The sequence below is a fragment of the Bos grunniens genome, chromosome 20 (assembly GCF_055505025.1).
Source record: "Bos grunniens cultivar Pamir isolate PY7600 chromosome 20, Bosgru_T2T1.0, whole genome shotgun sequence".
In the NCBI taxonomy this organism is placed as follows: Eukaryota; Metazoa; Chordata; class Mammalia; order Artiodactyla; family Bovidae; genus Bos; species Bos grunniens.
The window spans coordinates 73049592-73158172 of NC_141184.1; the positions used below are offsets into that span (position 1 = coordinate 73049592).

The 108581-nt window shown below is 53.6% G+C and overlaps 2 protein-coding genes, 1 long non-coding RNA gene and 17 pseudogenes across 3 annotated transcripts; 3 read left to right on the plus strand and 17 right to left on the minus strand.

Moving 5' to 3' along the window:
- Positions 1-4045: 4045 nt before the first annotated feature.
- LOC147350761 (5S ribosomal RNA) lies at positions 4046-4165 on the plus strand (annotated as a pseudogene).
- Positions 4166-7277: 3112 nt separating this feature from the next.
- On the plus strand, positions 7278-10986 carry LOC147350762 (uncharacterized). Its single transcript, XM_086362290.1, has 2 exons — positions 7278-9017; positions 9728-10986. Exon 1 carries the CDS (start codon positions 7746-7748, stop codon positions 8445-8447), a length of 702 nt encoding a protein of 233 aa, XP_086218416.1. The 5' UTR covers positions 7278-7745; the 3' UTR covers positions 8448-9017; positions 9728-10986.
- LOC147350763 (uncharacterized) lies at positions 10747-14835 on the minus strand. The gene is made up of 2 exons (XR_015149037.1): positions 13680-14835; positions 10747-12371 (listed from the first exon to the last, which is right to left on the minus strand). It is a non-coding gene; the product is annotated as an uncharacterized LOC147350763 (long non-coding RNA).
- Positions 14836-28616: 13781 nt separating this feature from the next.
- LOC147350764 (uncharacterized) lies at positions 28617-31882 on the plus strand (annotated as a pseudogene).
- Positions 31622-37831, minus strand: LOC147350765 (liprin-alpha-1-like). The gene is made up of 2 exons (XM_086362313.1): positions 35813-37831; positions 31622-35590 (listed from the first exon to the last, which is right to left on the minus strand). The coding sequence occupies exons 1-2, from the start codon at positions 35909-35911 to the stop codon at positions 35276-35278; spliced, it is 414 nt and encodes a 137-aa protein (XP_086218439.1). The 5' UTR covers positions 35912-37831; the 3' UTR covers positions 31622-35275.
- A 10103-nt stretch (positions 37832-47934) lies between these two features.
- On the minus strand, positions 47935-48054 carry LOC147350766 (5S ribosomal RNA; annotated as a pseudogene).
- Positions 48055-51493: 3439 nt separating this feature from the next.
- LOC147350767 (5S ribosomal RNA) lies at positions 51494-51613 on the minus strand (annotated as a pseudogene).
- Positions 51614-55056: 3443 nt separating this feature from the next.
- On the minus strand, positions 55057-55176 carry LOC147350768 (5S ribosomal RNA; annotated as a pseudogene).
- A 3448-nt stretch (positions 55177-58624) lies between these two features.
- Positions 58625-58744, minus strand: LOC147350769 (5S ribosomal RNA; annotated as a pseudogene).
- Positions 58745-62188: 3444 nt separating this feature from the next.
- LOC147350770 (5S ribosomal RNA) lies at positions 62189-62308 on the minus strand (annotated as a pseudogene).
- Positions 62309-65756: 3448 nt separating this feature from the next.
- Positions 65757-65876, minus strand: LOC147350771 (5S ribosomal RNA; annotated as a pseudogene).
- Positions 65877-69320: 3444 nt separating this feature from the next.
- LOC147350772 (5S ribosomal RNA) lies at positions 69321-69440 on the minus strand (annotated as a pseudogene).
- Positions 69441-72883: 3443 nt separating this feature from the next.
- On the minus strand, positions 72884-73003 carry LOC147350773 (5S ribosomal RNA; annotated as a pseudogene).
- A 3450-nt stretch (positions 73004-76453) lies between these two features.
- Positions 76454-76573, minus strand: LOC147350774 (5S ribosomal RNA; annotated as a pseudogene).
- A 3445-nt stretch (positions 76574-80018) lies between these two features.
- On the minus strand, positions 80019-80138 carry LOC147350775 (5S ribosomal RNA; annotated as a pseudogene).
- Positions 80139-83586: 3448 nt separating this feature from the next.
- On the minus strand, positions 83587-83706 carry LOC147350776 (5S ribosomal RNA; annotated as a pseudogene).
- A 3451-nt stretch (positions 83707-87157) lies between these two features.
- LOC147350777 (5S ribosomal RNA) lies at positions 87158-87277 on the minus strand (annotated as a pseudogene).
- Positions 87278-90725: 3448 nt separating this feature from the next.
- On the minus strand, positions 90726-90845 carry LOC147350778 (5S ribosomal RNA; annotated as a pseudogene).
- A 3447-nt stretch (positions 90846-94292) lies between these two features.
- On the minus strand, positions 94293-94412 carry LOC147350779 (5S ribosomal RNA; annotated as a pseudogene).
- Positions 94413-101410: 6998 nt separating this feature from the next.
- LOC147350780 (5S ribosomal RNA) lies at positions 101411-101530 on the minus strand (annotated as a pseudogene).
- Positions 101531-108581: the final 7051 nt, after the last annotated feature.

Here is a 108581-nt window from a genome sequence, read left to right on the forward strand (position 1 = left end):
AGAGACTCATGAAGTTTTTGTGAACGTCTGTATGACCTGTCCAGCAAAGTGGGTGCCCTGATCACTGGAGATTGTGGAAAGCACCTTTTAACCATTTTTTTCTATTCTGAGATATTAATCCTGAAGCCAGGAAAGGCATTATCAAATAAAAATGAGGTTTGTCAGGGAGCCAGGAAAAGCCAAGTGGCCATCTTGGACCTCTCATAGCCCCAACTCTTTGGTTTATGGCCATTTTTAATCCATTTTAAATTCCCTGAAGACATGTTAACTTTTGTAGAAGCAGAATGAGCTTTGTTCATATGTGCTGTAGTCTGTTCTCAAAAGCCACATTCCAAGAAAACTTTGTTCTTTTAATCAGTGAGAGAAAACCAAATTCCAGTTTGGTAACAGCTTATATTCACTGTGAAACAATAGTTATTCACTTAGTCATAGTAACAATAAGACTTCAAAGGCAGTTTAATGTCTTAACAAACTTGTAGCATGCACAAAACTCTTCTTTCACTTGCAGCACACCTGGTTACACTTTCTGTATTCATCACTTCATTTGTCCATTTAGAGGACAGCCACCTGTACGTTTAGACTTACTTTGCTTTTCCTTAATAGAATGGAATTCCATTCCTTATTACTTTTTATTAAAAACACACATCTTACTTTTCTTCAGAAACCATGACTTGTACTTTACATCATCATTCTGTAGATTGGTAAGGATAAATCACCCAAAGTTATATCATTTATAAAAGTATCTTCACAATGCCTCTGTTAATTAGATCAATAAACAAACATCAATATCATGTATCAGTTCAGTAATGATTATTTCCCAGATCACACAAGCCTCAAATTCATTTACTTTAATTTTCTTGAATTTAGAATTGTTTGATTTGTAAGCACTGACTTCTCTTTAGGCCAATTAATTAGAGCTCATTGAACCACTTAGCCTTTAGCAATTTTTTCCAAGGATGGAGACATACACCGAGACACACACATATCTGGACAGACAGAAACCTCACAGTTTTCCACCTGAAATTTAAAATGTCTCTTTGTCCCTTTTAATTTCTTGGCTTGAGTTCCAGCTCATGGCTGGAGTCCCAGATAGAGTGGGCTGTGTATCTCAAGGACATGATAAGAGTTAACTCAGGTTTTTCCCCAGGCATGTTTCTGTTTCTCAGGCAGGATCAGAGCTCCCCAAAAGAGTATTTTCACAAGTCAAACTTTTAGTAATTACATGTGCAAAAAGAACCAGTTTTGCAATTTCAAAAAGATTCCATTTTACCTAGTTTTCTCCGGAGTCTAAAGAATACACATGGCCATTCAGGGTTCAAAATGTCATTTCTCCTTCATGTAGTCATAGCTTCATAGCTAAACTTTAAACCAGAGAGTGCTCAGATGGGCTCTGATGACAGGGGTAGACTGATCGATAAGATGTCCCAGCAGGGATTCTCTCTCTGGGCAGGAGAGGTCTTCTCTTAAAGCAAAGAAACCCCATATATAAGGGATTTTTAGGCCTTGAGGATCAAAATTATCCCAGGTTTTCAAGATATTATTCAAGGGGGGTGGTTCTGGACTGTTAGGCCCCATCTGTAAGAGAGAAAAAAGCAGTGCCCAGTGCCATGGCTTTTTTCTACCAGAGGTGTCTGCCCCTGCTCTAGACGGGGTTGGAGACTGATTTTCCACCTAAGCTTCCTTCCCTGGCCAGAGCTAACCTGTCTCTTACAGGTGAAGGTGTCCTACTCCCAACCCCCCTCGTTCTACCACCCAGGCATGGTGGAGATGCACCAGGGTTAGACCTGATGGCATCCCAGATTGATGTCCAGGTCCTCACCATTAAAACCTTGGTTTGATTTCCCTTTTATTCCGGCACCACCTGGGGTAGAACAGAGTAGTTTTCCGGATGCTTGCCGAGCCAAGACCACTAGGGGAAGCACCCAACTTCTGTGTACCTGCGCACATTCCTCATAACAGTATAAGTGGCAAGTCATAAAGGGATGAACAGAAAACCCAAGACATCCTCCTGAGAGTGGCCACACGAGTCTATTTAATAACAAAGGAGGCGATGGAGGGCCCGCCTGCGAGGAAAAGCTAATCCTTCATATTCATGGAGTGCCAGCATCATCCTTTTTATTCCTGTCCAGCAGACTGTACAAAAAGAATACCTAAGGAGTTGAGACAAGAGCCACTGGAGGGCTTCGTCTGCTCTGCTAAGAGCTAGCGTTACTAAGGGAAGAAGCCCAATGCACTTTCAATCTGCCCAAATCTGGGGTGTCCCAATCTGTGTCCTCAGGAATCTCATGCTCACCAGCAATGCCTCAATCCATATAGTCCAGAGGCATAGCCATGACAAGAACTTGCCTGTGTGTCTGTGGGGTCAGGATGGTGATTTCCAGTCTGAGAGATGTCCCTGGAGCTAGAGCTCCAGCTAGCTCCCTAAAGTGCTCCTGTCTGCAGTGTCCTGTAAAACTTGGAGTGGGGGCCTTGCTAGAAAAGCACAATAACAGCATGGATTGCAAGTCCCTTGAAAGTCTACAATCCGGCACACAAGGTTAATAACTTTAATTCCCCAAGCAGATATGAAATGGTCAGAGGGACCAGGAAAAGCTGACTGGGGAAAAGAAATTCAGTCCACATGCTTCTGATTTAGTAAAGTAGCTGCTGCTGCTGCTGCTGCTGCTAAGTTGCTTCAGTCGTGTCTGACTCTGTTGAGTCAGACCCCAGAGTTGGCAGCCCACCAGGCTCCCCCACCCCTGGGGTTCTCCAAGCAAGAGTACTGTAGTGGATTGCCCTTTCCTTCTCCAATGCAGGAAAGTGAAAAGGGAAAGTGAAGTCACTCAGTCGTGTCCAACTCTTAGCGACCCCATGCACTGCAGCCTACCAGGCTCCTCCACCCATGGGATTTTCCAGGCAAGAGTACTGGAGTGGGGTGCCATTGCCTTCTCCGTAGTAAAGTAGAGACCACAGTAAAAGAGCAAAAGAATCTCAACTCTGAGTGTTCTTATCTTGTCTTGAAGATCTTGGACAAGCCCCCAAGATGATAACCTAGCAGTCAACGGTGACCGATGCCACTGGATTCATGGTGTCTAAGAAGAAGATATTACTCTGGGGCCAAAGACAGTCTCAGTCACTCAGAGCTTTGTGTATATTTTATTTAAAGTGAAGGTGACAGAAAAAGCTTCTGACACAGACATCAGAAGGGGCTCACTAATTTAAGTGGGGCCATATATACTTCTCAACTAGCCTCTGAGAATAGACAAAAAACATCTCAAGGATGTGAGCGTTTTGCCCAGACCCTTTCCTATAACATACATCCAAAGCTCAAAAAGAGGAATGTCCTTGAACCTGAGATACTGCTCCCTACAATGCCTACTTGTCTTAGGTAAAAGAATGTGAAAAAGAAAGCAAGCTTGCCTCCTCCTTAAAGGGGCTTTAGGCTTGGACTCTTTATCAACCTGCTGGGACAGGTAAGTATACAGTTAAACTCAGAAAACTCTAATGTTGTAATGGTGGTGAGTAAAGCATTTGTATAACATACCACTGATAACTCATATAAGTATATCACTTATAAATTCAGTATGAAGGTCAAAAGATAAAATATCAAAATAATGATAACTACAAAATGAAATAATGGAACCATGTTTGAAGAATTAGATGACAGTATGATACGAAGTCAACAAACAGAGACTCAATGAAGAGCTACAAATTATTTTTTTTAAAGGAAACTAACATAAATTCTGGATTTGAAAACTAAAATAATTGAAATGAAAAATTGATAGGTTCAACAGCACATTTGAGATGCTAGCAGAAATAATCCATAAACTTGAAGATGAATTCATAGAAATCAATGTAAAAATAAAGAGAAAAAAATGTTGAGGGAAAATGATCTAAGGCATCCATTCATTACACCATCAAGTATGGAAGGAGAGAGACTCTCAGAAAGCAGGGATTGAAAGGGGAGAGAGTAAAATCACTTGTAGACGGAATGGCTGACCGGCAGGTCAGAGCGAAACGGAGATGCAGGGCCTGGCTCTTAGGGCGCCCGGTGGCAGCAGCCTCTGTCTAAGGCGAATAGCGCCCTGAACGCGCCCTATCTCATCTGATCTCGGAAGCTAAGCAGGGTCGGGCCTGGTTAGTACTTGGGTGGGAGACCGCCTGGGTATACCGGGTGCTGTAGGCTCTTTGCCTTCCCTCTCCTTTAGCCCCCGCCCCACGTCCCAACTCTTGGGCTCCCGCAGCCCCAGCCCCTCCTGGGGCTGGGTGGCCAGGGCACTGACTCCCGCTGCAGACCTGGGTTGCCTCCGCGCGGCCCGCGAGCCCCTCCGCATTTGGCTTCCAGGAAACCAGACGACCGTCCCGGGTCTCTGTCTGGGGCTCCTTGGCGTGCCTCAGGCAATCCCAGGGGGCTGCACCAGTTCCAGCCCCAGCCCCAGCCCCACCCCCACCCCACCCCACCGTCCCGCGGGTCTCCGTCTGGGGCTCCCTTGGCGTGCCTCAGGCAATCCCAGGGGGCTGCACCAGCTCCAGCCCCAGCCCCAGCCCCACCCCCACTCCACCCCACCCCCATCCTCGCCGGCGAACGCCCGAGCTCGCGCGCACCCGCGCGCACACACAGATATATGTGCACAGACGGTGCATGTATCTTGTTCAGTTATAATTTTGGTGGATATATGCCTGGGAGTGGGACTGCTGAATATGGTACTTCTAGTTTTAGTTCCTTTAGGAACCTCCATACTCTTTTCCATAGTGGCTCTACCAACTCACATTCCTACTAACGGTGGAGGCGAGTTCCCTTTTCTCCACATCCTTTCCAGCATTTGTTATCTACAGACTTTTCCATGAGGACCATTCTGACTAATGTGAAGTGGAACCTCGTTGTAGTTTGGAGTTGAGTCTGTCCAATCATGAGTGATGTGGAGCAAGATGACCTTTTTAAAATGCAGATGCAATTCTATCACCTCCCTGCTCCAACTGCTCTTGTATTTTCCCATCATAGTGAAGATATGACCAAATCCCTTCATTGCTTGGTCCCCCCTTTCTTCTCTGATTTCTTTTCACTGGAATGCCCTCTGCACTCTTTTGGTTCCATCCCATAGGGCATTTTTCATTTCTTGAATGTACTAAGGTTCCCTTGTCATGTAGCCTTCCAAGATGCTATTTTACCTGCCTGAAATTCTTCCTGCATCTCAACCCTGGTTGACATTGGTTCAACCTATGGATCTCAACTCAATTATTAGTCTGAAAAGCCTTCTCTGACACCCAGTTTTTGGTGAGGGAAGAGGCCCCTATAGAAGTTCTCAAAGTATCTGCCTGTTATTTATCATTAGTCAGTGAAAGAAGGAACTGTGTTTCTTCTTCTCTCAGCATTCTATTTCCAGAAACATATTGCATGCCTACTAGCTCATAGTAGGTGCTCAATATTTATTCAGTGTGTGAAAGACAGAAAAGTTCTGCGAAGCCTCAGCTTTTCACTTGGCTCAGCACTTTGGATCTCTTTGTATCTTTGTCAATTCAGTTCTTTTCTTTCTTCTGTTGATGTGCACACTATATTCAAGGGACGATCTAAGGCATGAAGACATATCAATAAATATAGGTTCTTGCTTTCCAGGAACTCATACATCAGATTTCTATAATTCAGGGTTTTTTTTTAATTAATGCTCTAGAACAATGTGAACTTTTAGTATTATCCATTTTCATTTCAAAGAAAGATCATTTTACTTACATAGCAAAGGTGGAGACCTTCCAACTTTCAGTCCAATACTTATACCTTTACCATTTCAGGCAAGTCTTTTGGTTCCTTCTGGAGGTGTGCAGCTCTTCCAGAAATGTGAAGATCTTCCATAGTCCTCATGGAGTGGATTCCAGCAATATGCATTGTTAACCAGCATCATTGGTGATTCTGTTGCTACAGACTCAATGCAGTGGGCAGGGCCTGGACTGCCCACTGGGTCTGATGTGGAATGGAAAGAAGGGCTTACCCCCTCCACTGTTTCTAGCCCTGTGACTAGAAACGGTCCCCAAACAAAAATCAGACAAACAAGATTATCCCAGATCGTAGTCCATGAGATGAAGGAACTAAGCAGCTGGTTGAGATGGAGCCAAGGGGAAAGGTTGCTCTTTTTTTCTCCACCTCTACTCCTTTCTTCCTTGATGCCTTAGTGATTCATCGTGGAGATTTGAAATAAAGTTCACAAGAGTCATATTTGTTGAATAAAGATTTTGCATTGAACCAACTCTAAAAAATGAAGAAAGTTTCACCTGCCACATGTTTCTTTTAAAAAGTCAATTGCTTTTCAACTCTGGGGTTTCTCCATTGCCTTGTTCAAGTAGCCTTAATCATAAAAATAAAATAAAACTAAATAAAGATTCAAATATACCAACAAAGGAAAGCTTCCGTTTCTTAAATCATCTTTCCACTTAGTAGAACACTAGCTTTTTTCTTTGTATTTTGACTAGGCAATTAGTTGTATTGTGGCTCAGATGGGAAGGCATCCACCTGCAGGAGACTCAGGTTTGATCCCTGGGTCGGGAAGATCCCCTGGAGAAAGAAATGGCAAACCACTCCAGTATTCTTGACTGGGAAATGCCACGGACAGAGGAGCCTGACTGGCCACAGTCCATGGGTAGCATAAAAGTTGGGCACAACTGAGCAACTAAGAACAGAAGTATTTCCAAGGACCACATTCAAGAGATTTGGAACTCTTGCTTGACTTCCTCATGTTGACCATGTTGACTAGGCAGCAGATAGCAGCTGATTCTTCTGTACAATTAACAAAGAATGTGTCATTCTGTTCTATACTTTTCTGTACTGCAGGAAGAGACTGTACAGAGCAGATGTCTGGACTTGTACAGGACTTTTGCTCCTTTAGAGGATTACAGTTGCACCATCAATGCTTGCCAGGGGTGGCAGGAAGGCGGCCCTGAAAGTTTGAGTTCAGACATGTCCAGTGTTTTAGGATATATCAGATGAGTAAGAATGCATTTACCCTTCACTATGTCTCCATAGAAAGTTGCTTTGGGTTTGGAGGTACACACACACACACACACACACACACACACCCTGCCGCCGAGACAGGTCAAGAGCTAGAAACCACAGGTAAGGGAGACGGAGAAAGAGGGAGAGAGAGACAGCAAGAGGACACGCAAGCTTCCCAACCCCTGGCCTCCACACCCTCCCCCCTCCACTCTGGGTATTCACTCGGCCCCAAGTCGACCCGACCTCACCCTCACCCACCGACACACTCACACACACTCTCACACACTCACCCTCTGGCCTGGGGATGGGGGCTGGGTCTCGCCTTAGGTAGCCAGGCCAAAGGGGACCTTTGAGACCTCGGCTTCAAGGAAGTCTTGGGGTCCCCACGGGTGACCGCCAGCCCCAGGGCACCGCGTCCAGCCGGGCCCGGCCCAAAGCTGACGCCCCCTCCCTTGGGGAAGCTGCTTCTTCCGCGTGACCTTCCTCTGAGGTGCGTCACGGGCTGTGCCAGTGTGTCTGTCTCAGATCCGATGCCATCCTCTCTCCCCTGTCTCCTGTTTGCTGTCTCTCTGTCACTCGCTCTGTGTCTCCCTCTGTCTCTGGCTCCGTGTGTGTGTGTGTGTGTGTGCGCGCGCACACATCCGTCTGTCTGTCTGTCTGTCTATCTGTATCTCCCTCTCACAGTCCTGGAGTCTATCTCTGAACTTTCATCTCTTTCTGCCTCTGTCTCTCCTGACACCCGGCGGCCCGTCCGTTCCTCTGGCCCCGGCCTCTCACAGGTGCTATGGCTCTGGCTGATGAGGTTGCGACGGCGGGCTGTCAACTGTCTGTGTGTCTGTCCGTGTGCCTGCCTGTCGCTCGTCTGCTCTCGCAGGAAGGTTGTGTGCTTGTCCGGCGGCGTGGGGGAAAGGTGGGGGCCTCAGTAGGGCGAAGGGGCGGGGCTGAGGCACTCGGGTGGACCGCGCCTCCGTGGCTCCCGGTGGGTTTGGGCATCGGGCAGGTGTCGGGCAGGATGGGCGCTCAGGGCCCTGGCTGGGCTGCGCCTAGGCCCACAGGAGGCTCAGAGGCCCGAGGGCCGCGGGGGTCGGGCGGCGGCAGGGCCGAAAGCCAGAAACATCTGGGCCGCGTGGCCCTGGGCAGCGAACGGGATCGAGGGAGGCCCGGCTCGCCGAGCGCAGCCGGGCCTCGAGAGGCCCGGGATGGAGGGCGCCAAGACCTCCGCGCCCCTCAGCCCACCCCCCAGGCCCCGTGCGCACGCACGCCTGGCATGCCGCTGGGGGTCCCGGAAGCCCTCCGGGCTGCCGAACCTGGCCAGGCGTTTGCTGGCCGCGGGGTGGCAGTGTTCGGGAGCGTGGCGCCATTGGCCGGCGGAGTCTGGTCGCGGGTCGTTCGGCTCAAGTATAGCGCGCGCCCCCACGGTGAGGTGCGGCCTGCTGGCCCGACCGGCAGGTCAGAGCGAAAGGGAGGCACAGTGCAGGGCTCTTAGGGCCCCCGGCGGCAGCCGCCTCCTTCTAAGGCCATACCACCCTGAACGCACCTGATCTCATCTGATCTCGAGGGCTCACATTTGATGGTGGTCTTGTCATCTCCTACCTCTTTCTCGTAAAGCTGGCAGCTGAGGGAATGAGGTAAGTGTAAAATTGAATAACAATAGACTGTGTGGAATCTGTGAATGTGGAGCTCTGTGAATCCGTAGGTCTAAGGAGAGACTGGCAGCTGCCGACGTGGAGTATCTGTCCCCATGACCACGTTTACGTCATCAAATGTGCCATTGACCGCCCTCCCCCCACCCCGGGTGGCAGGGACCCCCACGTGGCAGCCCCCAGGCTCGCTCTCTCTGGCTCATCCACCCTCTAGAAGTTTCCCCAGACCCTCAGTAGGAGTGGGCACTGCTGCGGGTGTGCGTTGTGTGTCCTCGTGCCCCATGTGACGTTGCACGACTAACCGCACTCTGTGTTTGCACCCTTCCTCCCGTGCTCATGGGACCAGGCACCGTGGCGGGAATGCAGGGGCTGGATTCTGCTACAGTCAGGACTTGCTCCTGATGTGCTTTGGGGTGAGTACAGGCCAGCCTGGTCCTTCGGGGGTATGGAGCCCACGCCCCAGGGAGTGGAGGGTCAGTGGGTCTCTGGAGGTTAGCCTGGGAGAACCCTCACACCAGAGAACGTGACCTTGGCGCCCCACTGCCGCCGGAGTGGTCAGAGCATGGCCAAGGCCCCTCGCATAGGGACGCATGGGTATCCCTCCCACAGCGGCAGTGCTGCTGGCCACGCCCTGCGTGCACGTTCTCGGAGGGAACAGGGCCCAGAGTGTCAGGGTTCACGAGGCTGCCCTGCCCTGGGCCTCTCCGTACGGAGGCCAGCATTTCACACGGAGGTGCACCGGCATCTGGGGCTCGGCTGCTGCTAAGGGGCCACCCTCCCTTGCAGGCGCTGCTCTGGGTAGGCCTCTGGTGGGTCTGGCCCTGGGGCCCAGCCCTGCTCGAGCAACTCTGAGGGCAGGAGGCTGTCTGCTCTGTCCTGTTCACATCTCAGCTAGAAAGCTGGATTGGGCTTTTGAGTTTTTTTTACCAGCAGCTTTTAGCTATATGTCAGAATAAAGTCAGCCACAGAGTTCTCTCCTTGATCTGCTTGGCCCTCCATGTTTCTCTGAATTCTCAAAGCAGCTGAAGCCCCAAATGGGGTGGGGGGGTGGGGGTGTCAGGAGGGGCAGGGGCTGGGGCACCAGCTGCCAACCCAGGACTGACTTTTCTGTGTGTGTTTCCAGTTTACCTGCACGAATTCTCCAGATGTTTATACAGCATCCAGTATACAACAAAGACTACATTTTGAACTCGATGGAATCTTTACTCTGTTAATACTTGTTACATGGACCCGAAGATATTACAGGGTTTTTAATTAGTGAAAAATTCATGAATACCATAGAGAAAATATTTTAGAATTTAATGTTTCTGATATTTATGTAAACTTATGACTTCATTTATATAATTCCTTCCTTTTTCTTGTATATTCAGGCTATGAATATCCTTTCAGATCAATTTCATGTTCTGATACCTGATTTCAGTCTTTCAAATGAATGTACTGTAGTGCTTGTCTGTATAAATCCTATGAACAAACACAGGGCTTTTGTAAATGATGCATTTATTGTAATTATTCTTGTTTAATTTTTCAATGTTAAGCCATGAGAGAAGGGGTTTTCCTGCGATTGTAAAATCATCATGACACGGTGTGCTTTATTATCCTTCCAGAATGTAACCAAGCTCTCCAACAATCACTCTGAAATAAGAAAACTTAATTTCAACCAGTTGTTGTTGGATGTTAACGACTGGCCTAAACTGTACTTTTTCTAGCAAGAAATGCTTTTTGTCCACAGCGTGAAGTGATTTAAAAGTACTGGGTGTTAAATGTGAGCTTCTAATGAAATTTGGGCTGAAAGGATGCCTAGAAGAAGACTGAAAATCTCTCCTGTAACCCTGTCTCTGTGGACCTGGATCCCTCCTCTCTGGTGAGACTCTTTGGGGACCAATCTCGATGCCCTGCACCCACTACAGAGCCATCGAGCTGGACAGTGAAGGTGCCACTTCCCAGACAGACAGGGTAGTGTAGCTCTGACAAAGGCCTTATTTTTATGGAAATCATCTTTTTACATGATTGTAAACATGTTTAAAGAATGGACCTAGGCGTACATTTTTAGATTGTGATGACATAGCCATTCTGGATTGTATAAGTAGCAAATGTAATTTTTACTTTTTCAGCGGCACATTAAAAAAGCCAGCAAGAGATGCGTTCAGGTCACAGTGTGATATTTATTATGCAGCTGGTATCTTGGTAGACAGAGACAGCATGTTTCTTTACATGTGGGTTCCGCCTTTAATTTACTTGTACAATTCATTGTTACCATTCTATTTTTCTATTAATCTTTTGTGAACTTCCCGAATATGTGACAAAGTATGTACAGTCTACTTTTGAACTATTTTTATCATAGTATTATTTATTGCTTTCTTTCAATAAAGTACTGAAGCAAAATTTCCCAGGGCCAATAAAGAGTGCCGAGGGTAAGCTGTACTCTCACTGAGAACAGACCAGAGCTGGTAATGGGAGCCCGTGTCATCACACGGACATTCTGTTAAGAGAAATGGACGGATGCAATGGAAAGGCCAGAAGGCGGAAGCATAGGTGTCCCTAGAGGACGACCGACGGTGTGTTCATGCCCTTGGCTCCGGAGACAAGAGGCTCCATCACTTCAGCATCTGCGGGGACAGGGCCCCTCTGCTGCTGAGGCGTGGGCAGCGGGCCGAGGGTGGGAACAAAGTTCAGGTGTCGAGGCTCGCCATCGGTCACAGCATGGGGTGTCCGAGGGCAACCTTGATGGGGACCCAAATGATGCACCCTAGTCCAGCATCAGGTCCTCCCCCAGCATCAGACCCTAGTCCAGCATCAGACCCCAGTCCAGCGTCACGGCCCTAGGCCAGCATCAGGCCCTCCCCGACGCTCAAACCCTCCCCCCACCTCCGACCCTTCCCCAGTATCAGGCCCCCCACCTCCAGTATGAGGTGCGGCAGCCCTACTTGTCTGATACTCCTGAGCACACTCAGGCAGCCCCAGAGAAGCAGGACAATAGCTCTGGCAGGAGGTGCATCTTTAGGAATCACCTGCGGAGCAGCAGCAGCTGGGCTTTGTTTCAGATCAAGGAGAGACAAAGAAAAGGCACTTGTGCAAGAGGCAGTGGAGGCTGTGGGCACGTTCCCCCAGCTCTGCTTCCTCCCCGTAGGGGCTTTGCTCTCCTGCTCTCTCACAGGCCCCAGGGTGGTGTCCTTCCAGATTCACGGTCTCCTTGATATCTCAAGCCCAAGTCCTGAGTTGTGTCCCAGTCCGGTGTGGCAGAGGGCTGGGAACACCCAAGCTCAAGGGCTGAAAGGATTCCAGGGGGACAGCTGGGCCCCAGCAAGTGGCAGGGCAGGGGATGAGGGTGGCCGCCTACAGAGGGCTCCGGAGCAGCACTGGAAGGAGAGCAGTGATGCCTTAGCTCACTCGGGGATGCTGCCCGGCCTGGCACTCAGAGATGTTACTGCCAGCAGCTCTGGGGATACAGGAAGCCTGGTGAGTGACACCACGCCACCCAGGCCGTGTGGTGGGCACTGCTGACCATGTCCTCGGTTTTCATTCTGGTTCCAACTGTCCCTCCAAGGGCTGACGGGCTCCTCTTCCGAACGGCACGGACGTTTTCTTTCTGTGGGTGAACGCATCCCTTGTTTCTGTTGGCGCTGTTGTCGCTCATCGTGTGTTTTCCTCTTTACAACCTGTGCTTGCTGCTCTTCCAGTTTAACTTAGGAGCAGCCCTCATTTTCTGCATTTCTAGTTGTCAGCATTCACTGGGGCTTTCCAGGTGGCGCTAGGGGTAAAGATCCTGCCTGCCAATGCAAGAGATAATGAGAGATGTGGGTTCGATCCCTGGGTTGAGAAGATGCCCTGGAAGAGAGCATGGCAACCCACTCCAGTCTTCTTGCCTGGAGAATCCCATGGACAGAGGAGCTAGTGGGCTACAGTTCCTGGGGTCGCAGAGTCAGACACGACTGAAACAGGTTAGCACACACTCAGTTTTTAGTTCAGTCACTCAGTTGTGTCCGACTCTTGTCACTCCTTGGATTGCAGCACTCCAGGCTTTCCTGTCCTTCACTATCTCCTGGAGTTTGCTCCAACTCATGTCCATTGAATCATCATGCCATAGAGCCATCTCATTCCTGTTTCATCCACGAGAGAGGTGGCTGGGGCTCGGCAAAGTGTCTGGTCCCACTGGGTGGGTGTGAACCTGCCCTAACCGCTCCCTAACCAGGTGACTGTCACTTTGTCCTCTGTAAATCGGGAGGGGGCAGCACCTGCTTGGTAAGGGGCACACACAGCATCTGGTACATAATCAATGCACCATCCATCTCAGCATTGTATTTACTACTAATAGGGATAGCATTTAATAATCTGCTCCTTTTTCTCTCTTGTCACTAAACTGTGCTCCAGACCACATCTGCTTTACTTACCCCTGTAAATCCCACACCCAGCACAAACGAGACTCAACACATTTGTGGCTGAAGAGGCAGGAACATGCGCTGTCCTCAAGGAGAGGAAGCTGAGTGATATGGGGGCCTGATGATAACCCTGTCTGATGAGGGGACCCCAGGAGGACCTGTGTGGCTGTCGGGTGGGGTGGGGGGCATGAGCAGAACCCCTGATGAGCTCCTGGGGATGGGGAAGGTGGCAGGAAGGAGGGCGGGCTGTTCCTTGTGGGGTGTCCACAGATTGTACTTCACCCCTCACTGAGGAGCACTTAGGCCGTTTCCAAACACATGTCACTGTTAGGATGAAACAATCATCGCCCAGCTCCTACTCAACCAATTTCGTAGAATATGTTTCTAGCACTGGAGTACAATCATCTGCTTTATTCATTCCATGCTCCGTTCATCCACCCAGCCAGCCAGCCATCTGTTCATCCATCCACCACTCACTAATCAATCCATCCATCCACTCTTAATTCATCCATCCATCCAACCATCCACTCATTAACTCAGCCGATCATCTCAGACCCATTGAGAAGACAGACGCCTCCTCCACTCCTGCTCCCAGGAGGACCCCCAGCGTGATTGACAGGAGCCTCATGGGGACGACAGGGGAGACACAGAAGGGAGATGCCTGCAGGCCCTCCTCCCTCTGAACGGTGAAGCACCCACCTGGTCCTAACGCCTCCTTGCTGGGGTGTTCAGGCCGGCCCTTTTCCTTCTTGCGAAACAAGCGGCTGATGGAGGACTTGATGCCCTTCTTCTTTGGGGCTTTGTGCAGCGAGCCCTGGCTGCTGGTGCTGCTGCTGGGGTTATTCCCGGGGCTGTCCTGAGAGCCTGTGGAGCTTCGGGGAGAGAAAACGACCTTTAACTGGCACCCCTGTGCAAACACACACCCCTCCATAAGAGCTACTGATAGAAACGGGCACCCAGAAACACCCGTGCCTCAACCTCGCAGCTGACAGTTGGAGTCTCCTTCACCAACCAGACTCCACACGAGCAATGCAGGCCCCCGGTGTCAGACAACCGCACCGGGAAGCTGAGATTCTCTGCCTCGAGCTCTCCCGAGAGGAGGGCTTGACTTCAGGACAGCTGGTGCAGAGGGCGCTCTGACCCTCCCTTAGGGTCGCTGCTCAGCAGGTGACGACGCTCCAGGAGAAGACGTGCTCCCCTGCTCTGGGTAGTTCCCCCCGCCTCCCACAGGGTAACCGTCCCCGGCCGTGGCAGGAGAGCGACGATCACCGTGCAGGGCTGCTGGTCAGGTGACCACACGTGCCCCCCATCGAGTGCTGCCTGGCTCAGGACGGGAGCTTAGCAAGTGGTGGTCTGAATGAGGACAGTGTCAGTCACAGGAGGGGACAGGGTCTCCTGAGAGGAGACCCCTGCAGAAAAGGGAGGGACCCTCAAGAGCGAACCCGAGAGGCATGGGGCCGTCACCGTCAGGAACGTGCCCTCTACCCAGAGCAGGAAGAAAGCTCCCACAGGAGTCAATCTGTAGAGATGGACATTTTCTAAAATCACTGAGGTCACTGAGCTCTTCTTCCCCAGCACCTGAAGTTCACCACTAAACACAGGCACCGAACTCAGTGGTATTCCTTTAAAATCATCCTTGCAACTCTTTCAAGACAAGAGGGGCAGGGCTCCTGAAACTGACGATGCACACACAGGTCACTGACTTGTGGGCGTCCCTGAGGTCCTCATGGGTGGCTGTGTGCAGCGCCCCCGTGCGCAGGCGGCCCATCCGAAGCGACCGTGGCCAGGCGAGGGTCGAGGTTTCACATTTGATGGCGGTCTTGTCATCTCCTACCTCTTCCCGTATAGCTGGCAGCTGAGGGAGTGAGGTAAGTGTCAAATTGGCTAACAATAGACTGTTCTGAAAAAGGCAATCACACAGGCCCTACATTATAACCAGAAACTTATTTGAAGATCTATTAGCTATGCTTTCCCCCAAGTACAAAAAAACCCTTGTTATAGCTTAATGCCATCTTAAAGGACTGTCTTGTTCAAAAAAAGCGAGGCTATGGGGCAACGAGAGCATCTGACTGAGTGCAGAGACCCCGGACGGGAGCCTCCCTGCAGCCGGCCTCGGCCCTCCCTGGAATCCAGCGACCAGACGGCCCTGCGGGGCAGGACAGCAGAGCGATGCTGGCACCCTGAATCCTGCACGGCATGAACTGCCCTGATGAAAGGACTGTGCTCATCGCCAGATGCTGCTCGGAAGCACCACAGCTAGAGTACAAAACCTCTCAGCAAAGCCGTCCAGACCTTTCTGTTTGAAGGAGAAAAAGACACAGCTTGTGCCACCATCCAAGATCATTTGCAGTGATGATGCAGGTTACTGGAACCCATGACAACAAGAGAAACACAGAAAAGGTACCTAACCCCTCCACGCGAACACCATGTGCCTGGATCGTATTTCTCGGTAACATACAGACTGGGGACTACCCACTGAAGTACTTACACGCAGTTCGAGTGTCATTCGCTCACAGTGGTTTCCATAAGGCACCCCCAGGTCTTCACTAAGAGATGATCTTGTATCACCCTAGAGAGGTGGGAAGTTCAAAAGGGAGGAGACATATGGGTACCTATGGCTGATTCATGTTGAGGTTTGACAGAAAAGAAAATTCTGTAAAGCAATTATCTTTCAGTTAAAAAATAAACTAATTTAAAAAAAAAAAAAGAAGAAGAAGATGATCTCTCTTGGACTCCCAGCGTTTCCGCTGGTCCTGGGTGTGAGGAAAGGAAAGACAGTGTGGGAACAGATTAACCCTGCAGGGTCCAAACAGGTCTCACTGATACATTTCGGTGTGTGGTTAAACCAGGGGAGGTTTTAGGAAACATGCATGGCATGTATTGTTATAAACAATGAGTGCGTTGTTTTGACCAACTAACCTGTGCTTTTTTGGTGGGATTCTGTAAAGAATACTGATCCCGTGCAGCCCCACAGGAGCTTGGTGACAACAAAGTAACTTAGTGCAAAATACAGCTGAACTCATTTAAGAGCAGCTGGATAAACTGGGCTCCCTCCCCTGAGCTCTAACAAGAACCCTCAGACAACAGAAGGCTACAAAGGCTAGAAATTTTCCACATGGAACTGAACACGGATCAATCTCAAATTCAAGTTAAAATAAGCATTTATAAAAATCAGAAAATAACAACGAACAGAGCAGGGAAGTGACACGCCTGGGTTGACTATGGACTCAGTGGAGACAAACACCTGCCTCAGAGTCAGGGCCCAGGCCAGCCCCTTCCCCCGGGCCTCCTCCTGAGGAAGGCCTCTGGGTCTGCGCCTGTCTGCCCTCCCCCAGGATGGGAGCTGCCCCACTGGTGCCACATGTGGTTAGGAAGGGCAGTGCCGTGTCCTCGCTGAACAGGAGGGCAAAGCAGGCCACAGAGCAGGCGAGCAGCACACCCAGGTCACCAACCCCAGGGGGACAGCGCTGGTCTGCTGTGCTCAGCAGAAGGTCTCCTGTGCACTGAGCTGCCTGAACTGGAGCACGGCCACCCCAGTCCTGCGGGAAGGCCCAGGAGTGCTCGGTCAGCGGGCTGGGAGCAGGAGAGGGACAAGGAAGGCCATCCCTTGGGGCACTGGACTCCAACAACAGGGGCTCATCCACGTGACCCGAGGGGAGAGGCAGAGAGCTCCCTCCTGATGCTCCCTCCATCAGGGATGCCGTGATGGACACGAGAGCCTCTGGAGGAAAGCGGGCTGGACAGCACCATGGTTAAGTGTCCGGGCTCTGATCAGACCAGTCCACACCACGCTGCTGGGTGTGAGAGCCTGGGCAGTGTGCCCGGCCTCGCTAAGCCTCAGTGTCTATGTCTGCTGAATGGGGATAGCAGCAGCCTGGACCTCACCTGGGGATAAGATGACAGACTTGGAAAGCACGTGCCCGGCACACAGAGTCTCCTGCACACTGCTACCCACCATCATTAAATTGGCTTCCCGCAAATCTAACATCTATGGCTCTGATTCAGTCATTTCTTACATGAAAACACTAAGCGGAAATTCCATGGTGGTCCAAAGGTTAAGACTTGGCACTTTGACTGCCGGGACACTGGTCTGATCCCTGCTTGGGGAACTAAGATCCCATAAGCTGTGCAGCATGGCCAAAAACATAAGTATAGAAACTTTTAAAAATAATAAATAATACTATGTCTATTATAAACAAGCATGAGATGATCAGAAGGCAAACAAGTGGGAGAAAGGCAAACTGTTACAACTGTCCCAACGAATGACCTATTTCCAACAGAACCATCAGCACATTTTAAGTGGTGGGTGAGTTTCATCACTTCCATTAAAACATCAATTATTCACCAAGACATAACCACACAGTGTTCATTCACGTTAAACGATAAGGACTCTTCAATACTTCACAGAGAAACAAAGGCCTGCTAAATTAGTAAACAGTCTACCTTTCGACGCTGCTTCCTTAAATCACTAGGCTGATAGATGCATGCAAAGAAATGAAGAGAAACCAGATTCATTGCGACTTTGAAGCTAAAATTTCAAGAATCCATAGAGGCAAATACAGTAAAGCAAAAATGATGGCAAACATGTAAGTGACATGAAGATTTAGAGAACATGTGACTGGAAACAGAACATTTTTTTTGACAACAGAAGTTAAATAAGCTATTCGAGATTTACTAGAGAAACACTATAAATTATTACTCAAGAAGATACCATTCTATTACAACATCATGATTTATTAAAGCATAGCATTCTGTACAACAAAGGGCCTTAACAGGTGTCTATTCTCAGCCAAATTTCTCTATAAGTTCGTTTATCTTAATCAAAAACATGTTATACTTTAAATTAGTAATTTAACTGATGAGGAAGTTACCATAATATCTATTTTAACACTGAACAAATCTAACCACCTATTGGACATTAATGTAAAATCCTGACACAGAATTTGATTTAAAACTTCTCACAATAAATTCATTAAAGCAAGTTCCCTGTGAAAATATGTAAGAATGAAAGCTAGCATAATAGCAGGTGCAGTCTTTACATTAACCATAGAAGATACTTTTTTAACGAGTCTAATAGAGACATTAACTGTGCAAAAGCTGATGAGATTTACAGTCTTAAATACAAGCACCAACACAGAAAGGATATTGTGTCAGTTCAGTTCAGTTGCTCAGTCATGTCTGACTCTTTGTGACCCCAGGAATCGCAGCATGCCAGGACCCCCTGTCCATCACCAACTCTTGGAGTTCACCCAAACTCATGTCCATTGAGTTGGTGATGCCATCCAGCCATCTCATCCTCTGTCCTCCCCTTCTCCTCCTTCCCCCAATTCCTCCCAGCATGAGTCTTTTCCAATGTGTCAACTCTTCACTTGAGGTGGCCAAAGTGCTGGAGTTTCAGCTTTAGCATCAGTCCTTCCAATGAACACCCAGGACCGATCTCCTTTAGAATGGACTGGTTGGACCTCCTTGCAGTCCAAGGGACTCACTCTCAAGAGTCTTCTCCAACACCACAGCTCAAAAGCATCAATTCTTTGATGCTCAGCTTTCTTCACAGTCCAACTTTCATATCCATACATGACAACTGGAAAAACCATAGCCTTGACTAGATGGACGTTTGTTGGCAAAGTAATGTCTCTGCTTTTGAATACGCTATCTATGTTGGTCATAACTTTGCTTCCAATGAGTAAGCGCCTTTTAATTTCATGGCTGCAGTCACCATCTGCAGTGATTTTGGAGCCCCCAAAAAATAAAGTCTGACACTGTTTCCCCATCTATTTCCTATGAAGTGATGGGACCAGATACCATGATCTTAGTTTTCTGAATGGTGAGCTTTAAGCCAACTTTTTCACTCTCCTCTTTCACTTTCATCAAGAGGCTTTCTAGTTCCTCTCACTTTCTGCCTTAAGGGTGATGTCATCTGCATATCTAAAAGTCCATTAATTCTACACTTAAGAGGATCATTTCTTCATGTAAGCACAATCTCATTTATGAATTACACATGATATGTAGTTTAGGATCCATCTACATATATTATGCTTATAACTGCGTGCTGCTGCTGCTAAGTCCCTTCAGTCGTGTCCGACTCTGTGCGACCCCATGGACTGCAGCCTACCAGGTTCCTCTGTCCATGGGATTTTCCAGGCAAGAGTACTGGAGTGGGTTGCCACTGCCTTCTCCTGTAACTGCACAGTGATACACCAATTCAACTTACTGCTATGGGGGAAAAACACCATTTAATGACACATGAAGACAAAGCACAAACCCGACTAAGGGGACACACGCTGTGGACCACAGAACGGCTATGACCAGAGCAAGTGAGGGGACGGGGCACGGGAGATGGATGGGTAAACTACAGCCTCGGGGGCTGGGGGGGATCTGGATTCATGATGACTAAGCAGACAACAGGATGAGAGAGGGAATCAAAACCAATGATGAAAGCAGACACACTGTCAGAGAACTCCAACAGCAAGGAAAACATACAGAACTGTTCTTTTCCAAATATTTGGAAAGAAATCAAGCATGAAACCACAGAGAAATCATCAAAGAATTTTAAATATCAACTAATTAGCCAATGATGCCAATTATAAAAAACAGTGTCAAAAGACCACAAAATGGACTGGTTACCACTTCACAGGCCGCTAAAATGATTCACGGTTAATTTAATTATAAGCTGACTAACAATGCAGCTAACATGAAATGGGTGGTAACAGAAAAAAGAGACAATACAAGTCCAGTTACAAAGCAGAATGTTGTACACGTGATTTCATGGGGTAAACAGCAATACACTCACAACACCTAAGCTAAACACACAAGAAAGCTGGAACATGTGCTTTAGAGCCGCACACTCTGTCACCAAAAGCCCTAGGTCGTCATCCCAGTTTTAGACTCAGAAAACTGAGGCAGCCCGACGTCTTCCCTGCAGCCCTGGGGCCCTGGGCTTTTAACCTGGTTTCACACGCAGAGCTGGACTGAGCGCGTGGCCAGGTCCATCAGCAAGCAGACCAGTGTAGATTCTTGGTTTTGTTCCCACCGCATGCCCTGCACCCTGCAGCCAGGCATCCCCAATGGAGAATGTGCTGTACGGCTTTCCCATGCCATGAGAGCTGCCTATGGCTACTTTCACGAAGCTGTCTGCTCCCTGAGAACAGAAACTTCCCTGCAGCTGCTGTGCCCAGCACAGGCCAGGCCCAACGTTACAGAGGCAGGCTCTGGCTGAGTTCATGATTACGTGCTAAGTAGTGGTCCAAATACCAAGACTAATTTGTTGCTGTGCCATTGTGGAATGATTAAAGACTAGGCGGTTTAAAAACTTTTAGACCTCTGAGCGTAGCAAATGTACCTGATTTTCTTCTGGGTATAAAGAGAAAAAACAAAAAACAAAAAAAAACAGCGTGCTGGGGGAGGGATGCGGCAGGGAGGAGGCAGACACATACCAGAGTCATGATGCCCAGCTGGTCTCCCTCCTGTGCCAGGCTGTGCCGCCTCGTTCTGGGCTTGGGCAGGGCCGGGCAGGAGCCAGCATGCGAGGAGGTGGGAAGCAGGTTGAGGGAGCTCACTGATTTAAAACGACGGAGGCTGCCTAAGCTCCCCCTGTCCTCCCTGCTCTCAGTCTCCTCGGCCCGCTGCTCCGTGTTCTCCTTCTCTTCTTCGATCAACCTAAAATAGAATAAAATACGTCACCTGCCTTTGTCAGCAGAGGAACCTATCTGGACAATAAATTTGGGCTGGCATTCTGTGTCATGATTAGCAAATTCCAGAAACAGTTGCTCAATGAACATCTCAGCCAAAAGGTTCTACGTTTCCTCTTTTGAATATTCTCAAACTTAGAATAACTTAGCGTTGAGTCTTACAAACTGGCCCTGATCATTCACGCTTGATTTCACTTATTTACTCTAACATTCTGAAGGGGCCCTGGTGGCCACTCTCTTTCCTGTGAAGAGATACCTCAAGTTGACAACCCTTACCTCCCCTGCTCTCAGGGCAGAGATGCACGTCAGTGCCTCAAGTCTTTTCCACTGGGAATCAGGAACTCTGTATAATCAAAACAGCAATTCACAAACAAGCTGCAGTTTCTAAACACAAGTCTCCAGACCAGATGAAGTGCTGAGTTGATCTTTTTTTTTTTTTTTTAAGGTTGTATATATACAGACGCATCACTTGATGAGGTTCTCCACCAGCTTTGTGTGAGTTCCTGGATTCATGTCAATGTGCTGCATTAACCTAGAATTCACAGTTTCTGCTCTTCTCCCCTAATGTGTGGTGGATGTTTTTATATAGCAGTTTAAATACACGATTATGCAAATAAAATGACTTTCAAATTAAAATACAAGATTCTTACAGGAAGTAAACTCTCCAGCTTCACTTCTACTCATACATCTGGAAAGTTTTTCACTGTTGATAACAAGTTGATGGACAGAATTGACCATTTACATCAAGTCAACTTGTCGCATAAGGAAAAATCACTTTTACCTGACAACTTGCTGTAAAAATAAAAATATTAATATATAACCGTTCCATACTTCCTGCAGGGACGTGGAAAGACCATCTTTCTGAGCTCATCTGTGCTCAACACGGCCCACACAGCTGTCTGTCTTGGCGTCAAATGGGCAGGCGACACCACCTGCATTTGCTGGTTGTCCCATTCACCCCCTGCCTTTCCCCCGGAGCATCCCGCTCGGCCGACAGGAACGGGCACCTCGGCCTGGGCTGACGTGATGAGAACAGTCTGAGCAGGAGCTCTGCCTGGTCCTGTGCAGGGTCACCGGCCTGCGGCCACTCTGAACATGGACTCGGGACACGGGCATAGCTGTGCGGGTGCGGCACCAGGCAGGCCTCGGGGCCCCCAGCCACCTGGCTGCACCCAGACCCAAGGCCCCCCGCTCACCACGAGGCAGGCCTTTGGATTCTATCCTGTTTTGAAAATTGTTATAACTGCCAAGACGGTGTCTAAAGAAAACATCTTAAATATACTGATGAGATGAGAAAAACTCAAACACACGTCCTTGGACCACTGTCTTACAACAAGCCAATCTTCACACTGCATTAAGTTAAAAAGGAAAATGCAGATCTGAGTGGGAATTTGCCAAGCGCAAAACCCCAGCTTTCACCAGGTGGCTTTTCACCAGAACATGGGGGCCTCTGAGGGACACAGGAGGGTCCACGGGCCACAGGGGACACCGCCTCGGTACCTCACTCACCTTGTGGCTCAGAGCTGAGGGGGGACACCCCACAACGCCCCCCCCCCGCCCCCACAGAGTGCTGACACCACACCACGGACAGAATGCCCTGGCTGACCGAGCTCTGTAATCAAGGGCCATCTCAAAACTGAAAATTCTTGAAGCAGACCTGAGGTCAGGTTTCTTACTATGGAACACTCAGACGTCCCTAGGAGAAGACAGCTCCTCAGAGAAACCGAGTTTCTGGGGAGCTGAGTTCAGGATCACTCACCGGATCTCTTCGTTGATGGCGTCCAGCTGCTCCTGCATCATCACGGTCAGAGTCTTGGCATCAGCCTGCCTGCCGGGCGACAGCTGAGTGGCCGAGCTGAAGAGGGTGACCCTGTCGCCCTCGTCGTCAGACACGCCCTCGTCACTCTCAAATGCCTGGGCCACGTCGGCCAGCATGCTGGCTTTCTGCGTGCGCTCCCAGTCCTGCTCCTTCGGGGTCTGCACCTGGGCATGAGAGGACCACGTCTCATCAGCGACATTCAGGGCAGCTCAAGTCTATCAGGAACTGAACCCAATTTTACATGGAAGCCCTGACTCTGGATAAATGGACCATGCTCATGAGACACTGCCATCTCTTAAGCGAACAGGACTCAAGAAACAGGCACGGGGAGAATCCAGTTCCTAGATGGCCTGGTGACACTCAGGTCTCAGCGTGGACGGCAGGCAAACCTATGAGGTTATTCACAAGGGTGGGCTGATGGAGTCAGAGACAGAAACTGAAAATTACAAAAATACATCCATGCCTCCATCAGCCAGGCTGGAGGAAAATAAGAAAAAAGAACCCTTCAGCTCGGCAGCCGCTGGGTCCCTATCAGCGGTCATCACTGGTACCAGTTCACCAGAGTGTGCCGTCCTCGCAGGCTCCCAGTCCTCCGTTTCCCAGGCTGGTCTGAACACCCACAGAGAGGCGCAAGCAGGGGCAGCCAGGAGACGGGAGGGCCAGCCCCTCCGTGGCTCTCCTCTCGGGACACAGGCCCTCGGGCTGTTCTGGGGGATGGCTCCTCGCACTGCAAGGGTGGCTCTGTCATCAGAGACACATGGGATAGTGCCAGCGGGGCCCCGTGCCGCCCTCCCGCTCTCACACCTCACACCCTTCTCTCGGAAAACGTCCCCCCTGCCACACTGTCACCCAGGTCCTGCCTTCTTTCCCAGACAGGACCTCAAAGGAACTGAGGGGCAGCCTCGAGGTGCTGGCTTGCTGGCTCCCTGCCCCTGTGTCCAGTGCCCTAGCCTCCTGTCTTCATCACGACCCCGCCCCAGGGCTTGGCTACCCCATTTGCTGGCTCCGGGACCACCTGCCATCATTCCTCCTCTGCTCCAGCGAACCAGCTGCCTATGGGTTCACCCCCATCAGCCCAGTCGGCATGTCCTCTCCCTTCTCTCGCCTTCCAATCACACAAGGGGAACCAGCAGATTCCTCCTCCAGGGCTCCCTGCAGCGCCCACTGCGGGTCTCTGAAAGCTCCTTGGGAGTGGCCTCTATGGTCCCCCTCCCCGCCAGGTCTCCACTTCTCTGCCAGCAGGCGGTGAGCCCCGCCCTGCAGGGCAATTCCCCAGGGGCTCGAGGAACCCGAGTTACCAAGCCCCTTCCTTTCCTTGCCCTCCCCCACGCCACCCCCTGCCCCCAGCATGTTTCTCCCTGGGCTCCACGCCTTGCCCTCCCTGCGGTTATTCCTCAGTCCCTTGCGCCCCTTCTCAACCTTGGAATGCAGGATGCCCCACAGCCCTACCCTTGCACCCCATCTCTCTCCACCGGCACCCGCCTGGTGACTTTACTGTGCTCGTGCCTTTAAATGCCATCTGTATGCCCACGACCCGAAGTCCACCCTGACCTGAATGAGTTTTCTCCCGGATGCAGGCCGGAACACTCAGCTGTTCTCCTGACACGTCCCCGGGACACCCAATGGGCTCGTCCACCTCAACAGGGCTGAGGCCCGGCTTAGCTCCCCGCCCCAGCCGCCCTCCTCACCTCAGGAAACAGCCTCTGGCCTCGAGCTGCTCAGGCCTGAGCCCAGGCTCCTCCCTGATGTGGCCTACTCTCTCCCTTGTCCCCGCTGGTTGACATGACCCTTTTTCTATCTCCGAGTGGCTACTTCTCTTCCTGCCTCTGGGTCTCTGGTTCAAGGTCACCCTCCTGGTGTCACCTCACTGGCCACCCTGTTTACACACGATCATCCCCTCCTCCTTGGACAACTCAGGCACTCTGGTCTCCTTTCCCTGCTCATTACTGTTCAACAGGCTGCATGGGTTTAAAAAGGGGTCCACAAATTCTTCCATCCTCCTCCCTTCAAGAGGCAGAAGGGGCAACTCCTGCTCAGCCCCTGAGCGAGGCAGGACTTCGCAGCTCACTCTCGCAAACAGAAGTGAAGGTGTGCGGCCTTGAGACCAGGGCGTGAAAGGCCCCGGGCTAAACCCCGCACTCTCGCTCTCAGAGGGTGTTCCGAGGAGCGCCAGGCCATGGGAAAGCCACACGGCAGGGACCTCGGCCTGTCCCCAGCAGCCAGGTGAGTCTGAAAGCCTGCCATCCAGCCCTGGGGGGCCTTCCCTTGCCCTCAGGAGGCCCTGAACCAGGCCTGCCTGCTAGAATGCACAGGCACTGGGGACTGTGAGCTGCTCCCTGGGAAGTCACTAAGCTTTGCAATGATTCGTTACGTAGCAGTGGATAAAGGACACACACGGTTTTTAATTCACTGCTGGAGTCCTACTTCTGACCATGTCTGGCCCAAACTAACTGCTCACTGAATGTGGAAGCTCAAAACACAGACATGTATGAACAAATACATGGCATGAATGAGGCGAAAAGATAAAGGCACTTAAACTCCCAATGAGAATTCTTCTCACTATAAGCTGATGGATATGTGTATCCATTTACTCGTAGGACGATTTCAAAACTGTGCTAATTAGTACCATGCTGGAGCTCACAGTAGGCCACAAATAATCAAAATTGGTTAAGGAAAAAAAGCATGCCTTCAAAGTAAACTCTTAGCCAGAAAAAGGAAAATGGGGAGACGTAAAGCAATCTATCAGCGCTTTGTTCCAAACCCACCTCAGGACCACAGTGTGAGGGGGCAGGTGCCTCACAAGGTGCCAACCAGGGATGGGAAGGGGGTGGCGGGGTCCTTGCCTCGGATGGCTCATCATGCAGCGCTGCCAGCCGGCCTTTCTGGGGGCACCGCAGCACCGCCCCATTGCCCAAGGAGTCTGCCGGCCGGTCCGCCACAGGGAACCTGAGGTCCGGGGCGCTGCCCAAGTGGGGTCGGCTGAAACACACGGGGAAGAAGGGTGCTGTTAGAAGAAAAGAGAGCTCACTCTGTCAGACGAGCCAAAGCCTGTCCATTTGGAAGATCGGCAATTTCACAGCAAAAGGGCCCCCGGGAGGGCACTGCCCTCCTGGCTCCAATAGCAACAGGCCGCCCGCTGCTCTGCAGACACTCAGGGCTCATCCCCAGCAGCTGGAAAACTCCCGTATGTGGGGAAGGCAGTGCTGCCGCGAGGGTGTGGAGCTGACTAGGACAGGATCGGCTGTCTGGGGTTGGGGCGTCCAGGGTGCCCCTGGAGCCCGCTCTCAAGTTCCAGGGCACGGCGTGCACCTGCTTTGCTTTCCCCTTGGCACCCCACCTCCCCTTTGGCCCACGCCTGCTCTGACCTCCCTTTCCCACGGGAAGTCTGTGGATCACAATCACCGGTCTGCCTGGAACACTGTCTGCACCGCTCTCAGTGCTTTTAAAGGCGCCTCAGACAATCCGCAGCAGAAAAGCCTCGGACCCACAGCTCGGAGCTGAGCACCATTGGTGTCTCCCATTAAAGCAGAGGTGAGCGTGTCACCAGAGTCTGGGCTGAACAAGCCCCAGCACAGATGCTCAGGCCCTGAGCACTAAGGCCTGGGCCTGCAGGTGCCAGGAGCTCACTCAGCAGGGGCCTGCTGGGAGGCAGGGCAGCCCTGCCTTGACTGTGAGCCGCCTGTACTGCAGGAACGCCCGGGCTCTGCTCAGTCTTGTCTCTGGGACGAGGGTGGTGCCTTCATGTGCAGAAGTCCCTAAACCCAGGAGACAGGGCCTTCCTTCGCGGACAGGACACCCCATATGTCTGCAGAGTGGCCAGGGCCAACCACCAGCTCAGCCTGCTTGGGGTCACAGGCTGCTCTGCTCGACGGTTTTGCGAACACTGTGCTGCACAGGAGATGGAAATCTGGAATCTCCCGGAGCCACACCTGTCTTCCCTCCCATCTCCCGTCCCTCCTGACAGAACTTTTCCCTTCTCTGCTCCACTTCCACCCAAGTGCCTGGGGCTAGAGCACACTTGAGAACTGAGTGGGGGGTACGACACAGTCCCGCTGTGGACTGGGGACCCTCGAGGGTCCTCTGAGGGCCACAGAGGCCTCCGGGTTGGGTCAATCCCCAACCATCACCTCCCAGTCCCCTCGCGGGGTGCAACCTCCATCTCTCTCCCCCTCCTCACCCGAAGCTCTTTCCTCCGGGAGAATGTCTCAGAGACAAGGTGACCAATTCCTCTGGGAGGTCCCACCAAATACGCCGTGCCTGCCCTGCCTGTGAGCCAGTTTTCAGTCCCCACTCCCTCCCTCCTGAGGCAGCACAGTGCCCCCCACCCAGCCCACACTGCCCACAAGCCCCACTCTGAGGCCCCACCTGTGCTGCTAAGTCACTGCTGTGACCCCTCCAGAGCTGCCTCCTGGAGACACCCCTCCCTCGCACCAGCCGCTGTGGCCCACTGTCTTCAGAGCACAGCGGCTCCTCCTGCCCCGCGGCTGCTTCCTCTTCTCGTCTCTCACTCTCACTGACACACACGGGACTGGTGACCAGGCCCCAGGCTTCTCCATCTGAAGCCCCCAATTGTGTCAGGCCTCGGTTCCTGGCACCAGGTCCCTCCTCGTTACCCAAAAACCCCCAAGAGGAGGAGGCCGTGTCCACCTCCTCTTCCTCCACTGTCTACGCAGTCCTCCTCACACTCACCTCGTCCACCCTGGGAGCAGGGGTTCCCCACCTCTGACAGCCCCAGCCCCTCACCCTGGAGGAGCTCTGCCACCAAGTCCGGCCACGTCCCCTCCTGTTCTGTAGGGCACGTGCTCTCCTTGAACTCCACCCACCATGGTTTCAGACACAGGACCAGTTTCTGGCTCTGCCTTTGTCTCAAATGACATCTCCTTTTCTCTAGAAGAAAGCTGGGTGGGGGCTCTGGACTGCGAGGATCCCCTATGCACTCAAACACAGAAATATGCGTATGGGCTCCAAACTGTCTCCTAAGTCAGGATTCAAGCAGTAGTCCATTTCCTACAGATGAATGAATGTCACCAGTAAGCACTTAATAATCTTTGCTAAAGTTTCTCTCTCACTTGTGACCATTTTCCGTGAAGAAGACAAAGAAACATTTAAATACTTAATAAGAATTACCACCCCTATAACAACGAGGAAGAAAAAATCAGGATGCTCAGTAATCTGCTCTCCTCATTCACAAGCCAGGTGATTCCTCCCACCGCAGTCAAAAGACTACAGGTCATTAACCTTCTGCGACTCTTCAGAAACGTCAGGGTCACAGTCTGTCAGGCCCCTCAGATGAATACGCCCAAATACCAACTGGTCGGCCCCCTACTTCCAAACCTCTGCTGTGGTTTTGAGTGTTGTCAATCCTGTGACGACCACTCCGTGGTACCAAGTTTGACCCTAAGGAACGATGCTTGTCTCTTCCCTCTCGCTGGTCACGAAGCTACAGGCTCCTTGAGGTGCGACCATGAGCAACACCCAGTCATACTGTCCACACACCAGACAGGCCCTTGTCACACTCGACAGCGCTGAGGGGAGCTGCCCGGGGGAGCAGCCTACCTGTGGTGGAAGGGAGCCCCTCGCAGTCTCATCTGGTCCACTTCGGCTCTCAGGGTTTCCAGGTTTAGAATCAGCTGGTCCTACGAAACAGCAAATGACACAGCCTGCACCGCTTGCTTTCTGGATGTAAAGTGACTTGCACCAAAATGTGCAGAACAGGTTACATCAGTAGGTATCAACTCCCAACATTGTAATTCTGAGAAAATGTTCTCTAAGAGTCCCTAGCAAATAGAAACACTCAGAACAATATTAACCCTTATAAAACATAATGAGGAGGAAGTTCCATCTCAGGTGTAGAAAAGGTTTCTCTGGAGGAAACATGGCAAGCCATTAACAACGATGAAGTCTGTAGAGAGAAGCTAGACTTCAGGCGGGGGTTTCGGGTCAGGGGGACACGACTCACTCTATTGCCCTCCCTCCTCTCACTGCTTTAAACTGTCTCCATGGAGCTCACCTGCATTCCTCACATTCATTCCTCTACAGCCCACTTCACTTGCTCATGGGGTAAAACAAGTCAAACGGGCCAAGTTTGTGAGTCACTCAACTCAACCTGGAAGCTCTGTGCTGTCGGCCATGGCAGTCACTTGCCTCGTGCAGCCCCTGAGCACGTGAGACAGGCTGGTGCAAAGCCCGATGTGGAAATCACACAGAGGATTTCAAGACTCATGGTGAAAGAAGGACGTCGAGTAGCCCGTTGGTTTTTAGGAAATTTTAGATTGTGTAGGTGGCTCGTATTATCTTTCTGACGCACAGCACAGTCCACGTGAATGGCTCACGCTTTGTCTGAGCTTTTTGGTGATGCCTGAAAGGACTACTCAGAATTCTGAACCACACACAACAGCCACACACTCTAAATCCATCTATAATGCAAACACATTCAGTGTTCAAAACCAGAAGTGCTATACGTGTTATAGCAGTGGATTAGCCATAAGGAAAATGGAACTCGACTTCTGCTAAGCATCTGCTCAAACTCATGTCCACTGAGTTGGTGATGCCGTCCAACCATCTCATCCTCTGTCATCCACTCTCTTCCTGACTTCAATCTTTCCCAGCATCAGGGTCTTTTCCAATATGAAAATTCATATTAAAAAACTGGAAATAATTACCTCAAGCAATTTTTAAATGCAATAACAAAGTTGCCAAGTCTGTGTTTTGTAAGATGAGCATCAATTTCAAGGTTTAAAAAGCTGTTTTAGGACCTACTGTGTTAAAAAAAAATGGAGAGAAGACAAAAGAATGATCTATTTGAGATTGGCTCTGTATGAGAAATTGCTGAGACTAATTGACGGGACGGGTCATGGGTATTTATTATACTACTCCATCCACTTTTGTGCATGTTTGCAATTCTCCATCGTAATACATTTAAAAAGTTTATTTTCTGTTAAAGCAGAGTCTTCTCCAGCAACACAATTCGAAAGCATCACTTCTTCAGTGCTCAGCCTCCTTTATGTTCCGACTCTCACACCCATATGTTACTACTGGAAAAACCATAGTTTTGAGTATGTGGTTTGTCATATATAGTTTGAGTATATGGTTTGTCGGCAAAGTGATGTCTCTTACTTTTCAATATGTTGTCTATGTTTGTCATAGCTTTCCAAGGAGCAAGCATTTTTTAATCTCATGGCTGCAGTCACCGTCTGCAGTGATTTTTGAGCCCAAGGAAACAAAACCTGTCACAGCTTCCACAATAAGGCATCAGCATTCAAAGATTTTTAAAGCAAAACAAAAGTTGACTTTGAATTGGCTTAGTCTAGTCATAAACAGCATCCCGATCTCAACAGCCTCTGCGCAGCAGTTATGAAAGGAAGAAGTGCACACCTGATCGGGAGATATTGAGCTCTCTGCCTAAGCGGGGAGGGCGCCTCACCGCGGGTCTCACGATGGGAGTCAGAACCACTGCCCCCTGGAAGTCCGCCTGTGAGGCTCTGCAGTCCAGGCCCAAGAACACAGGTATGGTGGGGACAGTACTGACACGTGAGGCTGGACCCGGGATCCCCACTCCATTTCCTGGATGGTCTGTATTGCCGTGTGGCCAACCTTTCCAGGAAACCTCTCTCAGGACTCGGTGATGTGAGCCTCCACCATCACCCTTTCCTGACGCGCCTTCTGTTGCAGCGCAACTGCGGTTCTCCTGTCTAGAGGCAGCCATCCTACACACACACCGTTTCTGGACCAGCGGTTTGGCATGTGGGACTCCAGCGCCACATCCGAGGCAAGCAGGCTCCACACCTGGGTGCCATGCCTTCAGTTTCATGGGCCCCAGGCTGGCACCCCTAGGTTTGTCTGAGGGGCAGTTGGGAGGTCCACCTGTATCCCAAGCAGCTCCCCGGACTGGCTGGTCAGAGCAACAAGCAGCCTCTTTGAATGTGGGGAAGCCCTGGCTCCTACCCACTGCCTATGGGCAACCACCTCTGGCCCTGCTCCCAAGGAGGTGGGTACCCGGATCAGCAGATGGGGCCACACAGGCACACACTCGATGCCAGAGACGGGACTGGTGGAGAAAGGCAGTGCTGGCCCCTGCCCAAGCCATGTCTCCTGCCCAGACGCCGCCTCCCTGTCAGCACAGGCACCCACTGCAGCTCCTTGTTCTTTGCCTCCAGTTGGGCCTCCATCTGGCGCAGCCTATCCTCGATGCTGCTGTGTCTCTCTCTCCTGCCTGTCGGCCAAGAACAGCGTCAGCTCCGCTCACAACAACCCTGTCCTGACAGCACGCGGGCTGTGATCGCAGGGGCGGCAAGCGGGCCATGCTCTGTGCGAACCACGGGCCCTGGGTTCGCCGGGGGCATGCCCGCATGCCTGCTCACACAGCCTGCGCGGCTTCGTGTGTGACACATGGCTCACGGAGGATGCTGGTGACCAGCTCGTGAGAGGAGACGTGCTCCCCGTGCCCCAGGCCCCACACCCACGGCCGCTGCACTCCCTCCTCTGACTGCCTGGGGCGAGCCCGCGTGGGCAGCAGACAGCGGCAAACCCGAGGCACACGTTCTACCTTCCTAAGCTGGGAAGGAAGTTCGAACCGTTTAGCCTCCTGAGTGGTAGAGCTTCCGGAAGACAAAAGGTCGGACTACAAGGCCGACTGGGGATGGACAGCAGAGATGCCAGGGGAGAGGAGAAACCAAGCCTGGAGAGGAAGATCACAGGCAGAAGGGTGCCCCCTGGCGGCTGTTAGTGACCCTGCTCTGGGAGGGTCTGTGAGCACCGGACACCAGCGGCCTCCCGCGACATGATGGCCCCTCGGGCACTCACTGAGCTCCTGGCAAGGCTTCCGACAGCCACGTCAGCACAGACCCGGCCCGACTCTCTATGTTCAGCCAGTGCCCACTGGCAGCGCAGGGCAACACCTTTCCCGTCAGAAGGACAGGGTGGCTGGCTGGCTGGCAATGGGGTCGGTGCCCCCAGCAGCGCCACATCCCAAGGACATGGCCTCTCACCCACGGGCTTCTGGGGACGGCGAGTGGGGAGTGGGGCCTCGGGTCTGCACGTGCCCTGCTGGGACTTCTTTAACAAGTGTATGGATAACAACTTAAAACTGTGTTCATTACAGAGCTATTTTGGCCATCTCTTAAACGAGAATGGGATTTTTCTAGGTCTCTATCCTGCTAGGCTTTGAGTGGCTGACTGAACTCTGAGCAGCAGTGACTCGGAGCTGAAGCGTCCTAGGCACACACACAACTTGGGACAAAACTGGAGGGAAATTAACGTAGGGATGATGCAGAAGTGGGGCGTGCCTGACACTCAGGGAGCGCTCCCATCTCAGACGGGCAGCACGACCCCCATGTCTGCGCTCCTGTGTGGACTGAGCAGCACGGGCAGGGGTGCGGTGGGAGAGCAGGGGAACAGGCCCTCCCTGTGCCCGCCCCCCAGGGACCCAGAGCAGCACCTTGGAGAGCGAGGCCACCCTCTGCGCCTGCTCCGCCTCCACCTCGGGCAGCGTCTCTGCCCTCCGCAGTCTCTGCTGCAGCTTCTCTACCAGCTCCAGGCGCTCCTGCAACTGGCGGTTCTTATCCTCTGTCTACAAAGGGAGAGCACAGGATCAACACAGGCCGAGAGGTGTAGCCACTGTCGCTTTAAGTAAGCTGAGACAAAACCTAAATGCACGTGTCTAGTGGATTCATTCTGTTTCGGAAGCTCCCTCAAGGTAAATTTTCTCTCAGTGTTCCTGGGCTTGGTCTCAGTGAGCAGAATGCCTCCTGCCAGAGTATTTGCTTTTCCTAAACATTCCCCAAGGACATCTTAAAAAAAGAAAAAAAAAGTTCTTCTATATTAAAGAAGATCTGTAGAATCTTATTCATTCTTATCAACAAGTTACGGGAAGAAGGGTTCACTACAGACCCTTCTTAAAATATCACCAGAATCATCATTTAGAGGGAACCCTACCGACCGCAGATGGCTACGGGCGTGTAAGCCAAAATATGGCTTTCATCTCCTCTGAAATACAGACCTGATAAGAGCATGCCTGGTGAAATGCCAGTCAACTAGTATTTGTAAATGCACGATTATTCTTTTAACAGATCTTCTTACACTGAAAAACTTTCAATGTAGAACATTTAGACAGATTCTTTTTTAAAAAACAAAAAAAATTAAACTATCTATAAGCTCAGGTTCCTGAGAGGTTAGCATTTGTTTCTAAGCAGCTTTCTTACTTTTTCTGTGTGCGTATTCCTCTATGTACGTACACAAACAATATGCTATGCTTTAAAACCCGCAGAAAACAATAGCATATGGTACATAGTATTTTCTGATCTGCCTTTTACAGCCATTATTTTGTATATCGTGATGCTTTTAATTAGCATTCCCCATCATACTTTTCAATGGCTTTCTAGTATTTTATTTTTGGGGTGGGGACAATGATACACTTTGGCACACACCAGACTGACTCACTTTGTTTTGGAGAAGCCAGATTTGGTTTTCCTGGTTAAGTCCTGATTATCTGAGACCACTTGGGAACAGGAGCGAGTAAGGCTCACCACACCACAGGAAGTACAAACCCTAATCAGACCGGAGCTCTAACCCTGCCTTTTGTCACAGTGACCCCAGTTCCCAACAGGCAGCCAGCTGCCGTGAAGTTCCCTGCTGCTCTCTACTCTTTCGGTAACAACTCTAACAAGCCAACAGATTCACCTTCAAGTAAAACAAAAGAGTCAGGAATGGAATTCCACAAAATGGTTAAACCAAGTCCCAAATAATTCAAACCTGTAAGTTGCAGTCACCCGCAATTTTTTAAAAATGTATTTCCTTCCAGTACAGCTGATTTACCATGATGTACATCCACACTTTTGAACACAGTATTTTAGGGTCATAAGAACTTTACACTGGGACTTGATTTCCAATGTGGGAGTCACATGAAAAGATCTTTACCTTCCTTCCTCAGTAATTCACTACTATAAAAGTCAGACACGGTTCATAAAAGCCATTACCTGTCGATGCCTAGAATCCTTATTTGCAACTTCATTTTCAAGTTTATTACTGATGTCGTCCTAAGTTTCAAATCAAACATAAAGTTAACATCCTCAGAATAAAAGTCCTAGACACGGCAGTTTTCTCGGACGTGAGCAAAAATGCGCCTATCCCAAAGGTCACGTTTGCCACGATTGGCACCCATCTGTCTTAACGTTCTGTCCAGCCACTTGGTTTACCAAGCTTCTTTTCTACATAATAAACCCAAACAGCAAACGAAAAGTATACTAAACTACCCTGTTATTGCAAGAATTCCAGGAGGGAAGGTATCTGGCATGAAGTCAGGACCTCTGTCTGCTACACCATACAGGCGGGCTTGACCCAGAACAGGGAGGGACCTTCAACAGATCCAACGGGGAGCTCTGAGGCTCGTTTCCTCGAGTGAAAGTTGGAAAAGTCTCATGCAATTTCCTCAGAATTAAAGTAGAATATTAACGAGTGGAAACAGAAGTCAAATTGTACACAACTGGGAGCAGCCTTCTCAAGCCTAGTTCTTCAAAAGCAGAGTTACACCACATGGATGAAACGCTCAAACCAGGACCAGAACTTGCTGCTGGTGCAACTCCTGTCCGCCACTTCAAAATCCACTTCAGGTCCCTCCCTGGTCACTAAGTAACCAATGTGAGAGCAAAGTCCTAACTTTAAAAGTGAAAGGTCTTGAAAACGCATTTTCTAGAATTCTATACGTATTAAACTGTGCCACCTAATCTCCTGTTGCCAAAGAGTAGTGTGAATAGCTTATGCAAACCTGTGCAAATATTTCTGTTTTGAGTTCTCACACAGAATTACTCACACCAAGCTACTAAACAAGTACACCTGCTGTACCACATGTTGGAGGGGTTCTCTCTGAGACGGTCTCACGGGGGAGGGGTGGGCCGGGTGGGTGCTGTCTGTCTGTGCACAGAGGAGAGGCGAGGCTCACAGGAAGAGGCCTGAGTCCCCAGCACTCTCTGTTTTCACAGTGACCGCTAGGGAGTTTCTCATAAATCAGGACACCCGCAGACATGACCGCCAGAGACATCACGATTCCACATGGTTACACAGCTCGGGCCTGAGGATCTGAGGGTGAGCAAACACCACTCGACTTGTCTGACCGCCGGTATCACTGTCACACATCCCTTCAAGGAGCGGAACCTCAGAAAACTCGAGAAGATGGCCAGGCAAGCTGCCTCAGCAGAGCCCACACAGCATGCTCCCATCTCTCCGAGAGAACAGGCTCCACAGGTGTCACCAGACTCGCCTGAGTGAATCAGAAGCAAATTTCAGCATCATCAGGAACACATTCGACAGGCAGTTGCGGGGGGCGGGGGGCGGGGATGAACCGGGAGACTCGGGTTGACATATATACAGCACTGATACTACACATAAAGTCAACGAGTGAGGACCTAGTGTACAGCACAGGGAAGTCCGCTCAGTGCTCTGTGGTGAAGCAAATGGGCAGGAAATCTAAAAGAGAGACAGATACGTAAATAGATAGATAGATAGATAGATGACTGATTCACTTTGCTGTACAGCAGAAATTGACACAGCAGTGTAAAGCAACTATACGCCAATAAATGAATGAATGGATGAATGAATTTTGAAAAAAGGAACACAGTGGGCCCCCTAGAACTTGTGGAAATGAGGAGTCCACACCCAGGGTGCGGCACAGCGTCAGGGCTGCCCTCACATTGGTCCACTGCCAACGGACCGCCTGGACCAGGCCTCTTCTACCCCAGAGACCTCGATGCAGAGGCAGGGAGGCAGCCAGTTGTGGTCTCTCCGGTGCTCTGCTCTTACTCACGCAGCCATCCCAAGGCTGAGATCCCCGGGAGAACAAGAAACCCACATTCCACCTCAGGACAACAGACACAGCTGCAGTCACTCACTTCGCGGATGTCCTGCTCAAGTTTTCTGTTCATGTCCTTGGACTTGAGGAGGTCCTTCCTGGCCGTGTCCAGGTCCTCCTCCAGATGTTTCACGTGGGCAGAGAGGGCTGCCAGGCGCTCCTCCATCTGGCTCTGCTCCCGCAACTGCCTCTCTATGATTTCCTGGAGCTCCATCTTCTTAACCATGTCTTCCTTGTGGCTTAGAGAGCCGTTGGAGGGTCTCTAAGGGGGAAAGGAAGCCTTACACAGCCTGGTTTTGGGAGGGAGGGAACACAGTACTTCCGGGCAATCTGTGAGGTCAAAACTGCCTTCTGCGCTCTGGGAGCTCACAGGACCCTCGTGGCCACTCAAACCTACATGGTGCATCGGTGAGAGGTCCCAACAGCCCCGCACAGACTGGATGGTAAGACGAGAACCAGACAGAGAGCGAGACCAAGGACTTGCCTTTCCATTGGCGCTTGGCATGTTTTCTTGCTCATGATGTACATCAAGCACCCTGTCCGTTAGTATCTTTTCCTGGTTATTCTCCTCTGAAAGAATCATCTGCTAAAACCAAAAAAATTGAATCAGAGTAAAGAAATAAGTAAAGACAGCAAAACTCCACCTGGAAAACTCAACTCTAAACTGAAAACACAACATAAAAAGAAAATACATGGTGATGCTATCCATCCCGAATACCACCAGGTGATTAGAGTCAGAATTTGTCTTCTACTGGACAAAGGGGTACTTAAGAGATCTTGCAACTCTGAGCCACAAGTCTAGTTTACTAGTCATTAAAATAACCCTGGTGGGCGGGTCCTCAATCAGAAAGATAAATAACATCTGATGCCCACCACTACAGCCTTCATTCTTTTTTAAAATGAAAGGATTCAAATGACAAACCCTTCACGGAAATTACACAAAGACTGATCAAACTTACCTCTTTATGTGTGGCACCTAATTCTTCTTCTAACAAACTACACCTTTCGAGTGCTACTCGTAATCACGCTCTCAACTCAAATCAAAGGGGCCGAGTCACTGTGTGTTGATGTGTGTATATACGTTAGTACACTTCTTAGTGTATACTCACCCTAATACATGGATACTGTCACAGAATACCTTGAATGTCTCTCATTGATCTTAACATCAAGAGAATCTGCTTGTTAACAGCTTTAAATTCTAAGTTTGAGAGAACAAAATGTTCTCCTAAATTAATTATTACCCAGTTTTTAACTGCAAATTGATATACAGAATATAATAAATCTTGAGACATTCATGCCAACTAATACTTTTTAACTGGGGGCTTCCCAGGTGGCTCAGTGGTAAAGAATCCGCCTGCCAATGCACGAGGGCAGGTTCGATCCCTGGGTCAGGAAGATTCCCTGGAGTAGAAGATGGCCACCCACTCCAGTATTCATGACTGGGAAGCCCCATGAAGAGAGGAGCATGGTGGGCTACAGTCCACAGGGTTGCAAAGATTCGGACACGACTGAGCATGTATGCAGGCAACGCTTTTTAACCATATAAAACTCTGACTTCTTACAGAAAAAAATGTATATACAAGAATTCAAGACGCTCAAAAGTCAACTAGTTACATAAATATGTGCATCATCCGCCTAACAAGGCAGCAAGTGTACAAATCCAGGACGGCCGGATGGCTGGTACCTTCTCGTCCAGGGCCTTGTGGTGTTCAAAGAGCAATTTCAGCGCCCTGAGCACCCCCACCTCACTCCTCATGCCGGCTGGGGACTGCGCCTGCCGCTTGCCTGCTGTCATCCCGACGGGTGGAATATATCGCAAAACCAGGCACTCCAGGTGCTCCAGCAGCAGCTGCAGGGCAGGGCCAAAGGAACACCTTCAACCTCATGCTTGAATTCCGGGCCGATAACTCCTCTCAGCCTCACGCTATAGCCGGAAACATGCTAAGGCACGTCGGAATCCTGCCAGTTCCGTCGAAAGTTAGAGTGGACTTCCCCAGGGGTCCAGTAGTTAAGACTCCACACTTCTTCAAGGATCATGGGTTTTAACCCCTGGTCAGGGAACTAAGATCCCACACAAAGTGTAGCGTGGACAAAAATGTAAGTTAAGAGAACTCCCCCCTCATATGTACTAAAATTACATTAGCTCTCATCAGAAATTTGAAGCAAGGTATGAGAACCCAGAACTGATCCACCCTGGTCTGTTCAGCGGGAAGATGTGGAAAATGACTTGAAAATCAGACAAAGTTTAAAGACAGCACACGGAGGCCAGCGGTGACCCCCGCGGGGCAAATGTCAACACGTGAGAATCCCCCTACTGACCCTGGTGTTGTTTCTTTCAGCTTTCAGCTGAGCGATTTCCTCTTTGGCTTTACAAAGCTGCTCCCTGTAGGTGTATCCTTCGGGAGTTGGAAATTCCTAGAAAACAGTTAAATGAGAAACTAAATGCAAACATAAATTAAAAAGAGAGCGAGACTGTGAAGACTGACCCTGTCAAGTCTCTCCAGGCTCCACACAAAGGATCTCCATGCCCCTCCAGAGAAGAGGGGTCCACTGACCCCAAGACCACAAAGACCACCACAACTCAGACCGGCCTTCAGCCTCCACCTCGACCTGGCAGGCATGCGGCAGGAGAGAACCTGGAATCCAAGCCTGCCTTCTCAAGACCCAGGGACATTTGAGAAACTTTCCAAAACGTAAACCTAACAACAAAGTGGATAAAGAGATTCTTAAACGACACACAGACCTGGAGCCACTGGGGAAAGTGAAGAAAAAAAGGAAGGTCTACAAGGCCACGAGGCTTTGGAGTGTTCCTCTGGGAAAAAGGCGGATGGCACCTCAAAGCCATCTGTTAGCCTGACTCCACAGAAGCCACCCAGTCATTCAATCAACCGGTTAAAATGTTAAATTTATGTTATATGTACTTTACCACAATTTGCGTGCATGCGGGGCCATCCACGTGGTGAACTTGCTCAAACTGAACCACACGGGGTCTTTTGTTCTTCTATTTTTCTTTGCAGAAATTAAAAAAATCCTGGGCTACGTATCCACTACTACATACTGAGTTTTCAGCACCCAGAACAGTGCCCAGCACTTGTAAGAGGCATGCAGTAGACATGTGTAGCTATGAGGGTGTATGTCATACACGTAAGCAGTAGGTACCTGTCATTAAAATACTGGACACACTGGTGTGTGTTTTGTAACATGGGAGACATTAACGGGCTTAGCCGTTCTGCTTCAAGGACTGACTCTCTAGCTCGATCCTCATGCCCCAGAGATTCCTCCAGCCCGTATATCCTTTCTTTGCAAGAAGGGAGACATTAAGGGCCTTACCCTTTCTGCTTCAAGGACTGACTCTATAGCTCAGTCCATGTGCCCCAGTGACTTCTCCAGCCAGTGTTTCCCTTCTTGTGGGGCCCCCGCCCATCCTCCATGCAGCAACTGCACAACCTCTTACAAGGTAAACCTGCTGGGGTCGATCCTGCCCACTAAGGCCAGAATGCCCTGGCCGGCAGGGCCCACAACCATGCTAACAAAATGAAACACAACCCCAATGCTTCGCCGGGTGAGGGCCAATCTGACGGGCCCAGCCCCCGGCTGCTCTCACCTCAGGCTGCTCTGCTTCCAGGACGTGGGCCGAGGCCAAGTCCTTCCTAGTCTTCGCCTTTGCCTTGGGGTTGCAGCGCTGGAATAACGCCCAAAGGCGGGCCCTTCTGCGACCCATCCTCGCGGATAGGGGCAGCCCCCGACTCGGGGGCAACCGCTGTTTCACGGTAGGATACCTCGGCTACCGAGCTATCACCACCAATCTCACACTACGACCACCACTCTCACACACACTGCTCTCACACACCACTCTCACACACACCGTTCTCACACTATGACCACTGCTCTCACACTATGACCACCAAATGGCATGAAGGCTCCGCCTCCAGCACATCTCCCAGGAGCCCAGAACTGGAACCCACTCGGTCACAAGGGGCTCCGTGGCAACAGGGGGGCTGGGCTCAGGTCCACTGTCAAGGGTGCAGAGAGGGGGGAGGGGCTGCCAAAAAGTCAACAATTGAGTGCGCAGTGCAGGAGAAGGCAGGCTGTGCCCACAGCTCAGGCCCCCTGTCAAACACGACCCTGCAAGGTACTGGGTCACAGTCGAACCAACCAGTATAAACTCCTTCAGAAACCACTACCCCTGGGAATGAGCACGTCTTCTAAGTGGGCTTCTGCCCCCTCTACCCCCCAAACAAGCCTCCAGTGAGGCTACTGAAAGGGCAGCCCTGAACTCAAGGGCGTCCCCAGAACCCACTCAGCTGAGGAGGACTCACCACGCTAGCTGCCCCTCACTCTCACCCTGAGCTCGGTCCTCCCTGTCGGACTCCCTCACTCGAGCTCAGCAAGGGCTTGACCAACCTCACTCCAGGCACTTAAAATGAACCCACAGTGGGTACAGGGGTTCATTCAACCTGCTGTGAACTCGCCCTCTTTACTTCGACCCTCGGCTGCCAGACGACTCTGCCCCGTGGGGACTGCATGGTGGAGGTTCAGGGGTGTCCCTGGCTTGAGCCGCGACAGCCAGCACCTCCCAGACCCCGCCTGAGTCTCCCACCCCTCTCCTGGCTCCACTCCCACCCTCGCGGTTCTCCACTCGCCAGGGCACAGGCCACTTGCTCCTGGCTCAGCCCGGCCCTCTGCTGTCATTTGAGGACCTCGGTCCCCAGGGTGCTTTGGGTCCTATATCCACCCATCTCAGCAATTACACACTCTGGGAGAGACAGGGTACAGTTTGGGGTCCTGCCCGCAGTTCACCCTGAACACGTTCTCTTTTTTTAGCTTTATCTACTGGAGTTCTCTGAGATGTGTTCTTAAAACATCAACTGTTGCTTTCAAAAAGACTGTAAGGTCACTGTGCTCAACTTTACGAATAAAATCTTCATTTTCCACCTTAAAGTGAAACTGGAGGGAAGACTAAAAGCAGTCATTTTTTCAAACTGAAAAAGAAAACCCACGTGTGACCATGTCACAGAATACAGGTCACGTAACCCCTCCCTCCTCAGCCTTGGCCTCCACCACCAGCAGCCCGGCAATGCAAGGCCTGCCCTGGGCCGCCAGGGGCAAGGGCAGAGGGGAGACCGGCTCCTCTGTCTCCAGGCCGCGTGGGCCGCCTGCTCCACCTCCTTCCCAAGTTCACGTGGCACTGAAACAGCCCAGGCAAGCTGGGGACTCTGACCAGAAACACAGCCATGGGTACCAAGCAAGGACCCCTGGTTCTTGTTTTCCCTGGTATCAAATTAACTTGATCAAGACAATTACTGTGACTGTTACATGTGGCTTCAGATGACAGAAGACCCCCCCCCAGGGTGTCTCCACTTCCAGTGACAGACGCAAGCATCTTGTAGGTCAGCCTACCAAGAGCTAGAAAAGCTAAATAAGGTTTAAAAGAGGTCCTTAGGCAGCCACAATCCAAGATTTCAAACAAAAGCGAAGCTCAGTGAGGGAGCTGGAGACTGAGAGGGCCGCTCGTTCCCTCGGGGCATCTGAGCAAAGCTGACTCTGTGAAGAAAAGGAAGGGAAAAAGTCAAGCAGAGGGGGCTGGCTAATACAGCTCTGGAGGGTTCCTTGGGCTGTGGAGACAAAAAGTCAAGCGCAGGCCTGACGAGTCAGTCTGGATGTCAGAAAACGTACCCAACACTCTGCCCAAACCGGCTGAGCGCTGACTATCAGTCACCTCCTGGTGCTCAGGAGAGACGGTGGGCTTCAGGACCTGCCGAGAACACGGGGCCCTGGGAGGCACCCCAGGCTTCCAGACACTGGAGACGCTGGAAAGCTCCTCCCTGGGGTCGGGGGGGAAGGTGGGTGAAGGCTGCTGAGACTGAGCTTAAAAGGACCCCCAAGCCTCAAGTCCCTCAGGCCCTGAGTGAACAGACAGCTCTGTCCCCACTGGAGGTCTGCGTCAGAGGAAACTCTGGAGAAAGCAGCATCACTCAGAACCTCTAGGGTTTTCCAAACATAATGTCCAACATGCAACCAAACAAGCAAAAGAGGGTGTAACAACAAACAGGACCAAGAGAAAAAGAACTGAACCAGATCCAGAGGTATGAGATATATATCAGCGTATCAGAGGTATGCTAGAGGTATCAGATGCAAATGTCACCTGTTCAAAAATATACTTGACAAAAGGAAAAATTTCTGAGAATCAAAACCAATCTAGAACTTTACAATAACAGGGACTGAATTTAAGAACTCAGTCTCTGGGCTTAACATCAGATTGGATGTAGCTGAAGAGACGATCAGTGAACTGAAGGACAGATCGGTTACAATATATATATAAGAGGGAAAAGGGATAGAATGTATTGAAGGAATCTGTTGTTAAACTATGTTGTTAAAAACTATAAATGGGGACCCTCATGGTGGAGAAAAGACAGAAAGGGGAATAAGAAATGCCTCCAGGGGCTGAAACTAAAGAGCCTCTTAGTGAAAGTGAAAGGGGAGAGTGAAAAAGCTGGCATAAAACTCAACATTCAAAAAATGAAGATCATAGCATCCAGCCCCATCACTTCATGGCAAATAAATGGGAAAACAGTGGAAACAGTGACACACTTTATTTTCTTGGGCTCCGAAATTACTGCAGATGGTGAAATTAAAAGATGCTTGCTCCTCGGAAGGAAACCTATGACAAATCTAGACAGCATATTAAAAAGCAGAGACGTTACTCTGCCAACAAAGGTTCATTTAGTCAAAGCTATGGTTTTTCCAGTAGTCATGTATGGATGTGAGAGTTGGCCCATGAAGAAGGCTGAATGCCAAAGAATCAATGCTTCTGAACTGGGGAATTGGAGAAGACTCTTGAGAGCCCCATGGACTACTAGGAGATCCAATCAGTCAGTCAATCCTAATGCAAATCAGTCCTGAATATTCATTGGAAAGACTGATGCTGAAGCTCCAATACTTTGGCCACCTGATGCAAAGAGCTGACTCATTGGAAAAGAACCTGATGATGGGGAAGACTGAAGGCAGGAGGAGAAGGGGACGACAGAGGATGAGCTGGTTGGATGGCATCACCGACTCGATGGACATGAGCTTGAGCAAGCTCCAGGAGTTGGTGATGGACAGGGAAGCCTGGCGTGCTGCAGCCCATGGGGTTGCAACGGGTCAGACACAGAGCGACTGAACTGACTGACAGGGACAGTGGTAAGAGTTGGTTCAAGAATCAGACCATTGAGTCAAAAATGAAAACCACACATTGGTTTCAGCAGCTCTGCGGGTGCCTAAGGCAAGAAGCAAATGTTCAAGCACTCAGAGGAAAAAGGGTGTGGCTTTTAACGGCACAACAACACTGAGAGCTGACTTTCCAAGAACAAGGAAGTCAGAAGATAATGGACTGGCATCTGTAAAATGCTGAAAAACAAATAACCACCAACCTGGAATTCTACATCCAACAAAAACTCTCTTCGAAAGCGAAAGCAAAATAGAGACTTTGAGGGCAAATGGAAATGAGACAACTCATCACCCACACACATGAACTAAAAAAAAATATTAAGGCAGTGCTTTGGGAAAAAGAAAAGTAGTCTCTGATGGAAATATAAAAAACAAGTAAAGACCAACAATGAGGTAACTGTGAGGGTAAATACTAACTCTACAAAACAATGATGTTAATGCCAAAAATATATCTAACCGTTTAAAGTGTGACAGTGACAAGGAGGAAACAGTCGTGTCAGGGAGGCAGTAAGAGTACTAAGTTAGACTTGAATGTAAAACACACGCTGTGTCTGCAAATGTACACCCAACAACCTGACAGAGGAGCACAGAACTAGAGAAACACTTCATACTTCTAAAAGAAGGCAAGAGCAAAGAACACAGACTAGGTGGGACAAACAGAAATCACACAGCAACATGGTGTCTACACACTGAAATATCAACATTATAAACAGAGCCAATACTCAAACTGATTCCAGTGAAAACTATACACTATTCAGAGGTACATGTTAAGATGGAAGGTCTTTTAGACAGGTGAAAGTAAAAGATACCCAAGCTAACACGGACAGAAAACTGACGTGGCAACATCACTGTCAAATAGTGTCTAAAGAAAGAAGCATTACTAGCAATAAAAAAGAACATCTCATACTAATACAAGTTCAGTCTAGCAAGAAGATGAGGATTCTAAACTTGAATGTACCTAATAACATAACCTCAAAATATCAATACATAAAAACTGACAGAAATAGAAAAGGAGTAACAGCCGAGTTCATAATCCCAGTGGGAGACGTTAAAGACACATCTCTCCTGGAACTGGGCTCCCTGGTACGTAGTCACCTGCAACCATGAAGTACCTGAAATGTGGCTGGCTCTACAATGAGATGCGCTGCAAGCCTGAAACACATGCTGGATTTTAAAGACTTAGCATGAAAAAAAGAACGTGAACTATTGCATTAGGTTTTATCATGTTGATTACACACTGAAATGATAATATTTGGGGTGTGTTAAAATAAAATATATTACAGGTAATTTCACCTACTTCTGCTTTTACTCAACGTGGCTACTGGAAGCTGAATTACATGAGTGACATACCTGATGTAACTGATACACACGGAACACTGCATTCCCACTGATACATATTATTTTCAAGAGCCCAACGAACATATAACAAAAAGAACATGTATTGGGCTATTAGGAAAGCTCGAATTATTTCAAAAGACTGAAATAATGCAGAGTATACTTAGGGACTGCAATGGGCTGACAGTTTATGGGCCCTCAAACTTCACCCCGCACGTGGTGATGATCCTAGGAGGCAGGCACTCTGGGAGGGGTCAGGCCAGGAAGGAATGGGCTCCCGTGCTGCGAGGACAGGGAGAAGCAGCAGGCAGTCTAGGAGCCAGGAAACATGACTCACCAGACGTGGCACCTGCTGATGATCTTGGGACTCCCCAGCCTCCAGGACTACAAGAAACAACTTTCTGTTGTTTATCAGCTAGTCTACGGGATTTACAACAGTAGCCGAAAAAGACAGGGCTCTTTGATAGTGAAAAAGACAGGGCTCTTTGATAGTGAAGGACAGGGAAGCCTGGCGTGCTGCAGTTCATGGGTCACAAAGAGTCGGACACGACTTAACGAATGACCACCACCACCACCACCACCACCACGAGTTGATCTGAGTTAAGACTAAAACGGAACTCATGGCTTAGGCTATTTAGTCTGTTTCACACAGGCCAAAATGACTCGTATATTTTAAAGTATTTATCCAAAAGTGCCCCTTGATAGCATTTTACAGCCTGTACATAATAGGATGAATACTTTAAAAAAAATTTACTAGTCTATACTTCTAAAATATAATATTTCAAAATATTTTCCTATAAGAGACTTTGAATATTTTTTCAGTAACTCTCCCTCTTTCCCTCCATGACAGGCACTGAACAATGTTGAGGAAAAATCAGTTTGGTGCCAGGAAGTAACTGGCAGGATACGCGTGCGCGCGGGGCCTGGGGGCTGAGATGAGGGGTGCGGAGGTATCGGTGCCCTCCCACCCCCGGCCGCTCCAGACCCGGCCGCGATCGCTGAGCGGGGCCATCCAGCCCCCCCGATCCCATTCGCTGCCCAGGCCAGCGCAGCCCCGGAGGTATTGGTCTTCGGGGCCCGCCGCCTCCAAACCCCTGTGGCCCAGGGGCCTCTGAACCTCCTGCGGGCCTAGGCGCAGGGAAACTTGAGCACCCAAATTCCCCAGCACCTCTCCGGTGCCCAAACCCACGAGAAGCCAGGGAGACACGGTCGACGGAGCGCCTCAGCCACGCCCCTTCAAACTACCGACGCCCCCCTTTGACCCCACGCCAACCCCTCCACCTTCCTGAGAGAGCAGACAAGCCACAGGCAGGCACACAGACAGACACACAGACACTCGCACACACCTATGCCAAGGGAGACAGCTGGCCTGCGCAAGCTCCTCAGCCAGAGCCAGAGCACCTGGGAGAGGCCGGGGGCAGACGAACCGGCCGGCGGCTGGCTGTCAGAACATACAGAGGCAGAAATACATGAAGATTCCGAGACAGACTCCAAGACGGCAAGAGGAGATACACACACACACACACACACACACACACACACACACACTTGAGTGTGGTCTTTGGAAATACTTGTGTTCGTAGTTGCTGGGTTGAGCCCAACTTTAATACAACCCATGGACTGCGGCCCATCAGCCTCCTCTGTCCGTGGCATTTCCCAGGCGAGGATACTGGGAGTGGGTTGCCATTTCCTTCTCCGGCGGGATCTTCCCGACCCAGGGATCAAACCCCAGTCTCCTGCGCACGGATGCCTTGCCATCTGAACCAGGACATTGCTAATTCCCTAGGCAAAATACAAAGAATAGAGCTCGTGTTCTACTAAATGGAAAGATGATTTCAAAAACAGAAGCTGTCCTTTGTTGGTATCTTTGAATCTTTATGTAGTTTTCGTTGATTTTTACTGTTAAGGTTAACTGAACAAGGCAAGAGAGAAACCCCAGAATTGAAAAGCAATGGACGTTTTTGAAAGAAACATGTGCAGGTGAAGCTCTCTTCCGTTTTGAGAGATGGTTAAATGCAAAATCTTGATTGAACACATATGACTTTTGTGCACTTTCTTTCAAATCTCCATGACGAAGCCCTAAGGTGTCCAGGAAGAAAGGAGTAGAGGGGCAGACAAAAAGAGCAACCTTTCCCCTTGGTGCCATCTCAACAAGCTGCTTAGTTCCTTCATCTCAAGGACTATCATCTGGGCTTCTCTGGTTTGTCTGATTCTTGTTTCGGGGACCGTTTCTCGTCACAAGGCTGTCAAAAGTGGGGGTGAGGTGTGTGTGTGGGGGGAGCCCTTCTTTCCATTCCACATGAGACCCAGTGGACAATCCAGGCCCTGCCCACTGCATTGAGTGTGCAGCAACAATATCAACGGTAATGCCGGTGAACAATGCGTATTCCTGGAATCCACTCCGTTGGCTACTGACTGTGTGTGCTGGTGGTCTGGAACCTAGACCTGGAAGCTTTCTGGATGATTGCAAATGACACCAAAGTCTGAGGACGATGGAAGATCTTCACATTTCTGCAAGAGCCACACACCTCCAGAAGGAACCACAAGACTTGCCTGAAATGGTCAAGGTATAAGTATTGGACTCAACGTTGGAAGGTCTCCACCTTTGCTATGGAAGTCAAACGATCTTTCTTTGAAATGAAAATGGAGCCTACTGAACGTTCACATTCTTCTAGAGCATTTGAAAAGCCCTAACTTGTAGAAATCTGCTGTACGAGTTCCTTGAAAGCAAGACCCTCTATGTATGGATATGTCTTCATGCCTTAGATTGTGCCTCGAATATAGTGTACCCATCAACCCAGGAAAGGAAAGAATTGAATCGCCAAATATACAAAGAGATCAAAAGTGCCGAGCCAAGTGACCCCTTGAGGCTTCCAAGAGCTTTTCTGTCTTTCACACACTAAGTAAATACTGAGCACCTACGATGAGCTAGGAGGCATGTAATAAGTTTCAGGGAATAGAAGGCGGAGAGAAGAAGACACAGAGTTCCTGCTTTCACTGAGACGACTCTAATGATACATCACAGGCAGATCCTTTGAGAACCTATAGAGGGGCCTCTTCCCTCACCACAAAACCTGGGTGTCAGGGAAGGCTTTCCAGAGGCACCATTTCGTTGAGGTCCATAGGTTGAACCTAGGTAAACCAGGGTTGAGATGCAGGAAGAATTTCAGGCAGGGAAAATAGCATCTTGGAAGGCTATGTGACCAGGGAAACTTAGGACATTCAAGAAACGAAAAATGCCCTATGGGATGGAAGCCAAAGAGTGCAGAGGGCATTCCAGGCAAAAGACATCAGAGAAGAACGTGAGGAGCAAGCCTGAAGGGAAGTGGTCGTATCTTCAATATGCTGGGAAAATACGAGAGCCGTTGGAGCAGGGAGGTGACAGCATTGCATCTGCATTTCCAAAAGGTCATCTTGCTCCACGTCACTAATGATTGGAGAGGCTCAACTCCAAACTCCAAGGAGGGACCACTTCACATGAGTCCGACTGGGCCTCACTGCGATGTCTGTCAATAACCGATGCTGGAGAAGATGTGGAGCAAAGGGAACTCTCCTCCACGGTGAGTAGGAATGGGCGTGGGTAGAGCCGGTATGGAAAAGAATATGGAGGTTCCCGAAGGAACTAAAAGTGGAAGTAGCCTATGGTCCAGCAGTCCGACTCCCAGGCATAGATCCACCCACGGTATAAGTGAACAAGATAGATGCCCCGTTTGGGCACATCTATCTGTGCGTGCGCGCGCACATGCGCATGCGCGATCGCCTCGAGGCAGGGGGTGGGGCGGGGGCCGGGGCTCTGGCTGGAGTCGGTGCAAGCCCCGGGATTGCCTGAGGCAAGCCAAAGGAGCCCCAGGTGGAGACGGGACTGCCGGTCGTCGGGTGTCCTGGAAGCCGAATGCGAATGCGGAGGGGCTCGCGGGCCGCGCGGAGGCAACCCAGGTCTGCAGCGGGAGTCGGGGCCCCGGCCACCCGCTCCCCGCGGCCCGGGAGGGGCTGGGGCTGCGGGGGGGATCCAAGAATCGGGACGCGCGGCGGGGGCTAAAGGACCTCTTCTGGTAGGCAAAAAGCCTCGAGCACCCGGGATTCCCAGGTGGTCTCCCATCCAAGATACTAACCAGGCCCGACCCTGCTTAGCTTCCGAGATCAGACGAGATCGGGCGCCTTCAGGCTGATACGGCCTGAGACGGTGGCGCTTGGCTCGGGGCGCCCTAAGAGCCTTGCGCTTCGCCTCCCTTTCGCTCTGCCCTGCAGGTCGGGCCAACGGGCCGCACCTCTCGTCGCGGGGCATGCTGTACTTGAGCCGCACGACCCGCGACCGGACTCCAGCCTGCTGACGCCGGCCCGCCCCCCCACCCCCACCCCCCGAACACCGCCAACACCAGACCAGCAAGCGCCTGGCCGGGCCCGGGGGCCCGAGGGGCTTCCAGGACCCCCCATTGACCGGGAGGTCGTGCGTGCGTGCGTGCGCGCGGGGCCTGGGGGCTGGGCTGAGGGGTGCGGAGGTCTCGGCGCCCTCCCACCCGCGGCCACTCCAGACCCGGCCGCGCTCGCTGAGCCGGGCCTCCCCCCGATCCCATTCGCTGCTCAGGCCCGCGCGGCCCCGGAGGTGTCGGTCTTCGGCGCCCGCCGCCTCCCAACCCCCGGGGCCCAGGGGCCTCTGAACCTCCTGCGGGCCTAGACGCAGCGAAACTTGAGCGCCCAACTTGCCCGGCACCTGTCCGGTGCCCAAACCCACCAGAAGCCAGGGAGGCGCGGTCGACCGGAGCGCCTCAGCCCCTCCCCTTCGCACTACCGAGGCCCCCCCTTTGCCCCCACGCCAAGCCCTCGACCTTCCTGAGAGAGCAGACGAGCCACAGGCAGGCACACAGACAGACACACAGACACTCGCACGCACCCACGCCAAGGGAGACAGCTGGCCTGCGCAAGCTCCTCAGCCAGAGCCAGAGCGCCTGGGAGAGGCCGGGGCCAGACGAACGGGCCGGCGGCTGGCTGTCAGGAGATACAGAGGCAGAAATACATGAAGATTCCGAGACAGACTCCAAGACGGCAAGAGGAGATACACACACACACACACACACACACACACATACACACACACTTGAGTGTGGTCTTTGGAAATACTTGTGTTCGTAGTTGCTGGGTTGAGCCCAACTTTAATACAACCCATGGACTGCGGCCCATCAGGCTCCTCTGTCCGTGGCATTTCCCAGGCGAGGATACTGGGAGTGGGTTGCCATTTCCTTCTCCGGCGGGATCTTCCCGACCCAGGGATCAAACCCCAGTCTCCTGCGCGCGGATGCCTTGCCATCTGAACCAGGACATTGCTAATTCCCTAGGCAAAATACAAAGAATAGAGCTCGTGTTCTACTAAATGGAAAGACGATTTCAAAAACAGAAGCTGTCCTTTGTTGGTATCTTTGAATCTTTATGTAGTTTTCGTTGATTTTTACTGTTAAGGCTAACTGAACAAGGCAAGAGAGAAACCCCAGAATTGAAAAGCAATTGACGGTTTTGAAAGAAACATGTGCAGGCGAAGCTCTCTTCCTTTTTGAGAGATGGTTAAATGCAAAATCTTGATTCAACACATATGACTTTTGTGCACTTTATTTCAAATCTCCATGACAAAACCCTAAGGCGTCCAGGAAGAAAGGAGTAGAGGAGCAGACACAAAGAGCAACCTTTCCCCTTGGTGCCATCGCAACCAGCTGCTTAGTTCCTTCATCTCAAGGACTATCATCTGGGCTTCTCTGGTTTGTCTGATTCTTGTTTCGGGGACCGTTTCTCGTCACAAGGCTGTCAACAGTGGGGGTGGGTGGTGTGTGTGTGGGGGGGGGGGAGGGGGGGAGCCCTTCTTTCCATTCCACATGAGACCCAGTGGACAATCCAGGCCCTGCCCACTGCATTGAGTGTGCAGCAACAATATCAACGGTAATGCCGGTGAACAATGCGTATTCCTGGAATCCACTCCGTTGGCTACTGACTGTGTGTGCTGGTGGTCTGGAACCTAGACCTGGAAGCTTTCTGGATGATTGCAAATGACACCAAAGTCTGAGGACGATGGAAGATCTTCACATTTCTGCAAGAGCCACACACCTCCAGAAGGAACCACAAGACTTGCCTGAAATGGTCAAGGTATAAGTATTGGACTCAACGTTGGAAGGTCTCCACCTTTGCTATGGAAGTCAAACGATCTTTCTTTGAAATGAAAATGGAGCCTACTGAACGTTCACATTCTTCTAGAGCATTTGAAAAGCCCTAACTTGTAGAAATCTGCTGTACGAGTTCCTTGAAAGCAAGACCCTCTATGTATGGATATGTCTTCATGCCTTAGATTGTGCCTCGAATATAGTGTACCCATCAACCCAGGAAAGGAAAGAATTGAATCGCCAAATATACAAAGAGATCAAAAGTGCCGAGCCAAGTGACCCCTTGAGGCTTCCAAGAGCTTTTCTGTCTTTCACACACTAAGTAAATACTGAGCACCTACGATGAGCTAGGAGGCATGTAATAAGTTTCAGGGAATAGAAGGCGGAGAGAAGACACAGAGTTCCTGCTTTCACTGAGACGACTCTAATGATACATCACAGGCAGATCCTTTGAGAACCTATAGAGGGGCCTCTTCCCTCACCACAAAACCTGGGTGTCAGGGAAGGCTTTCCAGAGGCACCATTTCGTTGAGGTCCATAGGTTGAACCTAGGTAAACCAGGGTTGAGATGCAGGAAGAATTTCAGGCAGGGAAAATAGCATCTTGGAAGGCTATGTGACCAGGGAAACTTAGGACATTCAAGAAACGAAAAATGCCCTATGGGATGGAAGCCAAAGAGTGCAGAGGGCATTCCAGGCAAAAGACATCAGAGAAGAACGTGAGGAGCAAGCCTGAAGGGAAGTGGTCGTATCTTCAATATGCTGGGAAAATACGAGAGCCGTTGGAGCAGGGAGGTGACAGCATTGCATCTGCATTTCCAAAAGGTCATCTTGCTCCACGTCACTAATGATTGGAGAGGCTCAACTCCAAACTCCAAGGAGGGACCACTTCACATGAGTCCGACTGGGCCTCACTGCGATGTCTGTCAATAACCGATGCTGGAGAAGATGTGGAGCAAAGGGAACTCTCCTCCACGGTGAGTAGGAATGGGCGTGGGTAGAGCCGGTATGGAAAAGAATATGGAGGTTCCCGAAGGAACTAAAAGTGGAAGTAGCCTATGGTCCAGCAGTCCGACTCCCAGGCATAGATCCACCCACGGTATAAGTGAACAAGATAGATGCCCCGTTTGGGCACATCTATCTGTGCGTGCGCGCGCACATGCGCATGCGCGATCGCCTCGAGGCAGGGGGTGGGGCGGGGGCCGGGGCTCTGGCTGGAGTCGGTGCAAGCCCCGGGATCGCCTGAGGCAAGCCAAAGGAGCCCCAGGTGGAGACGGGACTGCCGGTCGTCGGGTGTCCTGGAAGCCGAATGCGAATGCGGAGGGGCTCGCGGGCCGCGCGGAGGCAACCCAGGTCTGCAGCGGGAGTCGGGGCCCCGGCCACCCGCTCCCCGCGGCCCGGGAGGGGCTGGGGCTGCGGGGGGGATCCAAGAATCGGGACGCGCGGCGGGGGCTAAAGGACCTCTTCTGGTAGGCAAAAAGCCTCGAGCACCCGGGATTCCCAGGTGGTCTCCCATCCAAGATACTAACCAGGCCCGACCCTGCTTAGCTTCCGAGATCAGACGAGATCGGGCGCCTTCAGGCTGATACGGCCTGAGACGGTGGCGCTTGGCTCGGGGCGCCCTAAGAGCCTTGCGCTTCGCCTCCCTTTCGCTCTGCCCTGCAGGTCGGGCCAACGGGCCGCACCTCTCGTCGCGGGGCATGCTGTACTTGAGCCGCACGACCCGCGACCGGACTCCAGCCTGCTGACGCCGGCCCGCCCCCCCCCCCCCCACCCCCCGAACACCGCCAACACCAGACCAGCAAGCGCCTGGCCGGGCCCGGGGGCCCGAGGGGCTTCCAGGACCCCCCATTGACCGGGAGGTCGTGCGTGCGTGCGTGCGCGCGGGGCCTGGGGGCTGGGCTGAGGGGTGCGGAGGTCTCGGCGCCCTCCCACCCGCGGCCACTCCAGACCCGGCCGCGCTCGCTGAGCCGGGCCTCCCCCCGATCCCATTCGCTGCTCAGGCCCGCGCGGCCCCGGAGGTGTCGGTCTTCGGCGCCCGCCGCCTCCCAACCCCCGGGGCCCAGGGGCCTCTGAACCTCCTGCGGGCCTAGACGCAGCGAAACTTGAGCGCCCAACTTGCCCGGCACCTGTCCGGTGCCCAAACCCACCAGAAGCCAGGGAGGCGCGGTCGACCGGAGCGCCTCAGCCCCTCCCCTTCGCACTACCGAGGCCCCCCCTTTGCCCCCACGCCAAGCCCTCGACCTTCCTGAGAGAGCAGACGAGCCACAGGCAGGCACACAGACAGACACACAGACACTCGCACGCACCCACGCCAAGGGAGACAGCTGGCCTGCGCAAGCTCCTCAGCCAGAGCCAGAGCGCCTGGGAGAGGCCGGGGCCAGACGAACGGGCCGGCGGCTGGCTGTCAGGAGATACAGAGGCAGAAATACATGAAGATTCCGAGACAGACTCCAAGACGGCAAGAGGAGATACACACACACACACACACACACACACACACACACACACACTTGAGTGTGGTCTTTGGAAATACTTGTGTTCGTAGTTGCTGGGTTGAGCCCAACTTTAATACAACCCATGGACTGCGGCCCATCAGGCTCCTCTGTCCGTGGCATTTCCCAGGCGAGGATACTGGGAGTGGGTTGCCATTTCCTTCTCCGGCGGGATCTTCCCGACCCAGGGATCAAACCCCAGTCTCCTGCGCGCGGATGCCTTGCCATCTGAACCAGGACATTGCTAATTCCCTAGGCAAAATACAAAGAATAGAGCTCGTGTTCTACTAAATGGAAAGACGATTTCAAAAACAGAAGCTGTCCTTTGTTGGTATCTTTGAATCTTTATGTAGTTTTCGTTGATTTTTACTGTTAAGGCTAACTGAACAAGGCAAGAGAGAAACCCCAGAATTGAAAAGCAATTGACGGTTTTGAAAGAAACATGTGCAGGCGAAGCTCTCTTCCTTTTTGAGAGATGGTTAAATGCAAAATCTTGATTCAACACATATGACTTTTGTGCACTTTATTTCAAATCTCCATGACAAAACCCTAAGGCGTCCAGGAAGAAAGGAGTAGAGGAGCAGACACAAAGAGCAACCTTTCCCCTTGGTGCCATCGCAACCAGCTGCTTAGTTCCTTCATCTCAAGGACTATCATCTGGGCTTCTCTGGTTTGTCTGATTCTTGTTTCGGGGACCGTTTCTCGTCACAAGGCTGTCAACAGTGGGGGTGGGTGGTGTGTGTGTGGGGGGGGGGGAGGGGGGGAGCCCTTCTTTCCATTCCACATGAGACCCAGTGGACAATCCAGGCCCTGCCCACTGCATTGAGTGTGCAGCAACAATATCAACGGTAATGCCGGTGAACAATGCGTATTCCTGGAATCCACTCCGTTGGCTACTGACTGTGTGTGCTGGTGGTCTGGAACCTAGACCTGGAAGCTTTCTGGATGATTGCAAATGACACCAAAGTCTGAGGACGATGGAAGATCTTCACATTTCTGCAAGAGCCACACACCTCCAGAAGGAACCACAAGACTTGCCTGAAATGGTCAAGGTATAAGTATTGGACTCAACGTTGGAAGGTCTCCACCTTTGCTATGGAAGTCAAACGATCTTTCTTTGAAATGAAAATGGAGCCTACTGAACGTTCACATTCTTCTAGAGCATTTGAAAAGCCCTAACTTGTAGAAATCTGCTGTACGAGTTCCTTGAAAGCAAGACCCTCTATGTATGGATATGTCTTCATGCCTTAGATTGTGCCTCGAATATAGTGTACCCATCAACCCAGGAAAGGAAAGAATTGAATCGCCAAATATACAAAGAGATCAAAAGTGCCGAGCCAAGTGACCCCTTGAGGCTTCCAAGAGCTTTTCTGTCTTTCACACACTAAGTAAATACTGAGCACCTACGATGAGCTAGGAGGCATGTAATAAGTTTCAGGGAATAGAAGGCGGAGAGAAGAAGACACAGAGTTCCTGCTTTCACTGAGACGACTCTAATGATACATCACAGGCAGATCCTTTGAGAACCTATAGAGGGGCCTCTTCCCTCACCACAAAACCTGGGTGTCAGGGAAGGCTTTCCAGAGGCACCATTTCGTTGAGGTCCATAGGTTGAACCTAGGTAAACCAGGGTTGAGATGCAGGAAGAATTTCAGGCAGGGAAAATAGCATCTTGGAAGGCTATGTGACCAGGGAAACTTAGGACATTCAAGAAACGAAAAATGCCCTATGGGATGGAAGCCAAAGAGTGCAGAGGGCATTCCAGGCAAAAGACATCAGAGAAGAACGTGAGGAGCAAGCCTGAAGGGAAGTGGTCGTATCTTCAATATGCTGGGAAAATACGAGAGCCGTTGGAGCAGGGAGGTGACAGCATTGCATCTGCATTTCCAAAAGGTCATCTTGCTCCACGTCACTAATGATTGGAGAGGCTCAACTCCAAACTCCAAGGAGGGACCACTTCACATGAGTCCGACTGGGCCTCACTGCGATGTCTGTCAATAACCGATGCTGGAGAAGATGTGGAGCAAAGGGAACTCTCCTCCACGGTGAGTAGGAATGGGCGTGGGTAGAGCCGGTATGGAAAAGAATATGGAGGTTCCCGAAGGAACTAAAAGTGGAAGTAGCCTATGGTCCAGCAGTCCGACTCCCAGGCATAGATCCACCCACGGTATAAGTGAACAAGATAGATGCCCCGTTTGGGCACATCTATCTGTGCGTGCGCGCGCACATGCGCATGCGCGATCGCCTCGAGGCAGGGGGTGGGGCGGGGGCCGGGGCTCTGGCTGGAGTCGGTGCAAGCCCCGGGATCGCCTGAGGCAAGCCAAAGGAGCCCCAGGTGGAGACGGGACTGCCGGTCGTCGGGTGTCCTGGAAGCCGAATGCGAATGCGGAGGGGCTCGCGGGCCGCGCGGAGGCAACCCAGGTCTGCAGCGGGAGTCGGGGCCCCGGCCACCCGCTCCCCGCGGCCCGGGAGGGGCTGGGGCTGCGGGGGGGATCCAAGAATCGGGACGCGCGGCGGGGGCTAAAGGACCTCTTCTGGTAGGCAAAAAGCCTCGAGCACCCGGGATTCCCAGGTGGTCTCCCATCCAAGATACTAACCAGGCCCGACCCTGCTTAGCTTCCGAGATCAGACGAGATCGGGCGCCTTCAGGCTGATACGGCCTGAGACGGTGGCGCTTGGCTCGGGGCGCCCTAAGAGCCTTGCGCTTCGCCTCCCTTTCGCTCTGCCCTGCAGGTCGGGCCAACGGGCCGCACCTCTCGTCGCGGGGCATGCTGTACTTGAGCCGCACGACCCGCGACCGGACTCCAGCCTGCTGACGCCGGCCCGCCCCCCCCCCCCCACCCCCCGAACACCGCCAACACCAGACCAGCAAGCGCCTGGCCGGGCCCGGGGGCCCGAGGGGCTTCCAGGACCCCCCATTGACCGGGAGGTCGTGCGTGCGTGCGTGCGCGCGGGGCCTGGGGGCTGGGCTGAGGGGTGCGGAGGTCTCGGCGCCCTCCCACCCGCGGCCACTCCAGACCCGGCCGCGCTCGCTGAGCCGGGCCTCCCCCCGATCCCATTCGCTGCTCAGGCCCGCGCGGCCCCGGAGGTGTCGGTCTTCGGCGCCCGCCGCCTCCCAACCCCCGGGGCCCAGGGGCCTCTGAACCTCCTGCGGGCCTAGACGCAGCGAAACTTGAGCGCCCAACTTGCCCGGCACCTGTCCGGTGCCCAAACCCACCAGAAGCCAGGGAGGCGCGGTCGACCGGAGCGCCTCAGCCCCTCCCCTTCGCACTACCGAGGCCCCCCCTTTGCCCCCACGCCAAGCCCTCGACCTTCCTGAGAGAGCAGACGAGCCACAGGCAGGCACACAGACAGACACACAGACACTCGCACGCACCCACGCCAAGGGAGACAGCTGGCCTGCGCAAGCTCCTCAGCCAGAGCCAGAGCGCCTGGGAGAGGCCGGGGCCAGACGAACGGGCCGGCGGCTGGCTGTCAGGAGATACAGAGGCAGAAATACATGAAGATTCCGAGACAGACTCCAAGACGGCAAGAGGAGATACACACACACACACACACACACACACACACACACACACACACACACTTGAGTGTGGTCTTTGGAAATACTTGTGTTCGTAGTTGCTGGGTTGAGCCCAACTTTAATACAACCCATGGACTGCGGCCCATCAGGCTCCTCTGTCCGTGGCATTTCCCAGGCGAGGATACTGGGAGTGGGTTGCCATTTCCTTCTCCGGCGGGATCTTCCCGACCCAGGGATCAAACCCCAGTCTCCTGCGCGCGGATGCCTTGCCATCTGAACCAGGACATTGCTAATTCCCTAGGCAAAATACAAAGAATAGAGCTCGTGTTCTACTAAATGGAAAGACGATTTCAAAAACAGAAGCTGTCCTTTGTTGGTATCTTTGAATCTTTATGTAGTTTTCGTTGATTTTTACTGTTAAGGCTAACTGAACAAGGCAAGAGAGAAACCCCAGAATTGAAAAGCAATTGACGGTTTTGAAAGAAACATGTGCAGGCGAAGCTCTCTTCCTTTTTGAGAGATGGTTAAATGCAAAATCTTGATTCAACACATATGACTTTTGTGCACTTTATTTCAAATCTCCATGACAAAACCCTAAGGCGTCCAGGAAGAAAGGAGTAGAGGGGCAGACACAAAGAGCAACCTTTCCCCTTGGTGCCATCGCAACCAGCTGCTTAGTTCCTTCATCTCAAGGACTATCATCTGGGCTTCTCTGGTTTGTCTGATTCTTGTTTCGGGGACCGTTTCTCGTCACAAGGCTGTCAACAGTGGGGGTGGGTGGTGTGTGTGTGGGGGGGGGGGAGGGGGGGAGCCCTTCTTTCCATTCCACATGAGACCCAGTGGACAATCCAGGCCCTGCCCACTGCATTGAGTGTGCAGCAACAATATCAACGGTAATGCCGGTGAACAATGCGTATTCCTGGAATCCACTCCGTTGGCTACTGACTGTGTGTGCTGGTGGTCTGGAACCTAGACCTGGAAGCTTTCTGGATGATTGCAAATGACACCAAAGTCTGAGGACGATGGAAGATCTTCACATTTCTGCAAGAGCCACACACCTCCAGAAGGAACCACAAGACTTGCCTGAAATGGTCAAGGTATAAGTATTGGACTCAACGTTGGAAGGTCTCCACCTTTGCTATGGAAGTCAAACGATCTTTCTTTGAAATGAAAATGGAGCCTACTGAACGTTCACATTCTTCTAGAGCATTTGAAAAGCCCTAACTTGTAGAAATCTGCTGTACGAGTTCCTTGAAAGCAAGACCCTCTATGTATGGATATGTCTTCATGCCTTAGATTGTGCCTCGAATATAGTGTACCCATCAACCCAGGAAAGGAAAGAATTGAATCGCCAAATATACAAAGAGATCAAAAGTGCCGAGCCAAGTGACCCCTTGAGGCTTCCAAGAGCTTTTCTGTCTTTCACACACTAAGTAAATACTGAGCACCTACGATGAGCTAGGAGGCATGTAATAAGTTTCAGGGAATAGAAGGCGGAGAGAAGAAGACACAGAGTTCCTGCTTTCACTGAGACGACTCTAATGATACATCACAGGCAGATCCTTTGAGAACCTATAGAGGGGCCTCTTCCCTCACCACAAAACCTGGGTGTCAGGGAAGGCTTTCCAGAGGCACCATTTCGTTGAGGTCCATAGGTTGAACCTAGGTAAACCAGGGTTGAGATGCAGGAAGAATTTCAGGCAGGGAAAATAGCATCTTGGAAGGCTATGTGACCAGGGAAACTTAGGACATTCAAGAAACGAAAAATGCCCTATGGGATGGAAGCCAAAGAGTGCAGAGGGCATTCCAGGCAAAAGACATCAGAGAAGAACGTGAGGAGCAAGCCTGAAGGGAAGTGGTCGTATCTTCAATATGCTGGGAAAATACGAGAGCCGTTGGAGCAGGGAGGTGACAGCATTGCATCTGCATTTCCAAAAGGTCATCTTGCTCCACGTCACTAATGATTGGAGAGGCTCAACTCCAAACTCCAAGGAGGGACCACTTCACATGAGTCCGACTGGGCCTCACTGCGATGTCTGTCAATAACCGATGCTGGAGAAGATGTGGAGCAAAGGGAACTCTCCTCCACGGTGAGTAGGAATGGGCGTGGGTAGAGCCGGTATGGAAAAGAATATGGAGGTTCCCGAAGGAACTAAAAGTGGAAGTAGCCTATGGTCCAGCAGTCCGACTCCCAGGCATAGATCCACCCACGGTATAAGTGAACAAGATAGATGCCCCGTTTGGGCACATCTATCTGTGCGTGCGCGCGCACATGCGCATGCGCGATCGCCTCGAGGCAGGGGGTGGGGCGGGGGCCGGGGCTCTGGCTGGAGTCGGTGCAAGCCCCGGGATCGCCTGAGGCAAGCCAAAGGAGCCCCAGGTGGAGACGGGACTGCCGGTCGTCGGGTGTCCTGGAAGCCGAATGCGAATGCGGAGGGGCTCGCGGGCCGCGCGGAGGCAACCCAGGTCTGCAGCGGGAGTCGGGGCCCCGGCCACCCGCTCCCCGCGGCCCGGGAGGGGCTGGGGCTGCGGGGGGGATCCAAGAATCGGGACGCGCGGCGGGGGCTAAAGGACCTCTTCTGGTAGGCAAAAAGCCTCGAGCACCCGGGATTCCCAGGTGGTCTCCCATCCAAGATACTAACCAGGCCCGACCCTGCTTAGCTTCCGAGATCAGACGAGATCGGGCGCCTTCAGGCTGATACGGCCTGAGACGGTGGCGCTTGGCTCGGGGCGCCCTAAGAGCCTTGCGCTTCGCCTCCCTTTCGCTCTGCCCTGCAGGTCGGGCCAACGGGCCGCACCTCTCGTCGCGGGGCATGCTGTACTTGAGCCGCACGACCCGCGACCGGACTCCAGCCTGCTGACGCCGGCCCGCCCCCCCACCCCCACCCCCCGAACACCGCCAACACCAGACCAGCAAGCGCCTGGCCGGGCCCGGGGGCCCGAGGGGCTTCCAGGACCCCCCATTGACCGGGAGGTCGTGCGTGCGTGCGTGCGCGCGGGGCCTGGGGGCTGGGCTGAGGGGTGCGGAGGTCTCGGCGCCCTCCCACCCGCGGCCACTCCAGACCCGGCCGCGCTCGCTGAGCCGGGCCTCCCCCCGATCCCATTCGCTGCTCAGGCCCGCGCGGCCCCGGAGGTGTCGGTCTTCGGCGCCCGCCGCCTCCCAACCCCCGGGGCCCAGGGGCCTCTGAACCTCCTGCGGGCCTAGACGCAGCGAAACTTGAGCGCCCAACTTGCCCGGCACCTGTCCGGTGCCCAAACCCACCAGAAGCCAGGGAGGCGCGGTCGACCGGAGCGCCTCAGCCCCTCCCCTTCGCACTACCGAGGCCCCCCCTTTGCCCCCACGCCAAGCCCTCGACCTTCCTGAGAGAGCAGACGAGCCACAGGCAGGCACACAGACAGACACACAGACACTCGCACGCACCCACGCCAAGGGAGACAGCTGGCCTGCGCAAGCTCCTCAGCCAGAGCCAGAGCGCCTGGGAGAGGCCGGGGCCAGACGAACGGGCCGGCGGCTGGCTGTCAGGAGATACAGAGGCAGAAATACATGAAGATTCCGAGACAGACTCCAAGACGGCAAGAGGAGATACACACACACACACACACACACACACACACACACACACACTTGAGTGTGGTCTTTGGAAATACTTGTGTTCGTAGTTGCTGGGTTGAGCCCAACTTTAATACAACCCATGGACTGCGGCCCATCAGGCTCCTCTGTCCGTGGCATTTCCCAGGCGAGGATACTGGGAGTGGGTTGCCATTTCCTTCTCCGGCGGGATCTTCCCGACCCAGGGATCAAACCCCAGTCTCCTGCGCGCGGATGCCTTGCCATCTGAACCAGGACATTGCTAATTCCCTAGGCAAAATACAAAGAATAGAGCTCGTGTTCTACTAAATGGAAAGACGATTTCAAAAACAGAAGCTGTCCTTTGTTGGTATCTTTGAATCTTTATGTAGTTTTCGTTGATTTTTACTGTTAAGGCTAACTGAACAAGGCAAGAGAGAAACCCCAGAATTGAAAAGCAATTGACGGTTTTGAAAGAAACATGTGCAGGCGAAGCTCTCTTCCTTTTTGAGAGATGGTTAAATGCAAAATCTTGATTCAACACATATGACTTTTGTGCACTTTATTTCAAATCTCCATGACAAAACCCTAAGGCGTCCAGGAAGAAAGGAGTAGAGGAGCAGACACAAAGAGCAACCTTTCCCCTTGGTGCCATCGCAACCAGCTGCTTAGTTCCTTCATCTCAAGGACTATCATCTGGGCTTCTCTGGTTTGTCTGATTCTTGTTTCGGGGACCGTTTCTCGTCACAAGGCTGTCAACAGTGGGGGTGGGTGGTGTGTGTGTGGGGGGGGGGGGGAGGGGGGGAGCCCTTCTTTCCATTCCACATGAGACCCAGTGGACAATCCAGGCCCTGCCCACTGCATTGAGTGTGCAGCAACAATATCAACGGTAATGCCGGTGAACAATGCGTATTCCTGGAATCCACTCCGTTGGCTACTGACTGTGTGTGCTGGTGGTCTGGAACCTAGACCTGGAAGCTTTCTGGATGATTGCAAATGACACCAAAGTCTGAGGACGATGGAAGATCTTCACATTTCTGCAAGAGCCACACACCTCCAGAAGGAACCACAAGACTTGCCTGAAATGGTCAAGGTATAAGTATTGGACTCAACGTTGGAAGGTCTCCACCTTTGCTATGGAAGTCAAACGATCTTTCTTTGAAATGAAAATGGAGCCTACTGAACGTTCACATTCTTCTAGAGCATTTGAAAAGCCCTAACTTGTAGAAATCTGCTGTACGAGTTCCTTGAAAGCAAGACCCTCTATGTATGGATATGTCTTCATGCCTTAGATTGTGCCTCGAATATAGTGTACCCATCAACCCAGGAAAGGAAAGAATTGAATCGCCAAATATACAAAGAGATCAAAAGTGCCGAGCCAAGTGACCCCTTGAGGCTTCCAAGAGCTTTTCTGTCTTTCACACACTAAGTAAATACTGAGCACCTACGATGAGCTAGGAGGCATGTAATAAGTTTCAGGGAATAGAAGGCGGAGAGAAGAAGACACAGAGTTCCTGCTTTCACTGAGACGACTCTAATGATACATCACAGGCAGATCCTTTGAGAACCTATAGAGGGGCCTCTTCCCTCACCACAAAACCTGGGTGTCAGGGAAGGCTTTCCAGAGGCACCATTTCGTTGAGGTCCATAGGTTGAACCTAGGTAAACCAGGGTTGAGATGCAGGAAGAATTTCAGGCAGGGAAAATAGCATCTTGGAAGGCTATGTGACCAGGGAAACTTAGGACATTCAAGAAACGAAAAATGCCCTATGGGATGGAAGCCAAAGAGTGCAGAGGGCATTCCAGGCAAAAGACATCAGAGAAGAACGTGAGGAGCAAGCCTGAAGGGAAGTGGTCGTATCTTCAATATGCTGGGAAAATACGAGAGCCGTTGGAGCAGGGAGGTGACAGCATTGCATCTGCATTTCCAAAAGGTCATCTTGCTCCACGTCACTAATGATTGGAGAGGCTCAACTCCAAACTCCAAGGAGGGACCACTTCACATGAGTCCGACTGGGCCTCACTGCGATGTCTGTCAATAACCGATGCTGGAGAAGATGTGGAGCAAAGGGAACTCTCCTCCACGGTGAGTAGGAATGGGCGTGGGTAGAGCCGGTATGGAAAAGAATATGGAGGTTCCCGAAGGAACTAAAAGTGGAAGTAGCCTATGGTCCAGCAGTCCGACTCCCAGGCATAGATCCACCCACGGTATAAGTGAACAAGATAGATGCCCCGTTTGGGCACATCTATCTGTGCGTGCGCGCGCACATGCGCATGCGCGATCGCCTCGAGGCAGGGGGTGGGGCGGGGGCCGGGGCTCTGGCTGGAGTCGGTGCAAGCCCCGGGATCGCCTGAGGCAAGCCAAAGGAGCCCCAGGTGGAGACGGGACTGCCGGTCGTCGGGTGTCCTGGAAGCCGAATGCGAATGCGGAGGGGCTCGCGGGCCGCGCGGAGGCAACCCAGGTCTGCAGCGGGAGTCGGGGCCCCGGCCACCCGCTCCCCGCGGCCCGGGAGGGGCTGGGGCTGCGGGGGGGATCCAAGAATCGGGACGCGCGGCGGGGGCTAAAGGACCTCTTCTGGTAGGCAAAAAGCCTCGAGCACCCGGGATTCCCAGGTGGTCTCCCATCCAAGATACTAACCAGGCCCGACCCTGCTTAGCTTCCGAGATCAGACGAGATCGGGCGCCTTCAGGCTGATACGGCCTGAGACGGTGGCGCTTGGCTCGGGGCGCCCTAAGAGCCTTGCGCTTCGCCTCCCTTTCGCTCTGCCCTGCAGGTCGGGCCAACGGGCCGCACCTCTCGTCGCGGGGCATGCTGTACTTGAGCCGCACGACCCGCGACCGGACTCCAGCCTGCTGACGCCGGCCCGCCCCCCCACCCCCACCCCCCGAACACCGCCAACACCAGACCAGCAAGCGCCTGGCCGGGCCCGGGGGCCCGAGGGGCTTCCAGGACCCCCCATTGACCGGGAGGTCGTGCGTGCGTGCGTGCGCGCGGGGCCTGGGGGCTGGGCTGAGGGGTGCGGAGGTCTCGGCGCCCTCCCACCCGCGGCCACTCCAGACCCGGCCGCGCTCGCTGAGCCGGGCCTCCCCCCGATCCCATTCGCTGCTCAGGCCCGCGCGGCCCCGGAGGTGTCGGTCTTCGGCGCCCGCCGCCTCCCAACCCCCGGGGCCCAGGGGCCTCTGAACCTCCTGCGGGCCTAGACGCAGCGAAACTTGAGCGCCCAACTTGCCCGGCACCTGTCCGGTGCCCAAACCCACCAGAAGCCAGGGAGGCGCGGTCGACCGGAGCGCCTCAGCCCCTCCCCTTCGCACTACCGAGGCCCCCCCTTTGCCCCCACGCCAAGCCCTCGACCTTCCTGAGAGAGCAGACGAGCCACAGGCAGGCACACAGACAGACACACAGACACTCGCACGCACCCACGCCAAGGGAGACAGCTGGCCTGCGCAAGCTCCTCAGCCAGAGCCAGAGCGCCTGGGAGAGGCCGGGGCCAGACGAACGGGCCGGCGGCTGGCTGTCAGGAGATACAGAGGCAGAAATACATGAAGATTCCGAGACAGACTCCAAGACGGCAAGAGGAGATACACACACACACACACACACACACACACACACACACACACACACACTTGAGTGTGGTCTTTGGAAATACTTGTGTTCGTAGTTGCTGGGTTGAGCCCAACTTTAATACAACCCATGGACTGCGGCCCATCAGGCTCCTCTGTCCGTGGCATTTCCCAGGCGAGGATACTGGGAGTGGGTTGCCATTTCCTTCTCCGGCGGGATCTTCCCGACCCAGGGATCAAACCCCAGTCTCCTGCGCGCGGATGCCTTGCCATCTGAACCAGGACATTGCTAATTCCCTAGGCAAAATACAAAGAATAGAGCTCGTGTTCTACTAAATGGAAAGACGATTTCAAAAACAGAAGCTGTCCTTTGTTGGTATCTTTGAATCTTTATGTAGTTTTCGTTGATTTTTACTGTTAAGGCTAACTGAACAAGGCAAGAGAGAAACCCCAGAATTGAAAAGCAATTGACGGTTTTGAAAGAAACATGTGCAGGCGAAGCTCTCTTCCTTTTTGAGAGATGGTTAAATGCAAAATCTTGATTCAACACATATGACTTTTGTGCACTTTATTTCAAATCTCCATGACAAAACCCTAAGGCGTCCAGGAAGAAAGGAGTAGAGGGGCAGACACAAAGAGCAACCTTTCCCCTTGGTGCCATCGCAACCAGCTGCTTAGTTCCTTCATCTCAAGGACTATCATCTGGGCTTCTCTGGTTTGTCTGATTCTTGTTTCGGGGACCGTTTCTCGTCACAAGGCTGTCAACAGTGGGGGTGGGTGGTGTGTGTGTGGGGGGGGGGGAGGGGGGGAGCCCTTCTTTCCATTCCACATGAGACCCAGTGGACAATCCAGGCCCTGCCCACTGCATTGAGTGTGCAGCAACAATATCAACGGTAATGCCGGTGAACAATGCGTATTCCTGGAATCCACTCCGTTGGCTACTGACTGTGTGTGCTGGTGGTCTGGAACCTAGACCTGGAAGCTTTCTGGATGATTGCAAATGACACCAAAGTCTGAGGACGATGGAAGATCTTCACATTTCTGCAAGAGCCACACACCTCCAGAAGGAACCACAAGACTTGCCTGAAATGGTCAAGGTATAAGTATTGGACTCAACGTTGGAAGGTCTCCACCTTTGCTATGGAAGTCAAACGATCTTTCTTTGAAATGAAAATGGAGCCTACTGAACGTTCACATTCTTCTAGAGCATTTGAAAAGCCCTAACTTGTAGAAATCTGCTGTACGAGTTCCTTGAAAGCAAGACCCTCTATGTATGGATATGTCTTCATGCCTTAGATTGTGCCTCGAATATAGTGTACCCATCAACCCAGGAAAGGAAAGAATTGAATCGCCAAATATACAAAGAGATCAAAAGTGCCGAGCCAAGTGACCCCTTGAGGCTTCCAAGAGCTTTTCTGTCTTTCACACACTAAGTAAATACTGAGCACCTACGATGAGCTAGGAGGCATGTAATAAGTTTCAGGGAATAGAAGGCGGAGAGAAGAAGACACAGAGTTCCTGCTTTCACTGAGACGACTCTAATGATACATCACAGGCAGATCCTTTGAGAACCTATAGAGGGGCCTCTTCCCTCACCACAAAACCTGGGTGTCAGGGAAGGCTTTCCAGAGGCACCATTTCGTTGAGGTCCATAGGTTGAACCTAGGTAAACCAGGGTTGAGATGCAGGAAGAATTTCAGGCAGGGAAAATAGCATCTTGGAAGGCTATGTGACCAGGGAAACTTAGGACATTCAAGAAACGAAAAATGCCCTATGGGATGGAAGCCAAAGAGTGCAGAGGGCATTCCAGGCAAAAGACATCAGAGAAGAACGTGAGGAGCAAGCCTGAAGGGAAGTGGTCGTATCTTCAATATGCTGGGAAAATACGAGAGCCGTTGGAGCAGGGAGGTGACAGCATTGCATCTGCATTTCCAAAAGGTCATCTTGCTCCACGTCACTAATGATTGGAGAGGCTCAACTCCAAACTCCAAGGAGGGACCACTTCACATGAGTCCGACTGGGCCTCACTGCGATGTCTGTCAATAACCGATGCTGGAGAAGATGTGGAGCAAAGGGAACTCTCCTCCACGGTGAGTAGGAATGGGCGTGGGTAGAGCCGGTATGGAAAAGAATATGGAGGTTCCCGAAGGAACTAAAAGTGGAAGTAGCCTATGGTCCAGCAGTCCGACTCCCAGGCATAGATCCACCCACGGTATAAGTGAACAAGATAGATGCCCCGTTTGGGCACATCTATCTGTGCGTGCGCGCGCACATGCGCATGCGCGATCGCCTCGAGGCAGGGGGTGGGGCGGGGGCCGGGGCTCTGGCTGGAGTCGGTGCAAGCCCCGGGATCGCCTGAGGCAAGCCAAAGGAGCCCCAGGTGGAGACGGGACTGCCGGTCGTCGGGTGTCCTGGAAGCCGAATGCGAATGCGGAGGGGCTCGCGGGCCGCGCGGAGGCAACCCAGGTCTGCAGCGGGAGTCGGGGCCCCGGCCACCCGCTCCCCGCGGCCCGGGAGGGGCTGGGGCTGCGGGGGGGATCCAAGAATCGGGACGCGCGGCGGGGGCTAAAGGACCTCTTCTGGTAGGCAAAAAGCCTCGAGCACCCGGGATTCCCAGGTGGTCTCCCATCCAAGATACTAACCAGGCCCGACCCTGCTTAGCTTCCGAGATCAGACGAGATCGGGCGCCTTCAGGCTGATACGGCCTGAGACGGTGGCGCTTGGCTCGGGGCGCCCTAAGAGCCTTGCGCTTCGCCTCCCTTTCGCTCTGCCCTGCAGGTCGGGCCAACGGGCCGCACCTCTCGTCGCGGGGCATGCTGTACTTGAGCCGCACGACCCGCGACCGGACTCCAGCCTGCTGACGCCGGCCCGCCCCCCCACCCCCACCCCCCGAACACCGCCAACACCAGACCAGCAAGCGCCTGGCCGGGCCCGGGGGCCCGAGGGGCTTCCAGGACCCCCCATTGACCGGGAGGTCGTGCGTGCGTGCGTGCGCGCGGGGCCTGGGGGCTGGGCTGAGGGGTGCGGAGGTCTCGGCGCCCTCCCACCCGCGGCCACTCCAGACCCGGCCGCGCTCGCTGAGCCGGGCCTCCCCCCGATCCCATTCGCTGCTCAGGCCCGCGCGGCCCCGGAGGTGTCGGTCTTCGGCGCCCGCCGCCTCCCAACCCCCGGGGCCCAGGGGCCTCTGAACCTCCTGCGGGCCTAGACGCAGCGAAACTTGAGCGCCCAACTTGCCCGGCACCTGTCCGGTGCCCAAACCCACCAGAAGCCAGGGAGGCGCGGTCGACCGGAGCGCCTCAGCCCCTCCCCTTCGCACTACCGAGGCCCCCCCTTTGCCCCCACGCCAAGCCCTCGACCTTCCTGAGAGAGCAGACGAGCCACAGGCAGGCACACAGACAGACACACAGACACTCGCACGCACCCACGCCAAGGGAGACAGCTGGCCTGCGCAAGCTCCTCAGCCAGAGCCAGAGCGCCTGGGAGAGGCCGGGGCCAGACGAACGGGCCGGCGGCTGGCTGTCAGGAGATACAGAGGCAGAAATACATGAAGATTCCGAGACAGACTCCAAGACGGCAAGAGGAGATACACACACACACACACACACACACACACACACACACACACTTGAGTGTGGTCTTTGGAAATACTTGTGTTCGTAGTTGCTGGGTTGAGCCCAACTTTAATACAACCCATGGACTGCGGCCCATCAGGCTCCTCTGTCCGTGGCATTTCCCAGGCGAGGATACTGGGAGTGGGTTGCCATTTCCTTCTCCGGCGGGATCTTCCCGACCCAGGGATCAAACCCCAGTCTCCTGCGCGCGGATGCCTTGCCATCTGAACCAGGACATTGCTAATTCCCTAGGCAAAATACAAAGAATAGAGCTCGTGTTCTACTAAATGGAAAGACGATTTCAAAAACAGAAGCTGTCCTTTGTTGGTATCTTTGAATCTTTATGTAGTTTTCGTTGATTTTTACTGTTAAGGCTAACTGAACAAGGCAAGAGAGAAACCCCAGAATTGAAAAGCAATTGACGGTTTTGAAAGAAACATGTGCAGGCGAAGCTCTCTTCCTTTTTGAGAGATGGTTAAATGCAAAATCTTGATTCAACACATATGACTTTTGTGCACTTTATTTCAAATCTCCATGACAAAACCCTAAGGCGTCCAGGAAGAAAGGAGTAGAGGAGCAGACACAAAGAGCAACCTTTCCCCTTGGTGCCATCGCAACCAGCTGCTTAGTTCCTTCATCTCAAGGACTATCATCTGGGCTTCTCTGGTTTGTCTGATTCTTGTTTCGGGGACCGTTTCTCGTCACAAGGCTGTCAACAGTGGGGGTGGGTGGTGTGTGTGTGGGGGGGGGGGGGAGGGGGGGAGCCCTTCTTTCCATTCCACATGAGACCCAGTGGACAATCCAGGCCCTGCCCACTGCATTGAGTGTGCAGCAACAATATCAACGGTAATGCCGGTGAACAATGCGTATTCCTGGAATCCACTCCGTTGGCTACTGACTGTGTGTGCTGGTGGTCTGGAACCTAGACCTGGAAGCTTTCTGGATGATTGCAAATGACACCAAAGTCTGAGGACGATGGAAGATCTTCACATTTCTGCAAGAGCCACACACCTCCAGAAGGAACCACAAGACTTGCCTGAAATGGTCAAGGTATAAGTATTGGACTCAACGTTGGAAGGTCTCCACCTTTGCTATGGAAGTCAAACGATCTTTCTTTGAAATGAAAATGGAGCCTACTGAACGTTCACATTCTTCTAGAGCATTTGAAAAGCCCTAACTTGTAGAAATCTGCTGTACGAGTTCCTTGAAAGCAAGACCCTCTATGTATGGATATGTCTTCATGCCTTAGATTGTGCCTCGAATATAGTGTACCCATCAACCCAGGAAAGGAAAGAATTGAATCGCCAAATATACAAAGAGATCAAAAGTGCCGAGCCAAGTGACCCCTTGAGGCTTCCAAGAGCTTTTCTGTCTTTCACACACTAAGTAAATACTGAGCACCTACGATGAGCTAGGAGGCATGTAATAAGTTTCAGGGAATAGAAGGCGGAGAGAAGAAGACACAGAGTTCCTGCTTTCACTGAGACGACTCTAATGATACATCACAGGCAGATCCTTTGAGAACCTATAGAGGGGCCTCTTCCCTCACCACAAAACCTGGGTGTCAGGGAAGGCTTTCCAGAGGCACCATTTCGTTGAGGTCCATAGGTTGAACCTAGGTAAACCAGGGTTGAGATGCAGGAAGAATTTCAGGCAGGGAAAATAGCATCTTGGAAGGCTATGTGACCAGGGAAACTTAGGACATTCAAGAAACGAAAAATGCCCTATGGGATGGAAGCCAAAGAGTGCAGAGGGCATTCCAGGCAAAAGACATCAGAGAAGAACGTGAGGAGCAAGCCTGAAGGGAAGTGGTCGTATCTTCAATATGCTGGGAAAATATGAGAGCCGTTGGAGCAGGGAGGTGACAGCATTGCATCTGCATTTCCAAAAGGTCATCTTGCTCCACGTCACTAATGATTGGAGAGGCTCAACTCCAAACTCCAAGGAGGGACCACTTCACATGAGTCCGACTGGGCCTCACTGCGATGTCTGTCAATAACCGATGCTGGAGAAGATGTGGAGCAAAGGGAACTCTCCTCCACGGTGAGTAGGAATGGGCGTGGGTAGAGCCGGTATGGAAAAGAATATGGAGGTTCCCGAAGGAACTAAAAGTGGAAGTAGCCTATGGTCCAGCAGTCCGACTCCCAGGCATAGATCCACCCACGGTATAAGTGAACAAGATAGATGCCCCGTTTGGGCACATCTATCTGTGCGTGCGCGCGCACATGCGCATGCGCGATCGCCTCGAGGCAGGGGGTGGGGCGGGGGCCGGGGCTCTGGCTGGAGTCGGTGCAAGCCCCGGGATCGCCTGAGGCAAGCCAAAGGAGCCCCAGGTGGAGACGGGACTGCCGGTCGTCGGGTGTCCTGGAAGCCGAATGCGAATGCGGAGGGGCTCGCGGGCCGCGCGGAGGCAACCCAGGTCTGCAGCGGGAGTCGGGGCCCCGGCCACCCGCTCCCCGCGGCCCGGGAGGGGCTGGGGCTGCGGGGGGGATCCAAGAATCGGGACGCGCGGCGGGGGCTAAAGGACCTCTTCTGGTAGGCAAAAAGCCTCGAGCACCCGGGATTCCCAGGTGGTCTCCCATCCAAGATACTAACCAGGCCCGACCCTGCTTAGCTTCCGAGATCAGACGAGATCGGGCGCCTTCAGGCTGATACGGCCTGAGACGGTGGCGCTTGGCTCGGGGCGCCCTAAGAGCCTTGCGCTTCGCCTCCCTTTCGCTCTGCCCTGCAGGTCGGGCCAACGGGCCGCACCTCTCGTCGCGGGGCATGCTGTACTTGAGCCGCACGACCCGCGACCGGACTCCAGCCTGCTGACGCCGGCCCGCCCCCCCACCCCCACCCCCCGAACACCGCCAACACCAGACCAGCAAGCGCCTGGCCGGGCCCGGGGGCCCGAGGGGCTTCCAGGACCCCCCATTGACCGGGAGGTCGTGCGTGCGTGCGTGCGCGCGGGGCCTGGGGGCTGGGCTGAGGGGTGCGGAGGTCTCGGCGCCCTCCCACCCGCGGCCACTCCAGACCCGGCCGCGCTCGCTGAGCCGGGCCTCCCCCCGATCCCATTCGCTGCTCAGGCCCGCGCGGCCCCGGAGGTGTCGGTCTTCGGCGCCCGCCGCCTCCCAACCCCCGGGGCCCAGGGGCCTCTGAACCTCCTGCGGGCCTAGACGCAGCGAAACTTGAGCGCCCAACTTGCCCGGCACCTGTCCGGTGCCCAAACCCACCAGAAGCCAGGGAGGCGCGGTCGACCGGAGCGCCTCAGCCCCTCCCCTTCGCACTACCGAGGCCCCCCCTTTGCCCCCACGCCAAGCCCTCGACCTTCCTGAGAGAGCAGACGAGCCACAGGCAGGCACACAGACAGACACACAGACACTCGCACGCACCCACGCCAAGGGAGACAGCTGGCCTGCGCAAGCTCCTCAGCCAGAGCCAGAGCGCCTGGGAGAGGCCGGGGCCAGACGAACGGGCCGGCGGCTGGCTGTCAGGAGATACAGAGGCAGAAATACATGAAGATTCCGAGACAGACTCCAAGACGGCAAGAGGAGATACACACACACACACACACACACACACACACACACACACACTTGAGTGTGGTCTTTGGAAATACTTGTGTTCGTAGTTGCTGGGTTGAGCCCAACTTTAATACAACCCATGGACTGCGGCCCATCAGGCTCCTCTGTCCGTGGCATTTCCCAGGCGAGGATACTGGGAGTGGGTTGCCATTTCCTTCTCCGGCGGGATCTTCCCGACCCAGGGATCAAACCCCAGTCTCCTGCGCGCGGATGCCTTGCCATCTGAACCAGGACATTGCTAATTCCCTAGGCAAAATACAAAGAATAGAGCTCGTGTTCTACTAAATGGAAAGACGATTTCAAAAACAGAAGCTGTCCTTTGTTGGTATCTTTGAATCTTTATGTAGTTTTCGTTGATTTTTACTGTTAAGGCTAACTGAACAAGGCAAGAGAGAAACCCCAGAATTGAAAAGCAATTGACGGTTTTGAAAGAAACATGTGCAGGCGAAGCTCTCTTCCTTTTTGAGAGATGGTTAAATGCAAAATCTTGATTCAACACATATGACTTTTGTGCACTTTATTTCAAATCTCCATGACAAAACCCTAAGGCGTCCAGGAAGAAAGGAGTAGAGGGGCAGACACAAAGAGCAACCTTTCCCCTTGGTGCCATCGCAACCAGCTGCTTAGTTCCTTCATCTCAAGGACTATCATCTGGGCTTCTCTGGTTTGTCTGATTCTTGTTTCGGGGACCGTTTCTCGTCACAAGGCTGTCAACAGTGGGGGTGGGTGGTGTGTGTGTGGGGGGGGGGGGAGGGGGGGAGCCCTTCTTTCCATTCCACATGAGACCCAGTGGACAATCCAGGCCCTGCCCACTGCATTGAGTGTGCAGCAACAATATCAACGGTAATGCCGGTGAACAATGCGTATTCCTGGAATCCACTCCGTTGGCTACTGACTGTGTGTGCTGGTGGTCTGGAACCTAGACCTGGAAGCTTTCTGGATGATTGCAAATGACACCAAAGTCTGAGGACGATGGAAGATCTTCACATTTCTGCAAGAGCCACACACCTCCAGAAGGAACCACAAGACTTGCCTGAAATGGTCAAGGTATAAGTATTGGACTCAACGTTGGAAGGTCTCCACCTTTGCTATGGAAGTCAAACGATCTTTCTTTGAAATGAAAATGGAGCCTACTGAACGTTCACATTCTTCTAGAGCATTTGAAAAGCCCTAACTTGTAGAAATCTGCTGTACGAGTTCCTTGAAAGCAAGACCCTCTATGTATGGATATGTCTTCATGCCTTAGATTGTGCCTCGAATATAGTGTACCCATCAACCCAGGAAAGGAAAGAATTGAATCGCCAAATATACAAAGAGATCAAAAGTGCCGAGCCAAGTGACCCCTTGAGGCTTCCAAGAGCTTTTCTGTCTTTCACACACTAAGTAAATACTGAGCACCTACGATGAGCTAGGAGGCATGTAATAAGTTTCAGGGAATAGAAGGCGGAGAGAAGAAGACACAGAGTTCCTGCTTTCACTGAGACGACTCTAATGATACATCACAGGCAGATCCTTTGAGAACCTATAGAGGGGCCTCTTCCCTCACCACAAAACCTGGGTGTCAGGGAAGGCTTTCCAGAGGCACCATTTCGTTGAGGTCCATAGGTTGAACCTAGGTAAACCAGGGTTGAGATGCAGGAAGAATTTCAGGCAGGGAAAATAGCATCTTGGAAGGCTATGTGACCAGGGAAACTTAGGACATTCAAGAAACGAAAAATGCCCTATGGGATGGAAGCCAAAGAGTGCAGAGGGCATTCCAGGCAAAAGACATCAGAGAAGAACGTGAGGAGCAAGCCTGAAGGGAAGTGGTCGTATCTTCAATATGCTGGGAAAATACGAGAGCCGTTGGAGCAGGGAGGTGACAGCATTGCATCTGCATTTCCAAAAGGTCATCTTGCTCCACGTCACTAATGATTGGAGAGGCTCAACTCCAAACTCCAAGGAGGGACCACTTCACATGAGTCCGACTGGGCCTCACTGCGATGTCTGTCAATAACCGATGCTGGAGAAGATGTGGAGCAAAGGGAACTCTCCTCCACGGTGAGTAGGAATGGGCGTGGGTAGAGCCGGTATGGAAAAGAATATGGAGGTTCCCGAAGGAACTAAAAGTGGAAGTAGCCTATGGTCCAGCAGTCCGACTCCCAGGCATAGATCCACCCACGGTATAAGTGAACAAGATAGATGCCCCGTTTGGGCACATCTATCTGTGCGTGCGCGCGCACATGCGCATGCGCGATCGCCTCGAGGCAGGGGGTGGGGCGGGGGCCGGGGCTCTGGCTGGAGTCGGTGCAAGCCCCGGGATTGCCTGAGGCAAGCCAAAGGAGCCCCAGGTGGAGACGGGACTGCCGGTCGTCGGGTGTCCTGGAAGCCGAATGCGAATGCGGAGGGGCTCGCGGGCCGCGCGGAGGCAACCCAGGTCTGCAGCGGGAGTCGGGGCCCCGGCCACCCGCTCCCCGCGGCCCGGGAGGGGCTGGGGCTGCGGGGGGGATCCAAGAATCGGGACGCGCGGCGGGGGCTAAAGGACCTCTTCTGGTAGGCAAAAAGCCTCGAGCACCCGGGATTCCCAGGTGGTCTCCCATCCAAGATACTAACCAGGCCCGACCCTGCTTAGCTTCCGAGATCAGACGAGATCGGGCGCCTTCAGGCTGATACGGCCTGAGACGGTGGCGCTTGGCTCGGGGCGCCCTAAGAGCCTTGCGCTTCGCCTCCCTTTCGCTCTGCCCTGCAGGTCGGGCCAACGGGCCGCACCTCTCGTCGCGGGGCATGCTGTACTTGAGCCGCACGACCCGCGACCGGACTCCAGCCTGCTGACGCCGGCCCGCCCCCCCCCCCCCCACCCCCCGAACACCGCCAACACCAGACCAGCAAGCGCCTGGCCGGGCCCGGGGGCCCGAGGGGCTTCCAGGACCCCCCATTGACCGGGAGGTCGTGCGTGCGTGCGTGCGCGCGGGGCCTGGGGGCTGGGCTGAGGGGTGCGGAGGTCTCGGCGCCCTCCCACCCGCGGCCACTCCAGACCCGGCCGCGCTCGCTGAGCCGGGCCTCCCCCCGATCCCATTCGCTGCTCAGGCCCGCGCGGCCCCGGAGGTGTCGGTCTTCGGCGCCCGCCGCCTCCCAACCCCCGGGGCCCAGGGGCCTCTGAACCTCCTGCGGGCCTAGACGCAGCGAAACTTGAGCGCCCAACTTGCCCGGCACCTGTCCGGTGCCCAAACCCACCAGAAGCCAGGGAGGCGCGGTCGACCGGAGCGCCTCAGCCCCTCCCCTTCGCACTACCGAGGCCCCCCCTTTGCCCCCACGCCAAGCCCTCGACCTTCCTGAGAGAGCAGACGAGCCACAGGCAGGCACACAGACAGACACACAGACACTCGCACGCACCCACGCCAAGGGAGACAGCTGGCCTGCGCAAGCTCCTCAGCCAGAGCCAGAGCGCCTGGGAGAGGCCGGGGCCAGACGAACGGGCCGGCGGCTGGCTGTCAGGAGATACAGAGGCAGAAATACATGAAGATTCCGAGACAGACTCCAAGACGGCAAGAGGAGATACACACACACACACACACACACACACACACACACACACACACACACTTGAGTGTGGTCTTTGGAAATACTTGTGTTCGTAGTTGCTGGGTTGAGCCCAACTTTAATACAACCCATGGACTGCGGCCCATCAGGCTCCTCTGTCCGTGGCATTTCCCAGGCGAGGATACTGGGAGTGGGTTGCCATTTCCTTCTCCGGCGGGATCTTCCCGACCCAGGGATCAAACCCCAGTCTCCTGCGCGCGGATGCCTTGCCATCTGAACCAGGACATTGCTAATTCCCTAGGCAAAATACAAAGAATAGAGCTCGTGTTCTACTAAATGGAAAGACGATTTCAAAAACAGAAGCTGTCCTTTGTTGGTATCTTTGAATCTTTATGTAGTTTTCGTTGATTTTTACTGTTAAGGCTAACTGAACAAGGCAAGAGAGAAACCCCAGAATTGAAAAGCAATTGACGGTTTTGAAAGAAACATGTGCAGGCGAAGCTCTCTTCCTTTTTGAGAGATGGTTAAATGCAAAATCTTGATTCAACACATATGACTTTTGTGCACTTTATTTCAAATCTCCATGACAAAACCCTAAGGCGTCCAGGAAGAAAGGAGTAGAGGGGCAGACACAAAGAGCAACCTTTCCCCTTGGTGCCATCGCAACCAGCTGCTTAGTTCCTTCATCTCAAGGACTATCATCTGGGCTTCTCTGGTTTGTCTGATTCTTGTTTCGGGGACCGTTTCTCGTCACAAGGCTGTCAACAGTGGGGGTGGGTGGTGTGTGTGTGGGGGGGGGGGGAGGGGGGGAGCCCTTCTTTCCATTCCACATGAGACCCAGTGGACAATCCAGGCCCTGCCCACTGCATTGAGTGTGCAGCAACAATATCAACGGTAATGCCGGTGAACAATGCGTATTCCTGGAATCCACTCCGTTGGCTACTGACTGTGTGTGCTGGTGGTCTGGAACCTAGACCTGGAAGCTTTCTGGATGATTGCAAATGACACCAAAGTCTGAGGACGATGGAAGATCTTCACATTTCTGCAAGAGCCACACACCTCCAGAAGGAACCACAAGACTTGCCTGAAATGGTCAAGGTATAAGTATTGGACTCAACGTTGGAAGGTCTCCACCTTTGCTATGGAAGTCAAACGATCTTTCTTTGAAATGAAAATGGAGCCTACTGAACGTTCACATTCTTCTAGAGCATTTGAAAAGCCCTAACTTGTAGAAATCTGCTGTACGAGTTCCTTGAAAGCAAGACCCTCTATGTATGGATATGTCTTCATGCCTTAGATTGTGCCTCGAATATAGTGTACCCATCAACCCAGGAAAGGAAAGAATTGAATCGCCAAATATACAAAGAGATCAAAAGTGCCGAGCCAAGTGACCCCTTGAGGCTTCCAAGAGCTTTTCTGTCTTTCACACACTAAGTAAATACTGAGCACCTACGATGAGCTAGGAGGCATGTAATAAGTTTCAGGGAATAGAAGGCGGAGAGAAGAAGACACAGAGTTCCTGCTTTCACTGAGACGACTCTAATGATACATCACAGGCAGATCCTTTGAGAACCTATAGAGGGGCCTCTTCCCTCACCACAAAACCTGGGTGTCAGGGAAGGCTTTCCAGAGGCACCATTTCGTTGAGGTCCATAGGTTGAACCTAGGTAAACCAGGGTTGAGATGCAGGAAGAATTTCAGGCAGGGAAAATAGCATCTTGGAAGGCTATGTGACCAGGGAAACTTAGGACATTCAAGAAACGAAAAATGCCCTATGGGATGGAAGCCAAAGAGTGCAGAGGGCATTCCAGGCAAAAGACATCAGAGAAGAACGTGAGGAGCAAGCCTGAAGGGAAGTGGTCGTATCTTCAATATGCTGGGAAAATACGAGAGCCGTTGGAGCAGGGAGGTGACAGCATTGCATCTGCATTTCCAAAAGGTCATCTTGCTCCACGTCACTAATGATTGGAGAGGCTCAACTCCAAACTCCAAGGAGGGACCACTTCACATGAGTCCGACTGGGCCTCACTGCGATGTCTGTCAATAACCGATGCTGGAGAAGATGTGGAGCAAAGGGAACTCTCCTCCACGGTGAGTAGGAATGGGCGTGGGTAGAGCCGGTATGGAAAAGAATATGGAGGTTCCCGAAGGAACTAAAAGTGGAAGTAGCCTATGGTCCAGCAGTCCGACTCCCAGGCATAGATCCACCCACGGTATAAGTGAACAAGATAGATGCCCCGTTTGGGCACATCTATCTGTGCGTGCGCGCGCACATGCGCATGCGCGATCGCCTCGAGGCAGGGGGTGGGGCGGGGGCCGGGGCTCTGGCTGGAGTCGGTGCAAGCCCCGGGATCGCCTGAGGCAAGCCAAAGGAGCCCCAGGTGGAGACGGGACTGCCGGTCGTCGGGTGTCCTGGAAGCCGAATGCGAATGCGGAGGGGCTCGCGGGCCGCGCGGAGGCAACCCAGGTCTGCAGCGGGAGTCGGGGCCCCGGCCACCCGCTCCCCGCGGCCCGGGAGGGGCTGGGGCTGCGGGGGGGATCCAAGAATCGGGACGCGCGGCGGGGGCTAAAGGACCTCTTCTGGTAGGCAAAAAGCCTCGAGCACCCGGGATTCCCAGGTGGTCTCCCATCCAAGATACTAACCAGGCCCGACCCTGCTTAGCTTCCGAGATCAGACGAGATCGGGCGCCTTCAGGCTGATACGGCCTGAGACGGTGGCGCTTGGCTCGGGGCGCCCTAAGAGCCTTGCGCTTCGCCTCCCTTTCGCTCTGCCCTGCAGGTCGGGCCAACGGGCCGCACCTCTCGTCGCGGGGCATGCTGTACTTGAGCCGCACGACCCGCGACCGGACTCCAGCCTGCTGACGCCGGCCCGCCCCCCCACCCCCACCCCCCGAACACCGCCAACACCAGACCAGCAAGCGCCTGGCCGGGCCCGGGGGCCCGAGGGGCTTCCAGGACCCCCCATTGACCGGGAGGTCGTGCGTGCGTGCGTGCGCGCGGGGCCTGGGGGCTGGGCTGAGGGGTGCGGAGGTCTCGGCGCCCTCCCACCCGCGGCCACTCCAGACCCGGCCGCGCTCGCTGAGCCGGGCCTCCCCCCGATCCCATTCGCTGCTCAGGCCCGCGCGGCCCCGGAGGTGTCGGTCTTCGGCGCCCGCCGCCTCCCAACCCCCGGGGCCCAGGGGCCTCTGAACCTCCTGCGGGCCTAGACGCAGCGAAACTTGAGCGCCCAACTTGCCCGGCACCTGTCCGGTGCCCAAACCCACCAGAAGCCAGGGAGGCGCGGTCGACCGGAGCGCCTCAGCCCCTCCCCTTCGCACTACCGAGGCCCCCCCTTTGCCCCCACGCCAAGCCCTCGACCTTCCTGAGAGAGCAGACGAGCCACAGGCAGGCACACAGACAGACACACAGACACTCGCACGCACCCACGCCAAGGGAGACAGCTGGCCTGCGCAAGCTCCTCAGCCAGAGCCAGAGCGCCTGGGAGAGGCCGGGGCCAGACGAACGGGCCGGCGGCTGGCTGTCAGGAGATACAGAGGCAGAAATACATGAAGATTCCGAGACAGACTCCAAGACGGCAAGAGGAGATACACACACACACACACACACACACACACACACACACACACACTTGAGTGTGGTCTTTGGAAATACTTGTGTTCGTAGTTGCTGGGTTGAGCCCAACTTTAATACAACCCATGGACTGCGGCCCATCAGGCTCCTCTGTCCGTGGCATTTCCCAGGCGAGGATACTGGGAGTGGGTTGCCATTTCCTTCTCCGGCGGGATCTTCCCGACCCAGGGATCAAACCCCAGTCTCCTGCGCGCGGATGCCTTGCCATCTGAACCAGGACATTGCTAATTCCCTAGGCAAAATACAAAGAATAGAGCTCGTGTTCTACTAAATGGAAAGACGATTTCAAAAACAGAAGCTGTCCTTTGTTGGTATCTTTGAATCTTTATGTAGTTTTCGTTGATTTTTACTGTTAAGGCTAACTGAACAAGGCAAGAGAGAAACCCCAGAATTGAAAAGCAATTGACGGTTTTGAAAGAAACATGTGCAGGCGAAGCTCTCTTCCTTTTTGAGAGATGGTTAAATGCAAAATCTTGATTCAACACATATGACTTTTGTGCACTTTATTTCAAATCTCCATGACAAAACCCTAAGGCGTCCAGGAAGAAAGGAGTAGAGGAGCAGACACAAAGAGCAACCTTTCCCCTTGGTGCCATCGCAACCAGCTGCTTAGTTCCTTCATCTCAAGGACTATCATCTGGGCTTCTCTGGTTTGTCTGATTCTTGTTTCGGGGACCGTTTCTCGTCACAAGGCTGTCAACAGTGGGGGTGGGTGGTGTGTGTGTGGGGGGGGGGGGAGGGGGGGAGCCCTTCTTTCCATTCCACATGAGACCCAGTGGACAATCCAGGCCCTGCCCACTGCATTGAGTGTGCAGCAACAATATCAACGGTAATGCCGGTGAACAATGCGTATTCCTGGAATCCACTCCGTTGGCTACTGACTGTGTGTGCTGGTGGTCTGGAACCTAGACCTGGAAGCTTTCTGGATGATTGCAAATGACACCAAAGTCTGAGGACGATGGAAGATCTTCACATTTCTGCAAGAGCCACACACCTCCAGAAGGAACCACAAGACTTGCCTGAAATGGTCAAGGTATAAGTATTGGACTCAACGTTGGAAGGTCTCCACCTTTGCTATGGAAGTCAAACGATCTTTCTTTGAAATGAAAATGGAGCCTACTGAACGTTCACATTCTTCTAGAGCATTTGAAAAGCCCTAACTTGTAGAAATCTGCTGTACGAGTTCCTTGAAAGCAAGACCCTCTATGTATGGATATGTCTTCATGCCTTAGATTGTGCCTCGAATATAGTGTACCCATCAACCCAGGAAAGGAAAGAATTGAATCGCCAAATATACAAAGAGATCAAAAGTGCCGAGCCAAGTGACCCCTTGAGGCTTCCAAGAGCTTTTCTGTCTTTCACACACTAAGTAAATACTGAGCACCTACGATGAGCTAGGAGGCATGTAATAAGTTTCAGGGAATAGAAGGCGGAGAGAAGAAGACACAGAGTTCCTGCTTTCACTGAGACGACTCTAATGATACATCACAGGCAGATCCTTTGAGAACCTATAGAGGGGCCTCTTCCCTCACCACAAAACCTGGGTGTCAGGGAAGGCTTTCCAGAGGCACCATTTCGTTGAGGTCCATAGGTTGAACCTAGGTAAACCAGGGTTGAGATGCAGGAAGAATTTCAGGCAGGGAAAATAGCATCTTGGAAGGCTATGTGACCAGGGAAACTTAGGACATTCAAGAAACGAAAAATGCCCTATGGGATGGAAGCCAAAGAGTGCAGAGGGCATTCCAGGCAAAAGACATCAGAGAAGAACGTGAGGAGCAAGCCTGAAGGGAAGTGGTCGTATCTTCAATATGCTGGGAAAATACGAGAGCCGTTGGAGCAGGGAGGTGACAGCATTGCATCTGCATTTCCAAAAGGTCATCTTGCTCCACGTCACTAATGATTGGAGAGGCTCAACTCCAAACTCCAAGGAGGGACCACTTCACATGAGTCCGACTGGGCCTCACTGCGATGTCTGTCAATAACCGATGCTGGAGAAGATGTGGAGCAAAGGGAACTCTCCTCCACGGTGAGTAGGAATGGGCGTGGGTAGAGCCGGTATGGAAAAGAATATGGAGGTTCCCGAAGGAACTAAAAGTGGAAGTAGCCTATGGTCCAGCAGTCCGACTCCCAGGCATAGATCCACCCACGGTATAAGTGAACAAGATAGATGCCCCGTTTGGGCACATCTATCTGTGCGTGCGCGCGCACATGCGCATGCGCGATCGCCTCGAGGCAGGGGGTGGGGCGGGGGCCGGGGCTCTGGCTGGAGTCGGTGCAAGCCCCGGGATTGCCTGAGGCAAGCCAAAGGAGCCCCAGGTGGAGACGGGACTGCCGGTCGTCGGGTGTCCTGGAAGCCGAATGCGAATGCGGAGGGGCTCGCGGGCCGCGCGGAGGCAACCCAGGTCTGCAGCGGGAGTCGGGGCCCCGGCCACCCGCTCCCCGCGGCCCGGGAGGGGCTGGGGCTGCGGGGGGGATCCAAGAATCGGGACGCGCGGCGGGGGCTAAAGGACCTCTTCTGGTAGGCAAAAAGCCTCGAGCACCCGGGATTCCCAGGTGGTCTCCCATCCAAGATACTAACCAGGCCCGACCCTGCTTAGCTTCCGAGATCAGACGAGATCGGGCGCCTTCAGGCTGATACGGCCTGAGACGGTGGCGCTTGGCTCGGGGCGCCCTAAGAGCCTTGCGCTTCGCCTCCCTTTCGCTCTGCCCTGCAGGTCGGGCCAACGGGCCGCACCTCTCGTCGCGGGGCATGCTGTACTTGAGCCGCACGACCCGCGACCGGACTCCAGCCTGCTGACGCCGGCCCGCCCCCCCCCCCCCCACCCCCCGAACACCGCCAACACCAGACCAGCAAGCGCCTGGCCGGGCCCGGGGGCCCGAGGGGCTTCCAGGACCCCCCATTGACCGGGAGGTCGTGCGTGCGTGCGTGCGCGCGGGGCCTGGGGGCTGGGCTGAGGGGTGCGGAGGTCTCGGCGCCCTCCCACCCGCGGCCACTCCAGACCCGGCCGCGCTCGCTGAGCCGGGCCTCCCCCCGATCCCATTCGCTGCTCAGGCCCGCGCGGCCCCGGAGGTGTCGGTCTTCGGCGCCCGCCGCCTCCCAACCCCCGGGGCCCAGGGGCCTCTGAACCTCCTGCGGGCCTAGACGCAGCGAAACTTGAGCGCCCAACTTGCCCGGCACCTGTCCGGTGCCCAAACCCACCAGAAGCCAGGGAGGCGCGGTCGACCGGAGCGCCTCAGCCCCTCCCCTTCGCACTACCGAGGCCCCCCCTTTGCCCCCACGCCAAGCCCTCGACCTTCCTGAGAGAGCAGACGAGCCACAGGCAGGCACACAGACAGACACACAGACACTCGCACGCACCCACGCCAAGGGAGACAGCTGGCCTGCGCAAGCTCCTCAGCCAGAGCCAGAGCGCCTGGGAGAGGCCGGGGCCAGACGAACGGGCCGGCGGCTGGCTGTCAGGAGATACAGAGGCAGAAATACATGAAGATTCCGAGACAGACTCCAAGACGGCAAGAGGAGATACACACACACACACACACACACACACACACACACACACACACACACTTGAGTGTGGTCTTTGGAAATACTTGTGTTCGTAGTTGCTGGGTTGAGCCCAACTTTAATACAACCCATGGACTGCGGCCCATCAGGCTCCTCTGTCCGTGGCATTTCCCAGGCGAGGATACTGGGAGTGGGTTGCCATTTCCTTCTCCGGCGGGATCTTCCCGACCCAGGGATCAAACCCCAGTCTCCTGCGCGCGGATGCCTTGCCATCTGAACCAGGACATTGCTAATTCCCTAGGCAAAATACAAAGAATAGAGCTCGTGTTCTACTAAATGGAAAGACGATTTCAAAAACAGAAGCTGTCCTTTGTTGGTATCTTTGAATCTTTATGTAGTTTTCGTTGATTTTTACTGTTAAGGCTAACTGAACAAGGCAAGAGAGAAACCCCAGAATTGAAAAGCAATTGACGGTTTTGAAAGAAACATGTGCAGGCGAAGCTCTCTTCCTTTTTGAGAGATGGTTAAATGCAAAATCTTGATTCAACACATATGACTTTTGTGCACTTTATTTCAAATCTCCATGACAAAACCCTAAGGCGTCCAGGAAGAAAGGAGTAGAGGGGCAGACACAAAGAGCAACCTTTCCCCTTGGTGCCATCGCAACCAGCTGCTTAGTTCCTTCATCTCAAGGACTATCATCTGGGCTTCTCTGGTTTGTCTGATTCTTGTTTCGGGGACCGTTTCTCGTCACAAGGCTGTCAACAGTGGGGGTGGGTGGTGTGTGTGTGGGGGGGGGGGAGGGGGGGAGCCCTTCTTTCCATTCCACATGAGACCCAGTGGACAATCCAGGCCCTGCCCACTGCATTGAGTGTGCAGCAACAATATCAACGGTAATGCCGGTGAACAATGCGTATTCCTGGAATCCACTCCGTTGGCTACTGACTGTGTGTGCTGGTGGTCTGGAACCTAGACCTGGAAGCTTTCTGGATGATTGCAAATGACACCAAAGTCTGAGGACGATGGAAGATCTTCACATTTCTGCAAGAGCCACACACCTCCAGAAGGAACCACAAGACTTGCCTGAAATGGTCAAGGTATAAGTATTGGACTCAACGTTGGAAGGTCTCCACCTTTGCTATGGAAGTCAAACGATCTTTCTTTGAAATGAAAATGGAGCCTACTGAACGTTCACATTCTTCTAGAGCATTTGAAAAGCCCTAACTTGTAGAAATCTGCTGTACGAGTTCCTTGAAAGCAAGACCCTCTATGTATGGATATGTCTTCATGCCTTAGATTGTGCCTCGAATATAGTGTACCCATCAACCCAGGAAAGGAAAGAATTGAATCGCCAAATATACAAAGAGATCAAAAGTGCCGAGCCAAGTGACCCCTTGAGCTTCCAAGAGCTTTTCTGTCTTTCACACACTAAGTAAATACTGAGCACCTACGATGAGCTAGGAGGCATGTAATAAGTTTCAGGGAATAGAAGGCGGAGAGAAGAAGACACAGAGTTCCTGCTTTCACTGAGACGACTCTAATGATACATCACAGGCAGATCCTTTGAGAACCTATAGAGGGGCCTCTTCCCTCACCACAAAACCTGGGTGTCAGGGAAGGCTTTCCAGAGGCACCATTTCGTTGAGGTCCATAGGTTGAACCTAGGTAAACCAGGGTTGAGATGCAGGAAGAATTTCAGGCAGGGAAAATAGCATCTTGGAAGGCTATGTGACCAGGGAAACTTAGGACATTCAAGAAACGAAAAATGCCCTATGGGATGGAAGCCAAAGAGTGCAGAGGGCATTCCAGGCAAAAGACATCAGAGAAGAACGTGAGGAGCAAGCCTGAAGGGAAGTGGTCGTATCTTCAATATGCTGGGAAAATACGAGAGCCGTTGGAGCAGGGAGGTGACAGCATTGCATCTGCATTTCCAAAAGGTCATCTTGCTCCACGTCACTAATGATTGGAGAGGCTCAACTCCAAACTCCAAGGAGGGACCACTTCACATGAGTCCGACTGGGCCTCACTGCGATGTCTGTCAATAACCGATGCTGGAGAAGATGTGGAGCAAAGGGAACTCTCCTCCACGGTGAGTAGGAATGGGCGTGGGTAGAGCCGGTATGGAAAAGAATATGGAGGTTCCCGAAGGAACTAAAAGTGGAAGTAGCCTATGGTCCAGCAGTCCGACTCCCAGGCATAGATCCACCCACGGTATAAGTGAACAAGATAGATGCCCCGTTTGGGCACATCTATCTGTGCGTGCGCGCGCACATGCGCATGCGCGATCGCCTCGAGGCAGGGGGTGGGGCGGGGGCCGGGGCTCTGGCTGGAGTCGGTGCAAGCCCCGGGATTGCCTGAGGCAAGCCAAAGGAGCCCCAGGTGGAGACGGGACTGCCGGTCGTCGGGTGTCCTGGAAGCCGAATGCGAATGCGGAGGGGCTCGCGGGCCGCGCGGAGGCAACCCAGGTCTGCAGCGGGAGTCGGGGCCCCGGCCACCCGCTCCCCGCGGCCCGGGAGGGGCTGGGGCTGCGGGGGGGATCCAAGAATCGGGACGCGCGGCGGGGGCTAAAGGACCTCTTCTGGTAGGCAAAAAGCCTCGAGCACCCGGGATTCCCAGGTGGTCTCCCATCCAAGATACTAACCAGGCCCGACCCTGCTTAGCTTCCGAGATCAGACGAGATCGGGCGCCTTCAGGCTGAGACGGCCTGAGACGGTGGCGCTTGGCTCGGGGCGCCCTAAGAGCCTTGCGCTTCGCCTCCCTTTCGCTCTGCCCTGCAGGTCGGGCCAACGGGCCGCACCTCTCGTCGCGGGGCATGCTGTACTTGAGCCGCACGACCCGCGACCGGACTCCAGCCTGCTGACGCCGGCCCGCCCCCCCCCCCCCCACCCCCCGAACACCGCCAACACCAGACCAGCAAGCGCCTGGCCGGGCCCGGGGGCCCGAGGGGCTTCCAGGACCCCCCATTGACCGGGAGGTCGTGCGTGCGTGCGTGCGCGCGGGGCCTGGGGGCTGGGCTGAGGGGTGCGGAGGTCTCGGCGCCCTCCCACCCGCGGCCACTCCAGACCCGGCCGCGCTCGCTGAGCCGGGCCTCCCCCCGATCCCATTCGCTGCTCAGGCCCGCGCGGCCCCGGAGGTGTCGGTCTTCGGCGCCCGCCGCCTCCCAACCCCCGGGGCCCAGGGGCCTCTGAACCTCCTGCGGGCCTAGACGCAGCGAAACTTGAGCGCCCAACTTGCCCGGCACCTGTCCGGTGCCCAAACCCACCAGAAGCCAGGGAGGCGCGGTCGACCGGAGCGCCTCAGCCCCTCCCTTCGCACTACCGAGGCCCCCCCTTTGCCCCCACGCCAAGCCTCGACCTTCCTGAGAGAGCAGACGAGCCACAGGCAGGCACACAGACAGACACACAGACACTCGCACGCCCCACGCCAAGGGAGACAGCTGGCCTGCGCAAGCTCCTCAGCCAGAGCCAGAGCGCCTGGGAGAGGCGGGGCCAGACGAACGGGCCGGCGGCTGGCTGTCAGGAGATACAGAGGCAGAAATACATGAAGATTCCGAGACAGACTCCAAGACGGCAAGAGGAGTACACACACACACACCACACACACACACACACACACACACACACACACTTGAGTGTGGTCTTTGGAAATACTTGTGTTCGTAGTTGCTGGGTTGAGCCAACTTAATACAACCCATGGACTGCGGCCCATCAGGCTCCTCTGGTCCGTGGCATTTCCAGGCGAGGGATACTGGGAGTGGGTTGCCATTCCTTCTCCGGCGGGATCTTCCCGACCCAGGGATCAAACCCCAGTCTCCTGCGCGCGGATGCCTTGCCATCTGAACCAGGACATTGCTAATTCCCTAGGCAAAATACAAAGAATAGAGCTCGTGTTCTACTAATGGAAAGACGATTTCAAAAACAGAAGCTGTCCTTTGTTGGGTATCTTTGAATCTTTATGTAGTTTTCGTTGATTTTTACTGTTAAGGCTAACTGAACAAGGCAAGAGAGAAACCCCAGAATTGAAAAGCAATTGACGGTTTTGAAAGAAACATGTGCAGGCGAAGCTCTCTTCCTTTTTGAGAGATGGTTAAATGCAAAATCTTGATTCAACACATATGACTTTTGTGCCACTTTATTTCAAATCTCCATGACAAAACCCTAAGGCGTCCAGGAAGAAAGGAGTAGAGGGCAGACACAAAGAGCAACCTTTCCCTTGGTGCCATCGCAACCAGCTGCTTAGTTCCTTCATCTCAAGGACTATCATCTGGGCTTCTCTGGTTTGTCTGATCTTGTTTCGGGGACCGTTTCTCGTCACAAGGCTGTCAACAGTGGGGGTGGGTGGTGTGTGTGGGGGGGGGGGGAGGGGGGAGCCCTTCTTTCATTCCACATGAGACCCAGTGGACAATCCAGCCCTGCCCACTGCATTGAGTGTGCAGCAACAATATCAACGGTAATGCCGTGAACAATGCGTATTCCTGGAATCCACTCCGTTGGCTACTGACTGTGTGTGCTGGTGGTCTGGAACCTAGACTGGGAAGCTTTCTGGATGATTGCAAATGACACCAAAGTCTGAGGACGATGGAAGATCTTCACATTTCTGCAAGAGCCACACACCTCCAGAAGGAACCACAAGACTTGCCTGAAATGTCAAGGTAAAGTATTGGACTCAACGTTGGAAGGTCTCCACCTTTGCTATGGAAGTCAAACGATCTTTCTTTGAAATGAAAATGGAGCCTACTGAACGTTCACATTCTTCTAGAGCATTTGAAAAGCCCTAACTTGTAGAAATCTGCTGTACGAGTTCCTTGAAAGCAAGACCCTCTATGTATGGATATGTCTTCATGCCTTAGATTGTGCCTCGAATATAGTGTACCCATCAACCCAGGAAAGGAAAGAATTGAATCGCCAAATATACAAAGAGATCAAAAGTGCCGAGCCAAGTGACCCCTTGAGGCTTCCAAGAGCTTTTCTGTCTTTCACACACTAAGTAAATACTGAGCACCTACGATGAGCTAGGAGGCATGTAATAAGTTTCAGGGAATAGAAGGCGGAGAGAAGACACAGAGTTCCTGCTTTCACTGAGACGACTCTAATGATACATCACAGGCAGATCCTTTGAGAACCTATAGAGGGGCCTCTTCCCTCACCACAAAACCTGGGTGTCAGGGAAGGCTTTCCAGAGGCACCATTTCGTTGAGGTCCATAGGTTGAACCTAGGTAAACCAGGGTTGAGATGCAGGAAGAATTTCAGGCAGGGAAAATAGCATCTTGGAAGGCTATGTGACCAGGGAAACTTAGGACATTCAAGAAACGAAAAATGCCCTATGGGATGGAAGCCAAAGAGTGCAGAGGGCATTCCAGGCAAAAGACATCAGAGAAGAACGTGAGGAGCAAGCCTGAAGGGAAGTGGTCGTATCTTCAATATGCTGGGAAAATACGAGAGCCGTTGGAGCAGGGAGGTGACAGCATTGCATCTGCATTTCCAAAAGGTCATCTTGCTCCACGTCACTAATGATTGGAGAGGCTCAACTCCAAACTCCAAGGAGGGACCACTTCACATGAGTCCGACTGGGCCTCACTGCGATGTCTGTCAATAACCGATGCTGGAGAAGATGTGGAGCAAAGGGAACTCTCCTCCACGGTGAGTAGGAATGGGCGTGGGTAGAGCCGGTATGGAAAAGAATATGGAGGTTCCCGAAGGAACTAAAAGTGGAAGTAGCCTATGGTCCAGCAGTCCGACTCCCAGGCATAGATCCACCCACGGTATAAGTGAACAAGATACGGTATAAGTGAACAAGATAGATGCCCCGTTTGGGCACATCTATCTGTGCGTGCGCGCGCACATGCGCATGCGCGATCGCCTCGAGGCAGGGGGTGGGGCGGGGGCCGGGGCTCTGGCTGGAGTCGGTGCAAGCCCCGGGATCGCCTGAGGCAAGCCAAAGGAGCCCCAGGTGGAGACGGGACTGCCGGTCGTCGGGTGTCCTGGAAGCCGAATGCGAATGCGGAGGGGCTCGCGGGCCGCGCGGAGGCAACCCAGGTCTGCAGCGGGAGTCGGGGCCCCGGCCACCCGCTCCCCGCGGCCCGGGAGGGGCTGGGGCTGCGGGGGGGATCCAAGAATCGGGACGCGCGGCGGGGGCTAAAGGACCTCTTCTGGTAGGCAAAAAGCCTCGAGCACCCGGGATTCCCAGGTGGTCTCCCATCCAAGATACTAACCAGGCCCGACCCTGCTTAGCTTCCGAGATCAGACGAGATCGGGCGCCTTCAGGCTGATACGGCCTGAGACGGTGGCGCTTGGCTCGGGGCGCCCTAAGAGCCTTGCGCTTCGCCTCCCTTTCGCTCTGCCCTGCAGGTCGGGCCAACGGGCCGCACCTCTCGTCGCGGGGCATGCTGTACTTGAGCCGCACGACCCGCGACCGGACTCCAGCCTGCTGACGCCGGCCCGCCCCCCCACCCCCACCCCCCGAACACCGCCAACACCAGACCAGCAAGCGCCTGGCCGGGCCCGGGGGCCCGAGGGGCTTCCAGGACCCCCCATTGACCGGGAGGTCGTGCGTGCGTGCGTGCGCGCGGGGCCTGGGGGCTGGGCTGAGGGGTGCGGAGGTCTCGGCGCCCTCCCACCCGCGGCCACTCCAGACCCGGCCGCGCTCGCTGAGCCGGGCCTCCCCCCGATCCCATTCGCTGCTCAGGCCCGCGCGGCCCCGGAGGTGTCGGTCTTCGGCGCCCGCCGCCTCCCAACCCCCGGGGCCCAGGGGCCTCTGAACCTCCTGCGGGCCTAGACGCAGCGAAACTTGAGCGCCCAACTTGCCCGGCACCTGTCCGGTGCCCAAACCCACCAGAAGCCAGGGAGGCGCGGTCGACCGGAGCGCCTCAGCCCCTCCCCTTCGCACTACCGAGGCCCCCCCTTTGCCCCCACGCCAAGCCCTCGACCTTCCTGAGAGAGCAGACGAGCCACAGGCAGGCACACAGACAGACACACAGACACTCGCACGCACCCACGCCAAGGGAGACAGCTGGCCTGCGCAAGCTCCTCAGCCAGAGCCAGAGCGCCTGGGAGAGGCCGGGGCCAGACGAACGGGCCGGCGGCTGGCTGTCAGGAGATACAGAGGCAGAAATACATGAAGATTCCGAGACAGACTCCAAGACGGCAAGAGGAGATACACACACACACACACACACACACACACACACACACACACACACTTGAGTGTGGTCTTTGGAAATACTTGTGTTCGTAGTTGCTGGGTTGAGCCCAACTTTAATACAACCCATGGACTGCGGCCCATCAGGCTCCTCTGTCCGTGGCATTTCCCAGGCGAGGATACTGGGAGTGGGTTGCCATTTCCTTCTCCGGCGGGATCTTCCCGACCCAGGGATCAAACCCCAGTCTCCTGCGCGCGGATGCCTTGCCATCTGAACCAGGACATTGCTAATTCCCTAGGCAAAATACAAAGAATAGAGCTCGTGTTCTACTAAATGGAAAGACGATTTCAAAAACAGAAGCTGTCCTTTGTTGGTATCTTTGAATCTTTATGTAGTTTTCGTTGATTTTTACTGTTAAGGCTAACTGAACAAGGCAAGAGAGAAACCCCAGAATTGAAAAGCAATTGACGGTTTTGAAAGAAACATGTGCAGGCGAAGCTCTCTTCCTTTTTGAGAGATGGTTAAATGCAAAATCTTGATTCAACACATATGACTTTTGTGCACTTTATTTCAAATCTCCATGACAAAACCCTAAGGCGTCCAGGAAGAAAGGAGTAGAGGGGCAGACACAAAGAGCAACCTTTCCCCTTGGTGCCATCGCAACCAGCTGCTTAGTTCCTTCATCTCAAGGACTATCATCTGGGCTTCTCTGGTTTGTCTGATTCTTGTTTCGGGGACCGTTTCTCGTCACAAGGCTGTCAACAGTGGGGGTGGGTGGTGTGTGTGTGGGGGGGGGGGAGGGGGGGAGCCCTTCTTTCCATTCCACATGAGACCCAGTGGACAATCCAGGCCCTGCCCACTGCATTGAGTGTGCAGCAACAATATCAACGGTAATGCCGGTGAACAATGCGTATTCCTGGAATCCACTCCGTTGGCTACTGACTGTGTGTGCTGGTGGTCTGGAACCTAGACCTGGAAGCTTTCTGGATGATTGCAAATGACACCAAAGTCTGAGGACGATGGAAGATCTTCACATTTCTGCAAGAGCCACACACCTCCAGAAGGAACCACAAGACTTGCCTGAAATGGTCAAGGTATAAGTATTGGACTCAACGTTGGAAGGTCTCCACCTTTGCTATGGAAGTCAAACGATCTTTCTTTGAAATGAAAATGGAGCCTACTGAACGTTCACATTCTTCTAGAGCATTTGAAAAGCCCTAACTTGTAGAAATCTGCTGTACGAGTTCCTTGAAAGCAAGACCCTCTATGTATGGATATGTCTTCATGCCTTAGATTGTGCCTCGAATATAGTGTACCCATCAACCCAGGAAAGGAAAGAATTGAATCGCCAAATATACAAAGAGATCAAAAGTGCCGAGCCAAGTGACCCCTTGAGGCTTCCAAGAGCTTTTCTGTCTTTCACACACTAAGTAAATACTGAGCACCTACGATGAGCTAGGAGGCATGTAATAAGTTTCAGGGAATAGAAGGCGGAGAGAAGAAGACACAGAGTTCCTGCTTTCACTGAGACGACTCTAATGATACATCACAGGCAGATCCTTTGAGAACCTATAGAGGGGCCTCTTCCCTCACCACAAAACCTGGGTGTCAGGGAAGGCTTTCCAGAGGCACCATTTCGTTGAGGTCCATAGGTTGAACCTAGGTAAACCAGGGTTGAGATGCAGGAAGAATTTCAGGCAGGGAAAATAGCATCTTGGAAGGCTATGTGACCAGGGAAACTTAGGACATTCAAGAAACGAAAAATGCCCTATGGGATGGAAGCCAAAGAGTGCAGAGGGCATTCCAGGCAAAAGACATCAGAGAAGAACGTGAGGAGCACAAGCCTGAAGGGAAGTGGTCGTATCTTCAATATGCTGGGAAAATACGAGAGCCGTTGGAGCAGGGAGGTGACAGCATTGCATCTGCATTTCCAAAAGGTCATCTTGCTCCACGTCACTAATGATTGGAGAGGCTCAACTCCAAACTCCAAGGAGGGACCACTTCACATGAGTCCGACTGGGCCTCACTGCGATGTCTGTCAATAACCGATGCTGGAGAAGATGTGGAGCAAAGGGAACTCTCCTCCACGGTGAGTAGGAATGGGCGTGGGTAGAGCCGGTATGGAAAAGAATATGGAGGTTCCCGAAGGAACTAAAAGTGGAAGTAGCCTATGGTCCAGCAGTCCGACTCCCAGGCATAGATCCACCCACGGTATAAGTGAACAAGATAGATGCCCCGTTTGGGCACATCTATCTGTGCGTGCGCGCGCACATGCGCATGCGCGATCGCCTCGAGGCAGGGGGTGGGGCGGGGGCCGGGGCTCTGGCTGGAGTCGGTGCAAGCCCCGGGATTGCCTGAGGCAAGCCAAAGGAGCCCCAGGTGGAGACGGGACTGCCGGTCGTCGGGTGTCCTGGAAGCCGAATGCGAATGCGGAGGGGCTCGCGGGCCGCGCGGAGGCAACCCAGGTCTGCAGCGGGAGTCGGGGCCCCGGCCACCCGCTCCCCGCGGCCCGGGAGGGGCTGGGGCTGCGGGGGGGATCCAAGAATCGGGACGCGCGGCGGGGGCTAAAGGACCTCTTCTGGTAGGCAAAAAGCCTCGAGCACCCGGGATTCCCAGGTGGTCTCCCATCCAAGATACTAACCAGGCCCGACCCTGCTTAGCTTCCGAGATCAGACGAGATCGGGCGCCTTCAGGCTGAGACGGCCTGAGACGGTGGCGCTTGGCTCGGGGCGCCCTAAGAGCCTTGCGCTTCGCCTCCCTTTCGCTCTGCCCTGCAGGTCGGGCCAACGGGCCGCACCTCTCGTCGCGGGGCATGCTGTACTTGAGCCGCACGACCCGCGACCGGACTCCAGCCTGCTGACGCCGGCCCGCCCCCCCACCCCCACCCCCCGAACACCGCCAACACCAGACCAGCAAGCGCCTGGCCGGGCCCGGGGGCCCGAGGGGCTTCCAGGACCCCCCATTGACCGGGAGGTCGTGCGTGCGTGCGTGCGCGCGGGGCCTGGGGGCTGGGCTGAGGGGTGCGGAGGTCTCGGCGCCCTCCCACCCGCGGCCACTCCAGACCCGGCCGCGCTCGCTGAGCCGGGCCTCCCCCCGATCCCATTCGCTGCTCAGGCCCGCGCGGCCCCGGAGGTGTCGGTCTTCGGCGCCCGCCGCCTCCCAACCCCCGGGGCCCAGGGGCCTCTGAACCTCCTGCGGGCCTAGACGCAGCGAAACTTGAGCGCCCAACTTGCCCGGCACCTGTCCGGTGCCCAAACCCACCAGAAGCCAGGGAGGCGCGGTCGACCGGAGCGCCTCAGCCCCTCCCCTTCGCACTACCGAGGCCCCCCCTTTGCCCCCACGCCAAGCCCTCGACCTTCCTGAGAGAGCAGACGAGCCACAGGCAGGCACACAGACAGACACACAGACACTCGCACGCACCCACGCCAAGGGAGACAGCTGGCCTGCGCAAGCTCCTCAGCCAGAGCCAGAGCGCCTGGGAGAGGCCGGGGCCAGACGAACGGGCCGGCGGCTGGCTGTCAGGAGATACAGAGGCAGAAATACATGAAGATTCCGAGACAGACTCCAAGACGGCAAGAGGAGATACACACACACACACACACACACACACACACACACACACACACACACTTGAGTGTGGTCTTTGGAAATACTTGTGTTCGTAGTTGCTGGGTTGAGCCCAACTTTAATACAACCCATGGACTGCGGCCCATCAGGCTCCTCTGTCCGTGGCATTTCCCAGGCGAGGATACTGGGAGTGGGTTGCCATTTCCTTCTCCGGCGGGATCTTCCCGACCCAGGGATCAAACCCCAGTCTCCTGCGCGCGGATGCCTTGCCATCTGAACCAGGACATTGCTAATTCCCTAGGCAAAATACAAAGAATAGAGCTCGTGTTCTACTAAATGGAAAGACGATTTCAAAAACAGAAGCTGTCCTTTGTTGGTATCTTTGAATCTTTATGTAGTTTTCGTTGATTTTTACTGTTAAGGCTAACTGAACAAGGCAAGAGAGAAACCCCAGAATTGAAAAGCAATTGACGGTTTTGAAAGAAACATGTGCAGGCGAAGCTCTCTTCTTTTTGAGAGATGGTTAAATGCAAAATCTTGATTCAACACATATGACTTTTGTGCACTTTATTTCAAATCTCCATGACAAAACCCTAAGGCGTCCAGGAAGAAAGGAGTAGAGGGGCAGACACAAAGAGCAACCTTTCCCCTTGGTGCCATCGCAACCAGCTGCTTAGTTCCTTCATCTCAAGGACTATCATCTGGGCTTCTCTGGTTTGTCTGATTCTTGTTTCGGGGACCGTTTCTCGTCACAAGGCTGTCAACAGTGGGGGTGGGTGGTGTGTGTGGGGGGGGGGGGGAGGGGGGGAGCCCTTCTTTCCATTCCACATGAGACCCAGTGGACAATCCAGGCCCTGCCCACTGCATTGAGTGTGCAGCAACAATATCAACGGTAATGCCGGTGAACAATGCGTATTCCTGGAATCCACTCCGTTGGCTACTGACTGTGTGTGCTGGTGGTCTGGAACCTAGACCTGGAAGCTTTCTGGATGATTGCAAATGACACCAAAGTCTGAGGACGATGGAAGATCTTCACATTTCTGCAAGAGCCACACACCTCCAGAAGGAACCACAAGACTTGCCTGAAATGGTCAAGGTATAAGTATTGGACTCAACGTTGGAAGGTCTCCACCTTTGCTATGGAAGTCAAACGATCTTTCTTTGAAATGAAAATGGAGCCTACTGAACGTTCACATTCTTCTAGAGCATTTGAAAAGCCCTAACTTGTAGAAATCTGCTGTACGAGTTCCTTGAAAGCAAGACCCTCTATGTATGGATATGTCTTCATGCCTTAGATTGTGCCTCGAATATAGTGTACCCATCAACCCAGGAAAGGAAAGAATTGAATCGCCAAATATACAAAGAGATCAAAAGTGCCGAGCCAAGTGACCCCTTGAGGCTTCCAAGAGCTTTTCTGTCTTTCACACACTAAGTAAATACTGAGCACCTACGATGAGCTAGGAGGCATGTAATAAGTTTCAGGGAATAGAAGGCGGAGAGAAGAAGACACAGAGTTCCTGCTTTCACTGAGACGACTCTAATGATACATCACAGGCAGATCCTTTGAGAACCTATAGAGGGGCCTCTTCCCTCACCACAAAACCTGGGTGTCAGGGAAGGCTTTCCAGAGGCACCATTTCGTTGAGGTCCATAGGTTGAACCTAGGTAAACCAGGGTTGAGATGCAGGAAGAATTTCAGGCAGGGAAAATAGCATCTTGGAAGGCTATGTGACCAGGGAAACTTAGGACATTCAAGAAACGAAAAATGCCCTATGGGATGGAAGCCAAAGAGTGCAGAGGGCATTCCAGGCAAAAGACATCAGAGAAGAACGTGAGGAGCAAGCCTGAAGGGAAGTGGTCGTATCTTCAATATGCTGGGAAAATACGAGAGCCGTTGGAGCAGGGAGGTGACAGCATTGCATCTGCATTTCCAAAAGGTCATCTTGCTCCACGTCACTAATGATTGGAGAGGCTCAACTCCAAACTCCAAGGAGGGACCACTTCACATGAGTCCGACTGGGCCTCACTGCGATGTCTGTCAATAACCGATGCTGGAGAAGATGTGGAGCAAAGGGAACTCTCCTCCACGGTGAGTAGGAATGGGCGTGGGTAGAGCCGGTATGGAAAAGAATATGGAGGTTCCCGAAGGAACTAAAAGTGGAAGTAGCCTATGGTCCAGCAGTCCGACTCCCAGGCATAGATCCACCCACGGTATAAGTGAACAAGATAGATGCCCCGTTTGGGCACATCTATCTGTGCGTGCGCGCGCACATGCGCATGCGCGATCGCCTCGAGGCAGGGGGTGGGGCGGGGGCCGGGGCTCTGGCTGGAGTCGGTGCAAGCCCCGGGATCGCCTGAGGCAAGCCAAAGGAGCCCCAGGTGGAGACGGGACTGCCGGTCGTCGGGTGTCCTGGAAGCCGAATGCGAATGCGGAGGGGCTCGCGGGCCGCGCGGAGGCAACCCAGGTCTGCAGCGGGAGTCGGGGCCCCGGCCACCCGCTCCCCGCGGCCCGGGAGGGGCTGGGGCTGCGGGGGGGATCCAAGAATCGGGACGCGCGGCGGGGGCTAAAGGACCTCTTCTGGTAGGCAAAAAGCCTCGAGCACCCGGGATTCCCAGGTGGTCTCCCATCCAAGATACTAACCAGGCCCGACCCTGCTTAGCTTCCGAGATCAGACGAGATCGGGCGCCTTCAGGCTGATACGGCCTGAGACGGTGGCGCTTGGCTCGGGGCGCCCTAAGAGCCTTGCGCTTCGCCTCCCTTTCGCTCTGCCCTGCAGGTCGGGCCAACGGGCCGCACCTCTCGTCGCGGGGCATGCTGTACTTGAGCCGCACGACCCGCGACCGGACTCCAGCCTGCTGACGCCGGCCCGCCCCCCCACCCCCACCCCCCGAACACCGCCAACACCAGACCAGCAAGCGCCTGGCCGGGCCCGGGGGCCCGAGGGGCTTCCAGGACCCCCCATTGACCGGGAGGTCGTGCGTGCGTGCGTGCGCGCGGGGCCTGGGGGCTGGGCTGAGGGGTGCGGAGGTCTCGGCGCCCTCCCACCCGCGGCCACTCCAGACCCGGCCGCGCTCGCTGAGCCGGGCCTCCCCCCGATCCCATTCGCTGCTCAGGCCCGCGCGGCCCCGGAGGTGTCGGTCTTCGGCGCCCGCCGCCTCCCAACCCCCGGGGCCCAGGGGCCTCTGAACCTCCTGCGGGCCTAGACGCAGCGAAACTTGAGCGCCCAACTTGCCCGGCACCTGTCCGGTGCCCAAACCCACCAGAAGCCAGGGAGGCGCGGTCGACCGGAGCGCCTCAGCCCCTCCCCTTCGCACTACCGAGGCCCCCCCTTTGCCCCCACGCCAAGCCCTCGACCTTCCTGAGAGAGCAGACGAGCCACAGGCAGGCACACAGACAGACACACAGACACTCGCACGCACCCACGCCAAGGGAGACAGCTGGCCTGCGCAAGCTCCTCAGCCAGAGCCAGAGCGCCTGGGAGAGGCCGGGGCCAGACGAACGGGCCGGCGGCTGGCTGTCAGGAGATACAGAGGCAGAAATACATGAAGATTCCGAGACAGACTCCAAGACGGCAAGAGGAGATACACACACACACACACACACACACACACACACACACACTTGAGTGTGGTCTTTGGAAATACTTGTGTTCGTAGTTGCTGGGTTGAGCCCAACTTTAATACAACCCATGGACTGCGGCCCATCAGGCTCCTCTGTCCGTGGCATTTCCCAGGCGAGGATACTGGGAGTGGGTTGCCATTTCCTTCTCCGGCGGGATCTTCCCGACCCAGGGATCAAACCCCAGTCTCCTGCGCGCGGATGCCTTGCCATCTGAACCAGGACATTGCTAATTCCCTAGGCAAAATACAAAGAATAGAGCTCGTGTTCTACTAAATGGAAAGACGATTTCAAAAACAGAAGCTGTCCTTTGTTGGTATCTTTGAATCTTTATGTAGTTTTCGTTGATTTTTACTGTTAAGGCTAACTGAACAAGGCAAGAGAGAAACCCCAGAATTGAAAAGCAATTGACGGTTTTGAAAGAAACATGTGCAGGCGAAGCTCTCTTCCTTTTTGAGAGATGGTTAAATGCAAAATCTTGATTCAACACATATGACTTTTGTGCACTTTATTTCAAATCTCCATGACAAAACCCTAAGGCGTCCAGGAAGAAAGGAGTAGAGGGGCAGACACAAAGAGCAACCTTTCCCCTTGGTGCCATCGCAACCAGCTGCTTAGTTCCTTCATCTCAAGGACTATCATCTGGGCTTCTCTGGTTTGTCTGATTCTTGTTTCGGGGACCGTTTCTCGTCACAAGGCTGTCAACAGTGGGGGTGGGTGGTGTGTGTGTGGGGGGGGGGGAGGGGGGGAGCCCTTCTTTCCATTCCACATGAGACCCAGTGGACAATCCAGGCCCTGCCCACTGCATTGAGTGTGCAGCAACAATATCAACGGTAATGCCGGTGAACAATGCGTATTCCTGGAATCCACTCCGTTGGCTACTGACTGTGTGTGCTGGTGGTCTGGAACCTAGACCTGGAAGCTTTCTGGATGATTGCAAATGACACCAAAGTCTGAGGACGATGGAAGATCTTCACATTTCTGCAAGAGCCACACACCTCCAGAAGGAACCACAAGACTTGCCTGAAATGGTCAAGGTATAAGTATTGGACTCAACGTTGGAAGGTCTCCACCTTTGCTATGGAAGTCAAACGATCTTTCTTTGAAATGAAAATGGAGCCTACTGAACGTTCACATTCTTCTAGAGCATTTGAAAAGCCCTAACTTGTAGAAATCTGCTGTACGAGTTCCTTGAAAGCAAGACCCTCTATGTATGGATATGTCTTCATGCCTTAGATTGTGCCTCGAATATAGTGTACCCATCAACCCAGGAAAGGAAAGAATTGAATCGCCAAATATACAAAGAGATCAAAAGTGCCGAGCCAAGTGACCCCTTGAGGCTTCCAAGAGCTTTTCTGTCTTTCACACACTAAGTAAATACTGAGCACCTACGATGAGCTAGGAGGCATGTAATAAGTTTCAGGGAATAGAAGGCGGAGAGAAGAAGACACAGAGTTCCTGCTTTCACTGAGACGACTCTAATGATACATCACAGGCAGATCCTTTGAGAACCTATAGAGGGGCCTCTTCCCTCACCACAAAACCTGGGTGTCAGGGAAGGCTTTCCAGAGGCACCATTTCGTTGAGGTCCATAGGTTGAACCTAGGTAAACCAGGGTTGAGATGCAGGAAGAATTTCAGGCAGGGAAAATAGCATCTTGGAAGGCTATGTGACCAGGGAAACTTAGGACATTCAAGAAACGAAAAATGCCCTATGGGATGGAAGCCAAAGAGTGCAGAGGGCATTCCAGGCAAAAGACATCAGAGAAGAACGTGAGGAGCAAGCCTGAAGGGAAGTGGTCGTATCTTCAATATGCTGGGAAAATACGAGAGCCGTTGGAGCAGGGAGGTGACAGCATTGCATCTGCATTTCCAAAAGGTCATCTTGCTCCACGTCACTAATGATTGGAGAGGCTCAACTCCAAACTCCAAGGAGGGACCACTTCACATGAGTCCGACTGGGCCTCACTGCGATGTCTGTCAATAACCGATGCTGGAGAAGATGTGGAGCAAAGGGAACTCTCCTCCACGGTGAGTAGGAATGGGCGTGGGTAGAGCCGGTATGGAAAAGAATATGGAGGTTCCCGAAGGAACTAAAAGTGGAAGTAGCCTATGGTCCAGCAGTCCGACTCCCAGGCATAGATCCACCCACGGTATAAGTGAACAAGATAGATGCCCCGTTTGGGCACATCTATCTGTGCGTGCGCGCGCACATGCGCATGCGCGATCGCCTCGAGGCAGGGGGTGGGGCGGGGGCCGGGGCTCTGGCTGGAGTCGGTGCAAGCCCCGGGATTGCCTGAGGCAAGCCAAAGGAGCCCCAGGTGGAGACGGGACTGCCGGTCGTCGGGTGTCCTGGAAGCCGAATGCGAATGCGGAGGGGCTCGCGGGCCGCGCGGAGGCAACCCAGGTCTGCAGCGGGAGTCGGGGCCCCGGCCACCCGCTCCCCGCGGCCCGGGAGGGGCTGGGGCTGCGGGGGGGATCCAAGAATCGGGACGCGCGGCGGGGGCTAAAGGACCTCTTCTGGTAGGCAAAAAGCCTCGAGCACCCGGGATTCCCAGGTGGTCTCCCATCCAAGATACTAACCAGGCCCGACCCTGCTTAGCTTCCGAGATCAGACGAGATCGGGCGCCTTCAGGCTGAGACGGTGGCGCTTGGCTCGGGGCGCCCTAAGAGCCTTGCGCTTCGCCTCCCTTTCGCTCTGCCCTGCAGGTCGGGCCAACGGGCCGCACCTCTCGTCGCGGGGCATGCTGTACTTGAGCCGCACGACCCGCGACCGGACTCCAGCCTGCTGACGCCGGCCCGCCCCCCCACCCCCACCCCCCGAACACCGCCAACACCAGACCAGCAAGCGCCTGGCCGGGCCCGGGGGCCCGAGGGGCTTCCAGGACCCCCCATTGACCGGGAGGTCGTGCGTGCGTGCGTGCGCGCGGGGCCTGGGGGCTGGGCTGAGGGGTGCGGAGGTCTCGGCGCCCTCCCACCCGCGGCCACTCCAGACCCGGCCGCGCTCGCTGAGCCGGGCCTCCCCCCGATCCCATTCGCTGCTCAGGCCCGCGCGGCCCCGGAGGTGTCGGTCTTCGGCGCCCGCCGCCTCCCAACCCCCGGGGCCCAGGGGCCTCTGAACCTCCTGCGGGCCTAGACGCAGCGAAACTTGAGCGCCCAACTTGCCCGGCACCTGTCCGGTGCCCAAACCCACCAGAAGCCAGGGAGGCGCGGTCGACCGGAGCGCCTCAGCCCCTCCCCTTCGCACTACCGAGGCCCCCCCTTTGCCCCCACGCCAAGCCCTCGACCTTCCTGAGAGAGCAGACGAGCCACAGGCAGGCACACAGACAGACACACAGACACTCGCACGCACCCACGCCAAGGGAGACAGCTGGCCTGCGCAAGCTCCTCAGCCAGAGCCAGAGCGCCTGGGAGAGGCCGGGGCCAGACGAACGGGCCGGCGGCTGGCTGTCAGGAGATACAGAGGCAGAAATACATGAAGATTCCGAGACAGACTCCAAGACGGCAAGAGGAGATACACACACACACACACACACACACACACACACACACACACACACACTTGAGTGTGGTCTTTGGAAATACTTGTGTTCGTAGTTGCTGGGTTGAGCCCAACTTTAATACAACCCATGGACTGCGGCCCATCAGGCTCCTCTGTCCGTGGCATTTCCCAGGCGAGGATACTGGGAGTGGGTTGCCATTTCCTTCTCCGGCGGGATCTTCCCGACCCAGGGATCAAACCCCAGTCTCCTGCGCGCGGATGCCTTGCCATCTGAACCAGGACATTGCTAATTCCCTAGGCAAAATACAAAGAATAGAGCTCGTGTTCTACTAAATGGAAAGACGATTTCAAAAACAGAAGCTGTCCTTTGTTGGTATCTTTGAATCTTTATGTAGTTTTCGTTGATTTTTACTGTTAAGGCTAACTGAACAAGGCAAGAGAGAAACCCCAGAATTGAAAAGCAATTGACGGTTTTGAAAGAAACATGTGCAGGCGAAGCTCTCTTCCTTTTTGAGAGATGGTTAAATGCAAAATCTTGATTCAACACATATGACTTTTGTGCACTTTATTTCAAATCTCCATGACAAAACCCTAAGGCGTCCAGGAAGAAAGGAGTAGAGGGGCAGACACAAAGAGCAACCTTTCCCCTTGGTGCCATCGCAACCAGCTGCTTAGTTCCTTCATCTCAAGGACTATCATCTGGGCTTCTCTGGTTTGTCTGATTCTTGTTTCGGGGACCGTTTCTCGTCACAAGGCTGTCAACAGTGGGGGTGGGTGGTGTGTGTGTGTGGGGGGGGGAGGGGGGGAGCCCTTCTTTCCATTCCACATGAGACCCAGTGGACAATCCAGGCCCTGCCCACTGCATTGAGTGTGCAGCAACAATATCAACGGTAATGCCGGTGAACAATGCGTATTCCTGGAATCCACTCCGTTGGCTACTGACTGTGTGTGCTGGTGGTCTGGAACCTAGACCTGGAAGCTTTCTGGATGATTGCAAATGACACCAAAGTCTGAGGACGATGGAAGATCTTCACATTTCTGCAAGAGCCACACACCTCCAGAAGGAACCACAAGACTTGCCTGAAATGGTCAAGGTATAAGTATTGGACTCAACGTTGGAAGGTCTCCACCTTTGCTATGGAAGTCAAACGATCTTTCTTTGAAATGAAAATGGAGCCTACTGAACGTTCACATTCTTCTAGAGCATTTGAAAAGCCCTAACTTGTAGAAATCTGCTGTACGAGTTCCTTGAAAGCAAGACCCTCTATGTATGGATATGTCTTCATGCCTTAGATTGTGCCTCGAATATAGTGTACCCATCAACCCAGGAAAGGAAAGAATTGAATCGCCAAATATACAAAGAGATCAAAAGTGCCGAGCCAAGTGACCCCTTGAGGCTTCCAAGAGCTTTTCTGTCTTTCACACACTAAGTAAATACTGAGCACCTACGATGAGCTAGGAGGCATGTAATAAGTTTCAGGGAATAGAAGGCGGAGAGAAGAAGACACAGAGTTCCTGCTTTCACTGAGACGACTCTAATGATACATCACAGGCAGATCCTTTGAGAACCTATAGAGGGGCCTCTTCCCTCACCACAAAACCTGGGTGTCAGGGAAGGCTTTCCAGAGGCACCATTTCGTTGAGGTCCATAGGTTGAACCTAGGTAAACCAGGGTTGAGATGCAGGAAGAATTTCAGGCAGGGAAAATAGCATCTTGGAAGGCTATGTGACCAGGGAAACTTAGGACATTCAAGAAACGAAAAATGCCCTATGGGATGGAAGCCAAAGAGTGCAGAGGGCATTCCAGGCAAAAGACATCAGAGAAGAACGTGAGGAGCAAGCCTGAAGGGAAGTGGTCGTATCTTCAATATGCTGGGAAAATACGAGAGCCGTTGGAGCAGGGAGGTGACAGCATTGCATCTGCATTTCCAAAAGGTCATCTTGCTCCACGTCACTAATGATTGGAGAGGCTCAACTCCAAACTCCAAGGAGGGACCACTTCACATGAGTCCGACTGGGCCTCACTGCGATGTCTGTCAATAACCGATGCTGGAGAAGATGTGGAGCAAAGGGAACTCTCCTCCACGGTGAGTAGGAATGGGCGTGGGTAGAGCCGGTATGGAAAAGAATATGGAGGTTCCCGAAGGAACTAAAAGTGGAAGTAGCCTATGGTCCAGCAGTCCGACTCCCAGGCATAGATCCACCCACGGTATAAGTGAACAAGATAGATGCCCCGTTTGGGCACATCTATCTGTGCGTGCGCGCGCACATGCGCATGCGCGATCGCCTCGAGGCAGGGGGTGGGGCGGGGGCCGGGGCTCTGGCTGGAGTCGGTGCAAGCCCCGGGATTGCCTGAGGCAAGCCAAAGGAGCCCCAGGTGGAGACGGGACTGCCGGTCGTCGGGTGTCCTGGAAGCCGAATGCGAATGCGGAGGGGCTCGCGGGCCGCGCGGAGGCAACCCAGGTCTGCAGCGGGAGTCGGGGCCCCGGCCACCCGCTCCCCGCGGCCCGGGAGGGGCTGGGGCTGCGGGGGGGATCCAAGAATCGGGACGCGCGGCGGGGGCTAAAGGACCTCTTCTGGTAGGCAAAAAGCCTCGAGCACCCGGGATTCCCAGGTGGTCTCCCATCCAAGATACTAACCAGGCCCGACCCTGCTTAGCTTCCGAGATCAGACGAGATCGGGCGCCTTCAGGCTGATACGGCCTGAGACGGTGGCGCTTGGCTCGGGGCGCCCTAAGAGCCTTGCGCTTCGCCTCCTTTTCGCTCTGCCCTGCAGGTCGGGCCAACGGGCCGCACCTCTCGTCGCGGGGCATGCTGTACTTGAGCCGCACGACCCGCGACCGGACTCCAGCCTGCTGACGCCGGCCCGCCCCCCCACCCCCACCCCCCGAACACCGCCAACACCAGACCAGCAAGCGCCTGGCCGGGCCCGGGGGCCCGAGGGGCTTCCAGGACCCCCCATTGACCGGGAGGTCGTGCGTGCGTGCGTGCGCGCGGGGCCTGGGGGCTGGGCTGAGGGGTGCGGAGGTCTCGGCGCCCTCCCACCCGCGGCCACTCCAGACCCGGCCGCGCTCGCTGAGCCGGGCCTCCCCCCGATCCCATTCGCTGCTCAGGCCCGCGCGGCCCCGGAGGTGTCGGTCTTCGGCGCCCGCCGCCTCCCAACCCCCGGGGCCCAGGGGCCTCTGAACCTCCTGCGGGCCTAGACGCAGCGAAACTTGAGCGCCCAACTTGCCCGGCACCTGTCCGGTGCCCAAACCCACCAGAAGCCAGGGAGGCGCGGTCGACCGGAGCGCCTCAGCCCCTCCCCTTCGCACTACCGAGGCCCCCCCTTTGCCCCCACGCCAAGCCCTCGACCTTCCTGAGAGAGCAGACGAGCCACAGGCAGGCACACAGACAGACACACAGACACTCGCACGCACCCACGCCAAGGGAGACAGCTGGCCTGCGCAAGCTCCTCAGCCAGAGCCAGAGCGCCTGGGAGAGGCCGGGGCCAGACGAACGGGCCGGCGGCTGGCTGTCAGGAGATACAGAGGCAGAAATACATGAAGATTCCGAGACAGACTCCAAGACGGCAAGAGGAGATACACACACACACACACACACACACACACACACACACACACACACTTGAGTGTGGTCTTTGGAAATACTTGTGTTCGTAGTTGCTGGGTTGAGCCCAACTTTAATACAACCCATGGACTGCGGCCCATCAGGCTCCTCTGTCCGTGGCATTTCCCAGGCGAGGATACTGGGAGTGGGTTGCCATTTCCTTCTCCGGCGGGATCTTCCCGACCCAGGGATCAAACCCCAGTCTCCTGCGCGCGGATGCCTTGCCATCTGAACCAGGACATTGCTAATTCCCTAGGCAAAATACAAAGAATAGAGCTCGTGTTCTACTAAATGGAAAGACGATTTCAAAAACAGAAGCTGTCCTTTGTTGGTATCTTTGAATCTTTATGTAGTTTTCGTTGATTTTTACTGTTAAGGCTAACTGAACAAGGCAAGAGAGAAACCCCAGAATTGAAAAGCAATTGACGGTTTTGAAAGAAACATGTGCAGGCGAAGCTCTCTTCCTTTTTGAGAGATGGTTAAATGCAAAATCTTGATTCAACACATATGACTTTTGTGCACTTTATTTCAAATCTCCATGACAAAACCCTAAGGCGTCCAGGAAGAAAGGAGTAGAGGGGCAGACACAAAGAGCAACCTTTCCCCTTGGTGCCATCGCAACCAGCTGCTTAGTTCCTTCATCTCAAGGACTATCATCTGGGCTTCTCTGGTTTGTCTGATTCTTGTTTCGGGGACCGTTTCTCGTCACAAGGCTGTCAACAGTGGGGGTGGGTGGTGTGTGTGTGTGGGGGGGGGAGGGGGGGAGCCCTTCTTTCCATTCCACATGAGACCCAGTGGACAATCCAGGCCCTGCCCACTGCATTGAGTGTGCAGCAACAATATCAACGGTAATGCCGGTGAACAATGCGTATTCCTGGAATCCACTCCGTTGGCTACTGACTGTGTGTGCTGGTGGTCTGGAACCTAGACCTGGAAGCTTTCTGGATGATTGCAAATGACACCAAAGTCTGAGGACGATGGAAGATCTTCACATTTCTGCAAGAGCCACACACCTCCAGAAGGAACCACAAGACTTGCCTGAAATGGTCAAGGTATAAGTATTGGACTCAACGTTGGAAGGTCTCCACCTTTGCTATGGAAGTCAAACGATCTTTCTTTGAAATGAAAATGGAGCCTACTGAACGTTCACATTCTTCTAGAGCATTTGAAAAGCCCTAACTTGTAGAAATCTGCTGTACGAGTTCCTTGAAAGCAAGACCCTCTATGTATGGATATGTCTTCATGCCTTAGATTGTGCCTCGAATATAGTGTACCCATCAACCCAGGAAAGGAAAGAATTGAATCGCCAAATATACAAAGAGATCAAAAGTGCCGAGCCAAGTGACCCCTTGAGGCTTCCAAGAGCTTTTCTGTCTTTCACACACTAAGTAAATACTGAGCACCTACGATGAGCTAGGAGGCATGTAATAAGTTTCAGGGAATAGAAGGCGGAGAGAAGAAGACACAGAGTTCCTGCTTTCACTGAGACGACTCTAATGATACATCACAGGCAGATCCTTTGAGAACCTATAGAGGGGCCTCTTCCCTCACCACAAAACCTGGGTGTCAGGGAAGGCTTTCCAGAGGCACCATTTCGTTGAGGTCCATAGGTTGAACCTAGGTAAACCAGGGTTGAGATGCAGGAAGAATTTCAGGCAGGGAAAATAGCATCTTGGAAGGCTATGTGACCAGGGAAACTTAGGACATTCAAGAAACGAAAAATGCCCTATGGGATGGAAGCCAAAGAGTGCAGAGGGCATTCCAGGCAAAAGACATCAGAGAAGAACGTGAGGAGCAAGCCTGAAGGGAAGTGGTCGTATCTTCAATATGCTGGGAAAATACGAGAGCCGTTGGAGCAGGGAGGTGACAGCATTGCATCTGCATTTCCAAAAGGTCATCTTGCTCCACGTCACTAATGATTGGAGAGGCTCAACTCCAAACTCCAAGGAGGGACCACTTCACATGAGTCCGACTGGGCCTCACTGCGATGTCTGTCAATAACCGATGCTGGAGAAGATGTGGAGCAAAGGGAACTCTCCTCCACGGTGAGTAGGAATGGGCGTGGGTAGAGCCGGTATGGAAAAGAATATGGAGGTTCCCGAAGGAACTAAAAGTGGAAGTAGCCTATGGTCCAGCAGTCCGACTCCCAGGCATAGATCCACCCACGGTATAAGTGAACAAGATAGATGCCCCGTTTGGGCACATCTATCTGTGCGTGCGCGCGCACATGCGCATGCGCGATCGCCTCGAGGCAGGGGGTGGGGCGGGGGCCGGGGCTCTGGCTGGAGTCGGTGCAAGCCCCGGGATTGCCTGAGGCAAGCCAAAGGAGCCCCAGGTGGAGACGGGACTGCCGGTCGTCGGGTGTCCTGGAAGCCGAATGCGAATGCGGAGGGGCTCGCGGGCCGCGCGGAGGCAACCCAGGTCTGCAGCGGGAGTCGGGGCCCCGGCCACCCGCTCCCCGCGGCCCGGGAGGGGCTGGGGCTGCGGGGGGGATCCAAGAATCGGGACGCGCGGCGGGGGCTAAAGGACCTCTTCTGGTAGGCAAAAAGCCTCGAGCACCCGGGATTCCCAGGTGGTCTCCCATCCAAGATACTAACCAGGCCCGACCCTGCTTAGCTTCCGAGATCAGACGAGATCGGGCGCCTTCAGGCTGAGACGGTGGCGCTTGGCTCGGGGCGCCCTAAGAGCCTTGCGCTTCGCCTCCCTTTCGCTCTGCCCTGCAGGTCGGGCCAACGGGCCGCACCTCTCGTCGCGGGGCATGCTGTACTTGAGCCGCACGACCCGCGACCGGACTCCAGCCTGCTGACGCCGGCCCGCCCCCCCCCCCCCCACCCCCCGAACACCGCCAACACCAGACCAGCAAGCGCCTGGCCGGGCCCGGGGGCCCGAGGGGCTTCCAGGACCCCCCATTGACCGGGAGGTCGTGCGTGCGTGCGTGCGCGCGGGGCCTGGGGGCTGGGCTGAGGGGTGCGGAGGTCTCGGCGCCCTCCCACCCGCGGCCACTCCAGACCCGGCCGCGCTCGCTGAGCCGGGCCTCCCCCCGATCCCATTCGCTGCTCAGGCCCGCGCGGCCCCGGAGGTGTCGGTCTTCGGCGCCCGCCGCCTCCCAACCCCCGGGGCCCAGGGGCCTCTGAACCTCCTGCGGGCCTAGACGCAGCGAAACTTGAGCGCCCAACTTGCCCGGCACCTGTCCGGTGCCCAAACCCACCAGAAGCCAGGGAGGCGCGGTCGACCGGAGCGCCTCAGCCCCTCCCCTTCGCACTACCGAGGCCCCCCCTTTGCCCCCACGCCAAGCCCTCGACCTTCCTGAGAGAGCAGACGAGCCACAGGCAGGCACACAGACAGACACACAGACACTCGCACGCACCCACGCCAAGGGAGACAGCTGGCCTGCGCAAGCTCCTCAGCCAGAGCCAGAGCGCCTGGGAGAGGCCGGGGCCAGACGAACGGGCCGGCGGCTGGCTGTCAGGAGATACAGAGGCAGAAATACATGAAGATTCCGAGACAGACTCCAAGACGGCAAGAGGAGATACACACACACACACACACACACACACACACACACACACACTTGAGTGTGGTCTTTGGAAATACTTGTGTTCGTAGTTGCTGGGTTGAGCCCAACTTTAATACAACCCATGGACTGCGGCCCATCAGGCTCCTCTGTCCGTGGCATTTCCCAGGCGAGGATACTGGGAGTGGGTTGCCATTTCCTTCTCCGGCGGGATCTTCCCGACCCAGGGATCAAACCCCAGTCTCCTGCGCGCGGATGCCTTGCCATCTGAACCAGGACATTGCTAATTCCCTAGGCAAAATACAAAGAATAGAGCTCGTGTTCTACTAAATGGAAAGACGATTTCAAAAACAGAAGCTGTCCTTTGTTGGTATCTTTGAATCTTTATGTAGTTTTCGTTGATTTTTACTGTTAAGGCTAACTGAACAAGGCAAGAGAGAAACCCCAGAATTGAAAAGCAATTGACGGTTTTGAAAGAAACATGTGCAGGCGAAGCTCTCTTCCTTTTTGAGAGATGGTTAAATGCAAAATCTTGATTCAACACATATGACTTTTGTGCACTTTATTTCAAATCTCCATGACAAAACCCTAAGGCGTCCAGGAAGAAAGGAGTAGAGGGGCAGACACAAAGAGCAACCTTTCCCCTTGGTGCCATCGCAACCAGCTGCTTAGTTCCTTCATCTCAAGGACTATCATCTGGGCTTCTCTGGTTTGTCTGATTCTTGTTTCGGGGACCGTTTCTCGTCACAAGGCTGTCAACAGTGGGGGTGGGTGGTGTGTGTGGGGGGGGGGGGAGGGGGGGAGCCCTTCTTTCCATTCCACATGAGACCCAGTGGACAATCCAGGCCCTGCCCACTGCATTGAGTGTGCAGCAACAATATCAACGGTAATGCCGGTGAACAATGCGTATTCCTGGAATCCACTCCGTTGGCTACTGACTGTGTGTGCTGGTGGTCTGGAACCTAGACCTGGAAGCTTTCTGGATGATTGCAAATGACACCAAAGTCTGAGGACGATGGAAGATCTTCACATTTCTGCAAGAGCCACACACCTCCAGAAGGAACCACAAGACTTGCCTGAAATGGTCAAGGTATAAGTATTGGACTCAACGTTGGAAGGTCTCCACCTTTGCTATGGAAGTCAAACGATCTTTCTTTGAAATGAAAATGGAGCCTACTGAACGTTCACATTCTTCTAGAGCATTTGAAAAGCCCTAACTTGTAGAAATCTGCTGTACGAGTTCCTTGAAAGCAAGACCCTCTATGTATGGATATGTCTTCATGCCTTAGATTGTGCCTCGAATATAGTGTACCCATCAACCCAGGAAAGGAAAGAATTGAATCGCCAAATATACAAAGAGATCAAAAGTGCCGAGCCAAGTGACCCCTTGAGGCTTCCAAGAGCTTTTCTGTCTTTCACACACTAAGTAAATACTGAGCACCTACGATGAGCTAGGAGGCATGTAATAAGTTTCAGGGAATAGAAGGCGGAGAGAAGAAGACACAGAGTTCCTGCTTTCACTGAGACGACTCTAATGATACATCACAGGCAGATCCTTTGAGAACCTATAGAGGGGCCTCTTCCCTCACCACAAAACCTGGGTGTCAGGGAAGGCTTTCCAGAGGCACCATTTCGTTGAGGTCCATAGGTTGAACCTAGGTAAACCAGGGTTGAGATGCAGGAAGAATTTCAGGCAGGGAAAATAGCATCTTGGAAGGCTATGTGACCAGGGAAACTTAGGACATTCAAGAAACGAAAAATGCCCTATGGGATGGAAGCCAAAGAGTGCAGAGGGCATTCCAGGCAAAAGACATCAGAGAAGAACGTGAGGAGCAAGCCTGAAGGGAAGTGGTCGTATCTTCAATATGCTGGGAAAATACGAGAGCCGTTGGAGCAGGGAGGTGACAGCATTGCGTCTGCATTTCCAAAAGGTCATCTTGCTCCACGTCACTAATGATTGGAGAGGCTCAACTCCAAACTCCAAGGAGGGACCACTTCACATGAGTCCGACTGGGCCTCACTGCGATGTCTGTCAATAACCGATGCTGGAGAAGATGTGGAGCAAAGGGAACTCTCCTCCACGGTGAGTAGGAATGGGCGTGGGTAGAGCCGGTATGGAAAAGAATATGGAGGTTCCCGAAGGAACTAAAAGTGGAAGTAGCCTATGGTCCAGCAGTCCGACTCCCAGGCATAGATCCACCCACGGTATAAGTGAACAAGATAGATGCCCCGTTTGGGCACATCTATCTGTGCGTGCGCGCGCACATGCGCATGCGCGATCGCCTCGAGGCAGGGGGTGGGGCGGGGGCCGGGGCTCTGGCTGGAGTCGGTGCAAGCCCCGGGATTGCCTGAGGCAAGCCAAAGGAGCCCCAGGTGGAGACGGGACTGCCGGTCGTCGGGTGTCCTGGAAGCCGAATGCGAATGCGGAGGGGCTCGCGGGCCGCGCGGAGGCAACCCAGGTCTGCAGCGGGAGTCGGGGCCCCGGCCACCCGCTCCCCGCGGCCCGGGAGGGGCTGGGGCTGCGGGGGGGATCCAAGAATCGGGACGCGCGGCGGGGGCTAAAGGACCTCTTCTGGTAGGCAAAAAGCCTCGAGCACCCGGGATTCCCAGGTGGTCTCCCATCCAAGATACTAACCAG

Coding starts and splice junctions, on each gene's coding strand:
- LOC147350762 (XM_086362290.1), top strand. CDS start 7,746: ATGGCTCTGGCTGATGAGGTTGCGACGGCGGGCTGTCAACTGTCTGTG.
- LOC147350765 (XM_086362313.1), bottom strand. CDS start 35,911: ATGATTCTTTCAGAGGAGAATAACCAGGAAAAGATACTAACGGACAGG. Junction 35,591..35,812: donor TGCCAAGCGCCAATGGAAAG/GCAAGTCCTTGG, acceptor TTTCCCCCTTAG/AGACCCTCCAACGGCTCTCT.